General features: G+C 48.9%; 1 protein-coding gene across 6 annotated transcripts; it reads right to left on the bottom strand.

The window, feature by feature from the left end:
- Positions 1 to 12,853: 12,853 nt before the first annotated feature.
- BCL9 (BCL9 transcription coactivator) lies at positions 12,854 to 113,542 on the bottom strand. 6 transcript variants are annotated; one of them, XM_036343394.1, is made up of 10 exons: positions 113,254 to 113,542; positions 37,433 to 37,565; positions 35,395 to 35,486; positions 28,715 to 29,026; positions 27,586 to 27,902; positions 26,269 to 26,458; positions 22,928 to 23,027; positions 17,913 to 20,151; positions 16,268 to 16,528; positions 12,854 to 15,155 (listed from the first exon to the last, which is right to left on the bottom strand). In XM_036343394.1, exons 4-10 carry the CDS (start codon positions 28,765 to 28,767, stop codon positions 14,038 to 14,040), a joined length of 4,278 nt encoding a protein of 1,425 aa, XP_036199287.1. In that variant the 5' UTR covers positions 28,768 to 29,026; positions 35,395 to 35,486; positions 37,433 to 37,565; positions 113,254 to 113,542; the 3' UTR covers positions 12,854 to 14,037. The 6 variants fall into 6 exon arrangements, with proteins under 6 accessions (XP_036199287.1, XP_036199288.1, XP_036199286.1 ...); XM_036343395.1 differs by lacking the exon at positions 113,254 to 113,542 and adding an exon at positions 41,222 to 41,397; XM_036343393.1 differs by lacking the exon at positions 113,254 to 113,542 and adding an exon at positions 37,726 to 39,465.
- Between the last annotated feature and the right edge of the window lie 7,023 nt (positions 113,543 to 120,565).

Here is a 120,565-nt window from a genome sequence, read left to right as displayed (position 1 = left end):
TCTCTGTCTCCAGGCTTCTATCCTCTTGTTATGGGCTGAATCATGTCCCCTCAAAATTCTTACATTGAAGTCCTAACGGCCAGTATCTCAGATGTGACTGGAGAAAGGGCTTTGAGAGAGGTAATTAAGGTAATAAGAGGTCATGTGGGTGGACCCTAACCCAATATGATTGGTGACCTTATAAGAAGAGGAGGTTAGGCACGGAGGGAAGACCAGGTGAAGACACAGGAGAAGTGGCCGTCTGCAAGCCCAGAAAGGCTCAGAAGAAACCCAACCCTGCTGACACCAGGACCCTGGCCCCCTGGCCCCCAGAACTATACGGACATGCATTTCTGTTGTGTGAGCCTCCTGGTCTGTAGTGTTTTGCTACGGCAGCCCTAGCAAACCCATGCACTTGTCCTCTTTCCCACCGTGGTTTCACCAGTGCTTGACATTACACATGGGCGGCTTATTTATCTCTAACTAGACTGAGCTCCACGAAGACCGACTTCACCTTTCACCGATGTGTCCCCACATCAAGAGTAGTTCCTGGCCCTGGCCTGTGGCCTCAGTTGGCTGAGCATCGTCCCATGCACCTAAAGGTCACTGGTTCAACTCCCGGTCAGGGCACATGCCCAGGTTGTGGGTTCAATGGAAGGCAACCAATCAATGTATCTCATGTCAATGTTTCTTTCTCCCTCTCCCTCTAAAATCAATAAAAACATTAAAAAAAGTCTTGTTCTTTAAGGAGTATCTAAAATGGCTAAGTTCGCCATCTAACTTAAAAAGGAAAAATAAAATAGTTTGTGGTGCATGCAAGTGCTCAAGCATTTGTTGAATGAATGGACGTACGTCCTCAGCACTACTCTCCCAGGTTAGGTAGTGACTTCCTAACGGGTTACACCCTTCCTTGCCTTCTGTCACCTCTGAGACCTGCTTCCTGCTTATTTCTCCAGCCTCACACCCTCACTCATCCCCTTTGGCCAGACTGAACGGTTTTAAGAAAAATCTGGCCTCTCACATGCCTTTGTCCCCAGACCCCTAACGCCCTCCCTTGGCCCTCTAAGTCCTGCTCATCTTGATGCCTCCCTGTTTCTGTTTGTCTCTCAGGGGGGAGGGGACCTATCCGTCTTGTCTGCTACTGTGTTTTAGAGCCAATACGGCTTGGCACACAGTGAACTCAACAAACATGTATGGGATGGAGTCTGAACTTTTCTACGAGGTGGCTCTGTGCACTCGCTCCCACTCACCAGCAGGGGGCAGAGTGGGGTAAACACCTGGCTCTGTGGGGTTCACATTCGGACACTAGACTTTCTCTGACCTGGGCAGTGGTTCTGAGCCTGTTTCCCCTCATGTAATGGAGGTCCTTCTGCCTGCTGGTTGGGGTTGTGAGGATTGAGTCAGCCTTAGGGCTTTCGGGTGTTCTTTTGCCCTTTTGCTGTTTTTGCCCACAGATGTGTAGCTGGGACCGGTCTCCCAGCTGGTGTGGAACCCGGGGAGGCCGGCCTCCGGGGCAGCAGCGCCCTCTCTGCGTGCCCTTGCTGAGGGGGTGGCCCTGTGTGGGGGACCCCGGCTCTGCCGCCCACCGGCTGTGTGACTGTGGGCGCGTCACGCACCCTCTCTGAGCTTCTGTTTTCCCAGCCATAAAATCGGAGGCTGGTTTTTGCCTGCCTGACCTTCTGTCCTGAGGATGGACGTGGGAAGCACTTCAGAGACTCCTAATGTACCCTGGCCTTGACGCTCCCTCTCCATGCTCTCCATGAGTGCTGCTACGATCACGTTCATTTCCAGAGGGCGACACCCTTGGTGGCAAAGTAAAGACCTCCCAGGGGAGTCCAGTGGTGTCCCTGGCATCGCTGGCTTGCTGGGTAGGTGACATCATCAGGACTCACCTGGCAGACCTTCCCAAGGACCTGCTCACGGAGCTCTGTGCTCACGCCCTGCCCTTCAGCAGTTCCGTGTAGCAGGTCCCACTGTGACGGGCCCACCTGGAGAGGGAGGGGGGTCCCACCCCGTCCTCAGGCACCAGGCCTGGCGTGCGCCCTGTGTGTATCTGTGGTAAGGAACTCAGGTCTTTGCAAGTCGCACATGGCACCCCTTCTCCTCAGCTGGGATGCTCTGGGGCACCGCTCATCACCACTCATCAGAGAAACTGCTCTGCTTACTCTATGCCCGGGAAGTGTCATTCTTCAGCTTCGGGCCAGCACTGCAGTCCACTGTGTCCCTTTGGCTGGCTGGGAGTTCTCTGAGGAGAGGGCTGTGTGCTCTGTCCAGACCCTGGTGGCCACAGGGACTGGCCGGGCAGTCCCAACCCTCCCGTCCACCCTGCCAGCCTCTGGGAACCTGCTTACGGGTGGGTGGAGGGAGCTGAAAACACCCGTGAAAAGCTGGTCTTCCCAGGTCCCCTTTCTCCCTGCCTGGCTTTTGAAATGCACAGTTCCCTGACAGCGGGGCGGGGAGCATAGCATGGCCCACAATCTTAATTTTTGAAGTAAAGATCCAAACTAATGTCTGAGAACTTGAGAGAGAACTGGTCTTAGTCAATCAGGTCAAGTCCTGCCCCTGTGTGACTTCGGGAAAGTGTGTTAACTCCTGCTCACAGCCTGTTACCCTCTTGTAAAACGGGGTAACACAGTGCCTCCCTCCCAGAATCGCCGGGTCGCTGGGCGAGGTAGGTGCAGCACTGCGGGATACGCAAAGCCCTGCGCACACAGGCGTTGCTCACACACTGTCAGGAAGGCCTCCGTGGCTCCTGTGGTCCGAGGCAGCTGGGCGTGGTCCCCGTCCTGGAGGGCGGCCGTCGGGGGTGAGGTCCTGGTATTGTTTCAGGGGGGCTTAACCCACGTGTGGGAAGAGCCAGGGGTTTGAATCCCAGCATGACCACTGTCCTGGGCCCTGCCCCCTTGGCAGCTCACCCACCGTGGCAGGTCTGTCCATCTGTGCACTGAGCGGGGGGCGGGGGGGGGGTGCACTCTGCAGGTCTGAGGGCCCGGAATGTGGAAGCTGCTCAGATAGACTGAATCGCCATCTTCATGTCTGTGGGGCTCAGACTCGGACTCAGGGGCTCACTGTCTGCCCAGGAGTTCGAGTTGCTCCTTTTGGTGCAGATTTAATTTCATTCATTTACTGGCTTTACGGAGGGGTGGGGAGAGAGAAGCATCGATTTGTTGTCCCACTCATCCACGCATCCATTGGCTGATTGCTGTATGTGCTCACCGGGGATCGAACCCACAACCTCGGCGGCGTATCGGGGCGATGCTCTAACCAACTGAGCCGCCCAGCCAGGGTGCAGGTTGTTAGAGAAGGTGAGTGTGCGCTTGGGAATCAAAGGCACGGCGGGGAAGCCAGTGAAGGCGTGTGCGGGGGCAGCAGCCGGGTGGTGGCTGTTTATGTAGGTTGGAAAGCAGGACATTTTTCTCGGAGGCCGGGATCCAGAGAGATGAACGTCTCAGAGGCAAAGGCAGGGTCTGAGGAAATGGCCGCACTGGATCGCTGCAAAGGAGCGTATTCATCAGAGAGTTAATTTGGAAGGAACTGGAGTGTGAAATAGCAGCAAACCCGCTCAGTGCTTCGTGCCAAGGCTCGCTCGGAGCCGCCTCCTGAAATCGGCCGGGGCTTGCAGGCCACAGACCGCTGAGCGGGGCACTGACGAGGGGTAATTAAGGGGACGGGTGCGTAACACTTGGGTAAGTAGGACTTGATGGGGTCAAACCAGCAGGGCTTCTGGGAGGTGAGGGGCAGTCCCTGGTGCTGTTAGCAACGAACGCCAGAGTGAGACCGCTTCCCTGGCCTCGAGGAGAGGAGGAGGGAGGGGCGGGGGAGGTGGGAGAGTGGTTACTCTAGACCGAGTGTCCCTAGATTGGGGTGGGCAACTCCTGGCACCCGTGCCAAACATGGCACGCCAGTAACTTTTGCTGGCACACGAAACCCTCTCTTATAATCTTCCATTTACAATTTTTTTCTTAATATCAACTTTTTTATTTTTCAGATAAATTCAGTGTAGGTGCATCTTAGATAAGTAAATAATTTTCCATAACAAGTTATCTTAAAGACCATAGACATCATGGATTGATGAGAGAGGGGAAGAGCAATTTCTATGCCTCTGCCTTAACTCTCCCTGCCTTCCTAGATCCGACCAGTGTTTTGGTTTCATCCACATACGCTTGTGAATCTTTGTTCTCAGTGATGAATTTTGTTAAGTCTCCTAATAGGGGTAGCCTGACGGATGAAAGTAGTAGCTCGTGCATATCTCTGAAGGTCACGAAATATAAACCTGATGTAAAATCTCTGTCATCAGCGATGCAGCAGCAAAAGTCCCACTGATAATATCAAACGGAGTCATAAAGTTTTCTGTCGGACTATCAGTGTACATGTGTACATTAAAAAATAAATGTCTTTTTCATCATCATATACTGTGTTTTTGTCACTCGAATGAATTTTATTATTTCTTCAAGGTTCTTCACATACGTACACCTTAAGAGATATCAAGTAGGCGTAACATGTTATCAAAAAATTAGGGTTGGCACCAGAAGAATTTTGAGTCAGAGATTTTGCTGGTTTTGGCACGCACTCACAAAAAGGTTGCCCACCCCTGCCCTAGATGCTCTTTCCTCGGTGGCGCGGCCCTAGGGGGCGGTGACCTGCAGCACTGGGGGAACCCTCAGGAGCTCAGGGTCCGAGAGGCTGTGACTCGGCCAAGACTGTCGCGAGATGGAATGGAATGGGTTCTGCGTCCTGCGTGTGCCCCTGAGGGTGGCCACGGGAGGGCACTGTGTTGGCGTGGGGGGCGTCCTTCGATGGCGTGGGGCTCAGGAGACACCATTCCTGGGCAAGACGGTGATGCGCAGGCTGGTACGCCATCGGCGAGGTTATTCACAGCTGTGAACTCTTGCAGCCGGAGGCCCTGAGCTAGGCCCGCCCGCCTCTGCAGCTCGGCCCTCTCGCTGCCCCTTGCTCTGCTCTCAGACCGCAGGTGTGGCTCCTGCCTGTCCCTCCCGCAGCTTAAAGGCGACCCTGCCTCGGGAGAGCACCTCTCTGTGCCTGTGTGCCTGTCTGATTTATGTTTCTCTGGTTCAGACACGGCCTCTGACGTCAGGTTTCCTAGGCCGAGGCTGCAGCCCCCAGGACCGGTGTGACTTTGACTCCTCTGTGCCTCCGCACACTTAACCTGTAAGGTGGGAAAGTGACAGCCTTTACCTCGGATTTGTGTAAAGAATGCAGCCCTGGCCAGTGTGCTCAGTGTTGGAACACCGGCCTACGCACCGAAGGGCCTCGGCTTGGATTCCTGGTCAAGGGCACGTACCTGGTTCATGGGTTCCTTCCCCACCCCCAGTCGGTCAGGGTGTGTGTGGGAGGCAGCCAGTTAATGTGTCTCTCTCACACTGATGTTTCTCGTTCCCTCCACCTCCCTCCCTCCCTTCCACTCTCTCTGAAAAGCAATGGAAAAATATCCTCAGATGAGGATTAACCAAAAAAAAAAAAAAAAAGAATAAACATGTAAAGTACTTAGGACAATGCCTGGCACAAAGAGAATGCTCAATAAATGTTAGCTGTTATTACTATGATTATTATTTTATTGTCCTCCATCTCCCCCGCTGTAATCGGCAGGAACCTGTCTGTCTTGTTCACTGCTGTATGCTTCTCCAGTGCATAGTAGGGCCTCATCACGTTTACTGAGTGAATTTGTTGGGTTAATAAAGTAATTCAGTGCTCATTCGTTCTTCGGGGCGGGGTTTCATGTTACGGGTAGTTTTCTGGGCCTCCTTTTCAATGGTTTGCCTAAAAATACAGCTGAGTAGACATACAGGGTACAGGCTGTCATACTAAAGGCATAAACTGGGAGGGACACCTGTTGATGACTGAGTGGGTGAGTGAATAAACGATAGGTGTGTAGCTAGTCCGTGCTGATATCTTTTAAAAAAAATCTTGAGTCAAATATGAGATGAAACTTCCTGGGGATACATAGAGCTCTTGACCTCAAAGTCCATTGTCACAGCAGGACAGGGGTTGAAGTGAGCGGTTGTTCAGTATGAAGTGTTCCTCAGAATTCAGAGTGTGCTATGGCCGCGGGTGCCCGGGGTGGGGCGCTGGCTGCAGAGCTGTGCTGGGAGCTGAGGGCTGGAGGGTGGGCAACTGGAGAAGGGCCATCAGGGCGGCGAAGGGTTGAGGGCATGTTGCACATTTGAGTGCCTGGGCCCCGTAGACCACACTCGGACCAGCATGTCAACTGCAGGCACACACTCCTTAGAGCGACTTAGGGAACACCTCTGAAATGGTGAGCTGGCCAGGGACGAGCCGGCTACCGCGGGTCTCCTGCCACGGGGGCTTTGAGTCTACGCTGGCATGTGGAGTGTTGTCAGGGCTGCACACCAGGTGCTGGGTTAAAGGATAAAGGCGGAGTTGAGACGGATTCTGGAACTAGACATAAAGGGTTTGTGGATGGTTTCATGGAAGAGGAAGGAATTAGGAATGACTTCTAGGTGGATAGACACATATCAGTTAACATGATGGGGACGTGGGGCATGAGACTAGACTTGGGGGGATTCAGAAGTTACGTTTAGGGCTTGTTTAGTTTGCGGTGCCTGCAGGGCACGCAGAAGGCACAGTCGAGGTGCTGGTTGACTAGCTGAGCCTGCAACTCCCAGGAATAGGCTGAGGGAGATAGTAACTTACCATCATATGGATGGTACTTAGTGATCAGTGACTGGGTGAATTAGAAGTCAGCAGAAGGCCTAGGACCAAGCCCAGGGCTGCTGAATGCTAAGGGGAAGGGGAGAGATTGACAACGCAGGAAGCGGTCAGAGGTCTGATCACAAGACCACTTCATTCTGCATGGCCCTGGTCTGTCTTTACTGGCTAACTTATAATTATTTCTGTATGGACTGTGGTAATGCTGAGTGAGAATAGAATAGACTTCCATTCTACAGTCATGGCTAGTGCCTGTCTCTTCGAGTAGATGCAGGGTCCCTGTGGGCAGCCATAAACTTTCCTTCTACCCCATTGTGCCCGTTCAGTGTGGGATTTAAGGTGGAGGCTCAATGCTTAGGAAGCGGTAAGGCTTTCTTACAAAGGCCCTTGCTGAAACCATGTCCCATCACAGTGCTGAGACCTCTCCTGGGCCCAGTGATGCCTGGCTCGTGCTTTATTTGGAATGTGATCCTTGTATTTCTTTTTTTAAAAAAAATATTTTTTTATTGATTTCAGAGAGGAAGGGAGAGGGAGATAGAAACATCAATGATGAGAGACAATCATTGATTGGGTGCCTCCTGCACGCCCCACACTGGGGATCAAGCCTGCAACCTGACCAGGAATCAAACCAGGATCTCCTAGTTCATAGGCTGAACCTCAACCATTGAGCCACACTGGCTGGGCTGATCCCTGTATTTCTTTATTGGTACTATTAATCCTGTAAATAATCATGATTTTGCAGGCACTAAATGCAGGCACTAAGTGCAAGAGGAATGAAGAAAATCCTGGGGATTTTCCAGCTTCAAGGTCAAGGAAAGAACACTCCCCTTCATGGCAGTGTGCTGACATCTCAGAGCGGGCACTTAATTATTTGCGTAGCTTAGTACATTAAAGGCACATATACATGGGTATAAACAAATCTGTGTGTAACAGTGTTTAATAGCTCAACTCGACTGACAGCTAGACCAGAGAATTTCACCAAAGCCTGGGAGACATTTTGCAGTTTGAATAACAAAATAAATCACAGTGATCCATGGTCCCTGCAACTGACTGGATCCTGGTGATGCCTCAGTCTCCAGCCAGGTGTGGGCCCAGCGACTGCATTCCTCATGGGGAGCGCGGGCCGCGGCACAGGGTGGGGGGTCCCTGAGGCAGCTCCCCGAGGAGCTGTGGGTTTCTATGTTGGAAATGCGTGTGTGTGTGGTGTGGTGTGTGCGTGTGTTGTGTTTGTGCGTGTGTGGGGGGGGGGGGGAGGGAGGTAGAAGCTCCTGGAAGCTTGGTGAAGATGAGAAATAATCCCAGGCTCCCAGGAGCCTTTAACAGAAAGTCTGTGGCAAAAGCAAACAAAGAACGATTTAAACATCTTGAACACTTAAATCCCCCCTCAACACTAATGAATCAGATACCAAATACCACTGCGATTTATAAGCTCTTTCTGCCCTCGACCCTGGCCCCAGGCACTAGGGAAAGGGGGAGGCCGTCCGCACCCTGTGCCCCCTCTCCCGCCTTCCCAGGGCTGGGTTTTAGAACCCTGTCTTTGGCAGCCCGTGGTCCCTCAGCGCTGCTGGGGGCCCCGAGGGGGTATTTGGCAGGAAGACGGAGCCGCCGTGCGGTTGGTGAAACACTGGCTTTCTCCACGCTCTGAAGGTGCGAGGAAGTGGTTTCTGACCTTTTCTCTCCTCCGCCTGTGATCACACACCGCCTTCCCTCCCCCAGCAGCCGGGGCGCCAGCACCACCGAGCACCGAGCGGAACGGTGACAGCTGACCTGCCTGTGCCCCCCCCCCCCCCCAGCTCTCCCCCCTCCCCCCGTGGTAAGCAGAGCCGCCTGCCACAGGAATCAGGTGAGGGGCCTGTTGAAGAGCGAGAGGCCATACTTAGTCACATAATTCTCATCACACCTTCTTGACCGCGCTTGCTATTTAACATCCTCCAGTGCGAAGTGTTTGGCCACAAACTGGTTTTTATGCTTTATAACCCGTATGCTTTACCTGTGTCAGTACAGTGTCCCCAACTCAATTATTGGGAAGCAGATGTGCACTGCTGCAGGTCTCCAGCAGGGGGCGCGCCGGGAGAGCCACATCCCCGCCTCCCCAGAGGGCTTCACCAGCTCTCGCTCTTGGCTCTCCTGGGACAGTAGCAACTGGACGGCACCCATGCGTGACCACAGCACTGGTCTGTGCAGCAGGGGGTGGGGCTGCCCATTTTCCTAAATGCAGGAGTCTGTGACTTTGAAAAATATTACTGGTCTGGCTTAGAGAAAAGTGGCAGCAGGGCTCAAGTTACGTAAACAGCATGGGCTATACAATTTGATGTTGTTGAAAACAAGAGATGCGTCTAAGGATTTTGTAGACGCACGTTGTGGGCAGGTGGTCTTCCTGTGTTCTCATCCCAGCGCCAGCCCCAGCCCCAGCCCCAGCCCCAGCCCCAGCCCATCCCCATCCCCATCCCCAGCCCCAGCCCCAGCCCATCCCCAGCCCCAGCCCCAGCCCCAGCCCCAGCCCATCTTCCACACCCCGCACAGCAAGGTTTCTAAAGAGTCACCCTGATCACCTGATTCCCTTTCGTAAACCTTTGAAGGTCACAGTCCTTACTGGGCCCCACCGATCCCGGGACCTGCCCCCTCACCCTAGCTCACTTCTTACCCCCCTCCCTTTAAAAGCCCACCCAGGCCTTTGCTTCCCCACCACCCCCTCCACCAGAAAACGTTCCCTCCTTCAAGAGTAAGTTCAAACATCGCCTCCACCTTGAGGCCTTCCTGGCCTTCCTCTCGGGCCTGCGCACTCTGTCTGCGCTTTCCCTGAGGACTGATCAGACTGCACAGTCACCCCCGAATCCCCCACCCTCACCCACAGCCTCCGCCAGCGGACACAGGCAGCTCGCTCAGTGGTTGTGAATAAATGCGTCCTTGTGTGAAGCACAGCTTTCCTCACTCTCAGCTCGCAAAGTGCTCAGGGCAGGAGAAGGAAATGACTGAAGTGCAGACAGGTTAATGGGGCTCAGCAGTCACGCCGCCTCCGGTGGCCCCGGCGCCGGGAAGGGGCAGGAACAGAGACCAGGACCCTGCGCCCTGTACCTGATTTCGCTCGTTCACAGCCGCAGCACCAGCTTCATAATTTATGGGGTTCAGCGCAAACGGGAAGGCGGGCTCCCTATTCAAAGGTTAATAAGGATTTCAAAAGATGACAGCAGAGCATGAACCCAAACCAGGGCCCGGCACAGGCTCACACAGCCAGCCCTGAGGGCGCCTGGGAGAAACTGCGCGTCACTTTTTAGAGTGGGTTTAACTCAGGGGTGGGCAAAAGTAGGCCTACAGCTGAAATACAATAATTAATAAATAAGTAATAAGTCAAGAATGAACTCTTGTGTACTCACAACTGTAAGCCTACTTTTGCCCATCCCTACATGTCAAATTGTTTTAAAATTTATTTTCTCATGCCCACCCATACAATTGTTGGGTTGTTCTCATTTATAAGTGCAGATTCTTTTAAAAAGTGAATTATTTTACTTCACGCTGTTTTAGGGAAAATACCACATATCCATTAGTCCTTAAGAAATAAATGAGGAAATACATTCTAATCACACCTTCCTGCCACACCCGCTTGTGGTGAGAGGGTGCTGGCTGGGCCTTCACAGGGTTATGTCAGCAGGACACATCTTTATCACCCTTTCACTGGCTTTTAAACCCTAGCATCGCCGGTTCTCCATGCAATAGCATCATTTCTCATGTGATTTTATTTGATAGCAATCTTCGTAAGTTAGAGATTGTTATATGAACCCCAAATGAACCGAAGTTTATCAGACACCATTGTGATGAAACGTGGGGATATGTTGATAAAGTAAATGAAGGTTTATATAAGGTTGTGTGTGTGTTTTTTCTCCCCAAAACTCAATTATTGGGAAGCAGATGTGCACTGCTGCAGGCTCTCCAGCAGGGGGCGCGCCGGGAGTGCCACATCCCCGCCTCCCCAGAGGGCTTCACCAGCTCTAGCTCTTGGCTCTCCTGGGACAGTAGCAACTGGACGGCACCCATGCGTGACCACAGCACTGGTCTGTGCAGCAGGGGGTGGGGCTGCCCAAGAAGCTGGACCCGTGGACAAACACCAGGTCCAGCTTCCTTAGTCAGGGTTCCATCTCATGCCCCCAAACTTAGCTGTTTCTGCTCTTTTCTATACACTTCAAAGCCAGAGAACCTAGGACCAGAGCTAAGTTCATGAAACAAATTCCTCAATTTGATCTCCTGATTTCTCCCCAGCCCGACATATTCACCACCAGCAGCATTTGAACAGACCTGATTGTCAGAACTCCTAACTCCGGGAGCTCAGTTTTCTCATCTGCAAATGAGAGTCACCCCCTGCTTCCCAGGGCCCCTCAAAAATGAGCAAGAGGACGCACTGGGGAGACTGGCAGAGGAGGTGCTCGGGTGGTCACCTGTTTTGTTGTCTGGGGCCTTGTGTTCCCGAGAAGACAGGGCTGCAGAAGGTGAAAGAGAAAACAGCTGCCAAGCCACTTGGTGGAGAGTCACAGGTAGGAGACGGGACACAGCAGGTGCCTGCACCTGCCGCTGCTCACTGGGATTCTCACCTAAGAACACGCACACAGACGCCCATGCACTCACTAAAAACACCCTCCGCAAAGAAATACACCAGAACAAATCCAACCAACACACCCAGCTGGTGCCTTAGACACGTCCCCGCAGGCTGCAGGCTGCAGGCTGCCGTGTGGAAGCACGCGCGGCGGGAAGTGAACGGTGCAGATGGGGCAGGTGGCAGAGGGCACCCTGGGCAGGTGGTGAGGCGGGAGACAGAGAGGACCAGAGACATGTGGGCTGTGCACACCCGGGACTTCCAGGTATCGTAAGAGTATTTTCCTAACAAGATCCAGGGACATTTCAAAACGTATTTAAATGGCTATACCTTTGGCCTTAATTACTTCACACCATTGAATTCGCTCTAAAGCAATTCCTAATAAAGACCATTAATAGCTTCTAGAAGGAGCCCAGCAGGGGTGGCTCAGTGGTTGAGCGTTGACCTATGAACCAGGAGGTCACGGTTTGATTTCCAGTCAGGGTACATGCCCAGGTTGTGGGCTCAATCCCCAGTAGAGGGGATAGCATGCAGGAGGTGGCCGATCAATGATTCTCACTCATCATTGTTTTTTTTAAAATGTATTTTTACTAAAGGCCTGGTGCATGAAATCGTGCACTCGGGGAGGTCCTTCAGCCTGGCCTGTGCCCTCTCGCAGTGCTAAGCCAGCTGTTGGACATCCTTAGCACTGCTGCCGAGGCGGGAGAGGCCCTGCCACCACCGCTGCTCTTGCCAGCTGTGAGCCCGGCTTCTGGCTGAGCAGTGCTCCCCCTGTGGGAGTACAGTGACCACCAGGGGGCAGCTCCTGCATTGAGTGTCTGCCCCCTGGTGGTCAGTGCACATCATAGCAACTGGTCGTTCCACCATTTGGTCAATTTGCATATTAGCCTTTTATTATATAGGATTGATTTCAGAGAGGAAAGGAAGGAGAGAGAAACATCACTGATGAGAATCACCGGTTGGCCACCTCCTGCACATTCTCCACCAGGGATCAAGTCCACAACCCAGGCATGTGCCCCTGACCAGAATCAAACCTGGGACCCTTCAGTCTACAGGCCGACACTCTATCCACGGAGCCAAACCAGTCAGGGCTCATCATTGTTTCTCTCTCTTCCCCTCTGAAATCAGTAATATATTTTTTAAAAATAGCCTCTAGAGCAGCGGTTCTCAACCTGTGGGTTGCGACCCCTTTGGGGGTCAAACGACCCTTTCACAGGGGTCGCCTAAGACCATCGGAAAACACATATATAATTACATACTGTAGTTGTGATTAATCACTATGCTTTATGTTCAATTTGTAACAATGAAATTGGGGGTCACCACATGAACTGTGTTAAAGGGCCGCGGCATCAGGAAGGCTGAGAACCGCTGAGGTAACATTCAGCAGGGGGACCAGGGCCGCTCTTCTGCCTTCAGCCAGGGTTTCATGATGGAGCTGGGAACAGAACAAGATAATCTACAAGATACTCAGTAGCAAGGACTCTGCTTCCGCTGTGAAGGCCCTTTATGTATCTCCCTAACCGCACCGTCGGTCACCTCCAATCCACAGGCGCTATGCTTCTGATCATGTGGCAACAGGAATCCAAACAAACAAAAAGGCAGTTCACTTTTGTAAGAAACAATATATTTATTTTCTGACACCACAGCTCTGGTGAGTGGTTTTGTACCAAATTTAATGGAGGTTACACAGAACGTTTTACGCATGGGAGCGGGGAGGGGAGGAACCACAAAATTAAAAACAAAATCCTGGGTAGCTTTTAGCATCTGTTCCACTCCCACATTAATAAAATTCACTTGGGAATTCCTAATAAAAGAACAAAAAGCAAGGTATACTGGGGAAGAAAAGACGAAGGGAAAGAAGACCCTGGAGATTCCAAAGACGGGCTTCCCCCCGAAGCCAGGAGGCCGCCGGCATGAAGGAGTCTGTCGGGTTACTTCCCCAAAATAACACCGTGTATTGCAGCTGCCAAAGGGGACAGAGAAGAGGGAAGCAGGGGCCGCCCCTGGGGACACGAGGGAAGGAAATGCTAACCAAGGAGGTGGGAAGGAGGGGAGGGAAAACGAGAGAACGGACGGTGGGTTTGCAGACGGGGAGACAGTGCTGAAGACTCTTGAACTGAAAAACAAAATGTCCTAAATGTCATGATTTTTAAAAAGAAAATATTTCCCCCTCCCCCCACCCCTCGCTGAACTTAGTTCCTTTTTTTGTGCTTTTCATTAATACTCTGCTCTGAGGTCGTAGTTTGGTTTTTCTGTACACTGGAGTTGAAAATAGTCCAAAGGTCTGAAGATGGATTCTCCACCTAAAGTAAACAGCCCAGCATCCTGTTCTCCTCGCGTCCCAAAGACTTCCGTCTCTGCTAAAATCCCTTTTACAATATAGTACAGTACACGCAGAAATAAAGCCCAAAGCGGAAACAAAACCAGAAAAGAATCCTGGGAGAAGCCAGTCCAAAGGACGTAAACATACAGAGAACGGTGCAACACGTGACCGATGGCAATTCTAAAGCACGGCTACAGATTCCCAAAAGGAGGCGCCATCATGGGATACCCAAGTCCACAAAAATAATCTTTAAAAAATAAATCTTAAAAAACACACACCTGTTGATTAAATGAATCATTTGTTTTCTGGTAAATCCATACATTCTCGAGTTCCCCCCTCCCCCAAAGCAGCCCTCGGGTCTCTGTTCTCCTATTGCATGACTGACAGTCTCCTGGGGCCCCTAAGCAGCCCTCAGGACTGAAATCTCATCCGGACGAGGATCGGCACATCCAATTGTAGCAGCTTAAAACATCATGTTTCCTGGGTTGCCAGGTCCTTGACCGAATCCGCCCATGCCCACGTCGGCGGCCATGCCCCGGGGCCGCATCTGTGGGGGGACCATGATGTTCTGTTGGGGTCCCATCATGCCCTGCATGGACATCATCATGCCCGGAGAGCCCACGGGCCCAGGGTGGGGATAGAGCCCGGCCGGTCCCCGATCCTTGCCAGGGATCATGCCCACGGCTGCAGCTGGATTGCTCATCAGGGCGGGCTGGCCGGGCATTGCCGATTGTGCTGGTGACATCATCCGATGGTGCGGTCCCATCATGCCTTGCTGGAGAAAGGCTGGTGGTCTCATTGGGTTGTGGCCTGGCATGGATGGAGCTGTGCCAAGAGGGATGTCTGGAGTTCCCACGGGGCCTGGACCTCCCATGCCAGGTAATGCCAGTCCCATCCTGGGGGCTTGCTCGCCCATCATCCCCTGCATGTGCGAAAAGCCAGGCCCAGGCCCCTGGGGCTGTTTGCGGCCGGGGACTTCCCCGCGAGGGAAGTACTGCAGTGTCTGGCTGGGCTTCTCCGAGGGAATGATGCGAGACAGATCGAATTCGGGGATGCCGGTGGCTCCAGGTCGGATGACCTCCTGCAGGTCTGGGTCTGTAAACACCGAAGGCATGCTGTTCCCCAGGACAGCGAAAGAGTCAGGCCCCCCCGGGCCTCCAGGCTTACAAAGTGCTGCGTCTGCTGAACTCGGGGGCAGGTTGCTGGGGCGGCCCAGGGGGCCTTCTCCGGGGAAACCCATGCCTCCTGGGAAGCTGCCCTGCCCCCCACTGGGACCGTTGTGGGGGAAAGGAACCTGCTGGGGGGGAGACTGTACTGGAGGGAAGCCCTGGGGAAAGCCCATCCGTCCTTGAGGTGCCATCGGAGGCTCCTGGGACCCGTGCCCCATGAGAGGATTGTGGGACATCAAGCCCGGCCCCAGGGGGACCCCGTGAGGAGGTATGCTGGGCCCCATGGCATTCGGAGACGGCATCTGATTGGAGTGAGAAAGCGGCTGGGTCATTCCCATTGGGCTGAGGGTTGGCATCGGGACCACGGGGTTTGGACCTGAAATTCGAGGATTCTGTGTATTAATGCCCAGTCCTAGAAAAATAAAGATAGAAAAGGTATCAACTTAACTGAAAGCAACTCAGTACTATAATCAAATTAACAAAAAAATTATTGTGCACCAAATGTGCATGGTAACTTAGGAAAACACACAACGCACAGCCCCTGCCCTCAGTCAGATGATAGCACATCTGGGGGCACACAGCCAGCTCTCCAAGACAATATATTATTGTCCGACACGGTAGGACACAGGTGTATGTAGAAGACAGCTAGGAACAAAGTCTCCTGTGTGAAAAGTTACAAATTAGTATGCAAATGAGTAGATAGTCGTCACTGGAGACGTTTAATATAGAAGCAAACAATGTGTCTAAATGACGTAAGCACAGTGCTTTTTGAGAAGGAAGATTAAGTAGCCCTGAAAGTCCAAGAATCAGAAATAACAAGGACAGCTTCATCGACTGCCACTGGGATTATCACGTTACACTGCCTTACGGGGGCGCATTTCACACTCGGGTCACACGAAATGTTAGCGAAACGGTCACTTCCAGTGAAGAAGGGGCACTGCAGTAGCTGGTCTCTATGGAATCTCCACTGAGTGTGTGAGGACGATGCTTGTCCGGTCCGCACAGCACGTCCCGCCCTGATTAATCAGGATGGCCGGGATAAAGCGCGTTCCCAGCAATCAGAATGGCTGAAAAGTCAGTGTCTCTGCCGCCCACCCCACCCCCCAGATGACATCCCTTAGTGTTCGTGAGACGGGGCTAGAGAGGCGTGGGAGAGTGCGGACGAGGGGAGGCGTTTCCTCTCTAGCCTCAAGTGTTTCTCTAGGAAACGGGCTTCCACCGTCTCAAATCCTATGGCTGCTTGTGGTTTGAGGCTGCCCTTTCAGGAAACGCTGGGGAACTAAAGACATTCTAACCAGCGTGTTAAGAAGAAACTGCTTTCAGTGCGGCCTCGGGAGGGCCACACCCGCCCCAAACCCGGGTAACAGAAGCCCCAGAGCTTCTCTAAGGAAACCTGCTCTCTCAGAAGCACACGCTGAATCCTCTTAGAACGTCCACCTATCGAGGTCTGTAGTTATCAAGAAAACATGCGAGAAGTTTCTCCTCTCTGGCACCAGCTCTACATCCCGTCTCCCTGGCTCTTACCTGGCATGTTATTCATGGATGGCAAGTTGGGAGAACGAGCGGGAGGGGAGTCGTCGTCCGAGCTGGCCACGGTCTTGATGGCGTCGTGGTATAACGGGGTAGAGCTGGGCATTGCAAACTTGGACATTCGAGACATCATGATGGACAGCGGGTTCTGGGACAGGGTCGGCTCTGGAGGCATGGTGTACGGTGTGCTGGAAGGGAGGCTGCCCGGCAGGTTCACAGGGGCAGGCTGGCTGGCTGTGGGCGGCGGGGGGCCACCTAGGAGAAGACAGCAAAGGAAACAGAAGTGGGCAGGGAGTCAGATTCCTCCTGACGGCTCGTGGGCCTCTATGAACGAGCAAGGCCAGGGAGGAGGCCGAGGAACAGGGCAGTGTTATTAGACCCAGGACACAAATCATCCATCTTCCCGTCAAGCGCTGTGTGTGGACAGAGGGAGACGGCAGCATGAGGCGGAGGTGACAGGTCCGCAGAGGGGAAGACAAACACAGCAAGAATGCGTTAAAAATATTAGTGCAGGCTGGGAAAGACGGTTCACAGACCATGATTTCGCTAAAATAATGTGAAATAAGTGCATTGTTCCCCTGCCCATTGCAATTTAGGATTTGAGTCGGGGATTAGTATAGTGTGAGGCCAGACCAGCGCTCTGACCCCAGGTACTATCCCATCACCCTACACACGTTCTTGTTTTTATGTGTGTTTTTTTAATTGATTTCAGAGAGAGGGAGAGTGTAAGAGAGAGAGACAGAAATAGAAATATCAATGATGACAGAGACTCATCTATTGACTACCTCCTGCACGTCCTCTACTGGGGACTGAGCCTGCAAGCCGGGCGTGTGCCCAGACTGGGAACTGAACTGTGACCTCCATGGGTCGATGCTCAACCACTGAGCCACACAGGCTGGGCCTGTGATTATTTCCACAACCAGTCTGAGCTAAGAAGGTCTGAGGGGCTGCCCACTATACAGCTTTGGTGAACGGCTATCCCACAGAGAGACACACTTCGGCTTATAGGATAAATCTTGTCTCATTTTGATTCTAATCTTTCTCAAGTGGAGACAGCTCGGACCTGGTATTTACACCCAGTGCTTATCTTCCTCGGCCACCTCTGGCCTCGTTCACAAACCACCACCATCATGAGAGCCTCTCCTGGGAGGAAAATACCAATAAACTGCAGCTGATCGTGAGAACAGCAGTCTCCCGGGGGGCGGGGGGCTCGTATGTGCGAGAACCCTGAGGTCTCCGCAACCTCTCCTCGGCCTGGGATTAGACGCAGACTCTCTCGATGCGAGGGCAGCCCCCTGAAGTGGGGAGGTCTGTTGTTTAAAGCCGCATTTACCCAATGCTGACATTTTACTTTGCAAATGTAAATTATTCTGTGAAAGGACCGATTTCCCATTTCCCTTCTCCTTTTACCCATCTGACAGGTGCCTTCGGCACTAACAGCCTGTGTCCTCTTTCGGGATCTGACACGCCTGCAGGACCCCAGGGAAGTACTGGTCACGCACTTTGCCAACAAAGATGTCCGCTGGCAAAGGCCGCCTCCTCTGGCTGCATGGTAGGCGAGGACAGCAGTTTTCCTACAGTAAAGACTGGCGTTCGCCGTCTCCAGCTACAAGGTGGCCGCAAGGACGCGAGCACTGACCTGACTCCACGCTTCCCAGCAAGGCCGGGGAGGCCATGGTGAGGGGCGCTTTATGGTTGGGAGGGATCCCGGGGCTCTGGAGGGGAGGTTTCGGAGAGGAGGTCCATCCGGGCGACGGGGCAGGAAGTGACGGAGACTTGAGGTGAACAGGCGAAGCAGCAGCAGACCCCAAGACAGGGGGGGACTTAATGGAAGCAGCAGCAGCTGGGCCCGCCAGCATGCCTGCCAGCTGCGAGGGAGTCTGGGGGGACTTGAGATTCCCGGAGGGCGAGCCCAGCATCGGGGACTGGACCTGGCGCATCGTGGGAGACTTCAGGGGGTTAATGCCCGGGGAGTGCACCTGGCCGCCTGCCACGGAGATATCCAAGGGCTTCCGCCCCAGGCCACGCTGGACGGGAGCAGCGGTGCTGAGGCTCGGGGGGTTGCTGGGAGGGTTGAGAGGTAGTGGTGGCATGTGACTGAGCCGGCTGTTAGTCCTTTGGTCGGGCCCGATGGATTCTCTGAGATTCCGCAAGCCACTGCTGCTGCCTGGACCCTGAGACATGGGGAGGAACGGCCTGGGGCCCATGCCATACTCTTGCTGAGGGTGCTCCCCGAACGGCAGGGGCACCATCTTCTGCTGAGCGGGCAGCAAGTCCGCGCCCCCGGGGCGCAGTTTCATCATCTCCTCAGGGCCCGCCCCAGCCTCTCTCAGCTTCTGAGGTATCATCTGAGAGTTGGATGCCATGTTGACGTTCAGACTGACATCTCCCTTCATCCCACCGGGAACCATCCCAAACTCCAGTTCCCGCCCAGGGCCCATCTGCGGGGGCATTCCTTTCGGAAAGTCCCCCCTGGAAGGACTCAGAGGGCCCTCCACCGGGATCCGAGGGAAAATGGGGTTGTTCCCCGATTCCATGTGTCGCTGGGAGCCGGGGATCATCCTGTTCATGTCCAGGCTGGGCCTGATGCCGTCCATGCTCATCCCCGGAGGGAGGCTCAGCTGCTTCTCTGCCAGCTGCTGCTGAAACATCTCCTCAGACAAGCCCTGGGGGGTCGGGAAGCGCTCCCCTCGGCCGGGGCCGCTGAAGATGCCCTGGCCAGGCGGGAAGTTCCGACCGTCTGGGATTTTTGGCACATCATCCGGCCAACTGACTCCAGAAAGACCTGGTCTCGATGCTGGGTTGGGGACACTGGGCGCCTCCATTTCAGAGTTGATCATCCCTGCGAAGCCCGGGAGGCGCATCTGGCTCCCTGGCATATTGGGGTGGGGAGCCATGCCCCTCGGGGGCAGAGAATGCGGCATGCTGATCCCATCAGCAAACGGCTCTGCACCCCCAGGCCCCCAGCCTTCACCGGGGGCCATCTGGTACGGAGGGGGCGGCCCCCGGACCACCCCCCGAGGCCCGTGCGGATGGACCATCATGTCCTGGAGGGAGCACTGCTGCACCACCACCTGCTCCTGCTTCCTCCTCTTCTCCTCATAGAACTCCTGCTGCAGCTTCAGCCAGGCTATCTGCTCAGGGGTCATGTGATCCAGGTGGTCGGGGCCCATGGGCCCAGGCTGAGCGTTCATGGAAGGTGGAACCATTTCATCTGGAGAGAAGGGCACATCTCTATGTCCTTGGGGGCCAAATGGAGCTCCCACATCTGTCCGGGGCCCAGGTCCCTTACCTAGGCTTTGGGACTGAGCCATCATGGCCTGTATCGGCCCTTCCGGTTTTTTCTGAGGCCCATCTAATACCCCAGGATTCTGCTGGGGCCCCCCACTCTGTCCTGTGAATTCCTTCTCATCGGGGAAAAGCATGCGCTGGATGTCTCTGAGCGTCTGTAAGGAGCGCTCCCGGTGCTCCAGCTGCTCCTGAGACAGGCCATCGGGGTTCTCTCCCAGGGCGGGGGGCTCTGCACTGGGCAGTGGAGGCGGCGGCGGGGCTTTGGGATCTGTGGAGGAGCTACTGCTCCCCTGTGAGACGGGGGTCACCGCTCGGTTGTTGGGCGTCAAGTTGGGCCCAGTGCCATCTGGGGGCAGTGGAGTGGAGCTGGCAGGACTGCCCACCGAAGGAAGCAGTTTGTTTTCTGCCCCGGGGCTGTCCCGGTCCAGGGGACGCAGGGGCGCGGCAGGCTTGGGTGCTGGTGCCGAAATGGGTGGAGTTGGCTGTAGCCGGGCATTCTGGGAAGAATTCTGGTCTTGGTTGGCCGGAGCTGGGGGCTGTTGTGGGAGAGGTTTCAGATCATTCCGAAGGGCAGATATCTGTGTGTTCTGCACATAAATGAGATTTAAAACATCACAGGTAAATTCAACAAAAGGGCAATTAAAAGAGCAAGATATGTTCTAAAGGGCTCAGTCACACACATCTACATTGACACTTGCTATGGAAATGGCCCATGTACGACCCCACTTCGGACGTGGAGGCATTCTGATTTTTTTCTTCCCCTTTACTGTCAACTAGCCTCCTCTTCCCCTCACTGAAGATTAGGTTCCAATAACTGTCTCAGCCTGCCAGGGAGAGCCACTGCCAAGTGAATACATTTGAGTATCTATTTCGAGGAACAGGTTTGATATCACATGTCTACTATGTGTTTCTGATTCAGGGCAAGATCAGTTCCTTGGTATGTGGGAGGCTGTACGTAACACCTTCTTATTTTCCCCGAAAGTACAACCGTGTATGCAGACGTCTCACTGTCAATCAAAAGGCCTGATGTTTTCAGCTGAGAAAGTGCTGTCCCATCTCCGCCCCAGCCAGAGGCTGCAGGCAGGCCGCCTCCTTCCAGCGTCTCCTCTCCTCGCCCTGAGTTTCCACACAGCCTGGCATCTCTGGTTTCTGCTTCCAGGCTGTGATCACTGACTCCATATTTGATAAGAATTTGTACATTAACTACAGTAAGATCACCTGGAGGCAGGAAGCGCCTGTGGAGAAATCTGAGGCTACCTGGCGCATGGTGTCTCTCGATCTGTTCTTTCCAATAGGAGACTGTCCTTGTCTCAGACTGGACGATCCCCTTATCATTATTTATTAAGGACCAACGCTACACGAGTCCCAGGTGAAAGAAAGCACACTCGCTCACAGCGGGTGACATGGATGCTGTCAGTGTGGGGAAGAAGGACATGTATGTTCTGGGTCTAAACCTTGGCAGCGCTGAAGGAACTAAAGACCAGAAGGGCCCAGCCACAAACCCCACCTCGGGGCTCTTTCCCAGCCTCCAGGGCACCCCACGGTCCCTTTTTGATTCATTTGCTCCTACCTGTTCACTGAATCCAGTTTGTATTTCCAAACCCCTAAGGCCCTTACCTGGCTCCCCACTTCCTCTCTGGAATGTTTACCTGTGTGCAAATTTGTACATAAATCATTATGTGTGTCTCTGCATAGGGACAGTCTGTGTTGAATAAACACAAAGACACACCTGAGAGCGGTCACATTCAGTGACTATGTACACAGAGGTGTCACCTGCAGGTGTCCATGCACATCCGTCTGCAGAACTGGTGTGGGGCAGGGCACGAGCCTGCAGGACCCTGAGCCTGTAGGACCCTGTGCGGTCAAAGTGTCTTCCATACCCTGACTCCGAGTAGGGTGTGGAGGTCACCTTCACTTCCTTCTAGTGCCGTTTTAGGTTTGGTTTTGTCGACCAGGTTTTGTCTGTTTGTGGGGGGTGGGCACTGATTTCATATCAGGTGACCATGACGGAAGAATTAACGTCAGTACCATTCTTTTTATTTTAGACTTAGAGCAAAGGTGATTTAATTATCCCCAATTCCCTGCCTAACTCCTTTTCTATTGCATTTTAGCCTCAGAGAGGGTGGAGGTGAAAACTGTATGAGATCTGTCATTAAGTCAATAAAATGTTGCTTTGAGTTGCATTGTGCCCTGTGCATTCTAGGACAATTAAAATTTAAATATATACATATTTAAGCATAAATTTAAAAATACATATACAGATAGACACCCCCCCCACACACACACACACACAAACACATTTTAAATGTCAGATCTCTCCGCCCTCTGCCCTGAAGGAGTGGAGACGGTGAGGAACAAGAAATGCCTTTCCCAAGTCCAGGAAAGCCCAGGCTCTGCGATGTCAACAGAGAGGGACTTTGCTGATATGCCATCTACTTTATCTTAAATTGTCCCTCAGTCCTGTTGCCCTTTAGCTTGTCCCATGGTCGACATTGATCCCAGTACTCGGTGTGACGCTTCCCACAAGCAGAGACTGCTTTGAACTTCCTAGTCTCCCCACAGCATCGGTGCGCAGTGGCGATGCCAGACACAAGGAGTATCTTTTGGTTCCGTTTGGAGGACTGCCTGAATCAAAACCACCATTGCATGCTTTTCCAGCGTAGTTGTCTATTAGGTGCTTATGTTCCAGACAGGAAGCAGGCTAACAATTTATTATAATTTTGGAAATATCAAGCAATTAAAAGCATTCAATGGTTCTCTTTTCTTAAAATATGTTTTTATTGATTTCAGAGAGGAAGGGAGGAAAGAGAAACATCGATGATGAGAGAGATTCACTGATTGGCTGCCTCCTGCATGGCCCACACTGGGCATTGAGCCCACAACCCGGGCCTGTGCCCTGACGAGGAATCAAGTCCGGGACCCTTCAGCCCACAGGCCAGCGCTCCAGCCACTGAGCCGGCTAGGGCTCAATGGTCCTCTTTGAAATAAATAAGAATCATTTGAAAGTCACAGAGACTCTCTGATTCGTCTATGACTTCATGATTTACTGGCATGTACTCCAATATTGTAGTTTTAGTTGTTGCTTTTTTCTGCCCTTCAACTAGCTTAAGAGTGTTTATTTTTTTAAAACCCTATACACAGGGTCTGAATTCACAGTCCCAGAGATAGTTCCATGAAGGAAACCCTAACATACCTACATAACTCCTGTTTTATTTTTCCCCTTTTCCCTCCTGGTAACTCACCAATGGGGTTAGATGCCCGAACGCAGCTTAGGACCCTCGCCCTATTGAAGACAGTCACCAGCTCCCACCTCTGGTCCCTGCAGAACCTTTAACCCATCGTTCCAACTCCCAAACCACATACCAGAGGGGCTGTGCTTCGGTCTGCCTTGCTGTTGGAGATGTTCTGGATGTGGAAAGAGACGATTGTTTCCACCTGGCCCTTCAGCACCGCTTCGGCGGCTCTGCGGAGACAGAGAGCACACACGGGGGCTGGTTTCTATTTCGCTGACCGAGCCCAAAGCACCTCCACCCAGAACGAACTTGTCAACGGGAGGAAGGGGAGTATGGAGAACCACTCGAAATGCTGAGTGATTCGAGCTCAACAGAAACAGGTCTTCAATGTCTATCATTTACTGCCAAACTTCTAAAATTAAAAGACAGCCATTAGCAAATCCCAAAAGAGGCATTAGAGACAAACCACAGGATTTTCGCCTTCAAACCAATACACGGTGGTGGGTGTTTTATAGAGAATCCTAGTTCAAAACTCCAGCCTGAGACTGTGAGCATGGAACCGCACACCTAACCATCAACAAAGGCTGTCACGATTCACTTTGTATCTCATAGAAAAATCTCAGGTGAAAAAACAGCAGAAAACTGTATAGGATCTATTCACATTAAAAAGAAAATATATATATATATATATATATATATATATATATATATATATATATATATATATACACTAGAGGCCTGGTGCACAAAAATTTGTGCACTCGGGGGGAAGGGGGGGGTCCCTCAGCCTGGCCTGTTTTCTCTCACAGTCTGGGACCCCTCGGGAGATAACAACCTGCTGGCTTAGGCCTGCTCCCGGGTGGCAGAGGGCAGGCCCAATCCCTAGGTGCAGCCCCTGGTGGGGCTCAGAGCAGGGCCGATTGGGGAGTTGGGGTGCCACCCCCTGTCATGCACAGAGCAGGGCGGATTGTGAGGTTGTAATGCCACCCTCAGTCACCCTCAGGGTAGGGCCGATTAGGGGGTTGGGGCACCGCCCCGTCACACTCAAGGCAGGGTCGACGGGGAGGTTGCGGCGCCACCTCGTCACGCACAGAGCAGGGCCAATCCGGGGGTTGGGGCACTGCCCCCTGTCACGCACAGAGCAGGGCCCATCAGGGGGGTTGGGGCTCCTTACCCTGTCACGCACAGAGCAGGGCCCATCAGGGGGGTTGGGGCTCCTTACCCTGTCATGCACAGAGCAGGGCCCATCAGGGGGTTGGGGAGCTCCCCCGTCACTCACAGAGTAGGGCCGATAGGGGAGTTGGGGCACTGCCCCCTGTCACACACAGAGCAGGGAGGATCAGGGGGTTGGGGCGCCGCCCTCTATCACCCACAGAGCAGGGCCGATCAGGGGATTGGGGCGCCGCCACTGTCACACACAGAGCAGGGCCTGTTGGGGGGGGGGGAGTTGGGGCGCCGCCCTCTATCACCCACAGAGCAGGGCTGATCAGGGGTTTGGGGCGCTGCCACTCTCACACTCAGGGCAGGACCAATGGGGAGGTTGTGGCTCTACCCTGTCACACACAGAGCAGGGCCCGTGGGGGGGGGGGGGGAGGGGAGGCGCCGCACCCTGTCACACACAGAGCAGGGCCGATCAGGGGGTTGGGGCGCCGCACCCTGTCACACAAAGAGCCGCAGGGCAATCAGGGGGTTGGGGAGCTCCCCCGTATCAAGCACAGAGCAGGGCTGATCAGGAGGTTGGGGCGCCTTCCCCTGTCACAAACAGAGCAGGGCGGATAGGGAGGTTGTGGCCCCACCCCCTGTCACACACAGAGCCGCAGGGCGATCAGGGGGTTTGGGCACTGCCCCATGTCACGCTGATCCCGGTGCTGGGAGGCCTTGCGGCTCCGCTGATCCCGGTGCTGGGAGGCATATTACCCTTTTACTATATAGGATAGAGGCCTGGTGCATGGGTGGGGCTGGCTGGTTTGCCCTGAAGGGTGTCCTGGATCAGGGTGGGGGTCCCCACTGGGGTGCCTGGCCAGCCTGGGTGAGGGGATGATGGCTGTTTGCAGCTGGTCACACACCCTCAGGGTGGGGGTCCCCACTGGGGTGCCTGGCCAGTCTGGGTGAGGGGCTGAGGGCTGAAGCTCCCAACTGCTCCTTTTTCTCTTTTTCTTTTTTTATTCTGGGCCAGCTTTAGCTCTGGCTCCAGCTCTGAGGCCTCTGCAGCTGAAAGCAGGTATTTGGTTTGTTTGGGTTCTATAATCGAAGCAATGTATAACTCCAGCTCTGAGATCCCTGCTGGCTGAAAGCAGGTTTCTGGGGTTTTGTTTAGCTTCTATATTTGTTACAATGTTTCAAACTGCAGGCTCAGAGGCCGGCAAGGCAGGCGGGGAACGTTGGTTTCCTCGGTCACTGAAGCAAGCAAGCCTCATGTTAATTTCAAGCTGCCTGGCTGCCGGCCGCCATCTTGGCTGGCAGTTAATTTGCATATCGCCCTGATTAGCCAATGGGAAGGGTAGCAGCCGTATGCTAATTACCATGTTTCTCTTTTTTAGATAGGATATACACATACACATACATACACACACACATATATATAGATTTCAGAGAGGAAGGGAGAGAGAGAAATAGAAACATCAATGATGAGAGAGACTCATTGATTAGCTCCTTCCTGCATGCCCCACTCTGAGGCATGCTCCCTGACCGGGAATCGGCCTCCTGGTTCACAGGTCAATGCTCAACTACTGAGCCCACTAGCCAGGCCACATTTTTATAAATAACTAAAAATCCATTGATCCCCCATCCACCAGAAACACGTGACCAAAATGTTTAGAACAGTTAGTTATCTTGGTGAATTTGAGAGATTTTTTTTCCTTTTAAAATCCCTTATATTTTCTAATTATCCTAAAATAGACACGTAATATTTATGTCATTTAAAAAAGAATACTAAGTTGTAGAAAAGTATTTGATGCAATCAATCCTTTTTGCTTAAAAGGTCTATAATGTGTGTTTGCATAAGCACAACATATTTTTGCAAGGAAAGCCAAGGAAGTATCATGGCTGCCTCTGGGGAGTGGGGGTGGGGAGGTTTTATATATAAATACTGGTTTTATAATATACACTTTTATATATATTATTGATTTCAGAAAGGAAGGGAGAGGGAGAGATAGAAACATCAATGATGAGAGAGAATCACTGATCAGCTGCCTCCTGCACCCCCCACCCCCCACTGGGGATGGAGCCCACAACCCTGGCATATGCCCCGACCGGGAATCAAACCATCACCTCCTGGTTCACAGGTTGATGCTCAACCACTGAGCTACGCCAACTGGCAAGGTTTTATATTTTAATTTTACCTCTTTCTATGCTGTTAACTGTAATGATAATAATACAAATGAGGGAGGAGAGCAATTTTCAATGGGAATAAAAACTTAGGTGTCCAGACACAGAAGCCAAGCCAACAGCAAGCCACAGCCATCAACTTACTTATTGGCCATCTCAGTAGAAAACACATACACCACTTTGGCTGGAGTCTTCTGAGCAGCTGCGGGCTCTGGGGCAGTAGTCTGGCCATGGGAGGGGGGAGAAGACCGGGGGGCCGTAGCATTTGACGGGGTCATCGAGTGTGGTGTGTGCTGTGAGTCCTGGGCCTTTATGTGGTCAGCAGAATTACATTCTAAAAGAATGAAAACCTCATGTCACAGAACGAAGACACCTCTCTTCTGCCAGCATGTACAGCATCACACCACAAACCCACCTTGAAAATCTCAAGGAGGAAGTGCCTTGCTAAGAGGAATCCTCTTCTACTCGTTTGAACTGAAATATGCTTTTCCTCCGTGACGAATTATAAAGCACTGCTCCCACCTCCTCTCCCCACATTCTCCAGATATTAGCATAATGTCCCCTCTTCCTGGAAACCTTTCTAGAACCACGTGGCCTGGACTGGACACCCCCAAGCCCTAACTTCTCTTACTTCAGCAGTTCGAATTGTACACATTTTATCATAGTTGTTTAAGGGTCTGCTGTCCGGGTGCGCCCAGATCCTTGAGGACAGAACTGCATCTGACTTCCCGGCCACGGCAGCCCACACCCAGCACAGCACTCCCACAGGCCGGAGGGGGGAACGAGGGTGGCTCCCCAGGCTCTCCTCCTAATCTGGGCTGGGGAATCACACTCCCACTTCCTGAGTACTGACCATGTGCGGGCCTGCAGTTAAGATTTCTGGTTTTATACCAGGAGGAAAAGGCCTAAACCCACAGCCGCTGTCCCCTTCTTCCTGGCTCACTCCATTTCCATGGCCACCAAGTCTCTGCCACATTGGCATCGGCTGTGACAAACCTGGACTAGTGCCAGGGATCCCCTTGTGCCCACAACTCTGGCAAAGCAGCAACCGCACAGCACAAAACCCAAGTTATGGAGGATTAATCTGACGGAGGAGAGGCCAGAAAAATTGCTCCAGTGTGGGCTGCTCCCACCGACAAACCGGAGTGGCTGGCTTCCATACTGAAGTTCAAACAGCACAGAGACCAGCATCCATCAGAGCATGGTTAGGGCCATGGAGCAGGCAACCATAACCCCAGCACCTGCATCCTTGAGAGCAAGAATTCCTCAGCAAGGTGGTTCCACACTATTCTTTAGCATCAGAAAAGGAGAAGAAACAGTTCCACTTTAAAGGCAAGCTCCTGATTGCCTTTCCACCTGCTCTCCCCACTTGGCTATGGGCTCCCGACATTTGCCAATGCCAGAGGCCTTCCCTCCGAAATACCTACTTCCCTCTGAGTCTCAGAGATCTTATAGACATACCTTTCAGGTCAGGGTCATCGTTTGGAGTCCCAGGATCTCTCTGATCAAAGGAGTCGGCGGAAATACTTCGCTCCCTTTTCCCCTTGCCCTTGGCACCATTTCCAGCCCCATTCTTCAGCCCCATGCTCCCACCTGGGCCAGGGAGCGCTTTAGGGGTATGGCCCGCACTCTTGGAGTCACAGGGGGATGGCTGGGAGTGGCTGGCTGAGCCCCCCTGTTTACCCTGGTTGGAGAATTTGGAATCCAGCTGGGGGTTTCCAGATGGGGACATCACTGTGGGGGGACGGACCATCACCTCCTGCTTTGACTTAGGGCTACTGAAAGAGACAAACAACAGGGCCATCAGACACTGGGAGCAGCTGGTCGGCACCCTCAGGGAGAGGCAGTCCCTAGCATGGGCCAGGGAGCCTGGAGGCCTGTCACCACCCGTTCACCTCAGCCACTTGCTGGTTCCCTCCACCCGCTCCCAGCTCGGCGAGGCGGCTCACACCAGGCCTGCCAGGTCTCGGGAACCCTAGAGCCACATGGGGACCCATCTCTAGGGCTTCTGTCAATAAAGGACAACGGTTTCTATGTACACAGAAGTGACTCTTACACGGAGACTAGCGCAGAGTAAACAAACAGGTCTCGGAGATCACACGGCCACCCCACCCCCAGCTGACGGCCTGGGACAGCTGTAACGGAGCCCAGCTTCTCTGCTGAGAACACAAGGTCCCGAGAGCAAGGCGACCCCATGACTGGCAGGTTACAAACCCCCCACCCCGCCAGGGACCAGTCCCCACCCCCAAGCAGCATCACACTGGAGAGGCTACACTAGCCACTGCCCCCCGGGGACCAGGAAAATTCTAGTAAAACATCAACTTCAGTACATGGGCCGGAGGAAAGAGCTTCCCAGTCGAGGGGCTGCTGTCTTAGTTCTGGACTATGGCGCTGGGTGGTGCTGGAGGCCCTTTCGTTTGTGCTCTGGTGAGGAGGCCAGGTAAAGAGGACCGGAAGGGGAGGATGGACAAAAGGGTAACAAAGAAAAACTGACAGAAATGCTGCATTTACTCTTCTATGACTATTTCCTTATCTAGGGCCTCTTCCTTTCCCCATTTGGTCGCACGGGCCCGTGGGGCAGCCGCCTCACCTCTGTGCGTTTCCTGATGGGGAGCTCCTCACTTTGGGGTTACTGGAATGCATTGATTGAAATCCTGAGCTTGCAGTCACAGGCAGGACGGGCTCCCCGAGTTCCTCTCGGGCGGCAGCAGGAACGGCTGCGCAGGGCAGTGGCAGAGGCCCACTGCGAGCAGGGGGCGCCCCTCAGCGCTGGCCGCCTCGGTGCCTTTTTCCTCTTTGTTTTCCTCCGCTGTGGAAGTGGGTCCTTTCCCCTCGCAGCTCCAGCATCCTCTGGGTGTGTGCCTCCTGCCGCCAAAGGAAAATCTCGCATCTCCAGGGCACACTGCGGGAAAGGACACCCAGAAAGATTGGGAGCAAAACCAGAGACATCAAACACCCTTAGAACAGGATCAAGGTTAACACAGCCGCCGACTCAGCCATGCAGCAGCTAGACCAGGCCTCGGCTTCTGTCAGGTCACAGGAAAGGGTGATGTTCACAGTCTGGCCTACAGGCCCTGGTGCTAAGACGGAGAGTGACTAAGACGTTCTGCCAAGCACCGAGCCTCCCACCCAGGCATCACGTCCCGGGCAGATTCGAGAAAAACACTTTTACCTTGAGCCATGTATTTTCCCTTACATTTCTCTACTTCCAAATATAAAACCCGCAGAAACCTGAGGTTTTCTTTTCTAAAAACAATGCCTTGAACACCACTGGGTACTCCTAATCCACAGCAACTCTCTGGTGTTCCACCTCTGACGACACACAATGGCACCGAAATGCAACCAGCCGGCACCGAAATGCAACCAGCCCGCCCCGACTTCAAACCATGAAGCAAATGAATCTCCGCTCATATTCTCAGGGCCGAGGCTGGGCGCTGGTTCAGGAGGCACTGCTGAAACCAACGCTTGAGCCAGTACCAAACCCAATAGTTCTCCCCGGGTTCCCATGATCTTCCTCGTCAGTTATGTCAACTGGGCGCCTGTCCTCACTGCTCAGGGCAGGGGCTGCAGGCGTGGGGAAGCCTGGGAAGGATCCAGAATGTGACGCTAAAAGAACCTCTTTGAAGGCTAAGGTTTGTTTTAGCCAATTTGCAAGGCTAATTTGAAGCATAAAGGTCAAGAAAATATGCCCAAACCTAGCCAGAGAGCAAATGAGAAAGCCCTTCAGGTAGGAAAACGAGGTGTCTGTGCAACCACTGTTGCTTCGCCTCCCTCCCCGCTTTCTGGTATTTCACTGATGGGGAGGCGACAGAAGGAGGACATTATTAGACACAGGATTCGTGGCTCAGGAACCCAAGAGAGTTAGCAGCAGCTCAGGTGTTACAGCTACGTACATGTGGGGACTCGGGGACGGGACTGACCCTGGGAGGGTTTGTGATACTCCAGGGTTTGGCACTGAGAATGATCGCTGTCAAGTGGGAAATGTCTACTTCTTCGTTCAGAATGTGCAAGAGTCCCAGCTATTTTACCTGCGACACCGAGAGGAATTTATGGAAGTTCTGAGGCCCACGATTACATTCTTTGCTTTTTACGTGAAGTCAGGAAAAAGAACTAGAATAAAATGCTATTGAATAGTTCTGTGTCAACCTTAGGGGAAAGCAGCTCCAAAACACGTTGGTCTTGATTGTAGGTGAAGTTGTATTTTTATCCCACGCCACCTTCAGCTTTTTCGTATTTCCAGTTTAGACTATAAAATTGATTGTGGTTGTCAAGTTTGACATACACAGTCGTAAACCATTCTGTAACTTCTCAGTAAACATCAGGATCCACTGGTAAAATAGAAGCAGCGAATGCATCTTGCACGGAGAGAGCCATCAGGAAACACTTACTCAGGAAAAGAAAAGCTGTTACCACCGATACAGTCCCTTCCTGCAACTTCTCCTGCTGCCTTCTGTCTGCATCACGCATCCCAGTCCTCCACCACATGTCGTACTGAACAGTCTTATGTGTATATTGCATCCCCCTTAAACACTATGTTCTTTGAAGACAAGCACCTTGCTTTGAAGTTCTTCCGTTTTATATACTTCTCTGTACTAAGAAGGTGGCTAAACCCTCGGTGACTTATTCAGTTTCCTCCATGACAGAAGCACCTGGCATGTGTGTTGTAGTCTTCCCCCAAAGACCTCAAAACATATTCCAGATACCAAGTCACCTCAATACGTCAGGCACTTCTGATGAGCTGTTAGCAAAGGTAATTTCTAATGATACTGTGAACATAAAACACTGCCATTTTCAAAGTACTTCTCCATACACTTTCTCATTCTCACAATTTAGTCCAACCTGGTCAACAGGCATTTTACAGATGAATGGACAGAGCACACGGCTGGGAATGGCTCCTCGGTCTCCAGCAGGTGCTTGCTGACTGGGCTCTTTGCTCTCAGTCACCTCCTTGCCATCACTTTATGGCTGGACGGACAGCACAGAGGCTGGAACAAGCATCTGGGGTCACCCAGTGCCCGGAAATCCCAGGTGTTTCAACCCCTAATCCAGGAGGGTGGGCAGGAATAAGTCACCCAGCTTCAGTCTTCCTGACACCTCAACCACTGAGCAGAATCCGCCAACCATCTTGTCATACGGCTCCAAAGAATAAAATTAGGCTCTTCAGCTCCTACGTTTGCACGTTGTACTCAACTGTTTACTTCTAAGGACTGGAAAGATCTACAGAGTGGCTAATTATAGCCAGCGAGAGATTATTTTCCCCAAATACATCTCCTACCTCCTTAGATTTATATATACAATGTTTCCCTCTTTTCTTCTATATAATACTTAAAGCATTTACTATGTGTCAGTCACTCTTCTAAGCACTGCCACTCACTCACAACCACCCCAGAGGCGGGAACCACTGCTCTCCCTACTGAGAGATGAGGACACTGAGGCTCGAAATGTTAAGTGAGTTGCCCAGGTAAGTTGGGTCACAGCCTAGTAAGAGGCAGAGCTGGCGTTCAGCCAAACACTACGGAATGCCTGTCACAGCAGGGACCTGGGGGACGAGGCGAGCTGGTCCACAGAAAGTGCTGAGCGGATGGCGGCATAAACACCGGAGTTTGCTGCCTCGCACAACCACTTCAAAAATACAACTAAAAGACGGAACGGACATCATCCAGAACCACAGGAAGGCTGGCTGAGTGGAAATTCTACAACGAGAAGGAAAGAGAAAAGCATACCGAGACTCAGAGGAGGCGCAGTGCGGAAGTAAAATACTAAGGTGCGGAGGCGCGCACGGAGCGGGCTGAGGGCGCGGTTGTCGTTTTAAATCGGGAGGGAGTCTCAGGCTCTGAGCTCCAGTTCCGGGCGAGTCTCTGGGGACCCAGACTCATACGGGAGAACCAGGACTGTCTGGCGGCGGTCGGAACTCGAGGGCAGCTTTCTCTCAGAGGGGTTTGCAGCGATTGCTGGGACACTGAGGAAGCGGGGCCTCTGAGAGCAGCCATAACTGCTAGCCCTGCCCTGTTGATCCCGTGGGACCCGCCCCGCCCAAACCCTGCAGGGAGGCTTTTGCTGGGTAGCCTCAGGCAGAGGCTAGATTAGCACCTCCCTAGCTATCCAGGAGCCAGTGTTCCCAGTGGTCAGAGTGGGACCATCCAGTTTGCAGCTCCTCGGATCCATAAAGGACACACTCAGGGGGCAGACGCAGTGAGCACCAAAGCCCCACTGAAGCAAGTCTTGCCCGGGAGGGGTGTCTCCAGCACAGAAGTTCTCCCACTGCAGACACAGCTGATTCTCACAGCCAATTGGCCTGGAGGTCAATCCCTCCCAGTGATACCTACAACAATCAAGGCTTAACTACAACAAGACTGTGCACAAAGACCACAAGGGGGTGCACCAAGAGTGTCCTCCTCAGGTAATTGGGGAGGCTGAACCACTGGGCCCTAGAGGACACTTAGCACAGAAAACCACTTTATCAACACAGGGAAGCATAAAAAAGGCAGAGACAAAGAAACAGGACACAAATGACAGAAATGGAGGAAAGCAAACTACTGGATATAGAGTTCAAAACCACACTTTTAAGGTTTTTCAAGAACTTTCTAGAAGCCACTGATAAATTTAGTAAGACCCTCAAAAAGCCTGGTGAGACTGCCAATAAATGTAGTGAGATCCTCAAGAAATCTAGTCAGACCCTCGAGGTTATGATAAAGGACCAACTGGAAATTAAGCATACACTGACTGAAATGGAGGATATTATACAGACTCCCAACAGCAGACTAGAGGATCGCAAGAAGCAAGTCAACGATTTGAAATACGAAGAAGCAAAAAACACCCAACCAGAAAAGCAAAATGAAAAAAGAATCCAAAAATATGAAGATAGTGTAAGGAGCCTCTGGGACAGCTTCAAGCGTACCAACATCCGAATTATAGGGGTGCCAGAAGAAGAGAGAGAGCAAGATATTGAAAACCTATTTGAAGAAATAATGACAGAAAACTTCCCCTACCTGGTGAAAGAAATAGACTTACAAGTCCAGGAAGCGCAGAGAACCCCAAACAAAAGGAATCCAAAGAGGACCACACCAAGACACATCATAATTAAAATGCCAAGAGCAAAAGACAAAGAGAGACTCTTAAAAGCAGCAAGAGAAAGAAACTCAGTTACCTACAAGGGAGTACCCATACGACTGTCAGCTGATTTCTCAACAGAAACTATGCAGGCGAGGAGGGAGTGGCAAGAAATATTCAAAGTGATGAATGCCAAGAACCTACAACCAAGATTACTTTACCCAGCAAAGCTATCATTCAGAATTGAAGGTCAGATAAAGAGCTTCACAGATAAGGAAAAGCTAAAGGAGTTCATCACCACCAAACCAGGATTATATGAAATGCTGAAAGGTATCCTTTAAGAAGAGGAAGAGGAAGAAAAAGGTAAAGATACAAATTATGAACAACAAATATGCATCTATCAACAAGTGAATCTAAGAATCAAGTGAATAAATAATCTGATGAACAGAATGAACTGTTGATTATAATAGAATCAGAGGCATAGAAAGGGAATGGACTGACTATTCTTGGGGGGGAAAGGGGTGTGGGGGATGCGGGAAGAGACTGGACAAAAATCGTGCACCTATGGATGAGGGCAGTGGGTGGGGAGTGAGGGCGGAGGGTGGGGTGGGAACTGGGAGGAGGGGAGTTATGGGGGGAAAAAGAGGAACAAATGTAATAATCTGAACAATAAAGATTAAAAAAAAAAAAAAGAAAGAAAGTGCTGAACGGCACAACACAGCGTCCGGTTAGCTACTCCTATGGCGACCACCACGCTCCAGCAAGCTCACGCGCCTCACATCACTCCATACCTTCTCCCTCCCTCCCCCTTCTCGTGCAGGGTCTTTCTTGCCCAGGACTTATAGGGAGAAGAGAGGTCTCCAGGCAGGAAGTCCTGACCACCTTATCTCCAACCTGTTTACATCACCACCCATTCCCTCTTTCTTCTCTATTCCTGAACCAGAAAGGGGTCCCCTCTTCCCCAAACGCCATCCCCCACAGGTGCGCCCCCCTCCCCCCCTTCCGCTGACTGAGCCTCTCTCTCTCTCCTTTGGCCATGCCCTCCGTCTCCCACATCTCCTGAATATCTCCCAGCAGCGCTCAGACAGTTGTAGCCTCTTTCCGATTAGGAGTAACAATAAGGAAAACCAAAACCCAGCCCTGGCATCCCATTCTCCTTCAGAGCCAAGCTGCTCCAGAGAGCTGACAGGACACGGCCTTCATGTACTTCCTCACCTGCCCGTCACCCTTTAACCATTTTAAACCCACGTCTCCCCACAGATCGCAGAAACCACTATTTTTGTTAAGGTCACCACGGGCCACTTCTCTAACCTCGTCTTATTCCATCTTGGAGCTTGCCAGCTGATCACTTCCTTCCTGAAACTCTCTTCCCAGCACCGTCCACGCACACCTGCTCCCCCACGGCCTCCGGAAGGCAGGGGCCACTGCGATGCCCATTTCACAGATGTGCAGACTCTCTTGGTTTCCACAACACCACACTTCCTTAGGTTTCCTACCACTCCAGCCCTCCAATCGCTGACCCCTCTCCCCGATCTCTATAATTTAGAGTTCCTCGGACTCTACCCTGGCTCCTCTTCTCATTCTGTAAGTTCTCTCCATGCCAACCACCCCAATTTTACTTCTCCATCGGCAGGCTTACAGACACAGCTGCCAACCTGACAGCACCTCAATGTCTCACACTTAACAAGATCAAAGAATTCCTCTTCTCTATATTCCCTGTCTCCCAAAAACACTTCCCTTCAGTCTTCCACATTTTAGTAGACGGCACCTTCATCTCCAGCTCATGCCCATAACTGGGGAGTCATTCTTGACACCTTTCTCCTTTACTCCAACCCAAACCTAAGCTTGAGTACTTTTGCCGAATGACTGTGTCCCAGCCTCAGTGTGTCTTCTTCGGAGAGGAGGGACACCTGACTGCCACGAATCTCCACAACACCCTCCCTTTCACACTTTTCATCGCATCCTGTTTCACATTCACAACACTTTCCATGTTTGTAACAATGTGCTCGCCTGTGTAACATTCACCTCTCTCACCAGGCTCCATGCAGGCAGGGGCCAAGACTGCTATGTTCATCCCTATATTCCTAGCATTTACCATAGTGTCTGGCACATGGTATTTGCCGGAAAATATCGGGAGCCCGCCCAACCTCCCCATTCCCCGCCCCGCAATCGTCTAAGCCAGGCGCGCTTTCTAGAGGGATCGTCCATCAGGCTACTCACCCAAACCCCCAGGGTCACGACACGGCAGTGCTCATCCTGGAGGTGAGAAGTCAGAGGAGCCCAGGAAGCCCTGGCTCAAAGGTGACCCTCACCTGGACAAGGAGAAAGTAAAGAAGAAAAACTCCTAAGTGGATTTTTAAAATCAACAATATGATTTGTTACTGAACATCTTAAGAAAAGGACAGGTTGCCCATTTATCCTAGAACATGAGTTGAAGGGAAGTTGTCCTCTCCCGTGTGAAGAATGAGTGTGACGGGCATCCTGTCAATCAGTAGCTGGTTCCAGGCTGTGACTCTCCCTCTTTCCCAGAGACTGGAGAAATACTAAGAACAAGTAAAACTGACTGTCCTTTTCAAATTTCTGGGAGCTTAGCAGGAAAAAAGCCCATTTTGCTTCTGCACATTCCTTATTAGTACAGAGAACCGAGAGCTGACTGTCAGGTGAGGGAGACAGAAGTCCACACACGCTCTTGATTCACCAAGTGAAGACCATTCTCTGCTCCTCCTTCCTCCCAGCTTAATCCACTGGGAGGCCCTGAGCAAGGAAATCTCCTTTCATAGGCTTTGGGGGGAGGGGGCTGAATGCGGACCATGACTCCCTCTGACTGAGTGCCTACTGTGCGCAGTGTCGGACCACATGACTCCCTCGGACTGAGTCCTACTGTGAGCAGTGTCATGCTGAATTGAGCTGGTAAATCCACAGAGGCTCTCGTCAAGAGGAACATGTCCAGCAAGAGTCCTTACAAATCAGAAGGGCAGCACTGCGCCCCCTTAGCCCACAATGTATAGTTTCCAAACTGCAAGGAAGAACCAAGTCCCAGAGTGTCCTAAGGCCAGATCACTTAGGAAACTTTCAAAGAAGACCCTACAGCAGCGGTTCTCAACCTGTGGGTCGCAACCCCTTTGGGGGTCGAATGACCCTTTCACAGGGGTCGCCTAGGACCATCGGAAAACACATATATAATTACATATTGTTTTTGTGACTAATCACTATGCTTTAATGATGTTCAATTTGTAACAATGAAATTGGGGGTCACCACAACATGAGGAACTGTATTAAAGGGTCGCGGCATTAGGAAGGTTGAGAACCACTGCCCTACAGGTTGCCACAAGTCATAAGGAAATTCACAAATTAACCGATCCCAGGCCAGAATCACCGCTCCGATTCCAATTTCAACTCTTCCAATGATCCTTTCCCACTGCCCTGCTCTAAAAAGTCAAGTGTATTACAACTCTGTCCTGTTTAGCAAACTTTTCTAGGCTATGATCATTGCTCCATAAAAGGCATAGAATCAAACTCAGAATGTGGGACTAACAGGCCTCAGGATTCCATTCCTCGCGCCTTAACTTCTGGCACGCCAACTGCTAAAAGGCTTCCTCTCAGAAAAAGTACACAATCGGAAGAACCAAGCTTTCCAACGTGTGGCAAAAACAAACTAGACTAAGGGCACGTCCTGAAAACCTTGGTGCAAACAAAATACTAATACTTGTTCTCATACTCACAGGGGAAAAACGGACATCTGTCATCCTTGAAGCTAACAAACTTTAAGCAAGCAAATAAAAAAGCGAAAGCATTCTGACAAAATTTAAGCACTCAAAATTAAATTTCAGCCCTGGCTGGTGTTGCTAAATGGTTAGAGCCCCTGGAAAGGAGGTTCCTCCTCTCAGCACCCAGCACCCAGCAGAAACTCAACCAATGCTGGTGGAGCCCAACTGAGCCCAGGGCTTGGCAGTGCTACCAGGCCTCAAAGTCACTCAGACCAACGGCAACAGGACAAACACCTGCTCTAACTCCTCACCCCCCGCCGTGCCCATGAGGTGCGCTCCTGCAGAAGTCCCTGCTCACAGAGAAGTATAAGGTCACTGCACCGGCAGTTCTGACTGACGTTTAACCCCATGACCTCTGCCTTGAGGACTGCTACAACAATAAACAAACAAACGCACTTTTAACTTACAAGAGACCCTGCAGAAAAAGACACAACAATACAACCCACTGAGATTAAACCACAGGAGTGATGGGCTCATCACAGGCTCTTTACCTTTCAAGATGGCCAATCCGCTTTCTCTTCTACATCAGGGCGCAGGAGCTTCCCAAGAACGGGCTCTGCTTCCCACGCAGATGGGAAGTTCTAGGTCAACGTGGAGTGACGCCGGTTAGTCCCACGTTCAGTCCTACAGGGATGAGAAGAATGGAAAAGTTCATCCCCCAATTCACACCAGTTTCAAAGAGAACCCCCCGTTCCCCAAGCCGCTGAAGCCAAAACAGTATCTGGAAGAAAATGATCAGGTCTAGGTCAACAATGGGAAGGCAGGCAAAACCACTAAAACTCACAAGGTAAGCTGGAGCGCTGCGGCCCAAGTCCATCGCGACGAAGACTTGGGTAGTTTATAAACAGCAGAATCCAGCAGACGCAAAAGCCTCTTTCTAATCATCGTTTTTCACTTTCTCCACAACCAAGAACAGTCACCACTGGCTGCAAAACGCCCTTTTATTTTAGATCTCCTCTGTGCCCTTGCTCTTAGCATGGCGGAGATGCTGAGAAAATATTGCAAAGCTTAGAATGCAAGCGGCCATAAGATCATTTGACTTTTGAAAATCAGTTGGTCTAGAGCAGGAATTCTTAATCTAGGATCTACTGCCTCCCCAGGGGTCTGTGGAGAGGCCAGGGAGGGAGGGCAACTGTGAACTTGCTGGGGAACTTCCATCTTCACAGTCACTAACCTCGGAGTAAAAGTTAGCACTGCCCTCAGTTGTGGACATAGGTGACAACTGGCGGCAGTATCAGCTGTCCTGTGACTGCGACACCAAGAGAAACCACAGACACTTTCACATCACATACAGTCCCTGCAGATATGGCCACAGAGTATTTACACTCATCACTATTTCAAAATTATAGTATTGTTAGACCTGTAGCTACTTTTTGCTATTTAATGCATCATAAAGAAGCATGTAAATGACTATCACAATTGTTTAACATTTTACTGTTTCCGTGTCATTTGTAATTCTGTTTATGCATTAAAAAAAACCATGATTCTCAGAAGGGGTCCTCACGATTCATTAGATGGCCAAGAGATACATGGGTCACAGATGTTAAGAACCCCTGATCTAGAGCAAATAAAGTTTCTATAAGCCCTGACATCATAGTCACCGAGGCAGACAGACAAGTCAGTCATTCCACCAGCATCAGTTCATATTTGAAGAAAATTAAGGCACCAGGAAGCTAAGTAACATGTCTGAGATCACACAAATTTAGGGCTGGTATCAGCCTAAGGTTAGCTATCGCTCACCGAGTGTTTATTCCACTATCCCCCGGGACCTCTGCTTAACTTTCTACAATTGTCATCGCTATTTCTGTCTTGCCACTGAAAGGGGAAAACTAATAAAAAACAAGGCCCAGACAAACAGAACAAGATCGACGGATAAGCTACTCCTTTCAGTTCCTTAAACAAGTGTGCTAATCACTGCTACCTAAGCTGAATTCGGTCTGTTCCTGAGACAGAGTTTGAGAAGCGAGAAGAAGGTTGAGCTGTATAATACAGAATCTCTCACTCTCAGAAGTGCTCAAAGCACCCTGCAGAGAGCACCAACTTGCTAAGCACTGCAATGCCTTATGAGTGGTCTGGGCAGGGGTCTCACCACAACATCAATGGGAAAACCGGAGAGTAAATGAGATTTGTTCCAAGTCACACAGAAGCCAATGGGAGAGCCAGCCTCCTGATTGCTACAACCACTGTCCCAAGTCACTGCGACCAAGTATGCGGCTGATGATGATGCTTGTGAGACCTCTGTACTCTCCCCCCTACCCCCAAGCCAGAGAGAATCTGCTTTTGATTCGGAGGCGCAGGCAATTCCTGAAGGCCGGAGGGGAAAGAGCCCACAGAAGAAATTCCAGTGCACAGAAGTACCTTTTCACGTGTGCTAGTCATCTCAGAATCCAGGTCAGGAACCCTTAGCTCAAAATCCAAATTACATACAAATTGCCAGTGATGGCGAACCTGACACGCGTGTCAGAGGTGGCACGCGAACTCATTTTTTTTGGTTGATTTTTCTTTGTTAAATGGCATTAAATATATAAAATAAATATCAAAAATATTAGTCTTTGTTTTACTATGGTTGCAAATATCAAAACATTTCTATATGTGACACGGCACCAGAGTTAAGTTAGGGTTTTTCAAAATGCTGACACGCCGAGCTCAAAAGGTTCGCCATCACTGCCTTATATGAAGAGAGCAGTATGGAGGCTGTTCCTTCATCTCAGAGTCAATCACCTTCTTCTCCCCCTACCATATCGTATGGAACTATTACCATCTTACATTCAGAACTGTTACCACAAAGTAACATTCCAATGGCTCAACACCATTAGATCCCAGGTCCTAACGCTATGGATGCAATGCCAACTGCTTCGGCTTTGCGTTACATTTCCCTTCTGATCCACACCGCCAGCTAACATGGAATTCTCATTCCTCAAAGCATCCTTATGCCACCTCGGTGCTCGCTCATTTTACTAAGCCACTCTGTCTTTAACGGCGTGGGTCTTTTTCACTAGTTAGGAAGGAGGTCTTTCTTAAATGTACACGTAGGGCCGTAACATTATTTACGCTAACGTTAATGTCTTGCCAAAACTTCGCCAATTAATAGCATCCAGTCAAAAAAAAAATCAACAGGACAATCAAAGGTTCTTAACCCGCCCATGAATCTTACCCACCAATCTCTCGCCCCACCCACCCCATCTCTCAATTATTTCACTACTTAGCCTTCCCACCTGCTAAATCTGGTTCATCACAATGCAGGCGTCCACCTCTCTGGCCCAAGAATGGACACTTAGTTCTTGAATATGTCAAATGTTAAATACTCGACCACCTGCCATTGATCAGATGTAACTCTTTACACAGCCGCTCAATCACTCTCCCACGACAGTCACTGGCAGGGGTCTACCCACCTTGGCCTGAACCAACGCCTAATCCCACCTAAGAGTCTCCCCACCAAGAGACAGCTGTCCACTGCTCTACCTCGTCCAATGACTTCCCAGTCCCCACCTGGGCTACCGTGGAGCCCCGAAGCCACCCCTCCCCAGCACAGACCAGGCCTCCTCCTCCAGGCCCCCAGCAGCACCGCAGGCCCGGGCTCTCCCCTCTGCACATCACAACCGGCCGTGGTTTTCCCAAGGGAATCTCCATTTCACCGGCTCCCCACCACCCAGTGACATCTCAATCGTCTCTGCAACTTTCAAAGGTCAGTGACTGGGGCTCCGCTTCGGAAGCCACTGGTGTGTCCACGACCCCCACAGCGACTCCCGGGCCCGCCGTCACCTCACCTGCTGGCCCCCCCGGTCCTGGGTCTCCCCGGCTTTCACTTTCCCCGCCTTCAACAAGTCACCCGCCTGCAAAGTCCCCGGCCCGCGCGGTGCACCCTCGGGGCTTACAGACCCAGCCCGGCTCGGCCCGAATTCCCGGGTGAGTTCTCCGTCTCCCCCTCCCGCCCCTTCGTCCCGGGACCCCAGGACCGTCCCATCCCACTCAGCTTCCCCCAGCACCGCTCGGGACAAACCTCAAACCCAAGATGCCTCCGTCTCCCCCCGCCGCGCGGCGAGCTCAGGGCAGGGACGCCCCCAGCTCCCCACCCAGATTTCTCCAGACTCAACTCACTCAACTGCAGCCTCGCCCCCCGCCCCCTCCCTCCCTCCCCTCCCCCGCCCGCGGCTTTCCGCGGCCGCGGCTGCCCCTGCCCCCAAACCGGCTCAAAACACGCGGACGCGGACCGGCTCCCCGACCCCCCCACCCCCCGGGCTCGGTCCTTCCCACCCCCCTCCCCCCGAGGTGCCGCTTACCCCGGAGCGGGCGTGGGGGAGGGGAGCGGCGCGGGCAGGGCGGGGGCTGCGGCCCGGGCGGCTCTCAGCCCCGGGGGGCCGGGGCCGGGGCCAGCGGCGGCGCAGCGTCTCCCCCCGGCGGCGGCGGCGCCGTCCCACTCCCACAGACACACATAGGCTCCATTGTCCGCCGGCGCCTCCCCCTTTCCGGCTCCCCTCCCGGGCCCGCCCCTTCCCTCCCCTCGGCCCTCCCCCGGCCGCTCCGCGCCACGAAGCGCGCCGCCCGCCCCACCGCGGACGCGAGCGGAGCCGGGCCCCTCCCCCCGGCCGCGACGTCCCGCCGGCGAGGGAAGGGGCCGCCCCTCCCCGCCCCTCCCCGCCCCAGCCCGGCCAAGCCGCCGGGAAGGGCCCGCCCCCATCTAAGGGAATGTCACTCGTCCCCTCCCGGCGCGCGCGATGGTACCAACCCGACCGCTCCTCTGCCCCTCCCCCGCCTTCCCGGAGAGGCCCCGCCCCTCTCCCCGCCCACCACGTGGCCCCGCCCCCTCCTCCAATATTTTACTCTGGGACCGCCCATCGCGGGCACCTCCTCCTGCTTTGCATGGCCACGCCCCCGGATTCCCTCTCCAGTAAGTCAACAGCCAGCGGTGATGCCTACTCCCCGCCTTAAAGCGGCAGAGCCCTTTCTTAACTAAAAGAACCTCCCCCAGGGCCGGCGGGGTGGGAGTGCGGCCAGGGAGGGGGCCCCTTCTTCCCCGCACCTTCCTCCCTCGCACACACTCACCCGGAACCCCCGCCCGCCGCCCGCAGCACCGAGAGCAAACCTAGGGGACTGGGAAGGCGGGAGGGGGAAGGGCAGCGTGGAATTTGGCCATCTTTGACAGAAACGAATTGGAAGAAGCAGAAAGGGGTCTCTGCTGCGTGCTGTCCTCTGAAGGCTGCCCCCTCGCACCTCCAGGAGGCAATGTCACCCTTCCCCGTCCCTCCTCGTCACCCCTCAATCTGGGCACTGCCTTTGCTGTGCTGGCTTTCTCCCCTCCTGGGGAGCAGGCCCCTTCAAGGGGGTGCACTCCCCCCCCCCCCCGCCCTTCAAGCAGGTTCCCGCCCGGGTCCTGCAGGTGGCTCCTGCGGGGTCTCCCAACCCCGCCCAGCCCAGCCTCGCTCACGCGTAGCTAGCGAGTGCCCATAGGGGACCTTCAGCCCAAACCCTCCAATCGCGGCACCACCGCCTTTTAATGGCAGCATCGCTCCCCAGATGTGTCGGAAGGCCTCTGTTTTGGGGAGCTCAGAGCCCGGGCATCCCCGCACTGCCCCCTGTGAAGCGAGAAGGTAACCCATGTGATTGCACTTTTTCTCAGCAGAAAAAATGACAGCATCATGGTGCATAAAGCGCAGTCTGGCTACTGTTTTATCTCTGTGACCCACGGTTATTACAGACCCACCTGCCCCCCAGCCCCCCCCCCCCCCCCCGACACTGCCGATGCCCCTCTGTATTGGGAGAGTCTCATGGACGGTGTTTCTGCTACTCTGTGCACTGGCTTTTGGAATCAGCTGAGTGAAGGCTGTCTGTCTTACAATGTACTTGCCTGTTCTCCCCGAAGATGGATGGAGACAACGTGGCCAAGGGAAGGAGATAAATTTCCTTCTGGTTTTGCTTCTGTCACCATGGTTTTAACCAGGCTACTTATTTCTGTGTCAATTTCCCTGCGTATAAAATAGGAAGTCTTCCTCGGAGCAATCTTTTAACCAATGGTACTGGCTGTAAAGGCTGATACAGGAGAGCCCTACATGATAAAAAGCTTTGGAGACCATTTTTAAAACTCTTAACTGGTCAAATAAGTATCTATGAAATGTCTCCCCAGCTTAGATTTTCTGAAAAACTTTTTTCATAGCAAGATCTTCTCTGTCTTCCATTATGACTGAGGACATAAATGCAGACAAAAACACAGTAGTAGGTGTAAACAATATAAGCCTAAGATCAGCTGAAGGATTCCAAATGGGAAGTAATTAAAATAATAATGCTTTTTTTTTGGGGGGGTGTCAATTTTTGGCAGTAAAACTTTTAGTGTAACATAGGTAAGAAACCTCTGTAAAAGAAGGTGGAAGGAAAAAGTCAGGATATGAAAAGACAACTAAAGCCACGAAACATTAGAATTGCTAATGTAGGTGGAGAGAAGGGATTCATAGACCTGCCTGTAAGAAAATAACACTGCTAAAATAAGCTCTGGCCTGGGTGTTTCAGACCAGATCACCTTTCTCTAAAAATTCAAAAATGAGCTCATTATAACAATAATACTCATTCAAAACATCCTAACCATTTTATTAGGCATTACCCCCTCACTCCACTATATATGTGTCAAAGTTCAAAATTATGTTCTGAGCCAGAAGAAAAATGTAAATGAATATTAAATGTGAAGCACTATGGTAAAAAGGCAATAATATCAAGCATGCTAAAGTCATGGAATCTAATGATTAAGATCTCCATAGTAATGATAATTTAGCTACATTGTTCCTGAAATTGAAGTGTGTTCTAAAATATGAATTATTTTATCAAATATTTATCGATTTTGCTAAAATGTTTGTCCTTTGAATTTTCCAATTTCCTTACATTTACATTTGAGAAAGAATTCTATTTTGCTGTATAAGGATCAAGCATACTGTATGTACATACAAAAATACTAATAGAAAATGAGGAAATCATTTTTTAAAGAATTCTGTAAATAAAAAGCTTCCAAATATTTCTGCTACTCTAGAAATTCTAAGATAAATCATTTTTAATCCAAATGATAAAACTGTTTTTTCAAAAATGAAGGCTTTTGCCAGGCCAGAGTGGCTCAGTTGAGCATCCTCCCATGCACCAAAAGGTTGCTATAGGATTCCTGGTCAGGGCACAAACCTGGTCATGGGTTTGATCCCCAGGCAAGGAGCATACATGTTGATGTTTCTCTTTCTGTCTCTCTCCATCCCTCTCTCTAAGCATGTCCTCAGGTGAGGATTTAAAAAAAAATGAAGTTACAGAAAGAGAGATTAAAAAACCAATCCCATTTACCATTGCACCAAAAAAATTAAGATACCTAGGAATAAACTTAACTAAAGAGGTAAAAGACCTGTACTCAGAAAACTACAGGACGTTGAAAAAAGAGACAGAGGAAGACATAAACAGATGGAAGGACATACCATGTTCATGGATTGGAAGAATCAACATCATTAAAATGCCCATACTACCCAAAGCAATCTACAGATTCAATGCAATCCTCATTAAAATACCAACGGCATATTTCACAGACTTAGAATGAACCCTCCAAAAATTCATCTGGAATAATAAAAGGACCCCGAATAGCTGCAGCGATCCTGAGAAAGAACAGCAAAGTAGGAGGGATCTCAATACCAGATATCAAGCTGTATTACAAAGCCACTGTTCTCAAAACTGCCTGGTACTGGCACAAGAACAGACATATGACCAATGGAATAGAATAGAGAACCCAGAAATCGACCCAAACCACTATGCTCAATTAATATTCGACAAAGGAGGCAAGAGCATACAATGGAGTCAAGACAGTCTCTTCAATAAATGGTGTCAGGAAAATTGGAGAGATACATGCAAAAAAAATGAAACTAGACCACCAACTTATACCGTACACAAAAATAAACTCAAAATGGTTGATGGACTTAAATGTAATATGGGAAACCATACAAATCTTAGAGGAATCCACAGCAGCAAAATCTCAGACATATGCTAAAGCAATATCTTCACCGACACAGCTCCGAGGGCAATGGAAACTAAAGAGAAAAGAAACAAATGGGACTACATCAAAATAAAAAGCTTCTGTACAGCAAAAGAAACCATCAACAAAACAATAAGAAAGCCCACTGCATGGGAGAACATATTTGCCAATGTTATTTCTGATAAGGGTTTAATCTCCAACATTTATAGGGAACTCATACAACTTAACCAAAGGAAGATAAACAACCCAATCAAAAAATGGGCAACGGACCTAAATAGATACTTTTCGACAGAGGACACAAGGAAGGCCAAGAGACATGAAAACATGCTCAAAGTCACTAATCATCTAAGAGATGCAAATCAAAACGACAATGCGGTATCATCTCACACCTGTCAGAATAACCATCATCAACAAATCAACAAACGACAAGTGCTGGAGAGGATGCGGAGAAAAAGGAACCCCTGTGCACTGCTGGTGGGAATGCAGACTGGTGCAGCCACTATGGAAGACAGTATGGAGTTTCCTCAAAAAAATAAAAATGGAACTCCCATTTGACCCAGTGACCCCACTTCTAGGAATATGTCCCAAGAAACTGAAAACACCAATCAGAAAGGATGTTCATAGCAGCACAGCTTACAATAGCTAAGATTTGGAAACAACCTAAGTGCCCATCAGCAGATGAGTGGATTAAAAACTGTGGTACATCTACACAATGGAATACTACGCTGCTGTAAAAAGGAAGGAACTCCTACCATTTGCAACAGCATGGATGGAGCTGGAGAGCATTATGCTAAGCGAAATAAGCCAGTCAGAGAAAGATAAATGCCACATGATCTCACTCATTTGTGGAATATAATGAACAACATAAACGGATGAACAAAAATAGATCCAGAGACAGAGAAGCATCAATCAGATGCTCAAACCTCAGAGGGAAGGTAGGGGAGGGTGGGGGTAATGGGGAGAGATCAACCAAAGGACTTGTATGCATGCATATAAGCCTAACCAATGGACACAGACACCGGGGGAGGGGGGTGAGGGCATGAGCGGGGGGGGGGGGGGGGGTGCACTGGGGGGATAAGGACACATTTGTAATACCTTAATCAATAAAAAAAAAATGAAGGCTTTTAACAATAAAGAGACCTGAGTGTTTGTGTGTGTGTGTTTTTTAATGTTTTTATTGATTTCGGAGAGAGAAAAGGAGAGGGAGAGATAGAAACATCAATGATGAGAGAGAATAATTGATCGGCTGCCTCCTGCATGCCCCCTACTGGGGATCGAGCCTGCAACCCAGCTTGTGTCCAGACTGGGAATCGAACTGTGACCTCCTGGTTCATGGGTTGATGCTCAACCACTGAGCCACTCTGGCCTGGCAGTTTTATATTTTTGCTTTCTGAAATTTGCCTCTCAAAGTGATGATAAGCACGCATCAAACATGGATGCTATAAGAATAGCTTCTTAGTTCTTCAGCTAATCACAGCATCTGCTATTTGTTTGCCTCCAGTCTTTCTCTCAAAGTCCACTTTCAAAATGCTTTTGTTCCCTTAGCTCCTGATACACACATAATGTACCTAAGTTTTAGGGTTAGAAGGAATCCCCTTCAGTTTACAGATAAGAATTCTAAAACTGCCCTAACCGGTTTGGCTCAGTGGATAGAGCAGGGGTGGGCAAACTTTTTGACTCGAGGGCCACAATGGGTTCTTAAACTGGACCGGAGGGCCGGAACAAAAGCATGGATGTTTGTGTGAACTAATATAAATTCAAAGTAAACATCATTACATAAAAGGGTACGGTCTTTTTTTTTTTTAGTTTTATTCATTTCAAACGGGCCAGATCTGGCCCACGGGCCGTAGTTTGCCCACGGCTGGGATAGAGTGTCGGCCTGCCGACTGAAAGGTCCCAGGTTCGATTCCAGTCAAGGGCATGTACCTTGTTGTGGGCACATCCCTAGTAGGAGGTATGCAGGAGGCAGCTGATTGATGATTCTCTCCCATCAATGTTTCTAACTATCTATCCCTCTCTCTTCCTCTCTGTAAAAAATCAATAAAATATATTTTTTTAAAAAAAGAATTCCAAGACAGAAATTTAATGATTAGAATTTAAGTCCAACACTCTGCAGCACAGTTCTAACTTCCAAGGATTGCTTATTCCTAACAATATTTTTGTTGTAAGAGAGCATGAAGTTCTACCTTAGGAATGATGAAATTAAAACTCAGAAAGGTTGAGCCCACTGAGCCAGCTGGTGCGAGGGTTATAAGAGGCCCTAACAAATTCTTGCCTTGCTCAAACCCCCCAGTTTGGCCCCAGTTTCCAGCGGCTTATACTGTTTCTTACCAACTCATTTATCTCATTGTCCAAACCAAACCTGCTGAATTTCCACCCCAAAGGAATATATGAAGAGAGGTATTTATGACTGAAAATGAAGGGTCGAAATGGAAAAGTCCCTGGACTCGCATAGTGCTACTGCCCGGTGCTGTGATAAAGCAGGAAGTGCTTTCTTTTTTAGGTTGCCCATACAGGAGAAACAAGACTCCCTAGCCTCGCTCTCACCAATCCATTTAAGTGAATGGGGAGTCCCAGAGCCTTATTCCTGCTGGGAAGATGTAGGGCGAAGTGTCTCTTCTGGAAGGAGGAAGTCAATATTCCCGCCTCCCTTCTTCCGGCAGCTCCACCGGGACCATTGGCACTGTGACGTGGGCTTGGGTCTTGCTCCGTGTCTCCACAAATCTGCTTCCCACAGCTTGGGAATTGGTGACACCATAGCTCAAAGTTCTGCTAGATCCCTTACGAAGGTACCGCCAATCTCTCCCCTTTATTTTCACACTCAAACCTACACGGTCGTGCTTCCTATTCTCATTGTCTGTTTTCTAAAAGTCAAAGTTATGCGACATTAAGTCTGCAATTTTCTGAGCCCTACATGACTGAGATATAAATGGCGATCCCACCCCCAGTTTTCCAATTTAACCACAGTCCATCACAACTTAAGGAGAAACTACCCGGGTGTTCCATGTGCTCTCATCATTTCTCCCCCAATCTCTTGATCTTCATGCCAATTCTTCACATCTGTCCTTAGAGTTCGATGTCCTTTTCCCTCTTAATTTCCACTAATTCACTATTTAATTTCTTATTCTTCACCTTTTCCCCAACAATAATTCTGTGTACTTCTGCTACTTCGTTTTGCTTTCTTCTCCTAGACGTTTTTCTAAGAGTTTTGCCCTTCAGATAGATATACTTATTTTACTTTTCCTGGCTTCTGCCTTCGCTGCTGACTCTTCTTCCCACAATCAACCTCTCCCCAGCTTCGCTGAGATCGCTACCCAACCACGGCAGCTTCGATCTCACCTCCGTGTCCTGCTTGCATCCAGTTTGCTCTTACTGGCCACACTGCCTTTTTGGAATCCTAGACCACCCATCATTCCAGCAATGGGAGTTCCTAATGCTGAGATGTAGCCCACAGTCCTTTGTTTTCACTCCTGGGTTCCCAGACATGACTAGGGGGGGAAAAACATGGAACCAAGAAAATGGACCCCAAGCAAAATTCAGGTGATGAAACTTCAGTTGAACTTTAGTACTTTTTACTTGGCAGTCCTTCTGTGTATTCGCATTGCCTCTGACATCATTTCCCACAGCATTTACTCCAAATTTTGTCCACCACATCCACACGGGAAGACCAACCTTATCATCTCATGCCACCTCCGAAGCGTTTTGCTCAGCTATTTCGCTTCCATTTACTTACCTTTTGCTTCAGTATCTTCAGTAAAATCTTTCTTACGCCCATGTTCTTTTCCCCCCTTTCCTTTTATTCCCAATCTATCCAGAGGGTAACCTACATTCTCTGCCACTGCAATTCATTTTCCTACTCTGTAGTAACCCAGCCATTCTCTCTCCAACATGCCCAAACCTGATCGCCAAACCCATCCAATGAATATCCTTTTCTTTCTCAACCTCTTATAGTTTGAATTCCAAGATAGAATGATATTCTGATTTTGTCTTCTTCCTCCCACCAATTTTATTGATATATAATTGATATATGACATTGTATACATTTAAGGTAAATAATATAATTTGATATATGTATACATTGTGAAATGATTATCCCAGTTTAATTAACATTCAATTACCTCACACAGATATTTGTGTGTGTATGTTTGTGATGGGAACTTTTAAAATCTACTCTCTTAGCAACTTTTAAATATATAATACACTATTGTTGACTACAGTCACCACACTGAATATTATATCCCCGGAGCTATGCATCTTATAAGGGAAGTTTGTACTTTTTGGACACCTTCACCCATTTTCCCCACCCTGTACCCCCTGCTTCTGATAACCACCAATCTGTTTTCTGTTTCTGTAAGTTTTTTTTTTAATATTTTTACACGTAAGTAAGATCCCATAGAATTTGTCTTTCTATGTCTGACTAATTTCACTTAGCATAATGCCCTCAAGTTTCATTCATGTTATTGCAAGTGATAGGATTTCCTTCTTTTTTGTATGGCTGAATAATATTCTACCATGGATGCCCACATTTTCTTTACCCATTCATCTGTTGATGGACACTTAGGTTACCTGTCTTGGCTATTATAAATGACTAGTGGCCCGGTGCACGGATTCGTGCACATTGAAAGGAAATTAGGGTCAAGTTTCTAAGCTTTCTAAATCTCCGTTTTCCAGCTAATGGAAAGAAAATAGGATTCCACCAAGTCTCCTGTCTACCTACTCCAAGACTTCTGTGAGGCTCAAATGAGATAAGGCACAGGAAAATGCGTCACAGACATTTGGTTAAAGTGTAAAATGTTTGCACCAGGCTATAAAGCAAGACATGTTCCTGGGCTGAAGAAACTGCAAGGAGGCTAGCTGCTAGGGAGAGGAAGCTGGGCGTTGCTACGTGACATCATTACCCGGCACCCACAGCCAGCATTTCTGGGCTGGGCTGGGCTATGGGCCACATTTTGTGCCATGGGGTCTCGGCAGCGTTGGCTATGATTTGGTGGGGTGTCGCTCTGGCGTGGTGGGGGCCTGTGTCCCACTTGGGGGAAGTGGGTCCATGGGCCATTTCTCTGTAAATGGCCAGGCGTGTCACGGCAGCTCCTGTGTTGACCGTTCTGCCCCCTGGTGGTCAGTTCGCATCATAGCGACTGGTCAGACGGTCAACACTTAGCATATTAGCCTTTTATATAGAGAGACTAGAGGCCTGAATTCGTGCACAGGTAGGGTCCCTAGGCCTGGCTGGTGATCAGGGCCGATCTGTGGGGCTACTGGTGGGGTGATCAGGATGGGGGGCCCCCACTCGCACCCGCCTTGGCCTGGTGCTGCCTGCTCACCTGCTCCACCATCCCACCAAGGTCCTGCTCTCATCAGGGCCCATCGGGGCCAGCAGCGCCTCCACTACCACCCGCCATGTTCTGTGCCGCCCCCTGGTGGTCAGCACACGTCTAACTCCCAGTCAGTCGAACTCCAGCCCATGGGGACAATTTGCATATTAGCCTTTTATTATATAGGATGCTGCTATGAACTAAAAATTACTAAAGTTCAGTTGAAGTTCCATCACCTGAATTTTGGCTATTATAAGTAATGTTGCAATGAACATGGGGGTGACTTCATTTTAAAAAAATATATATTTTATTGATTATTTTACAGAGAGGAAGGGAGGGGGATAAAGAGTTAGAAACATTGATCAGCTGCCTCCTGCACACCTACCACTGAGGATGTGCCCACAACCAAGGTACATGCCCTTGACTGGAATCGAACCTGGGACCTTTCAGTCTGCAGGCCGGCACTCTATCCACTGAGCCAAACTGGATAGGGCAGGAGTGACTTCATTTCCTTCAGATCAATACTTAGAAGTCTACCTTCTTTATTGACTTAAATTCTTCCTTTTGTCTTGTAATTTTTATTTCCTTAAAGTCCTTGGTTCTTTTTTCTCTCTCTCTCTCCAATTCTCCCTAGGATCTCTCTCTCATTAACCTTAGTCATCACCTGTCTGCAGATGACCAACACATCCACAGGTCTAGCTCAGGCCTCTCCTCAGCTTAAATTCTGAATTTCTATCTACTCAGCTTGCCACCTAGGAGTCAACTTCACATGTCACAAAACAGAATCAGTGACTTTCAAAATGAAGTCATTGGCCTTCACATAGGCTCCAAACTTTGGAGTAACCCTGACTCCAACTCTCCATCTGTCTATGTATCTTCTCACTAGTGTCCATGAATTCATCCTAAAATCAATTTCTTATTTCCTGCTCCCAAGTTGAGACTCTTGTAATAGCCTCCAAACAGACACTCCTGTCTGCAGTCTCTCCCCTCAACAGTCAATTTCCATGCTCTTTCCAGAGAGATCTTCCTTAAAGACCTGTTTGCATATCTATAGTTCATGCAGTGCCAATTCCTCTATAATTATTTAAGCCCCACTGGTTCTTCTGGGCCCAAATAGGGTCCCTCTACCCTAAGATCTCAACAATGTTTTATGACAGGAACAATATAGAGTCACCTGAACCTGGGGTTGAACATTGGACTGTATTTTACTAAATAAGCGACTTGAAACAACAGAAAAAAAAGTTATTTTTTTCATATTCATTTTAGTAGTGGATGCTTACATCTACTAATTTTAGAACATATGCAAACTTTTAATATCATCTACCTTTTATTATAGTTCCCAGTCTTCTCCTATATCTTTTTTTAAAAATATATTTTATTGATTTTTTACAGAGAGGAAGGGAGAGGGATAGAGAGTTAGAAACATCGATGAGAGAGAAACATTGGTCAGCTGCCTCCTGCACACACCCTACTGGAGATGTGCCCGCAACCAAGGTACATGCCCTTGACCAGAATTGAACCTGGGACTCTTGAGTCCGCAGGCCGACGCTCTCTCTATCCACTGAGCCAAACCTGTTAGGGCTTCTCCTATATCTTTAGAGCAGGACTTTACACCTCTTTGTATTCTGCAGTAATTTAGTCATTGCCATATTTATTGAGCAACTACTATGTGCAGAGCATTTGGGGAGTATAACAGATGAATCAGATATTCAATTTGCCCTCAAAATGTGATCAGACTCATATGGACAATTCCATTCATTCATTCATTCAAAAAAAGAATTCAGCCCTGGTCGGGTGGCTCAATTGGTTGGAGAGTCCTCCCATACACCAAAACGTTTCAGGTTCTATTCCCCATCAGGCACAAACCTAGGTTGCAGGTTCAATCCCCAGTCAGGGCATGTATAGGAAGCAACTGATCGATGTTTTCCTCTCACATCGTTGTCTCTCTCTCTGTCTCTCTGTCTCTCTGTCTCTGTCTCTCTGTCTCTGTCTCTCCTCAGTTGAGGATTAAAAAAAAAAAAAGAGTTCAGTAAGGGCCCTATTTGTGCCAGGTATTGTGCAAAGTCCCAAAGATTCCACTGAGCAGAAGACATGTTCCCTGCTGTTGGATGTGGGATCTATCTACTTAGGAATGCTGACAGATAAACATTTCTAATCAGTTATAAGATGTGCTACGATATGGATAAACACCAGAAGACTGGACACACAGAGGAGAGTTGGGAAATGCAGGAAGACCTGAGTGCAATCTTAAAGAATCCGCAGGAGTCGGCCAGGCAAAGGACTGGCAAGGTACAAAAGGCACCTACGTGACAATGTATATAAACAACCACACACGAGGTAGAAAGGAGTAAATAAGTAGCAGAAGTAAAATGGCAACCAGAGGAGATCTGTTATGCGGCGGTTGGGTGAGGTAAGCAGAAACTGCTTCGTGGAAGTGGTGGTAGTAGAGGCAACCTGAAGGGGTCAGAGGTCAGGTTCATCCAGAAGACAGGTAGTGGGGCCAGACACCTCTCTGTCTTCTCAGTAGCTTATGCAATGTCCTACACACAGTGGGACCACACCTCATTTGCTGTGACGATAATGGTAATGATGATGATGATGATGGTTTTTCTCATGAACTTGGCTTTTCTATTTTCCCAGAATGCTTACAAGGGAAGACTTGGGATTTAACAGGCTTTTCTGGGTGGAGGGGCTGTCAATCACACTGTCTGGCTTTGAGTCCCAGCTCTGCCATTAGAGGGCTGTGCGACCTTGGGAAAATGACTCAACCCCTCTAGGGTTCAGTCCTTTCTTCCGCAAAGTGGAGAAATGATAATATTTTCCTCACAGGGTAGTGTGAAGAATAAATGAGTGACTGCAGGAATAGTGCTGGGCACACAGTAAGTGCCCAATAAATGTTGGTTATTATTATTACATGTGGTGTCTCTGAGTTATCGACCAGTGCAATTGGGCTTAGGGGAGATTTTAGGGGCACTCAAAAGATCATCTCCTCAATACTTCACTTATTTTCACACCAAATCTCACTCACTGGTATCCCTTCAGCTCTCCTAACGCGCTCCTTTAAGTTCTGCTATTACAAATTCATACCCTTGGATTTAAGAGGTAAATTCCCCGAGCCCTTGGGAAGGGTAACACAATAAAGGGCTAGCCCTGTTTCATTTTAATAATTTATCTGGCCAGACTTCTATCCTCCCTACGCTGCTAACTGCACTGAGGGACTCTTGTGGGGAAGAAAGAAAAGGCTAACTCTGAAGCTTGGAGAGCCTTCCCAGAAACTCAAGCTCGAAGGAAATACTCAGAAACCTTTCTAGGGGTAGTAGCGCCCCTGGGAAGGAAGGAAGGGGTGAGTTTGAAGAGAGATGCCAAGAAGTGACGAGGAAAAGGAAAAAAGGTCATTTGTGTCAGTAAAGACAAGCTTTTACTAAGTTAGCACACAGTGTTGACCTTGATCTGGGGACTCTGTCCACTGCCCCTTTTTCCACTCATGCTGTGTTTCAGAATAAATAATTGTGCTCAGGACTCATCTTGGTTTATATTAATAAAGGAAACTAATAGGTGATCAAGAAAACCCTGGTTTTAAATGTTCATAATGACATTTACTTTCTTAGTTATTATTTATCAATAAAAAATTAATAAGCACCTAATATGTGTCTAGAGCTGAATGAAGTAGAGTGAGAATTTCATTAGAAGCTGAAGGAACAGCCCTGGCCAGTGTGCTAAGGTTGGCTGGCCATCACCCCGTGCACCAAGAGGTTGCTGGTTTGACTCCGGGTCGGGGCACAAGCCCATGTTGCAGGCTCCACCCACAGGAGAGGGTGTGCAGGAGGCAGCCGATTGGTGATGACTGAGGTTTCTCTCCCCCTTCCTCTCTCTCTAAAATCAATAAGAACATAGTTTTTTTGTTGTTGTGTTTGTTTTTTTAAAAAAGAGAAGCAGCTGAAGAAAATTTTCTTGTCAGAAATCTTACAGTCCAGTTGAGAGGAGAAACAAGTTTAACAACAATTAACTCCTAAACTGTATTACAGACATGATAGCATGACACAAACTAAATTTCCTGGAAAAGAACAAAAGCAATTAGCTTTTTTGGAGTAGCAAGCGATAATATGAAGGATCAGAAGTTGAACTGGGCCTTGAAGAATAGAATTAGGATTAGGGCAGTTTCAGGAGAAGATGTCCCAGGAGGAAGGGGCAAGGTGCCCAGCCAGAGAATCCTATATAATAGGAGGCTAATATGCAAATTGACCAAACCGTGGAATGACGGGTCGCTATGATGTGCACTGACCACCAGGGGGCAGATGCTCAACACAGGAGCTGCCCCCTGGTGGTCAGTGTGCTTCCACAGGAGGAGTGCTGCTCAGCCAGAAGCTGGGCTCACGGCTGGTGAGTGCAGCAGCAGTGGCGGGTTAGTGCTAAGGCTGTCCGACTGATGGCACATCCCCCAAGGGCTCCCAGACTGTGAGAGGGTGCAGACTGGGCTGTCGGACACCCCCCCGCCCCCGTGCACGAATTTTGTGCACTGGGCCTCTAGTGAAAGGATAATAGCATATGTGTGGACAGAAAATAATAGTAAAGGTGATTACAAACAATCGTAATGACTGCTGCTCTTTACTGAGTCTTTATTATGTGCATGTGCCAGGCACTATTCTAAGTTCTACATTAATATTGTCTCATTTAATACACATAATAACTCACGAGGTATAAACTGTTATTGCTATTTTACAGTTGAGGGGCCATATGTTTCTAGTGGTAAGTAATCGTGCTGAAGTCATGCAGCTCATAGGAGTTTAGATGAAAATCCGGTCAGCCTGAGGGGAAGGCTCTCACTGCCCACAGGACTGCCTCTCAACAGTGTGGGGTGGCACGCAGTGGGGAGCACCATTGGTTCAAGAAGGTGGGTATTTGTTATGCAGAATAGAAACACACAGGAAGGAGTTTAAACAACAACAACAAAAAAGCCACAGTTTACTAAACACTACTTATGAAGCAGGCACCTTCCTTACAGCATCACCTGAATGTGACTTATAATTACACCCATTTTGCAGATGAAGAAACCAAACACAGAGGCTACATGCCTTGCTAAGCTTCGCAGCCGTTAATAGCACAGTCCAGGTGGAATGTGACGCAGGGGCAACGACTGTGTTCTTGCTGCTCTCCTGCCCTGTCCCTCTCCTTGACGAGGGAAACACTAAAAATAACCACACTGCGATCTGCATGGTAGTCTTCAAAGCATTTTCATATTCTCAGTCACGTCTGATCCTTATGAAAACCATGTGACACGTCCGGAAGACACCTCCATCATCATGAAGAGCCACAGTCGTCCTGATAATCATTGAAAGAACAAGATGAGCCAGCACTGATTGTGTCTTTCCCCCACCCCCCATGCCTGGCACTGTGCTAAGGACTGTGCATGGATTTTACGGCCGGCGTGTAGCACCTCTGTAACATAGGCTCTATTGTCATCCTTACCTCGCACATGAGGAAACTGGCTCAGAGAGGCTGGGCTTGGATAGATTAAGGAACTAATTCAAAGTCATGTGACCATGAGTGTGACTCCTGGACCAGAGCACCCACCCCTGATCTCACACCCATGCATGTCCTTTCCATGTTATTATTCTGACCATTAATCGGCAGCGTAAGGAAGGGAGATTTGAAGAGAGAACTACACGCGGAAGGGAGAGCAGCTGGGAGGCAGCAGACATGAGTGTGAGATAAAGGAGACCCGGTGGGGCGGGTGGGGGGTCAAAGAGGCGGCCCGCCCAGGTGCTGGGGGCAGAAGGCTACACGCTCACGGGCAGCATGTAAACAGAAGAGGAAGGAAGAATAGCCGAGGTTTGATTTCCAGCCATAAAACTGGTGAAAGGGGGACACTGTGGTCAGAAAGGGGCTGGTTTTCCCACACACCAGCCAGGAAGGAAGGTCATAAAAAAGGCCAACGATGTACAGGACAGATAGGGGGTGTGGTCAGTGGGGTGGTAATAGCTACGCTTGGTGCCCGTTGGGGCTAGAACAGCTGTGGGCAAACTACGGCCCGCGGGCCGGGTCCGGCCCGTTTGAAATAAATAAAACTTAAAAAAAAAAAAAAAAAAGAACGTACCCTTTTATGTAATGATGTTTACTTTGAATTTATATTAGTTCACACAAACACTCCATCCATGCTTTTGTTCCGGCCCTCCGGTCCAGTTTAAGAACCCACTGTGGACCTCGAGTCAAAAAGTTTGCCCACCCCTGGGCTAGAACGATCAGGGGGATCACTTCGGAAATTATATAATTTCCCAACCCTTATACTGTACACTTGAAACAAATATAAAATTTTTTAAATGGCCAGGCAATAGCAAGTATTGTGAGAATGGGAAGAAACGAACTTTCATACTGGTGGAAATGTTGCTGGTGGAAATGTAAAATGGTGCAGCCACCTTCAAAAACAGTTCAGTCGTTTCCTAAAAAGTTGAACATAAGTTGACTCTACGACCCAGCAATTTCACTCCTAAGAGAAATAAAAACATATGTCCACACGGACTTACAGGTGGACAGTCATAGCAGCATTACTCCTAATAGCCAAAAAGTAGACACAACCCAATGTCCACCAGCTGACGAATGGATAAGTAAATGTGGGCCACCCGTCCAATGGGATATATTCAGCAATAAGAAGGGATGAAGCACTGTTACACGCTATCACATGGATGCACCTCAGAATTGCTATGCTAAGTGAAAAAAAAAAGTGCCAGCTACAAAAAAGCTATATATTGTATAATTTCATTTCCAGGAAAGTCCAGAAAAAGGAGATCTAAAGAGACAGAAAGTAGATTAGTGGAGGTGGGAACAGGAATAGCCTGCAGATGAGTATTGGGGTCTTCTGGGGGTAGCAAATGTTCTAAAGCTGGATGTTGATGATGTTTGCACAACACTGTAAATTTACCAAAAAAAGTCACTGACTCGTACACTGAAAATGGGTGAATTTGTGTTATATACATTACATCTTAATAAAGCTGTTGTTTAGAAAGGTGAAGCTGGTTTGCCACCTTAAGTTTCAGCATGACAATCTGGCACTGGAGATGGGGGCCGGGTGCCAGGGCAGGCTGGAGGGCAGAGGTGACAGCGGAAGCAGCAGAAGTGAATGAGCTCACCAAGGGAAAGGCACGCAAGAGAAAGGAGAGGTCAAGGTCACGCCTCTGGTGCCCCTGCATGGAGGGGCAGCAGGGTGGTGAGCCTGGGCTCAGCGCTGTGAGGTTCGCCCTGGTAACAGCAAGCCCGGCCAATATTTACTTGTGTGTTCACCAAGCGCACTCCCGCTGAGAGCAGAGGTGTGTGCCCCGCAGTGGGTAACAGTGGGGGAAACCTACCTGGGGGGCAGTTGCCTCTAAGGGACTAAAATACACAGGATAACGGGAACGGACTGACTCTGTTCCCTGTATTTTGTGGCGAAAGTGAGAACTGAGCAAACACTTTCACCCAAATAAGAAGTAACACCCACATCAGTGGCCTGCGGGGTTTCCAGGCAGCGGTACTTCCCCTCGGCCCCAACCGCCAGGGATGGGCATCCTGCTGGACCTCGCCTGGCATCAGGCCCTTTGACCCCAGCGTTGATTCTGAACCCAGAGGAGCCAGCAGACTCTCAGGTACCCGCTGCAGCTCCTCCACCCCCGCCCCCGCCCAGGCTGAGAACCTGGGGGAGGCCCCCAGCCTGGGGACTAGAGCTCCCTTCCCTCCCCCAAGGCCTGGCGACCCTTGTTGTTTCTCCTTTTTTCACATTTCTGGTGAAACGCGGCACATTTAGGCTACTGCCCACGGTTGTGAAAATAAAGGGTAAAAAGAAAGAAAATAAAGGGTAAAAGAAAGAATCCAGGAGCCCGAGACAGAGGCTGCGGAGGACAGAAAAGGGAGCAGGAGGGGGAAGCACAGGGCTTGCAGACCACCAGCCACCCACATGGCGTGGGGGAGGGGTCTCTCCAGCCCAAGTCCGTGATGGACTCTAAGGCCAGAATGCGGATGAAATAAATACACAGCTTAATTCCACCCAATTCTAACCGAGGTTTATCGTTTCCTTCACTTACGAACGAAGGCAGTAGCTGACAGCAGTCCATGACTTTTCAATAGACTCCCAGATATTTTCCTGCCACCTCACGGCTTGTGGCAGATGCCCCAAATATCGCTTATACTCATCACCACGGCAAAATTCTAGTAGTTCATAGGTCTGCCAGTGGACCTTTTAGCTAATGCTCTAACGAAAGAAGTACACGCATTGCTGGATCACAAACCCGGTGCTTTTAATATTTCGATCCTATTTCATGGCAACTGTTTTTGTAACACTGTTTATTTTCTTTCATGGATTTAAAATTATTATTCTGTTCTTGGGCTTCACCAGGCTGCCCGAGGGGGTCCTGTCACACAAAGTGAAGGGCTGGCTGGTGAAAAAGAACTTTCTCCGGTTCCCATCCAGCGCGGCCCAGACGGGCTCCCTACAACCCTGCACCCCACCACTGGAGTGCACGTTTGGAGCACGTTTCCTTGGGGTTTTTAAGAATCTCGTTAAAATGCAAATGCCCACCAAACAGAAGAACGTCTCCGAGTGTTATTAGTAACCCCTTAAATGGGGTTGTTTAGCAGCTCGCTGAGCACAACACCCTACAATTGAATTAAACAAACATTGATTGAGCTCCCGCCACGGGTGAGGGACTGGGCTGGGGGAGAGCGAGCCAAATCCTCCCAGATCTCTCCTCTCCAGGCTGCTTGCGATCTAGTAGGAGGAATAAGAAAAGAAAGAAAAGAAAGAAAAGGGCAGAAAAGACGGGACGAGAAACGTGCGGGAGAAGTGCGGGAGCAAAGGCCGTGCAGTCCAGGGCTGGCTCTGGACTCCGTGCCGGGCCCTGAGAACACGGCCTGAGCCAAGTTCACGGCCGCGGGCTACGTTAACCCGGCAAACCGCGAAGGAGGCTACAGCCCTTAGGCCCCATTAGGCACGAAGGGCCGGGAAGCCTGCGGAGCAGACTCGGTGCCCGCGGGGGAGGGGAAGCGTCTGGAAAGGCCGGGCGGTGATGCATGTGGCGCGGAGGAAGTGACATACGAGCTGAGCCTCGTAGGGTAAGTTTTTGAAGGAGAGGGGGTGGGGGAGGGGAGGGCCCGCATTCCTGGCAGAGGTGTGTGTCGGGCCGCTGGGAGCCTGCATTTCAGTGGAGCTTAGGGATGGGAGGAGCCAGGCAGGAGATAAGACCAGAGCCGCGCAGCCCGGCTGCGGCTGCGCTGTGAGCAGACCTTGCTTTCAAGGCTCGGGAGTTGGGCCCCTAGCCCTACGGCACAATCCCGAAAGGCTGCCTGGAGGAGGAGACATTTGGGCTGGGATGAAAGCATGAGAGACATTTCAACAGGTGGCGATGGGCGGGGAGGGGAGGGTTTTGAGGCTCTAGGAACAGCGCTGCCAGGCACTGGAGCTGAAAGCCCGAAGCTCCGTGAGAACCTCGCTGGAGGGGGCACCTGGGGGCTCGGGACCCAGCAGGTACCTCTGGGGCCAGGCACCTGTGTAGCAAGTTCCCCCAGGTGAGCTGATGCACCATGAGGCTGGGCCTGGCTTAGAAGGAGAGAAGGCGGAAAAGGAAGGGGGGCCCTGAGCGCCGGGTAAGAGAGAATTTGCACTTAACTCGAAAGGCAGGGGGCGCTCCTGAGAATGGCCCAGGGAGAGGCATTGCCCAAAGCCCCGAGTAAGGAAGACTTCACGCAAAGGGAGGGGACCCAGGTAAGGACGGGACAGCGGGCCAGGCAGGGAGTCGGGATTAGGTAGTGTCGGGGGAAGGGGAGGGAGGGGACACAATGTAAGGGCTGTGGAGGAAGGATCTCCATGGCTCACTGGGCGATGGGAGGGGTGGCGGGGCGAGGGACACCGATTCCAGGGAGCTGAGCAGGTGGTGAGGAAACGGCCTTTAGGAGACAAGCTGGGGAGGACGGTGACGCGTTGGGATGTCAAGTGCCTGCGTGGAGTCAGGGGCCAAGAGGAGCGATCATTTGTATTTTGAGGGGCCTGGCTGTGGTCAGGGGGACACAGGATGAGGCCAGATGGCACGCCGGGATTGGGGGCAGGAACAGAGGAGGGGCTAGCCCTGCACACCGTTATTTTTGTGTGTGTGTTTTTAAAAAAATATATTTTACAGAGAAGAAGGGAGAGGGACAGAGAGTTAGAAACATCCATCAGCTGCCTCCTGCACACCCCCTACTGGGGATGTGCCCACAACCAAGGTCCGGAATTGAACCCGGGACCCTTCACTCTGCAGGCCCACGCTCTGTCCACTGAGCCAAACCGGTCAGGGCCTGCTCAACAAGGTGGTGGAGCTCGGAATCCCAAACCCAGCAAGTCCCCTCTCTTCTCGGGACCTCCCGTTTCCTCCTCGGGAAAGCGGACGATATACAACTTGTCACCCGCTTACTGCTGGGAGTGCTGCGCACAGCACCCCCGGTACATACAGACATGAGCTGCAGGCGCTCAGCGAGAACAAAGTGTGCGAGGAAAGCGAAACAGTAATAAATCCAGCCACCTCCTTCGCCTCGCTGGCAAACAAAGTGTCGGTTTCAAAAAGCAGACCTGGTTAACCGGAGACTAACTTTGAGGCGGTCTCTATAGAGTCTCCAACTCTGGGTTTTCAAGAATTCCCTCATTAGAGCATCTCAGAGTGACCCTAACATCTCCATCAACCCGGAGCCAGGACCAGGCAGTGGTCAGTCCACACGAAAATGACTTACTCATCTCCCCTCCATTCTTAGTATCCATGTGCGACAGGCAGTCCCCAATGTCCCCCTAAAGTGTGCTCTTTTCACAGCCCCGAGTTTCCGCTCTTGGCAGAATGGTGCCATATAAAATATTCAGGTCCTCAGTGGGATGTGTGCCACCTACACGGGAAAGAAGGCTGTCAGACAGAGAAACGAAGACGGAAAACAGCACTCCTGAAACGACAAAGATTGAAATCCGCGCTAAAGAAACACAGCTCTAATTATATGCTGCCTGCATAGCAAATCTCTTAACAAATCCCAGCCCCGTCTCCGCTTCCCCGAAGAGCAGGCCTGATAGGTAGGAACTCCCCGCCTCTGTGGCAAAATCCAATTTTCACACCTGGTAAATGAAATAACTCCGCAGCGAGCGCAGGTCAGGTTGGGGTGAGCAGATAACAGAAGGTTAGGGGCTGTGCATCATGTAACAGCTCTTCTGGGAGCCTCTCGCAGAGATTTGCTCTTTTGATGCCAGTGGATACTATTACGGCCAGAACGCCTCCCACCTCCGAGGTGACAAATGCTACAGCCTCTGTCGCCTGAAGTGGTTATGAATGAGCACCAGAGTTCACTGCTCACATGTATGCGAGGCCTGACCGTGGCCCTGGCCCTTTTTCTCTTGTTTGGTACTTTTAGGAGGGAGATAAGCTTACACTGCATTCCTGACAAATTGGCCATGAGAAGGGGCATGCTACGGAAACTTACAATCGTAAAGGAGTAATACACTGCAGGAACAAAAACATAGGAATTCCAAAACCCATCTCCTGTACAGACCCAATCAGGAACAACCAAGTGGACACCCACCGGGACGCAACAGTGAAACACACACACACACAGTGTGCACACAAGTGCCGTTAAAGGCACTAGAATGTGGGCCAGGAACACATCTCAGGATACGTAAGAATTTAGTAAAGGTGATGTCACAGGTAAATAGGGCACAAAAAGATCACTCAAGAAATACTATTGGAATAATTGTTCTACTATTTGGAAAAAATGTAAGATCCTCGTCTCACATCATATAATTAAAAAAATTCCAGAGAGATTACAGAGATAAATATAAAAATGAATCAGTTAAAAAAAAAAAACTCTAGAAGAAAATATAAATGAATATTTACCTGACCTTGTGGACAGAAAAAATATTCTTGGAATAAAATCAAAGGCTGACTTGCAGGCCTGGTAGCTCAGTTGGTTAGAGCCTTGTCCCCGCCAAGGTTGTGGGTTTGATCCCCAGTCAGGGCACATACAGGAAGCAACTAATGAGTGCAGAGACAGTGGAATAACAGATCGATGTTTCTCATCTCTCTTAAAATCAATCAATAAATTTTTTAAAATCAAAGGATAAAAATAAATAATTCAAGATATGTGATTACATAAAAATGTGAAATTCTGTAAAACAAATTATAAAACTAAAAGGCCAACAATCTAATGGAAATAAAAATTTCCAACAAATAGGATCTCAGCAAATATGACTGAAAGTTCATATCCTTAGTCTATAAAGAGCTCAGGCCAAGCAATAGGAAAGACATAAATACCTGAGCTGAAATTTAACAGTTAACACTTCCTTACACAGGGCTTTGAGTAATAGGGGAGAAAAATCACTTGAACTTATGAAAACATTCATTCTAACTAGTAATCAAGGTAATAATAAGTAAACTACATTTTTTATGAAGCCCTAACGCATGGTAAACACTTGGTGAATATTTGTGGACTTGTTCCAATTAACAAAGAGTAAGAAAATCCCAGTGTTCAGTGTGTGGTCACATGAACACGCCCATGCCCCTTGTAGGATTACGTACAAAGCAGGGGTCAGCAAACTGCTTCTGTGAAGGTCAGGCAGCAAATATTTGGGGTTTCGAGCCACAGGGTCCCTGTTGCAGCTCCTCAGCTCTGCCCCCGCAGGGCGAGAGCAGCCACAGACAATGTGTAAGTGAATATGACTGTGTCAAAAATGCATTATTTATGGACACTGCCATGTGAATCCCATATCATTGTAATGTCATAAAATATTCTTCTTGATTTTTTTCCCAACCATGTACACGTGTAAAAACCATTCTTGGCTCCTGGACTGTACAAAAACAGGCCACGGAACAGAACTGGCCACGGGTCATAGTTTGCCCTGCCTCAGAGCTACATTTCTGGAACTCAATTTGGCATGATACTGTACATCAAGGGGCTTTGAAAAAGTTAGATGCAGCTGTCGGTATTAAAATATCAGGGACAAATATTTTTTTAAATTAAAAATTTAAAGTCTATACTCTTTTCCTTAATTGCCCTAGTAATCCCCTTTCTAGGAATCATTTATCAAAGGCAGTGTGGAAACTGACACGGAAATGTATACAAGAAGCATCTAGCCATCGAGCAGAACGTGAATGGTTAAATGCACCCTGGTGCAGCAAGCAGTGAAATGGTATGCAGTCATAAATCTTTCGCAAAATATATTTTAGTACGTGCAAACAATGCTCATGATATAAAGTTATGTGAAAAAAGCAGGATACAAATGCGTACATCCTAATTTTGCAACACATAAATGTACCCATAATTTATACGGATACAAACGCACATGTATGTGTGTAGGGAAAAGACGGAAGGAACAGTGTCCTGGGTGCTGGGTTCACGCGTGATTCAATTTTTCTTTATTCTTTTGTTTTAATTCTCGACATGAGTAGTTATTACTTCTTGTAATTAGGAAAACACACGCATATGATATTTAAATTAAAATAAACAGGAAAAAAAAAAATCCAGAATCTGAAGTTTCACACACAATAGTCAGAGTAGAAAACAAAGAAAAATCTTTCAAAGGCAACCTGGATGTACAATCTCGACAAAATCCACAATGGAAAACAGACCGGAGCAACTGCAAGTCGCCAGGGTCTAAGACTCGTGCAAAATCACCAGAGGAGGGGAAAAAAAAGTTCTGATCAAAAGCAGCTGAGACCTGGAATCTAAGGCTGACCCGCACCGAAAACATCCAGCAAAAGACGCCCGAGGTGAAAGGGCTGCCCGTCCGGTGCGCGTGTGGCTGGGGACTCCGGGGGGCATCTTTCGACTCCCCTCCCAACACTCCCATCTTCCACAAACAATAAACCGGAGACAGCCCTTCTCTGGAGCAGCTGAAGCCCAGAGCCCTCAAGGCTTGCCTCCTTAGTTCTCATTATTGAAGAGGTAGGGCTTCTCTCTTTCAGGTAATAATATAGTCATTTACACCTGATACACCTTTTGCTGGAGAAAGAGGTAAGTTAGACAGGGCAGTTGAAGGAAATGGAAGGTTCCCTCAAGCCAACTTCAGCTCTTTCACAGTTTGGTCTAGAACCTGATGTAGCTCGGCCGACTGGGCTCAGTGGCTGAGCATTGACCTAGGAACCAGAAGGTCACGGTTCGATTCGTGGGTTGCAGGCTCCATCCCCAGTGCGGGATGTGCAGGAGGCAGCCAATCAATGATTCTCTCTCATCATTGATGTTTCTCTCTCTCTCTCTCCCTCTCCCTTCCTCTCTGAGATCAATAAAAAATAAGAAAAAAATTAAAAGAATAGAACTTGACGTAGACACAGTGTATGCCTATTCTGGGGGCCGTTTGTAGGCCACTGGAGATGCTACACTTTATTTTTGCTTCACTCAATTCCAATACGAGGCCTCTAAGGAATACTTTTGTCCACGTCACCTAAGCCACTGCCATAAAGTCAAGCATTCCAGATAAGATCTAGAGGGGCCACCTACTATGCCCAGGGTCATTAGGCAGTCATGGGGCAGAGCAAGGTTTAAATCTTCCAAGTTTGTGGCTCAGCAGCTGAAATCCCTCTAAAATCAGACTTCAAGGCGAGGCAGGGAACAGCACAAGTGTTACCAGCAAACACACCTGAGTTCAAGCTTCAAGATCAGGGAATGAGTTGATTTTTCTCAGCCTCAGTTCTCTCACCTATCAAAATGGAAATCACAGAATTGATCTCTCGGAACTTTGGGAAGTTCAGAGATAATATAAGGAAAATACCCCAGGCATAGTAAGCCCACAGTAAGTGGCTGCTCGTAGGAGAGCACAGCTACGAACAATTTCCTTTGCTCAGCCAGAACTTAGACGTTCGCTTTCAGGAAAACAAAGAGAATGACAGTCCAGTGGGGAAGCTGCTTGGGTGACCTGTGAGGAGGGGGTCCTTCCCTTCATCTCCCAGAGAGCTTCATCCTTCGGGAAGCATGCTTGGGAGAACAGACGTGCAAATGGGGATACCTATGTATGCTTTAAAAATCAAGTCTAGCCCTGGCCAGTTTGGCTCAGTGGATAGAGCATCGGCCTGCGGACTGAAGGGTCCCGGGTTCGATTCCGGTCAAGGGCATGTACCTGGGTTGCGAGCACATCCCCAGTGGGGGGTGTGCAGGAGGCAGCTGATTGGTGTTTCTAACTCTCTATCCCTCTCCCTTCCTCTCTGTAAAAAATCAATAAAATATATATTTTTTAAAAAATCAAGTCTAAACTCTCTGGGGCCACAAAGCCCTGTGCACGGTGCTTTTCTAGAAGGAGAGCAATCAACGTATTCCCGTCGGGAGACGACCTCACGGAGCCCTGAGATGAGCCGGAGGAGACTCCTCTGCCCACAAGAGGAAGGTGGTCACTCCTCCACTTCCTCTGTGGTGTGACCTAAACCACAGCGCCTCCCTGCCCGCTGCAAGCCTTTTCTTCACATGCATTCAGAAACCTGTTCGCTTTCTTCCACCTAATACGTCACTCCCTTCCCTGGCAGATGGAAACACATTGCGTGCCTCTCTCCCTCCCAGGAAAGCGGCCCCAGCGCCCAGGAGTGGCTCTGAGCTGCTCACTAGCCGTCTATTCTACCCACCCCTGTCTGCACACAGGCCTGCTCCCAGAGGCGCCTGGGGGGCTCCGGGGTTCCCCCAGGGCCCAGCCTGTGGCGGGGCGGGGGGGGGGGGCAGGGGGGAGATGAATCCATGCACTGTGCACCACTTGGGCAAAAGAGGAAAAGCTTTCTGTCCTAAGTGAACGAGACTGTTAGGGTTTCTAGTGGGAGACAAATGGAGGAAATCTAACGTCTTGTTTTGCTTTTGCTTTTTTTTAAGAGAGGAGAACGAAGAATGAATGCAAGGAGAAATAAGTGCAATGCTCAAGCCGAAGGAAGGAAGACCAGAAAACCCTCCCGGGCGGTAGCTCAGGAAGGAGGGCAGACGGTTGTCTCCTAACTGCCGCTGTGCTTCCTGAGTTCATATTGGCCAGACCTGGCGTTCCTGGGAGCCCCTGGGGAACCGGGCCCCCCTCAGCGTCACGTGCGTCCCGCTCAGCGCGGGGAAGGACCTCAACCACATCACACACCGCGCTGGTTACTTGTAAGGAAAGGATGTGACTGAGGAGAGCCGCACAAGCCACACACACGTTTACTTAAAAAGGCAGAGCCGGCAGGCGCGCCTCCCTTCCTGGGGGTGCGGTGTGCTGGCCTCGGTTGCTGATGGCAAGTCCAGTGTGGGTCTCAGCCCTTCAGGTGTTCCTGGGCTCTGACGTCTGCGGGCAGGCTCGGGGTAGCTTTCCCACCGGAAAGGACAGAACAGCAATCGTCTTCTCAGAAAGAATTTATTACGCACCATCTATGTCAAGCAGAGCATCTACTCCATGTTGTAGAAAAAGGAAATTCGCTGCCTTGGAGAAGTTTATCATCTTGGTAGGGAACCAATATGCCCCAAGTCAGAATCCCAAAGCTAGAATCATTTAATCCACCACCACCCTTCCCTTCCCTCTATCTTTTACTTTTAAAACATATATTTTATTGATTTCAGAGAGAAAGGGAGAGGGAGAGAGAGATAGAAACATCAATGATGAGAGGGAATCATTGATTGGCTGCCTCCTGCACACCCCCCACTGGGGATCGAGCCCGCAAACCGGGCATGTGCCCTTGACCGGAATGGAACCTGGGACCCTTCAGTCTGCAGGCCGACGCTCAACCGGCTAGGGCTTTATCATTTAGATTAAACAACAACAGTGAAACCCAGGGCAGTGGAATGACTGTCCTTGGTCAGCTAGTAAATTCGCAGAGAGAGAGACTCAAGTCTCCTAACTCCAAACCTGGGTGCCTTTCCCGTATGCTTTACTTACACTTCAAAAGGAATGCCTAGAACAAATAACCACACAAGTTAATATGATACAAACCAGGTGGGCAGCATTATTGTGGAATGCAAATTAAAGGAACGCAATGTCTGAGCTAAGTCAGTCCAGACAGGTTTCCCTGGGGGAGGGTCTGAAGGATGTCGGGGGAGAGATTGTCAGAAATCCTACCAGTGTTTTCTGAATGCCTCGTGTGTACAGAGTATGTATTGGCATAGAGAGGGGGAAGCCCAATAAGACGAATGGTCCCTGCCCTAAAAGACAGCAGTATGAACGGAATTTCTTAACGGCGAGAGGAGAATAACAGAGGTAAGCCACACAGTTATTAGCCAGCAGGGGGAGAAAGGCAGGTTCTTGGAAATGCTGTCATGGCAAAGAAAAGCTGGCCGGGAGCCATGAGGAGATAGACCTTGAGAGGGAGAACTCAAATTGTGTTAAGGTTTCACAGAGGGGGAACATTTTCTAAATTTAAGCTGGGTAGAAGGAAAACAATCAATTAACTTACGTTTCAAAAATAGTTGGAGTTTGTCCTTATGGACACAATGTTTTGATTCATCATATAGATTGTGGCCGGGTTCATTCAAGAGCTTGATATCCTGAAGACATTAAACACAAGACACACACACACACACACACACACACACACACAAAGACAACTGGTGGGAAATCTTTGGAAGCACTGCTCCAAAGCTCGTACTGGTGAAATGCCAAAGACAAGAGGGGCCTTAGAGATCAACTGGTCCAACATCTCATTACAGATGGAAAGGTCAAGGTCCGGAGATACAAAGCTAAGCTGACCTGTCCACTGAGGGGGAAAAGGGCTGAAGCCCAAACTAAAGGCATGTTGTTCCAGCTCTGGAGCTTCTATGTCCTAAGCCAAAAGCTGGGACACAAAACACAAGTGCATTTACAGATGTAATGGAACAGAATATCCTACATAATAAAAGCTTACTATGCCAATTGTCCGGTTGTCAGGTCGGCTGTTCAACCAATCAAAATGTAATATGCTAATGATATGCTATGGCTGCTCAACCACTCGCTATAATGTTCACGGACCACCAGGGAGCAGATGCTCCTACTGGTAGGTTAGCTTGCTGCTGGGGTCCGGCCAATCGGGACTGAACCAGATGGGCTGGACACGCCTTTGAGACCTCCCCTGACCCCCCCTCCCCCGAAGTCCCTCCCCGGCCTGATCATGCACCGGTGGGGTCCCTTGGCCTGGCCTGTGCCATCTCACAATCTGGGACCCCTCAGGGGATGTTGTAGAGCCAGTTTTGGCTCAATACTGCAGGCCAGGCTGAGGGACCCCACTGGTGCACGAATTGGTGCACCGGGCCTCTAGTTTAAAATAAAGACAAAAGGTTACTGTGGCTCTAGACCAGGGGTGGGCAAACTTTTTGACTCGAGGGCCACAGTGGGTTCTTAAACTGGACCGGAGGGCCGGAACAAAAGCATGGATGGAGTGTTTGTGTGAACTAATATAAATTCAAAGTAAACATCATTACATAAAAGGGTACGGTCTTTTTTTTTCTTAGTTTTATTCATTTCAAACGGGCAGAATCTGGCCCCCGGGCCGTAGTTTGCCCACGGCTGTTCTAGACAATGCTTCCAGAACATTTCCCTGCGTTTGTCCTTTGTTTGCCAAAGGCATATTTCAGGAGAGAATAGGGTAATGAGAGCTTCCACAGTCATAAAAGAAGCATCAGAGCCTATTTCCATCCAAGGTGAGCCCTTGGTTAAAAAAAAAAAAGCCACAGGGACTCTAGGCAAGTCTTTGATAAACAAAATGAGATGATAAATAACTCAAGACTATCAGTTCCCAGGGCACCAGGTTCTCTACAGAGCCTACCATGTGCAGGGCTCAGTGCATTCTAAATATAAACAGCAGTAAGCTCAGGATGACCTTGGCTAGTGCACTCCTTGGCGATCGCAAGATACTCATGCTGCAACGGTTTTAACCCGGTTTGTTTGCTGCTTGTGTAAATGCAAATCCACTTATTTTAATATCATGGTTAGCTCATTTCTGGTTATTCCAAAGCAAAAAAAAAAAAAAAAAAAAAAAAAAAAAAAAAAAAAAAAAAAAAAAAAAAAAAAAAATCCCAAATGTTAGTATAACAACAGCAGGAAGCTTTGTGGATTTTCTTGCACTAAAATAGTCACCCAAGATATGCATCACGCCCTGTCCACACAAATAATGTAACGATGAAATCCTTTCTATAAATAGGCTTTTCTTTCTTGATGGTACTGGGTTTGCATGAATTCATCTTCACTTTCTTGCCTCACCCTCTGGTGACAGAGACCAGCAGTGAGCTTCGCGGTTCACAGCGACGGGAGCCCGTCACCTCCGCCTCATTCTGCTGGTGCTAAATAAAGAGCCGGAGAGACACGTCAGCCCAAGAGTTAGAACAGAGAAACCCGGGAAGACTCAGGCCTCACACCTGATCATGTCATTGTTTTCGTAAATCAAGCAGCATGTCTCATTCATTAGTACCATATTTCAAATTTTCAATCTATCATCACAAGGTTGAGTAATAGTTTTGTAGAAAAGTAGACTTACAGAACTTTGCACATTTGATTTCTACCTATTGAATTTCTCATTCTCACTTCCTATCTTTGCCTAGACTAGGAAGTGAGCTAATTCACTTTTATGACTCAGTGTGTACTATGGTGTTGTATCAAGAAATAATACCTTTTAGCCTGGCTGGCGTGGCTCAGTGGTTGAGCACCGACCTATGAACCAGGAGGTCATGGTTCTATTACCAGTCAGGGCACGTGCCCGGGTTGCAGGCTTGATCCCCAGTGTGGGGTGTGCAGGAGGCAGCCTATCAATGATTCTCTCTCATTATTGATGTTTCTATCTCTCCCGCTCCCTTCCTCTCTGAAAGCAATAAAAACATATTTTTTAAAAGAAATAATACCTTTTAAAATGTATATATTTGCATGTGTATAGAACATCTTTAGAAAGCTAGATGAAAATTGGTTTATCTCAGAAGTGACTGAGGGATGGGGTAAGGTGGAAGGGGACCCTTTCATGTATATCTGTTTGTGAATTTTATACTTTAAGTTTAAAATTTGTCTTAATGAGTGAAAAAATATCCTTATTGAGTTTTTTAGTCCCTAAATATGTTACAGCAGTGACCACCATTAAATAGCAGTTGATTTCCAACATTTCATAGGCATTGGATCCATTCTGATCTAGCCTGCCTCTTATTCCTCCACAATGTGTTATGTGCAGCATTGTCTTTTAAATATCCAGCAATGTTAATTTGGAAAAGAATTCCCGAGAATTTATGTCACTGTCTAAAATCATACCTCAGAAATGCAGATTCTGAGAGTGCTAGTTACATTGTAAAAGTTTGCAGAATCCAATCTATCTATAATAATAAAAGCATAATATGCTAATTAGACCGGAAGTCCTTCGGGACGACCTTCTGGACGAAGCCTGGGCTGCGAGGGAAACCCGGGTCCAGGGGGCTAGAGGGAAGCCGGTGCCGGCAGTCAGGGGAAGGAAGGCCTACTCTTGCACGAATTTTGTGCATCAGGCCTCTAGTCCTAAATTATAACATAAGGCTACAGCATTAAATAGATAAATATGATGAATAAGGGGCCTATTAAAAATTACAATACAGCATTTTGAAGTGAGAGTAAAGAAAATCGATTCCCCTGTCCCTTCCCCAGATCCTTGGACTTGTACTACCTACGGAAAGGAAGCAGCACTGGAGAACGCGAAGACCACAGAGCCTCACAAAGCTGACTTTCGGTCTCAAGCCGGGTGACTTCTGACAATTCATGAAGCTCCTATTTGTTAAACACCTGCCACACTCTGGCACGTTGCTGGGCACTGGGCACTGGGCACAGAGCAGTGAAGGAGGCACAGATGAGTTCCTCATTTGGTGGGGAAGATGGACAACAGAATTATAATTAAGTGCGTGAGGGCAAAGGACAAGCAGCGGTACCGGGAGCTCACCTGGCCGAGGGGTCGGAGGTGGCTCTCTGGAGGTGATGTTTGCGGGGAGAGCGGAAGGGGTGATCTAGGGTTAGCCTGCGGGAGCCCCTCCCGCATCTCCAGGTTCTTGCCTGTAAAGCAGGGATTATAACAGCGATCTCCGAGGTTTTCTCCGAAGCTTTGGTGCGTTTTTATATTGAAAGCATTTAGCACAGCATCTGGCACATAGTAAGTGCTCAATAAATGACAGCTATTATTATTTGTTCTTTTTCTACAGCCTCCTCTGGGTTATATGTGAGGCAGCCCTCAAAAGTATATCACTTACAAATGACCCTTCAGCCAAATACTTATGCGTTAAAGTTTTCATTATCCTGCACGTGCCACAGGGGGCGGAAGGGATGCGGACCTGGCACTCATCCTCAGCAGGGATGCCCCTCGCTCAGGGCCGCACGGTCTCCGTGACCATGGACGCAGGTCCCCAAATGTTTGTGTCACGGGGTCCACATGTTCCATGAGTCGGATCTGAAGTCCCGGCCCCCCGCAAAGGCTGATGGGTCTCCCTGTTTAATCAGACATAAAACAAATCACGTGGCGCAGCAGAGGCGCACAAACACGCTTTAATTACAATATTGTAACACCAATTAGAGATCTATCTAATCGAGGACTCGGCACTTCCTGCTTGGATATTACTCCCATGTTGGGATAATTACTGCTAATTAAGCTTGGAACTAATTAGGCTAAATGATCTCATTTATACCAACAAAGATGACTTCCAGGAGTTCGCGAGAAAAACTAGGGTGGTTTTATCGCTCCTGAACTCTTTGGCAATTCACGCCAGAAATAAAACACCAGCCCCTGCCAGCAAGGTGCGCAGACAGTTTGTTCTTCTGCGATTCCGGGCCCAGATGGCGTCGGCTCTTCATTTATCCACAGATTATAAAAACTGCCCGCTCCAATCCTACTGTGTCCCTCCGCCAATGACACTCAGCCTCACGGAACCGGCAGCCGCTGGGAGCAGCAGCAGTGGTGAGGGGTGGCCCACTCAGCCGTGCGCCGAGACCCCTTCCCTTGCACTGAACAGTAACCTCCCTCAGTGTCCTCACCACAGTCTTCGCGGCATGGAGTGAGGGGTGGGTTTGGGGTCAGACAGCCCTGGTTTGGGGTAAGTTATTATTCTACCGAAGCCTCCGTTCCCCACCGCTAGCTCAGGAGTGAGAATGCCATGCGTGTTTCTGGGAGGACCGATGAGTGAACACGTATGGAAGGCAGGGTAGTACCTGGTACCTAGTAGCCCCCAGTAAGGAACAGATCCCCACTTCTTTTTTAAAAAAATATATTTTATTGATTTTTTACAGAGAGGAAGGGAGAGAGATAGAGAGTTAGAAACATGGATCAGCTGCCTCCTGCACACTCCCTACTGGAGATGTGCCCTTGACCGGAATAGAACCTGGGACCTTTCAGTCCGCAGGCCGTTGCTCTATCCACTGAGCCAAACCGGTTATGGCCAGATTCCCCACTTCTGACCTGCTCTTCCATCACCCGGCCCGCCCCCCCTCTCTGGATAGCGCAGCGGTTGGAGGAAAAGCCCAGGACAGGGCGTTAGGAACCCCAGTCACGTCCAGGTTTATCTCTGGCTACTGTGTGACGCCAGCAGGTCACTTTCCCTCCCATGTTGACTCTTTCACATGAATTTTCTGACTTCACGGCAATACTCCCCATTTTAGAGATGAGGAAACTGAGACCTAAATCAATGAATAATTTTTAAAAAACAACAGAAAAGCCCTAACTGGTTTGGCTCAGTGGCTAGAGCGTCGGCCTGCGGACTGAAGGGTCCCAGGTTCGATTCCGGTCAAGGGCATGTACCTTGATTGCGGGCACATCCCCAGTAGGAGGGGTGCTGGAGGCAGCTGATCAATGTTTCTCTCTTGTCGATGTTTCTAACTCTCTATCTCTCTCCCTTCCTCTCTGTAAAAAAAAATCAATAAAATATATTAAAAAGAAAACACAAAACAACCCCCCCCCTCACTGTTATTAAGTGATGAGGTCAGGAATTGAACCCATGTCTTACTCAGGGCCTCCCCTCTGTTGTCATTGGTATAATCACTATTACCCTCGATTACTTTCCCTGGTTCCCCCCCCCCCCCGTTCCCCCCTTCCAGCTTCCCATTTGTAACCAGATCTCAAGGTCCCTCCTGGCTCTGGGAACCTTGGCTCTATTTTGGGGCGTGAGCCTCTCAGCCTTCTGAGCCAGCAGCACTCATCAGCGGGGAGTCTTTATTGAGTCGAGTACATGCTCCATTCTAAGAACAGGTGCTCCCCGCACCCCACACAAGCACCCCGAGGAACGTACATTAGCCTCCCTGCCTTAGCATTCCTATATTCGGACAGATACTTGCCTCTATCAGAATTATGTATTTTAACGTTTTCCACAACTCCCATCTTGTGGAAAATCTTCCCTTCAACTCCCTCCTCTGGATTCTAGCCCTTGGTTGTTGTTGTTTCTGTGTAAAAATTTCTAGGACTCTCTGATTTTCTTTAATTCTCCAAGTCTGAAAAGATACCCCACAAATACGTGGACACACACACACACACACACAACTATTCTTTGCTGGATTATCCCATCGTGGGAAACAACAACCAATAATCCACGCCCACGCTTCTGCTCTGACACACACAGAGAATGTAGACATTTTCTCGAGAAATGTTAGGGGATCAGATTGCATTGCTGGCTGTCACCTATGGTCAACTCAGGTCGAGTTTCCTCAGCCACCTGAGCTGCAGCCTATCCCAGAAGTGGTTTCCACTGGTTCCTGGAAGAGAAAACTTTGGTCGCCCAGCTCTCAGGGGGCTTTGCAGCAAAAGCCTGGCCTAAACCCGGCCTCTAGGCTGTACTCCCCTAGAATGTAAACTCGGGGAGGACAATTGTTGTTGTTGTTTTTTTTTTTCCCTTTTTACTGATTTTTTTTTCTTTTTTTTTTCTTTTTTTAATATATTTTTTATTGATTAAGATATTACTTATGTGTCCTTGTCCCCACGTTACCCTCTACCCCCCCCCCCCCCCCGCTCATGCCCTCACCCCCCCCCCGTTGTCCATGTCCATTGATTAGGCCTATATGCTTGCATATAAGTCCTTTGGTTGATCTTTCCCCCTTACCCCCACCCTCCCCTACCTTCCCTCCAAGTCCCGACAGTCCAATCAATGCCTCTCCGTCTCTGGATCAGTCCTTGTTCATCAGCTTATGTTGTTCATTATATTCCACAAATGAGTGAGATCATGTGGTATTTATCCGCTCTCCAGTTCCATCCATGCTGTGGCAAATGGTAAGAGTTCCTTTTTCTTCTTCCTCTTCTTAAAGAATACCTTTCAGCATTTCATATAATGCTGGTTTGGTGGTGATGAACTCCTTTAGCTTTTTCTTATCCGTGAAGCTCTTTATCTGACCTTCTATTCTGAATGATAGCTTTGCTGGATAAAGTAATCTTGGTTGCAGGTTCTTGCTATTCATCACTTTGAATATTTCTTGCCACTCTCTTCTGGCCTGCATGGTTTCTGTTGAGAAATCAGCTGACAGTCGTATGGGTACTCCCTTGTAGGTAACTGACTGTCTTTCTCTTGCTGCTTTTAAGATTCTCTCTTTATCTTTTGCTCTTGGCATTTTAATTATGATGTGTCTTGGTGTGGTCCTCTTTGGATTCCTTTTGTTTGGGGTTCTCTGCGCTTCCTGGACTTGTAAGTCCATTTCTTTCACCAGGTAGGGGAAGTTTTCTGTCATTATTTCTTCAAAAAGGTTTTCAATATCTTGCCCTCTCTCTCCTTCTGGTACCCCTATAATTCTGATGTTGGTACGCTTGAAGTTGTCCCAGAGGTTCCTTACACTATCTTCATATTTTTGGAATCTCTTTTCTTTTTTCTTTTTCGGTTGGGTATTTTTTGTTTCTTTGTATTTCAAATCTTTGACTTGATTCTTGGGATCCTCTTGTCTGCTGCTGGATCTCTGTAAATTATTCTTTATTTCAGTCAGTGTATGCTTAATTTCTAGTTGGTCCTTTTTCATGTCCTCCATGGTCTCACTATACTTATTGAGGGATTCATTAAATTTATCGGCGGTTTCCATAAAATTCTTGAAAAACCTTATAAACGTGGCCTTGAACTCTATATCCAATCGTTTGCTTTCCTCCATTTCTGCCATTTGTGACCTGTTTCTTTGTCTCCGCATTTTGGCAACTTCCCTGTGTTGATAGAGTGGCCCTGCGCGCCAGGTGTCCTGTAGGGCCCAGTAGCTCAGCCTCCCCAGTTACCTGGGGTGGACACTCTTGGTGCACTCTTGGTGCCTTGGTTGTTGTAGAATCACTGGGAGGAATTGACCTCCAGGCCAATTGGCTGTGAGAATCAGCTGTGTCTAAAGTGGGAGAACTTCTGTGCTGAAGACACCCTTCTGGGGGAAGACTTGCTTCAGTGGGGCTTTGGTGCTCACTGAGTCTGCTCCCTGAGTGTGTCCCTTATGGATCTGAGGAGTTGCAGTCTGGATGGTCCCCCTCTGAGCACTGGGTACAGTGGCTCCTGGATCTAAGGAGGTGCTAATTCAGCCTCTGCCTGAGGCCACACAGCAGGAGCCACGAAGAGGCTCACCTGTGAAGCAATGCAAGCCGCTGCGGGGCCTTGGGCCTTCTCTTGGAAGTTCCGGGTCTGCCTGGCTCGGCTGCAGTTAGGTACATTCACATGCAAAAGCCTCTGCCGCAGCCTGGGTGGGGCGGGGTCTCAGGGAATCCAAGGGCGGATCAAGGAGCTATGGCTGATTCTCCGCCTGGAGTCGCGGGTCTCAGTGACCCGCTAATTGCTGCAAGCACCTCTGAGGGAAAGCCGCCTTCAAGTTCGCCCGCTGCCGGACAGACCAGCTTCTCCCCGTATGAGTCCTGGGTCCCCAGAGACTTCCCGGAACCGGAGTTCAGAGCAGTCGGGAGCTTGTGATTCAAAAAGACAGCCGCGTCCTCAGGTGCCACCCCCTTTCCTCGAGCGTGCGAGCCGCCGTACCTCTGCACTTCACCTCCGCAGCTCCTCTGGCTCTCAGCGTGCTTTTCTTTCCTTCTAGTTGTAGAATTTACACTCAGCCAGCCTTTCTGTTGTTCTGGATGATGTTTGCTCAGTCCTTTGCGGTAATTTTCAATTGTTGTGTGAGGCGACAATTTCCCGGTGTTTACCTATGCCGCCATCTTAGTTTTTCGAGGACAATTGTTTTTTATGGCATTTCACCTCCAGTACCCAGGTCAGGGTCAGGCATATCCTATATAATAAAAGGCTAATATGCAAATAGACTGAATGGCAGAATGATTGGTCATTATGATGCGCACTGACCACCAAGGGGCAGACTCTCAATGCAGGAGCTGCCCTCTGGTGATCAGTGTGCTCCCACAGGGAGAGCACCGCTCAGCCCAAAGCTGGGCTGTCGGACATCCCCAAGGGCTCCCGAACTGCGAGAGGGCGTAGGCCGGGCTGAGGGACTCCCCCTGAGTGCCTGAATTTCATGCACCGGGCCTCTAGTAGTAGATGTTCAATAAATGTATGTGGAGCAAATGTGCACCATTTTGGGGCAAAACCTAGGAAGCTTATACACCTCTTCAGAATCGTGGAGGTCTGGGAGGTGCATCTTCCCTGGCCTTTGCCAAGTGCTTCCTGCAGCATCACATGGCGGGGGGTGGGGGGAGGGGGACATGGGGTTGGGGACAACCCTCGGCAGTTGGGGCTATTCCCTGACTCCTCTGTCTGGAGGGCTGCCCACAGCCACACCCCGTGGTGAGGCCGTTCCAAGGTCTGATCGCCATCACACCAAGATTTCTCTGGAGGAAAATGGGAGTGGGGTGCAGGGAAGAGTGCTTTTCCCTGTTGAGGAAGAGCCCAGGGCCCTCACTGTCCCCTGGGGAGGGGATGGTGAACCCTGACCTCATGCCCAGATCACTAATCTCCTGCCAGCCGGGGCGTGGCTTTGATGGAACAGGATCCCTGCCCCTAACTCCATGGAAACGGAAGAACCCTGGACCCCCCTTGCTGTGTCTGAAATACATTGCCCAGGGCGGGGTCAAGCCGGCCCCTCACCTGCAGGGGGGTGAGCATCAGGGATGGCTGGCCAGAAAGCACAAGGAGAAGGAAGGAACAATGAACTTGGAATCAGGAAACTCAGGTCTCAGACCAGGCGCCTCACCTTCTTCCTGTGTAAAATGGGGTTAATGAGAGTGATCCTCCCCACCTCGGAGTTGTAAGGACACAGAGAGATCGTGCATGCCACAGCCGGGTGCACCCTGCAAATGTCACCTGACGCTGAGCTTGACCCCTTGCCCACTAACTAACTGTCTCTAACTGTGGCGGGACATACCTAGGCATGTTTGTGGCCTGTGTCCTCAGGGTCACCTGGGCAGGGGTCCCATGGCATACAGCCTGCTGGAAGGAAGATGCACAGGCAGGTTGCCTGAGACCAAGTTCAAGTCTGCTTTTGCCAGAGATTGGTTCCAGCCCCTGCTCTGGCAGGTTGGCTCAAGGGCATTAGCCCTCGGCCGCCGATAACCCACGTGGCATTCCTGGCCTCCATCCCCGACTGCTGTAGGGTTTTATGGGTGAAGACCTGTGGGAGCTAAGGATTCCTTCCTCATTTCTACTGGTCACAGGGATTGGTCCCTCACCACGGCTAAGAGCACGGGCAGCCCTGGGAAGTGAGGGAGCCCTGGGTGGACCTATCAGAGGAGCATTTTCAAGGGATCCTGAGAGCAGGAACCTGCCTCTTTAGAACAAACCATACAACATAATTTAACGCATTTAATTACCGATTAATTAGTGACTCATTTAAGAGGATGAAAAATTAGTAAATATATTAATGAACAAATGAATGTTTTGACAAAATGAAGAAACCTTTTATAAGAAGAAGCCTCGTGCCAGTCCCCTGATTCTCATGCCATCTCTTGTGTGAACGCAGAGTTTCAATTGGTCACCTTGGGCGCTGCTAGGGCATGCGAGACAGATGGGAGCGCGTCTGTGACGAGGGTGGGGAGAAGATACTCGGAACCCCCAAATCACCGCCTGGCAGGTCTCAGGGAGGATCTGGGTAAGTCAACCACGGCCTTCATTTGACAGATGAGAAAACTGTGGCCCAGAAAGGTACACGGTGTGCCTACACCCCCACAGCTATGCTCCTCCAGCTATTTGCCTGAGGAAACGTACTGCTTTCCTCATCGGAGGCAAAATAAAATTTAAAATGTTTTGCAATTGTTGCTTTAGGGGGAAAAAAAGTCAACGGAGTCAGAGAAATGGCCTGGGGGATATGGTCAGCAATCCAAGACTGACACTGACAAAGGACAGAGTTACCAAGAAGCTGTCAGGGGGCCCATGTCCTGTCTATTCCTCTCCCTCACTTGCCCAAGTGGGGCTGGTTTCTTCAGGACTGTGTCTATCCTTTCAGCCCCTCTAAGGAATATGCCTGACCCTGAAGCTGCTATCTCAGGGATCAGTTAAAAGAATATGCCCAGCCCAGCCGGTGTGGCTCAATGGCTGAGTGCCCACCTATGAACCAGGAGGTCACGGTTCGATTCCCGGTCAGGGCACATTCCTGGATTTCAGGCTCCGTCCCCAGTTGGGGGTGTGCAGTAGGCAGCCAATCAATGACTCTCTCTCATCATTGATGTTTCTCTCTGTCTCTCTCTCTCTCCCTTCTTCTCTGAAATCAACTAAAAAAATATTTTTTTTAAAAAAAGAGTATGATCACACATATTGGGGACTGAAGGCCTAGAATCTCCCTAGTAAGACCTTCACCTAAAGGCCCAACTTTAAGGTGGGTCAGCCTACAACGTCCTTCAGGCTAATCTCCGCTGGTGGTAGGAAAGGGGTTCTTCTTAAAGCGCGGGTTCCGGCTCATGTTCTCCTCTGTATTCACGCTTTTGCTCATTCATTGAATCACCGGTTCCACTGGCACGTACTGGGTTTCTATTCAGAGCCACACATTAGCAACTTTCAGAAGACAGTGTCCCTGCAAGGGAGTCACTACCCTCCCACGACTGGATTCCCTCTCACTCTTCTTGTGAGAGAAATGTTTTCCTCTCCTGGAGGGTGGAAGGGAAATGCATAACTGGGTGCTTTTTTAAAAAAAATATATATTTTATTGATTTTTTACAGAGAGGAAGGGAGAGAGATAGAGAGTTAGAAACATCGACAAGAGAGAAACATCGATCAGCCGCCTCCTGCACATCCCCCACTGGGGATGTGCCCGCAACCCAGGTACATGCCCTTGACCGGAATCGAACCTGGGACCCCTCAGTCTACAGGCCGACGCTCTACCCACTGAGCCAAACCGGTTTCGGCAACTGGGTGCTTTAATGCAGCTGATTTTCTTCAGGCAAAGGTCACACGTCATCCAACCAGAGCTAAAGACAAGCAGGTACATTGCCGGCAGATCGGAGAACAGAAAGGACAGAACCACACAGAGAGGAAGGGTTCCATAAGCTTCTGGACCGTAAAGCAAATGTCAGCTATGAAAAGGTCTTGTTTGTTCATTCACTCAACAAATAGTGCTGGGCATCTGCCAGGTACCAGACACTATACTAGGGGCAGAGCCATGGATTAAATAAGGGAGCAGCCTCATCTTCAAGGGTCTCAACTCGATGAGAAAACATGGACACGCACAACACTGTGATGAAATGAAATAAATCCTAAAATATGTACACAGTGCTAGACGGAGAACGAACACGCTGAATTTTGAGACATTTTAAAGGTGGACTCAATAGATCCTCGTGACTATTTGGATGTAGAAATTAAGGGAGAAAGAGAATTCTATGAGTGCAAGTTTCTAACTTCGGGGACTGAATGAAAGTTGGGTCTTACTTAACCAGGAAAGGGAAGGCAGGAGGAGATCCAGCCTTTTGTGAATGCATTTTGTTTTGTTCAAGGTGCCCACAAAGCTGTCCATGAGCCGTAGAAAATGTGTCTGGAATCCAGGAGATAAACCCATCAATAATATTGTCAGGGAGAGTGGCTGTGGAGTAGGAAAATCGATAGGATGAGGAAAAGGAGCGGAAAGTAGAGAGTGTAAACACATGAGGATTTGGGAACCTGACCCCTTAACACAGCGGTTCTCAACCTGTGGGTCGCGACCCCTTTGGCGGTCGAACGACCCTTTCCCAGGGGTCACCTAAGACCATCCTGCATATCAGATATTTACATGACGATTCATCACAGTAGCAACATGACAGTTATGAAGTAGCAACGAAAATAATTTTATGGTTGGGTCACAACATGAGGAGCTGTATTTAAAGGGCCAGAAGGTTGAGAACCACTGCCTTAAGAAAATGACAATGCAATGGCCGCTCTGCCCCACTTGGTAGGAGCTGCTTCCACCCAGTTCACAGATGGCTTCACACTGTCAGGTGCGCACGCACTCTCCGGCCTGCACCTGACTCTTCATGCGTTTGTGCAGTTGACCCCTGGGTGCCTCTTGCAGCTCTCTCTCCGCCAGGGCTTCTGTGAGGACACCTTCCTCCTTCTCACCCTTGTCCCTTTCTCCGCTTTCTTCTACCTTCTCACTAAGCATCGAGCGTCCCCAGACTTCCATCCCAAGACTCTCTTTTCATTCAGCGTGCTCCCCCCGGGTGAGATTTCCTCGTTTCCCTCGCCACGTACAAACAGATGCTCTGAAGCCAACGTCTCCAGCCCAGGCGGCCCCTGGCACACAATAGCTGGCAAACGGAAAGCGGACCCTCAATGTTTGTCCTGAACCAGACTGCGCTCTCCTTTTGCAGCCATGAGCTCCAGCCGCATTGCCATTAGGATGCCCCAGTGTTCGGATTCAACACAAACAGAACAAATCTGTGGCCGATCCTCCCTTTATTTCCCCTATTTTTTTCTTTCAGAAAATGGCATCTTTAAAATCCAGGTGCCAAAGCCAGAAACCAGAGTCACCTAGACTCTTTCCACTCCATCACTCCCACAACATCTTACAGATCCGACCTCCAAAACATTGTCACTATCTCCTTCCTCCTCCCTCTCGCTGCCAGTGCCCTCACCCCCTCTCTTGTCTTTGACCCCCGTCTTGCCCTATTCCAAAGGACTGTCAGAATCCTCCGGGATAAAGTTCAAGTTCCTTGTCATGGGACGGTGCCTTCCTTTTCTGGCCCCTTCTACTCTCTCCAAAAAGAATCCTTTTCAAGAAAATAATTATTTCCTTAGAAGGCTTGTTCTCAAATGGCTCCCTGACCTTGCACATTCAATTCCTTCTTACTGGGTGCCTTCCTCCACTTGCCTCTCTTCCCCACTTGTTCACCCAAAAGACTCCTCTAGACGTGTAAAGCCAAGTTTTCTCCTTCCCATGATTCCCTCAGGGGCCCGGTGGTCATGTTCCCTCCTCTAAGCTTCTTTTAATCACTTTTGCTGCTTTATATTGGACTGTTTATTCATCACTACCCTAAACAGTATGCTCCCCGAAGGAAAGACATTTATCTAGGGCAGTGATGGCGAAGCTTTTGAGCTCGGCGTGTCAGCATTTTGAAAAACCCTAACTTAACTCTGGTGCCATGTCACATATAGAAATTTTTTGACATTTGCAACCATAGTAAAACAAAGACTTATATTTTTGGTATTTATTTTATATATTTAAATGCCATTTAACAAAGAAAAACCAATTAAAAAAATGAGTTCGCATGTCACCTCTGACACGCGTGTCATAGGTTTGCCATCACTGAAGGGATTCCTAGCACCTGGCCTAGTGGTAGGGACTCAGGGAATAACTGAATAAATAAATGAATGAATGATTCAGAATGGTGGGAGAAACAGGACAGGCATATTAAAAACACACACACAAATAAAAGCCATGGGACCCTGGCCAGGTGGCTCAGTTGGTTGGAGAGTTGTTCTGTACACCATAAGGTTGCGGGTTCAATTCCTGGTCAGAGCATAAACCTAGGTTGTGGGTTTAATCACTGGTTGGGACACATACGGGAGTTAACCAATCAATATTGTCTCTCTTTCTTCCTTCCTCTCAATCAATAAAAACATATCTTTGGATGAGGCTTAAAAAAATAGCCACAGGGAAAATGTAGGCACATATACAATCCTATATAATAAAACCCTAATATGCAAATCAACTGAATGGCAGAAAGACCGGTCGCTATGACGTGCACTGACCACCAGGGTGTAGATGCTCAATGCAGGAGCTGCCCCTGGTGGTTAGTGCACTCCCACAGGGGGAGTGCTGCTCAGCCAGAAGCCGGGCTCACAGCTGGAGGGAGCAGCAGCGGTGGGAGCCTCTCCGCCCACTGTGGGGAGAGGCCTGTGGGGAGTGAGCCTAAGCCGACAGGTGGACATCCCCTGAGGGGTCCTGGACTGTGAGAGGGCACAGGCTGGGCTGAGGGACTCCCCCCTCATGCACCGGGCCTCTAGTGATACATATAAAGAAATGCGCCTTCTCTTGGAGTGGCCTCTGCTAGGGCCTTAGACAGAAGGTGGACTTTCTTCAAAGATGTCCTCAAGTGTAATTACTTCATTTCCTCTGTCTTTCAGGAAGTTCTGTGGGAAAGAGATTGCTGGGGGTCCTCTTGAATTTGCCTTCCGATTTCTTCTGATCCCTTTCTATACTTGAAAAGAGTACACAGTTTCCCCCGGGGTAGGTGTATTGAAATCACAAACTATTGATTTTTGTTCAGATTGGTTGCATGTGAAATAACGAAGAAACTGGCTTATTTTGCTCCCCCCCTCCCCCCCAACAATCTTTCTGGTTCAGCATTGCCCAAGTATGAATTTTAATGAGAGGAGGGACTTAAGCATTCAGGTAGAAGTTGGACCAAATTGTGATTCCGTACAACTCTGAAATGTTGTGATTCGATGAAGCCCAGCATGCGTGGTGGTTCTGGTCAACAAGGCATTTGTTAGAAAGAATTTGCTCCACTTGTCGGTCAAGTCCCTCAAGGCTGTGGAACACATTTCTTTTGAAACAATCTGACCACAGTTTTTCCTTAAAACACTTTAGTCCTATGACAGAACCCTATTGGGAGAAGTAACATGACTAGAACTTTCTTGGGATGAGTGCCTAGCTCATCTACAAACAAAAGTAGATGAGCACATCTCATGCTTGAATGCAAGGGCCTCCACACAAAAGGAGACGTCATGCTTTGTCAAGGAGCGTGTATAGGGTTTACTTGTGTTTGTGTGTGCAAGCGAGTTGCAGAGTGGGTACCTGCATTTGAAAGTGTGATCATTAGAGCTGAAAAGGAACATGAAATTTGAAATAGATAGCCAGCAGTTGAGAGGAAAGGCAGCCAGGCCTGCTGGGTCACTAGCAATGACACCCTCAAAGTAGGCAAGGGGACCTCCGAATTGGAAGGAGGGAGAGATTGGCTCCTGAGACTGGTGGGATATGGGTAGGAGCCCTAGGACAAGAATGGATTTGGGCTTCATTATGCAGGGACACTGCTTGCTTTTACTGCTTATGGTCTCACATATTTTCTTTCAACAGAGTTAGGCATTATTTCCTACCGAGGGGCAGCTACATGCTAAGCTTGATGCTTTAAAATATATTGATTTTTGAGCCTATCTGTTTTCTATTTTTAATGAAGTATTTTCTCCTGGCTTTTACTTGGCTCAAAATAAACAAATGGGTTCCATTTTGGTTTTCCCTCCTAAATTCCCCTTAGGCAAATACCAAGTATGTGTGAAATGTCAACTCAATTAGAGTATTTTGGAAATAAGTTATCTGCGATTGTGAAAAGCAGGCCAGAATAGAATTCTCTTTACAAACGTATTGATGATATTGCTACTGTAATAACACCGTGTTAAGGAGATCTTTTCAAAACTCTTCTGAAAAACTTGGCTTGATGTCCCAGCTTCTGTGCAGTCCCTGAATTCACTCTTCCAAGAAGTCACTGTCAAAGCCAGTGGATGTGTGAAATCAGTGTTGGTCGAATGGGAGGGTGGAGAAAGAATAGCTTTCTTTAGAAAACAAGACAGAAAAACACACACAATATCACTTCATCAAGTCAAACAGAACTGCTGGCAGATAGTGCTAGTATCGAGCAGGCTCCCTCCCCTCCTTAGAAAAGGTCTTGTCCCCTCCTAGACTTCCTCCCCACCCGCTCTATTTCCCACAGGGTCCAGCTCCACCTCTCTCTCTCTCTCTCTCTCTCTCTCTCTCTCTCTCTCTCTCTCTCTCTCTCTCCCTCTTTTAGCTTCCATACGAGACTAGTTAATAAAAGATTCCTGATGAAATAACCTCATGTATCTGGAGTCATTCGCTGATCAGCTTCCACCTAGCGTCCTCCTTCCACCTCCGATGTGGGACATCTTAAACATAAACACAGGTCTAGGCTCCTCCACAAAAGACAAAGGCCGGTGAAGCTTAGCTCGAGGGCCCCTCACGTTCACGGCCCCCTTCCAAGGCCCTGAACCTAAGTCATTTCAATTCTTTTCCTCAGGAAGTTCCCCCAAATTGAATAATCATTGGGATCCACAGAGCCTGGGCCCACCTCTGCCTGTACCCGTTTTGTTCTAAAGTCTCCCCTTTCCCAGTTCGCCCCCAGCAGGCATTCCGCCTGAAGAATGGACCCCACGCTCGCTCAGTCCACACGCACTGGAGGGACGGAGCGGCCACACGGAGTAGGCTTTCTGGAACACTTCCTCCTTTAGCTGCATCCTGTCGTCTCCAGAAAAGCTTTTATACCACCCAGGTCCTTCGTCTTGACGATAAATTGTAAAATATGCCTCCTTATAGCTTTATGCCTTTTAATAAACTGGGCCCTTGATTGGAGGTTCTCAATGAGGATTAATTAAAGGGATAAGAATTTTTAAAAATATGCCCGGCAGGTGTGGCTCAGTGGTTGAGCGTTGACCTATGAACTAGGAGGTCATGGTTCGATTCCCGGTTAAGGCACACGCCTGGGTTGTGGGCTCGATACCCAGTTTGGGGCGTGCAGGAGGCAGCTGATCAATGATTCTCTCTCATCATTGATGTTTCTGTCTCTCTCTCTCCCTCTTCTTTCTTCTCTGAAATCTATCTATCTATCTATCTATCTAGAATGAAAAAAAAATAGTAGTTGGGGTCTAGCAACTTGGGAATTTTAAGTGTTATCTCGGCTGTCTAGGAAAGGGCTGGAAGCCGGTAGAGGACAGGGTGGGATTGGGTGGAGCTGGAAGGGAATTAGATGTCCACTGGACACCTACTGCGTACCAAGAGCTGATTAATATTTCATACACATACTAGGGGCACAGTGCATGAATTCATGCACCATGAAAGGAACTGTGGGCCACGAGGCTGCGGTGGGCACAGGGGTGGGTCTCGGCCCATCCTCTGCACCCCCATCTGACCCCTCCTTGCCATGGACCCTGGGCCCTGTCTGCCAGCAGCCCCGTCCTGCTGCCACCGCTCCCATGTGCTGACGGCACTGGCCCCACTAGCACCTGCTCATGGTGTAGAGCAATTGGGGCAGTCACCAGCAGCGGGTGTGAGAGGCGGCTGTTGGCCCCAATCGCCCCTCAGGAGCAGGGGGAGGTGGAGAAGCCCTCAGGGGTGATCGGGGCCAGCAGCCACTGTTCGTATCTGCTGCCGGTGCTGAGTGATCAGGATCGGTCCAGGTGCCAGCAGCTTATGTGAGCAGGGCTGGCACTGGCAGCAGGTGAGAGCTCTGGGCGGGACCGTGGTATGTGGGAGCAAAGAATTTTCAGTAACCACCAGAGGCTCGCCCCAATGACAGCAACCGGCGCTCTGCCTTGGTCTAGCGCCCCTGCTCACCTGCTCCACCATCCCGCTGTGGCCAACACCTGCCATGTTCCGTGCTCTGCTGCTTGCTGCCGACACCTGCCATGTTCCGCGTACATGCCCTGGTGGTCAGTGCATGTCATAGTGACCAGTTGTTCAGTTGTTCAGTCGTTCTGTCTGTTTACATATTAGGGTTTTATATATATAGACTGTATGTACCTTGCAGAATAACAATCTCCATTCTAAATCCCCTGGCAGTTTGCTTAAAAATCCAATATTTCACGATGGAAATAAGTGTAAAGAGGAAGTGAGGCTAACCTCATGGAATTTGAACTGGTCTGGGAAATTTATTCGAATTCTGAATCACAGAGTTTGCTGGTTCTCAAGTCTTCTAGGGCCCTTGCAACTGCACAGGAGCAGCTGTGCAAGGTGTGCCCTCCAGCTTCCTGCATGTCTTCACTGTGAGTGCAGCGAGGCTCCGCAGCCGCACTGGCCAGGCAGGAGGACACCAGGTTGGGGGGCGGGGGGGGGGGAATGGACAAAAGCAAGCAACTCATAAATCCTGTCTCAGGCATATTTTCGTTCTTTGTTTCAAATTGTATTGAATTTATTGGGGTGACATTCGTTCATAAAATTATATAGGTTTCAGATATACATTCTATAATACATAGTACTGTGTGTCTGCCACCCAAAATCAAGTCTTCAGTCCCCGTTCATTCTTCTTTTGCCCTCTTCTACCTTTCTCCACCCCCTTTCCCTCTGGCAGTTGCCATACTGCTGTCTGTGTCTGTGAGTTTGGCTTTTTGTTTTTGCTTAATCCCTTCACACTTTTCATCCAGCTCCCCAGGCCCCCTTCCCCTCTGACAGATGTCATTTTGTTTTCTGTATCTATGAGTCTCTTTCTATTTTGTTTGCTTGTTTATTTTGTTCATTCGATTCCATGTATAATCATATGGTACTTGTCTTTCTCTGACGGGTTTATTTCACTTAGCGTAATGCCCTCCAGGTCCCTCCGTGCTGTCACAAAAGGTAAGATACCCTTTTTTTTTTACATTGGCATAGAATTCCATGGTACAAAAGTACCACAGCTTTCTTATCCACTTATCTACTAATGGGCACTTGGGCTGCTTCCAAATCCTGGCTATTGTCAACAACACTGCAATGTACATAGGGGTGCACATATTCTTTCGAATCAGTGTTTTGGGTTTCTTTGGATATATTCCCAGAAGTGGAATTGCTGGGTCATAAGGCAGTTCCATTTTTAATTTTCCATGGAAAATCCATACTGTTTTCCACAGTGGCTGCACCAATCTGCATTCCCAGCAACACTTGTTGTTTGTTGATTTATTGATGACAGCCATTCTGATAGGTGTGAAGTGATATCTCATTGCGGTTTTAATGTGCATTTCTCTGATGATTAGTGATGATGATCATCTTTTCATATATCTATTGGCCATCTGTATGTCCTCTTTGGAGACGTGTCTAATCAGGTTCTTTGCCCACCTTTTATTGGATTGTTGTTGTTTTGTATAATTAAAAAAAATTTTTTGTTGTTGATTTCAGAGAGGAAGGGAGAGATAGAAACATCAATGATGAGAGTCATTGATCAGCTGCCTCCTGCACACCCCCTACTGGAGATCGAGCCAGCAACACCGGGCATGTGCCTTGACTGGGAACCTTGATCTCCTGGGTCATAGGTCTAAGCTCAACCGCTGAGCCACACCAGTTGGGAGGATTGTTTGCTTTTTTGACTTTGAGTTATATTAGGCATATTTTCTTCTGAGATGGATGATGTCAGTAGCTCTACAAGAGGAAGATAAGCCACTCTGTTACTCATGTGTTCACGGTTACGCGGTGAAAAGACCCGTGGAAGGCCACTGGAGACTTGCATGGGCTTAGATACATGGTCTCATTTCTCTGGGCTTAAATTTTCTCAGGTATAAAATTAGGAGGTTGAAATAGACGATGGCTAACATTCCTTCATTTCTTGGTATTCTATCATAGAGTCATTGGCAACTGCATTGTCTCAATTTCCTCATCTAAGGAACAACTAGCTTGGTCTAATGGTGGCCAAAGGGCTATGAGAAACCATGGAACCCCAGCAAACTGATAGCAGTGCTGTCCACTGGAACTTCCCGACAAGATGGAAATGTTCCTTATCTGCACTGTCCATTCTGTACATGTCCCTAGTGCAGGGGTGGGCAACCCCTGGCATGCGTGCCAAACATGGCATGCCAATAACTTTTGCTGGCACACGAAACCCTCTCTTATAATCTTCCATTTACAATTTTTTTTTCTTAATATCGACTTTCTTATTTTTCATATAAATTCAGTGTAGGTGCATCTTAGATAAATAAATAATTTTCCATAACAAGTTATCTTAAAGACCATAGACATGGATTGACGAGAGAGGGGAAGAGCAATTTCTATGCCTCTGCCTGAACTCTCCCTGCCTTCCTAGATCCGACCAGTGTTTTGGTTTCATCCACATATGCTTGTGAATCTTTGTTCTCAGTGATGAATTTTGTTAAGTCTCATAATAGGAGTAGCCTGACGGATGGAAGTAGTAGCTCGTGCATATCTCTGAGGGTCACGAAATATAAACCTGACGTAAAATCTCTGTCATCAGTGATGCAGCAGCAAAAGTCCCACTGATAATATCAAACGGCGTCATAAAGTTTTCTGTCGGACTCTCAGTGTACATGTAGACATTAAAAAATAAATGTCTTTTTCATCATCATATACTGTGTTTTTGTCGCTCGAATGAATTTTATTATTTCTTCAAGGTTCTTCACATACGTACACCTTAAGAGATATCAAGTAGGCATAACATGTTCTCAAAGTTAGGGTTGGCACGCAGAAGAATTTTGAGTCAGAGATTTTGCTGGTTTTGGCACGCACTCACAAAAAGGTTGCCCACCCCTGGCCTAGTGAGTGCTTGAAATGAGGCTAGTGTGACTGAAGAACTACGTTTTTCATTTTGTTTAATTATAATTAATTTAAATGTAAACAGCCACATGTGGATATAGGCTACCATATTGGGTAGGGCAGGTATCAATTTCATTTAAGCCAGAACTTTAAGTATAAAGATGAAAGAAAAAGGGAATGGTTTGAGAACTGTTTCAATAGAAGAATTAAGGGAGGCATGTTTTTAATTTTGTTAATTATAAATAAAGCACTATTATTCTTTTAGACTTTTGAAAAAGGATGAACTCTCATTTGTAATGATGGCAATGATAATAATACCTTACAATTATATATGGCCTTTTTCTCTCCAAAGTTCTTTCATGGCTACAATTTGATCCTCACAACAACGCTGTCATTTAGAAGACACGTAATAGTATCTCATTTTACAGATGAGGAAATTGATACCCAAATGTTTGCCCAAGGTTTCAGACTTAATACGGTAATGAAGTAGTAATTCAAATTAATCACCTCAGACTTCATTTCTCCAGTCCTCTTCACACACAGCACAACCTCCCATCCTTCTTCCTATCTAACTTCATCATGGAAGTGGTAACACATTACATAAAACTCCTAAATATGATAATAGGGAAGGTGAGGAAAAGTAAGGTATCGAATAATCCACCAACTAGATAAACCCTGAAAGAATCAAAAGTTAGTCACATCTCTTATGAAAAAAAGACAGGAGTAAGCCCTGACTGGTGTGGCTCAGTTGGTCGGGCGTTGTCTTATGCTGAAAGGTTGCTGGTTCAAATCCTGTTCAGGGCACATGCCCGGGTTTCAGGCTCCATACAGGTAGGGTGCGTGCTGGAGGCAGCTGTTTAATGTTTTCTCTCACAGCAGTTTCTCTCCCTCTCCCTCTCCCTTATCTCTTTCTAAAAATCAATTTTAAAAAGAAGAAAGGAAGGAAGGAAGGAAGGGAGGGAGGGAGGGAGGGAGGGAGGGAGGGAGGGAGGGAGGAAGGAAGGAAGGAAGGAAGGAAGGAAGGAAGGAAGGAAGGAAGGAAGGAAGGAAGAAAGGAAGGAAGAAAGAAAGGAAGAAATTAGAAAGACAGAAAGAAAGAAAGAAAGAAAGAAAGAAAGAAAGAAAGAAAGAAAAGAAGAAAGGAAGAAGTCAGTTCCATATGAGCCAGGGGTGTCACAGCTGGTACTTGCTGGACGAATTCTTTGAGACAGCATTCTCAGCAGCGTTTTATTGCTGAGAAAGTTACTAGTCTGAGATTACACACCTATCAAGTGGCACAACCAGATTCTGTTGTACAGCTCCTGGCTGTTTTCAAGAGTCACGTTCATGTTCAGAGGAAGAGAAAGATTCTCCCCCACTTCCCACCCTCCCATAGCCACCGCCACTGGCATACCTCATCTCGGGGGATGCTACAACGTGGTTAAGCGTGCAGTCCCGAGAGCCACTCAGACTGAATTTGAGGTTCAGATCTAACCTTGTTCAAGGGGTTTAGTGTTTCTGAATCTCAGTTTCCTTGACTGTTTTACAAGATTTTGAGGTGGATTAAATGAGATAATGTGTGAAAACTCTTACTACAGGGCCTGGCACAAGTGCTCAGGGAACAGGAGTCATTAATTTTTTCACACACTATGAAGGCGCTGCAGACTCTGTGGGCAATTCTAAAATAGGAATTTGAAAACTGCTTCAGACAAAATAACATTTTTGCTAAAACCTACCAAGTGGACAACCTCTGAAGGACAAAGGACACTCGGACATGTAGCGGAGGTTGGAGACGACAGGGGTAGGACCGTGATGGAGGCAGGTGATGCCTTTGCTCAGAGAGTCCCAGGAGCTGAAGCGCTGGTCCTGCCTTTCATCTCCCATGAGGCAGATGCCAAACCCTCTCCTGAGCTCCAAGCCCACATATCAAGTCCTCATTGCCTCTCCCTACGTGGATGTAATCCTATATAATAAAAGCCTAATATGCTAAATGTCCGACCGTTCATTTGACTTTTCAACTAGTCTCTATGACGCGCACTGACTACCAGGGGGCAGACGCTCTGACTGGTAGGTTAGCTTGCTGCTGGGGTCCAGCCGAGGGACTGGGCAAGATGGGCTGGACATGCCCTGGAGCCCTCCCACAGTCCCTCCCCGGCCGGCCAACCTCCCGTGGTACATCCCCAGCAGGCCGGCCCTGATCAGTCGGGTCTGGGCGAGACAGGCCAGACACAACCTGGACGAATCTGTGCACCAGGCTGGTTTCAGCCCGATCCCCACAGGCCAGGCCGAGGGACCCCACCGGTGCACGAATCCGTGCACCTGGCCTCTAGTACTTATATAAAGAGCCAGCATTCCCCAAAGAGAACCCATTCACTCATCCATTCAGTCACTCAACAACTATTTACAATGCACCTGCTATGTGCCAGGCGTGGTTCTCATCATCAGGACACAAGGATGAACAACATACCCCTAAAGCTTACTTCTGGTCGAGGGAAACAGACCATAGTAAACAAATGCCTAAGAATTTCAGACGATGGCAAGTACTATAAAGAGAGAAAAGCAGGGTGACTGATGGAGCGGTTGTGGGCTGAGGGTATGGCAACTGATCCGTTAGGGAAGGCCTCTCGGAGGAGATGACGCTTAAGCTGAGACCTGACTGACAAGAAACGGCCAGTCTGTGAGGGCAGAGTGTCCTGGGCAGAGGCACAGCAGATGCAAAGGTCCGGAGGGAGAAATGAAGTTGGAACGTTAGAGGGACTGAAGGAAGGCCACGTGGCTAAAGCCGCAGCGCTGGAGAGGGCTAAGAGATGAGCTTAGAGCAGACCAGGGCCCGATCCCGCAGAGCGTGTGTCGGCCATGGGGAGGAGTTCATCCTAAATGCAGCGAACGGCATTTCGATGTTACTAAGCAGGGGAGCATGAAATCTGCTTTGCCTGTAGAAAGATGATTCCTGCCCAGGCCGGTTTGGCTCAGTGGATAGAGTGTCGGCCTGCAGACTAAAGGGTCCCGGGTTCGATTCTGGTCAAGGGCATGTACCTTGGTTGTGGGCACATCCCCAGTGGTGGGTGTGCAGGAGGCAGCTGATCGATGTTTCTCTCTCATCGATGTTTCTAACTCTCTATCCCTCCCCCTTCTTCTCTGTATAGAATCAATGAAATATATTAAAAAAAAAAAAAAAAGAAAGAAAGAAAGATGATTCCTAACCCTGGCATCCCCTTGCCCAAACATGTAAGTGTAAGCACACGAGTGCACACACCAGTTTCTCTTCCGAGCACCGTCTCTTTGCCAGTTCTGTCAGGTTGAGTCTCTCCCACCCCCATGTAATCTGTTGCCAAATCCTACCGAATCCGCCTCAATCTAGTGTTTCTGAAGCTCCTCTCCTCCTTGCATTCCCACTCCATCACCCTAATCCAAGTCCTTAGCACGCCTCACTGGAAGTCCTTCCACGGCTCTCTCACTAGTCTGACCCTCCCACTCCACATGCCACGGCCGGAGAAACCCTCCAGAAGTAAAGTTCTGCCATGTCAGTCTTTTGCTCAAGAACTTCCCGTGGCTCTTCACTCTGCAGCAAGGAAGTTGTCATTCTCTATCCAGGGTTTTAGACCTTCTGCGTATCCTGAACTGCTGTTCTCTCCATACTTGCCTACACTCATCCGGCGCTTTGGCCAAATGGTCTCCTTGCTCTTCTCAGAACATGCCTTGCTTTTTCTTTCTTTTTTTTTTTTTTATTAATATATTTTTATTGATTTCAGAGAAGGGAGAGAGCGAGAAACATCAATGATGAGAGAGAATCATTGACCAGCTGCCTCCTGCACGCTCCACACTGGAATGGAGCCTGCAATTCAGGCATGTGCCCTGACTGGGAATCGAACCGTGACCTCCTGGTTCACAGGTCGACCCTCAACCACTGAGCCACGTCAGCCAGGCATGCCTTGCTTCCTGGCCTGAACGGATGCTCTGATTATATCTGTTGAGATCCTATCCTGTTCAGTCTCCGGAGAGGAATGCTACCACCTCCGCGAGGCTTTCTCCGCTTTCTGAGTAGCTGGGACCCTCCTATGGGATTCTCTCTGAACCTCTCAGAAGCGTTTCTTACGCTGTTCTTTGTATTCCGGCTATCTTTAGGTCCTTGCGGAGGATGGCTGAATCTCATTCATTTTTTATGCTTGTTAGTCCCTAGCAGAGAACACGGCGTGCAGAAGGTGTTTCATAAATATTTGTTGAATGAATAAGTGAACACATCGATAATTACACCTAAAATTTGTCTTTAGGTGGCATTGCTCAGTCAGATGATTGGTGAAAATTATGAATAATCACAAGAGGGACAGAAGGGTCTAGCCCTTTCATCTTCACGTGGCATTTAACGGCTTCTGGGAAACACACACAGGCCTGGAAATAGGTTCCCATCGATGGGCACGGAATGGATGTGAGAGAACGCCCCTTGGGAGCCGCTGAAAAGCATGTACTGCGCTCAGTGCCTTAGGACACAGATTCCGCGGCCCTGGTTCCCACTCCCCACAGTCCTTCAATCCCCGAGGCAGGCTTATGGGAAATAATGTAGACCCATTTCCCTTAGCAATTAATTCTGAGTTGAGCAGCTGCATTTTGGAATAAAAGAAAAAAGTCCCAGCTGATTCCCTAATTCTTCACTGCTCCGTATTAGCAACCAGGTAACTGTATTCATGTGCTTCCGTCCAGGGTGCGGGCGAGTGCGTTTATCCCACGTGGCTTTGCTTGGGAAGGAAGGTGCCGAATGAACTCCCTCGGGGAGCGAAGGCTTCTATTTGTGCAGAAAATGGGCACAGCGTTTGCTTGGGGAGCAGGGCAACCTCGCCTCACTCACTGCCTTTTGCTTCGTGCACTGACCTTGACTCTCCTTATGAAAGAAGGTAACTCGATGCCCCGCTGTTAGTTAAGGCATCCACATTGTTAGCAACTGTTCAGTAGCAAACCAGCCGCTGTTGACCATGTCTGAGAACCACGAAGTGCCCATGAAGTGATGGCGCCGTGTTGGTATGTCTTAGTTAAACCGCCTCCTCCTGGGAGAGTCGAGGATCCCCCAAAGTCTCAGGGAGACACGTGGCCTGGACACTCCTCAGCATGCGCTTACCTCGCCCCGGACCCTGGACGGCGGCCCCACGAGTCCCACCTGCCAGCAGGCCTCCTGCCGACCACAGGCTGCCTACAGCTGTGGTGTGAGTAGCAGGTATGGTTCCCCATCATCGTTTGTTTTCTTTTTTCACTTTACAATAGGAATTTATTCTGCAATATGAAGTCCTCAGAGCATGACCTGAGGAAGGGAGTGAAAGCTAAGCTCTCTAATTCTGGTTTCTATGCGCATGGGGGGGGGTGGAGGGGGGGGGAGAGGGAAGAGAGAGAGAGAAAGAGAGAGAGAGAGAGAGAGAGAGAGAGAGGGAGAGAGAGAGAGAGACACTTTATTACCAAGAGTTCAGGTAACTAGCTTTCACCAGCCTCTAAGACTCTGTTTTCTGTGAACTAAGGAAGGCCTGGCCTTCCGGACCAACTATTGTATGACTGCCCAGGGTCCAAGAAAGAATCATTTTTTGTCTTTTTAAAAAAATGTTTTTATTGATTTTTTTTTTTTTTTAAGAGAGGGGAAGGGAGAGGGAGAGAGAGAAGCATTGATGTGAGGGAGAAACATTGATTGGTTGCCTCCCACATCCACCCCACTGACCAGGGATTGAACCTGAGCCTGGGCATGTGCTCTGATGGGAACTGAACTGGGACCTTTCGGTGCACAGGACAACGCCCAACCAACTGAGCCACACCGGCCAGGGCAAGAATGTTCTTTTTCTTTTCTTTTTAAAAAATATATTTTTATTGATTTCAGAGAGGAAGGGAGAAGGAGAGAGAGAGAAACGTCAATGATGAGAATCATTGATCGGCTGCCTCCTGCATGCCCCACACTGGGGATGGAGCTCACAAACTGGGCATGTGCCCTGACCAGGAATCGAACCGTGACCTCCTGGTTCATAGGTTGACACTCAACCACTGAGCCATGCCAGCCAGGCAAGAATCTTCTTTTTCAAATAATTTTTGTCTGTTTCTAAGAGAGGTGATGGGAAGGGAGGGCTGTGAGTGCTATGCTTAGCAATGAGTGTGGCAGCTGCTCTCCTGCCCGAGGTTCTCCGGGGGAAGCAGGAAGAGAGTACATGTTTATTAAGAGACATGGCTTCTTGAGGTCAGAGTGCTGTCATGTAGCTCAGGAAAATGAGGAAAAAAACACCATCTCTGGAAATCACAATGGCACAGCCACTGTAGAGAAGGAACATGAACACTGGGGTACAAACCCCAGTTCTGCTTCTAACAGGTAGTCCTGGGCAAGCCACTTCACTTGCCTGGGCTCAGTGTGCCTACCTGTAAAACGGGACAACACTATCCGACATGTGGACGTTTTGCCCAAGTTAAAGGGGATGGCATGTAAAGCCCTGGTGTTCTCACGAACAACGTGGGGACATGGGGCAAGACAGAAGAACTGGGGGATGGGTAAGCGAACAACTAAAAGATTCCCCATGACCTCCCAAAGGGCTCTGTCTTTGGCCCTGTCCTGCTTAATTTGTTTGCTTTAGTTTAAGCTATTTTTTAAATCTCATCCTGTGGATGTTACAAAATTGGAAGAGGTGACCATCAAATGGGGAGAAAAAAAGCCTAAAGCAGAAAATCAAAATGTTGATTCTAACAAAATGAATTTTAAACTCCAGGTTGCCTACATAGCAGCAAGTGTTAAAAAAATAAAATCAAAAAGAAGGGAGAGAGGAGAGTGGAGTGGAGAAGGAGCAGGGAAGAAGGAGTTCCCGCTTCTGAGACGAGGTGCTGGGAAAATCCGACGTACTCGTAAGTTGTACCAAGAGAAGTATGGCGCCTACGGCAAGAGCGGGGATAGATGTCTGTCATCTACGGAGCAAAACACCAGTTCCGGATGCCTCTCTTTCCAAGGGACACAGACAAAGCGAAGCGCATTCAGGAGAGTGGCCAGAGAGAGATTTCTCCCATGACCTACAAGGAACTCGGGATTTCTGCTTGGAGGATGTGGAGGAGAGAAGTCAGAGGGACCCTACGAGTTGTTTACAAATATGGGAAGGGCCGCGTGGTGTTAAGGCAGTGAGACCAACTCTACGCCCTCACACACGGAGCTGGGAGCTGCCCGGGCCTGGTGCTGCTCCGGCCGGCGACTCCGTGACTCCTCTGGGGAGTTGTCAAGATGCTGGACTGGAGGACCTCGGGGCTCCCTCCGCCCTCAGTCGCCCAGACCTGCCACTGACCTCGGAGTCACTGCCGGTGCCTCCCGCCCCGCCCCGCCCCACGGAAAGGTCCTGCCGGATAAGTCCAAAGGTAAATGCTTTCAGCAGCATACAGTGTTTTTATGACTTACTTTTGTAAATCTCTGAGTCCCGGGCAAGCACTGATTTCAGTCAGCAGCATGGTATGATGGAAAGGGCGGTGGATTTGGAGGCAGACTAATTTGGGTCGAACTCCAGCTCTGACACTTCCCTATTTCACTTGAAGCAAATGACTTGATTTCTCTGCACCTCACTGTATGCACCTGGCAATGGTAATACTTCATTTAAGGGTTGTTGGACGGCTTCAATCAGATGCCATAGCTCATAGATTCCAAGATGTATATTTGCCACATTGTAACAGCTCTGAAATCCAGGTGAATTTCGACAGCGATGCTGTGCCATAGTTTAGCTGGAAGTGGGTGCTTTTCCTTTCATAGTGGCGCATAAAGCAATGTAGGTCTTACAAAAATCAATGGCAACTTATATTCAGAGGAATACACTAACATATACTAAACACTTAGCACAATAAGCGCACACAATGAATGCTCAAGACAATGTTAATTTCATTCTTCCTTTTCTAGACAATGGCTTCATAACCCCTTGAGGACAGGGAGATCCTCAAGAATTATTAATTAGATTCTCAACATGAAAAATTAATGAGGTTTACACCAGATCCTATGGAGGATTCATTGTATTCTACACACACACACACACACACACACACACACACACACACACCACACACATACTACATGTATGTGTATACTATAGATAGATAGATAGAAAATCCCTTCTCATCCCTTTCCTGTGGCCATGTACGATTTCTGTAACTGCCCACCTCTGCACGCTCAGTATATTTAGTCCAAACATTTATTGAGCAGCAGGGCCAATGGTTTTAGCTGCATCTTAGGAAAGGATATCCCTGCCGCCACCAACACTACTCCCACCTCCCAAACAATCACCCATCACGGAATATCTTTGTCAAGTTTAATATCCTTTAGATAAGACTTCTGTCCTCTTCTGGTGCTCAATTCACGATGCTTTACTTTGTCACAAGGAGCATATAATCAGCGCAGCGCTGCAGGACGTGGTCAGTGCGGGAAATCTTCCCTTAACCTGGCTGGCCCGGAACGTGCTCATCACGGAGGCTGTCTGCAGTCGGACTCTGGTGGTAAGTGTGGACTCCTTTCTCGTGCAAGATCACATCTAACCCTTTATAAAGCTGTATCAAGCCTGTAATCTCGCTGCTATTTTGTGTTAGTGAGTTACCCAGGTTAATGACACAAAACGCCCTTCTTTATGGCGGCCTGACATTTAACCATTGCATGGTTACAGGTATATGTATATACAGTATATCTTATCTTACAGCAATATCAGGAATTCCTTTGCTAGCTCTTTCTCTCTTTCCCTAATCCAGCTCTCCTGGCCCGGGGAGGGTCGCTAAGAGCCCGGGCCGGAAGATGTGCAGGGGCAAGCCTGGTTGTGTTTTGCTGGAACCAGCAGTTAGCTCGCTGGGCAGTGTATATTGGGGGCCCATTATGTACCTATCACTGTGTTGAGTCCTAGGACTAACTAGAAAGAGAAAAGCTAGACCTTTGAGGCATTTATCTTCTGGGCCAGACACGGGACAGAGTGATTCGGAGCAGGGCTTCTCCTGAGTGACTGACACTTACTGACGAACCTGTGGTCTCCATCCCTCCGTGAGCCCCTCAGTGAAGACACAGCCCACGCACCTGTGACCACAGCGGGCAGCAGCTCTGCCAGGAGCCCGCCCTCTGCTGCTCCCACCGGGGTCTGCGCAGAAGTCAGTGTGTTTGTCCCCAAACCTACTCATGCTAGCTCTCCCTAGCATCATCATTACACAATTTAATTAAACAACTTACAATTCTGAAATATGAGTGCTAGTGAGACAGCGGCATCTACAAGATCTACGTTGCATGTTTGGAAAGGGCACATTCACGGTGAGTTGGTAAAAGATGTGCTGTCCACCGGGGCACGGGCGAGCCACTGCTCACCCAAAGTCACTGTGAAAAGCCACTCAGGGGTGTGGCTTCTACAGTCAATAGGACAGAGTGCTAATGGAGGCCCTACACTCACAGGACAAGGCCTTGGCTCCATATCAACAACTTGAGGGGTGTTTTAAGTTGAAATAAAGGATTAAGGAAGGATTCTATCATGTTGTATGATTCCTGCTTTAACTGCCTTGTTCAGCTAAATCACCAACTATTAATTGAATGGGGCATAAGAGTTTCTACTGTTGCCAACATAAGAATGTGTTCAGAGCCACAATACAGGTGCTACGGCCAACAAAACGACTTCTTCCAGGGCAAGAGAGGGCTTAGGACAGGCACCCTGGCGAACTGTATGCCAGAGAGACTAGGAGTTCCTGGGGAAATGAGGGAAGGCCAGTCACTCCCGGGGGAGGGATCAGAATGGTCACATAAGTCAGTTTTCTGGACTTCAGAAATCAAGATAGCATAGGCATAACTCTTTACTTGGCCATTACTGCGTGCTCTTAAGTAAACTGTCCGTATCTCAGTGTCTGAGCCTGTAAGATGAGGATACTTTGTGTGCGCCTCAAAGGCTGGGGTAAAAATGACAAGAGATGACCTTTCAACAATCACGCATCAATAAAAGCATGTGCCCAGTTATCTTAAGGCTTCCGGGAGCGAGGGGATGGGCACGCTGCAGATGATTCTGGGGATACAGCACATGTGGCACCTCTTCTAAGCATCTCCTGCCTCTTCAGCAGGAGAAGATCCAGGAGAAGGGAAGGCCTGGTGGAAGCCCTCGGGCTGGGCGCCATGTCTACTCTTGAGCCAGTGGGAAGCAGGCTCGGAACAGCCAGCTCTCCGTATCACACATCACAGCTCACCAACTACTTCCAATGGAGCTCAGTTAGGTCTCCCAACAAACCCGCAAAATAAGTCTTACTACAACCTCCATTGTACCGATGAGGGAACTGGGTCCCGTAGAAGAGAAGCGTAGCATTCAAGGTTGTACACGTGATCATTAGAGAACAACACAGGATAATGCCAGATGAGGTCTAGAATTCTGGCCACCTTATGCCAAATTCTGTGTACTTTCCAGTGCCCCAGGGGCCATTTAGTTCACAAACCAAGCTGTGGTGTCTTGCATTTGTTCATCCGTTAAAAGTTTTCATAGAACAAGATGCTTCAACTGATAGCTACAATGAGGGCTGGAGGATATCAGAGATTTCAATTATCCTGCTTATCTTCTCCCTCCACTACCAAGGATAATCAGGAGCCAGCACTAGCAGTTTTCTGAAACTTTCATTAATTTTAAATAAATTCATACAATATAATTCCCTTTATCCAAATTAAAACTTCCTTGTCTTTTCAGTTCCAGGCAAATCCTCACATGCGTTGGAGCCCGTCTGCTGATTCCCTCTAGGTCTTCTGTGTTCTACTTTGTCTTATTTGAAATGAAAGGACCCAGCACCGAATTCTGATTTTAAGGTGAAGTCATAACACCAATGCATATCATTAAAATGTTTAATTGTAATTACAGAAATAGTCAATGCCAACTTATGCGCACTGTATTATTTTCTGCATTATTCTTTATCCCGTTCTCAGAGTTAATGCAGCCCATTATCCCTCATTCATTCTCTGCTGCTGCACAGAGCAGATGTCCCCATTGAGCAATCCACAATGGATTCAAGATCTTTTTCCTGAGCACTTACAAGTGGAGTAATTCAGAGCCCGTCAGTGAGCATGAGCTGTTTTGACGGTTCCTTCCAGTGTGCATCAGCCTCCACTTGTCTACATAAAATTTCAAGGAATCATATTAGAGATGGAAAAGGACAGTTCATTTATCAAGCCTGCCCACTCGGCCTGTAAAAGCATGCACAGGAAGAAATTCCACCAGTTCATGCTATTTTAATGATGCTTATTAATAACTAGAGGCCCAGTGCATGAATTCATGCACAGGCGGGGTCCCTAGGCCTGGCCCGTGATCAGGGCCGACCACGTCCTGGCCAATCGGGGCCTGCTGGCTGGGGGGAGAGATGGGGCACTGGAGGTTGGCCACTGGCCCCGAAAAGGGAGCTGGCCCTCAGCCCCCCTGGGTCCGCCACCACCCACTCCTGGTTCTCCATCCCAGCCCAGGGCCAAAGGCCCCAGCAAGGTTGGGAGAGGAGGTTACCAGGCCAGGTGCGGAAGGAACGGATGCCAAAGGCCAACGCTGCCGGCCGGCCCGGAAGGCAGAGGTTGGCTGTGGGAGTGCACTGACCACCGGGGACAGCTCCTGCGTTTTGTGTCTGCCCCCTGGTGGTCAGTCTGTGTCATAGTGACTGGTTGACCAGTCATTCTGGTCATTCAGTCCTAAGGGTCTCTTAGGCTTTTATATATATAGAAACTTACAATTGCTGTTTATTTTATGTGGTTCCATCCTAAAGTCAGTTAAGATGTGTGTGTGTGTGTGTTTTGTAAAGCAATGTTTCTTTTCCAATAGGGAACGGGGGCTCAGACAGCAATGCCACCAGACCCAACACCAGTAGGATGAAAGCACAGCATTCGATTCAGGTCAATAAATGTCTCCGAGCACCAGCCACTTGGAAGGCAGGAACCCTGCTGGGGGGACATTGTTAAACCTGGAAAACTCGACTGAGACGGGTGAGGAGAGCCTGCCCTGCCCTCCTGTTATCACCTCGCAAGGTATTCGTGATCATGAACACATATAGCGATTGGATTATTCCAGAAAAGTACAAGATGGCATGCGACAAGGAAACATTTGTTTTCTTTGAAATAAAAGGGCCTGGTGCCAAATTCTGATTTTTAAAGTGAAGTTATAACATCAATGTGTGTCATTAAAGTATTTTCTTGTAATTACAGAAATAGCCAATGCCAAACGATGGCGCTGGATCTAGGAACTCAGAGACTTTGTGAGGAAAGGGACATTGGAGCCAGGCCTTGAAAGATGAGCATAAAGTCCAATGACAGAGATTGGGAAAAGGGGACTTGAGCAAAGAACCAAATCATGCAAAACCAGGTCTTAGCCAGGTCTCCATCTTCCACGGAGCTGAGCACGTACATTCTCAGTGCAAGCGGATGAAGTCCACGCGCAGATGTCTTTAAACAGGGAAACCCTAGCTACCAGAAATAACAATCAGAATACACAGACTACCAGTCATGAACATGCTTATGGAGACGGGACAGAATGTTTTAAATTAGGACGGTCTCAAAACGATTCAGACATCCTGGTATTGGTAATGTCCCAGCTACACAGTACAATTTCCACCCAAAGCGTAGCTGGATAAATGACCCACCGCCCAGCATCTTAGCACTGCTGAATACCACACAGTGCAGCTCAGAACTGATCCTTTGTACCATTCGGCCACCTGAGGGGTTCGAAGGCCCTTGTTGAATTGCCAGACAACCACAGATTCATCCCTGACTACACTGTACAGAACAGAGGGTTCTATTTTCTTATTCCTGAAATAGAAATATGTATAAGTGCAGACCAGGAAAATGCCAATATATGCTTATGATTCTATCCTCCCTCACCGCCTAACCCCATTAATCTCTCCCCACCCCCACCTTCCCTCTGAGATTTGACAGTCTGTTCCATGCTTCCATGTCTCTGGATCTATTTTGCTCGTCAGTTTGTTTTGTTCATTAGATTCCACATATGAGTGAGATCATGTGATACTTGTCTTTCTCTGACTGGCTTATTTCACTTAGCATAATGCTCTCCAGATCCCTCCATGCTGTCTCAAAGGGTAAGAGACCCTTCTTTTTTACAGCTGCATAGTATTCCCTGGTGTAAATGTACCACAGCTTTAATTTCAGAGAAGAAGTGAGAGGAGGAGAGAGAGAGAAACGTCAATGATGAGAGAGAATCACTGATTGGCTGTCTCCTGCATGCCCCCTACTGGGAATAGAGCCTGCAACCTGGGCATGTGCCCTGATCAGGAATCAAACTGTGACCTCCTAGTTCATAGGTTGATGCTCAACCACTGTGCCACGCTGACTGGGCTGTACCACAGCTTTTTTATCCACTCACTTACTGAAGGGCACCTGGGCTGTTTCCAGAGCTTATTCATTGCAGTGCAATTTATATTCTTATAATTAATAAGAGTAGGTATTTCTCCATTTTAGCCAAAGAATCTAATCTTTGAAAACACCATTATCTGCCAATAAATTACCACAGTAGTTAGCTACTTTATGCCAATAAATTACCACAGTAGTTAGCGACTTCATACCACCTTTCATAAAACCATTGGTGAAGAAAAAGGTGACTATGGAAGGCTTCTAGTCCTTCCATATTCATCCCCTCAAAGACCGTTGCAAATGCCGTTTCCTGCATGAAGCCTTCCCCGTCCCTTCCGCCAGCATTCCTTTTACCACCAACTTATTCTCTTTCTGGACTTTACCGCTGTTTCTTGACCCACCGCTTTATGCTTTATAATTAGTTGTGTGAGCACCTATCTCCCCCCATCAGAATAAACGCCTCTTCCAGATAAGAAATCAGCCTTACTCATCCTGCATTCCCACAATGCCAAGCTCACTTTTCATGGCCGGACACACAATAGACATTCGACGAATGTTTGTCAAATCATTTCATCAGGTCTGAGAGACCTTAGTTTGATGTACTTTAATTTTTTTTAAAATTTTCCTTTGTACTTGCCCTGGTCTGTGTGATCAGTACCCAGACTCAGGTGCACCACAAGCCTTCGTTCGAGCAGCACCGTCTCTGGTGGGACCTGCAAAAGTCCTGCTGTGAACAGACCGGAGTCTTGACTCGGTCACATTGGCCTTCCTCAGACACGGCTCTGGAACACTCTGGAGTCAGAACTGACCTAAGTTCCGATGGACTGGTTCGCAAGCTCTGTGGCCACTTACGCATTGTATGACTTTGGGCAAGTTAAACTCTCCAGGCCTCAGTTGCCTCAGCTGTGAGATGAGGCCGCTCAGAGCACCTGTCTTGGGCTAAATAATACAACGCATGAAAGGGTTTATCTCAGCGCTTTGCACATAGCAAATACGAATTAAATATTGCTATTGTATCCTGCTCATAAAATAGAAATAATAATGTAAGTCCTTCAGGGTTGTTATAAGGAATAAATGATGTAACAAGCAAAATGTTCCCCAGCACATCGTTTAAAGTCTCCTTCACTCCTATGTGCCAGGATAATGGCTACAATCGACTGAGCACCTATTACATCCAGGTAACAGGTAGCAGTCGCTTCAATATGGCATGCCATCTAATTTAATTCTCATAATAGCGATTGAAATAATCATTATTATCCCTATTTTATAAATGAGTAAATTGAGTTTCAGACAGAATAAATACCCAGACCAAGGTCACACCAATAGTTGGTGACAGATTATTCCAGAAACTAAAGGTAAGAGGGATTGAGGAAAGAGGAAAGCAGAGGAAGAGGGGATAGGCAGAAACTCCTCGAGAAGCTCAGCATTCCCATTTATCCTCGCCCCCATCCTTAATTCCAGGATTGTGTTTCCTTTTTAGTCTCTGCGATCCATGTCACTACAGCCTCACTGACACTATTCACCGACTCTTGCTTTTTAAAAATGTCTGAAATGATATCACTCATCTAAGAACTAACTCTAATACACTTCGCTCTCCCAATTTCTTTCCTGGCTATAACTTTGCTATGTGTTCCCATGGTCTTATCTCAGCGATACTAATCCTCATCCATGAAACATTTTAATTTTTAATCTGTTATCCTTACTTTCTTAGACTTCCATAATAGACTTCCATCAGCTATGTCAAACGCATTTGTTGCCAGCTACATAGAAGGGAAGATGGTCCTTCCATAGTTCCTACTGAAGGTAATCCAGTTTTATACCAAGTTTTATACCCTACCCCCCTCCTTTTGCCACAGCGAAGATGATGAGAGGTGTGCTTCTGACCCTTGGGCAATGCCAACCACAGGCTGGTTAGGGACCTAAAAGATAGGGCAATGAAAAGATGAGTTGGATTGATTAGGTTCTTTCTTGGGAATCTGAATTAGGGAATTCTGAGAGAATGAAGCAATTACCAGGATGAAGTACGAACGACAGAATGTAAGGAAAGAAGCCATGGTGGAGAGGGTACCGTTCTGGATATGGGGGTCTTAGCAAGTAGAAAAGCAGCACTTGGGTAGCAGCCACAGCTGTGCGGCTGAGAGAGCTTGTTCCGAGTAAAGCTAGACGACCACGCAGCAGGAAGCACACACACCGGGAGAGAATGAGGTTGTCCCTAGAGCTGCCTCTGTATCGGAAACATTTCCAACCTGATTTCAGGCTCCCTCGGTGGCGTTCTCACAATCAGTGCTGCTTTTCTAGAGGAAACTATAGTGGGTCAGTTCTTTGCGACCAGAGGGCCCTTTTCTAGAAGGTTCAACATGTAAAACCTTTGGTAGAAGAGGAAGTTAAGTTGCATTGCCCGTCTTTGCTCAGATGAGTCAGAGCTGCAGATTCCCGGACGCAGTAGTTTATCTGACTCTGCCGACTGCCCAGCCGTCCTCAAAGGTGTCTCCATTCCCCCGGTTCCCGGGAGAGAAGAAACTTCTCTTCAGCTGCTACCTAAATGTCAAGACGAGCTTCACCAACTCATGTATCATCTGTGATTCTTTTTTTTTTTTTTTTTAAATATATATTTTATTGATTTTTTACAGAGAGGAAGGGAGAGAGATAGAGAGTTAGAAACATCAATGAGAGAGAAACATCGATCAGCTGCCTCCTGCACACCCCCTACTGGGGATGTGCCCGCAACCAAGGTACATGCCCTTGACTGGAATCGAACCTGGGACCTTTCAGTCCGCAGGCCGACGCTCTATCCACTGAGCCAAACCAGTTGGGGCATCTGTGATTCTTTGACATAAAAAATAAACTCTTAGGTAGGGAACCACGAGGTCTAAGAATGGAAAACACGACTAAAAACTTTAGGGTAGAAAAGGTGGACATAAGAAAAGCGAGGCTTCAGGGATATACAAAATACTTAGTGATGAACGTGTACTTTATCCTTTGCTACGGGGGAGAAGAGTGAATCCCCTACTGTAAAAAAAAAAAAAAAAAAAAAAAAAAAAAAAAAAAAAAAAAAAGCCTTTTTTTCTGATGTGGCACATAAGGTTGTATAATTAAAGATGAACTGTTATTCTTTTTGTATTCTGTTCCATTTATAAATAAGCCATATTTCCGTGTGAACTGTTTACGCATTCAGCAACACTTGTTGATCTGTTTCGCCTTGTGACAGGCATTAGGGGTACAAAAACGAGAGACAGTCCCCACCATTAAGGGGGAACAGCCCAGAGGAGCAGAGGCGCTCAGGACAGGATAGAAGGCCACCCCAGTGCAGGCCCTGTGGGGGGCAGTGGAGCAGACACAGGGGCGTTGAGTCTGAAAAGCACCCCAGAAAAGATGCCCAGGAACAGTCTTGAAGGAGCACTGGGGGTTGGCTGGGAAAAGCCGAGGCAGAAAGATGTTCCCGGGAGAGGTGGCAGCCTCGGCACTGGCTCAGGAGCGAAAATCCTGCCTTCTTTAGACATTTGTTGCCTTAACTACCCCAGGATGTCACAGATTCTATTCAGTAATTCACCAATCCAGGCCTCCTTACAAGTATGCCTTTGACCCACATTCAAAAAGTTCCTTGTCTATAGACGCTTAGCAATTTCCCCCCTCAAATATATACCAACTACACAAGCACCAAGGGTAATAGAAAATCCAGTATATCTAGTATTAGACCCCCAAAAAGCTACCTAAGGTTCACAAGTTTCTGTTCTGGCTTTGCTTCTGTCAGCTGCCATTACTGTGAATTTTGAGTTTATATTTTTGTTCTTCAAGAAAAAGAGTGGCTGGCCGGGGTTGCTCAGTGGTTGGGCATCAACCTACAAGCCAGGAGGTCATGGTTTGATTCCTGGTCAGGGCACATGCCCGGGTTGTGGGCTTGATCCCCGGCACGGGGCATGCAGGAGGCAGCCGATCAATGGTTCTCTCCCATCATCGATGTTTCTATCTCTCTCCCTCTCCTTCCTCTCTGAAATCAATAAAAATATTCTTTTTTTTAAAGAAAAAGAGTGATTATATTTTTTTATGGAAATTACTAAAGCTCTCCAAAGTTCTAGATTAGAGACATTTTGAATCTTTAAGTGAAGAGCATAAAAATACTCTTGAGCCCTGGCGGGACTCAGTTGGTTGGGTGTCATCCTGTGTGCCGAAAGGCTGCTGGTTCTATTCTAGGTCAGCGCGCATGTCGGGGTTGCAGGCTCCATCCCCGTGGGGGGGCATGCAGGAGGCAGCCATCTGTGTTCCACTCTCACATCGATGTTTCGCTCTCTCTCCCTCTCCCTTCCCCTCTCTCTAAAAACCAATAAAAAAATCTTTTAAAAAGTACTTTTGATAATTACTTAGGTCACTAAAAATTAGATTGGAATAATAATAATATATAGAATATGCTTTTCTTTCCCTTTATAGTTTAGCATATCAATAACCAAACATGTCACATATTTCTACAGAGTATATTCTTACATTCTAAAAAGTTTGCTGGTATACCACTTCCCAAACCTATTTCCCATCTTTACAGTTAATAACACATTTCTCTTATGTATGTACTTCTTAGGATTGTTATGAAGTAAGCAAGATATCCAACGTTAGGAATTTTAAGCAACCAAGAATAAAGGAACAAAATAAGTCAAAAAATGTTATACATGGCCTTCAAATTCTCTTCTCCAATTAAAAAATAATTATATCTTATATACATATTATTTTTTCAGATAGAAATAAGACCAATTCAAAGAGTCACTGATTTACTAATTGTCAAAGCAGCCTTGAGCTGGCCTCCCTTGCCATAATAGATTCTTAAACATGGTTAAAGAACTTATTCTGAGGATCTAAATATTGTATTAAGAGCTACCACATGAAATTTTAAAAATACATAGCTTTTTAAAGGTTTGGCCAATCACAGAAAATATGATTAATGAAAGCATCCTTTATTTTCTACCCTTTCTGTCCCACTCATGGCCACAATTCCAAAGCAGCTTATTACTTACATCCTAAAGGTATATGCAATGGATCTATCATCATATCAGCAAGTCTTCACCAATATTCTTCAGGAGTGGCATATCATAAAGACTGTCAAAAGCCCTGGCATCCCCAAAAGCATAGTGTTAAACGCACAGCATATATCATCAACACTACAGTTGCTTAAACTGGTCCCTTGCAGCCACAAAAGAATACTAGTATGTAAGCGTGATACACAAAGAACAGCAAGGTTTCCATGAAAAATCAGTGAGATGGTGAAGCTAAGAGCTGTACCCAGTGCCATCCACTCTAAGTTCATATTATTACACAGGAAGACATGCATTCACAACAGCCTATTCTTTTGAAAATGGTTTTCAGTCTCCTTGCACGTGAGCCTGCATGCTGACTGGCAAATTTTCTAAAAATCCATAAATTAAAATCTCACTTTTTCCTATGGCACTTTTCACTTCTAAGTATTAACATAGTTTGGATGTATAGGAATGAATCCCATATATCCACAAAACTCACAATATTTGCAGTTTGGTAACCATGGTTCTTTAATTGGGCCTTGTATAAGGTGACCAGAAGGCCAGATGCATGGAAGATCCTATTCATAGAATCAGAAAATACTGAGTAATAGTCGGTGGGAAACTTAGAGAGGATTTAGTTCAATCCCTTTATTCTGAAAGAGTCCAGAAAAGTAGAATGGGAAGTCTGGGTCAGAGACTGGCAAACCCAAACCAGAAACTGGTCCAATGGGCTTTGTAAAAAAGATAATTATTAAATTAGAATTGGGGCCCAGACCATGTGGCTCAGTGGTTGAACGTCAACCTAGGAACCAGGAGGTCACATATCAATTTCCGGTCAAGGGCACATGCCCAGGTTGCTGGCTAGAGCTCTAGTGGAAGCGGGGGTGGGGGGAGATGCTGGAGGCAGCTGATCAATGATTCTCTCTCATCACTGATTCTCTCTCTCTCTCCCTCTCCCTTTCTCTTTTTCTAAAGTAAATAAATAGCATGTCAGTGGATGAGGATTAAAATTAAATAAATTTTAAAAAATAAAATCTTACTGAAATTTATAAAAATCTTACTGAATCTCTCTCTCTCTCTCCCTTCCTCTCTAGAAATCAATGAAAATATATTTTAAAAAATTAGAATTGGGGAAATGTCTCTTTTTTTTAATCAACATGCTAAATCTAAGTCTTTAAATAAAGGGGCAAAACTAAGGCAATTATTTGAATGCCATGTCAACACAATACCTTTCCCCTGACTATCATGGTGACTGTCTCACTTCTCTGCCTCTCATCGGCGGAGACTTGGCCTAACGGGAAATGTAATCAGCTAGCCATCTCGCCTCTTATTTTCTTGTGAGTCATGTAACCTCATTCAAATAGAACCTAAGAACAGTCATGTTCCTTCATTCACAGGGCTATTATAAAAGAGGACTAAGCAGATATCCCTTTAAAGTGCAATGACATGTCCAGGCTTAAAAGAAATAGAGAACATTTCCATTTTACATCTTATGCTTATGTCTCTTGGAGGGAAAAAAAAACAACAACACAAAATTCCCCTCAATGGAACTACATGCAGGCCCCGGCCAGGTGGCTCGGGGTTGGTTAGAGCATCCTCCTGATACACCAAGGTTGTGGGTTTGATCCCTGGTCAGGGCACATACCAGCATCAACCAATGAAAGCAGAAATAAACGGAGCGACAAATCAATCTCTCTCTCGCAAACCAATAAATAAAAATAAAAACGAAATGCCAATGCAGTGTTTGGAACCAAGGGAGCTGGGGATGCCTGGCACATCGGGTTGATTTTACCTTCAGCAGGACTTTCCTTTACACACAGTTCCGCACATTGCCCCTTTTTAAATGTCATCACAGTCTTCATTTGTATTCCCCCAGGGTTCAGGGTGACCTGGATCGCTGCTGTCTGGCGCCCCAGTCACGTTCCATCTTCCCCAAGCGGGTTCTTGTTTTACTCACGCTGTAACTCCCCACTCAGGTGACTCCACTCTGGATTACTTTTCCAAGGAGCCTCAGATTCCTCCCCCACAGGCAGCTCCCCATGAGGAACACTTTGGGGGGCAGGTGGTGGAAGTGATCAAAGACTTGCAAATGCAGTCAAGGCCATAGAGGGCAGCGGCCACAGGTGCCAAGTGCAGATGATGAAGTTGACGCGACAGAGTGGGCAGACTTCACTTCCTGAGCCGCTGGGTGCACAGAAATTACTTTTATTTTGCTCATCACAGTCTTTTTTAAAATCCTCACCCCAGAATATGTTTTTATTGATTTTAGAGAGAGAGCAAGGGGGAGAGGGAGAAAAAATAAAACATGGAGCTCAGCCTGTGTAGCCCAGTGGTTGAACGTTGGCCCATGAACCAGGAGGTTACTGGTTTGATTCCCGGACAGGGCACAGGCCCAGGTTGTGGGCTCGATCCCTAGTAGAGGGGGTGCGGGAGGCAACCGATCAGTGTTTCTCCCTCTCGTCTCTCGGCCTGGGATCGAACCCTCAACCTTTTTGGTGTATGGGATGATGTTTCAACCAACGGAGCCACCTGGCTAGGGCTCATCACAAGACTTAATCACACACCCTGTGTGGGATCCCAAAGTATACGCACCAAACCCATGATTTCTGTGTGGGTGGGCACGTCAGTCTTCCTTTTAAACTGCTAAATTAATCTTTTAAAAAAAAGATGGATTGATAACAATACAGCACTTCTGAGTACTAGAGAAAGACAATGTTGAAAAGGGTGATACAAGCATTAACCCAAATCTGCCTCCAAAGAAGTGACTGGCATTTCAACCCTACATTATCTCCAGACCACAACTGGGGGTTTGGGGGGGGGGGGGCAGGAGGGGAAGGTATTCCTATCTTTTATCTCAATGAACCAGTAAGATTTTATTTTTTAAAATTTATTTAATTTTAATCCTCATCCAAGGACATGCTATTTATTTACTTTAGAAAAAGAGAAAGGGAAAGGGAGAGAGAGGGAACCATCAATGCAAGAATGAAACATTGTTTGGTTGCCTCCCACATATGCCCAGACAGGGAATGGAACCCTCAACCTGGGTTTGTGCCCTGACAGGGAATCGAACCTGAGACCTTTTCGTGTACGAAGGATGCTCCAACCAACTGAGCCACACAGGCCAGGGAGAAACCACTAAGATTTTTAAAAACTCAGCCAAAAGGTCACCCATTAAAGAGGTTTTAAAATTTTTCCCCCTGATATATGTCCTTGTTAGGAGAAATGGGAAAGCCATTTCATAGAGTCTTTGGAATTCCAAGATGGCAGTGATAATGGTGGTTTCCTGCAGGTGAGCCTTTTGTTTCAACTAAGAACCATGGGCTGAGTGAGGAGACCCCACTGGCCAGGCGCCCCTCCAATGCCCATCAGGGTTTAACAGCACAGAGGTTGTCACATGAGTTACCCAGTTACCCTGTATAACAGGCCGGCTCACAGCCTGTGTGAAGTTCTCTACTGGTGAGTGTAAAGGGTTAGCAGATATTATTTATGTCTCTGTTGTACTGTGTAGAGAGACGGGGGCTCTGGGGAGAAGGAGAGGGAGCTTCGTAGTGTCTTTGGAAATGCTGGACTATGTGAGCGGAAGTTGGCTAGGGCAAGAACTCAGCCACAGAGGGAAAAGACAGTTAGCTTATGTTACAAACTTTAGGTCAATTATTTATACAGCTTCATGCCTGCATGATAATACCTGCATGCTGTTCCATGTATGGCATCAATATTATTACCGTTTGTTTAACTATGTGGTTAATATTGGTTATAACACCAAGACAGCAAGCTCCCTGAGAACAAAGGCACATGGGCCTTGCTCTTCCCTACATCCTCAGTGCCCAGCAAGGTGCCTGCTGCATAGTAAGTGCCCCTAAAATAGGAGCTGGGCCCTAGCCGGTGTGGCTCAGTGGATAGAACGTTGGCCTGTGGACCAAAGGGTCCCAGGTTTGATTCTGGTCAAGGGCACGTACCTTGGTTGCAGGCCCCTCCCCGGCCCAGGCCCAGGTTGGGAGGGTGCAGGAAGCAACCAATCGATGTGTTTCTCTCACATCGATGATTCACTCTGTTTTTCCCTCCCTCTTAAACTCTAAAAAAATCAATGAAAAAATACCCTCGGTTGATTATTAAAATTAAATACAATATGAGTTGAATAAACAAATGAATATAGGAATTAATTCACGAAAATGCATGTACACTTGCCATGTTTGTGTCATGTGCCATGCGCAGGGGTGAGTGGGCTGCTGGGATCCAGCACAGCAAACAGAACTCCAAAAGGTGTCTAGCTTGGGTGCCCGAGAGCTCGGTGTGCAAAATCAAAGGTAGGCGCTGGGGCCAGGGCCGGGGTGCTGCCATAGGACCCTCAGGGCACTCTGAACCCCAGGGTGGGCAGCTTCACTGAGCCCCCTCAGATCATCGCTGATCTTTCTTGGGCTTCAGTGTCTTCATTGAAACTCGATGAGTAACCTTTCTTTCCCCTCGCAGTTCTGAAATTCCAACATGTTTGGAAGATCCCTAGATCCTAAAATCTTGCCAGCGACAAACCAAGTAGAAAACAATTAAGTTTTAAAACATGAAGTTCAATTCTATTCCAAATGAAACATTCTATGGAGGCGGGGGCGGGAGAGTAGCTTCACGCCAGATCCAGGCCAATGAATATCGGGCTGCATCCTTTCCCACAGCCAGGAGCCAGGAGCGGGGTTCCTGGGCCTCCACGCCAAGAACATCAGTGTTCCCAACCAGGGCCGCCTCCTTGCTTCCATCTCCAGCGATCACAGGGAGTCAGTCTGATTTCAGTTGGAATGGAGGAGGCATGGCCTCCAGACTTCTGCAGAATTTTTGGACAAGTAGCAGAGTCACAGAAAACCCAGAATCAGATAAGAAAGGGAAATTCCCCCCCAGAATTCAAAGAGGGCCTTGAAGCAATCACTGTATGAGAGCAGGAGAAAGGAAAGCCACAATTCCAGAAAACAAGCAGACATTTTTTTCTTTAAAGATGACTCCCAGGCACTGATTTTAGCCCTCTACTCCGACCTCTCTAGATGTCACTTTAAAAAGCAAAAGGTTTTATCCACAAAACCACCAGTGAGTCAACAGCCTTTGCATGCTTACCCTCATACACACAGTAAGATATTTACTCTCTGATCAACAGCAATTGTAAGGACCCCTCATTTAATCTGTAAAAGCCACAGTCAAAATCTTTAAGCCCAAAGTGCAATTTACAGATGTGCCTCATGTCCGGCCTGGCCCGGAACACAAGGTCTGCAATAAACTACTGGAACGGGCGGCACATTTTCTCACCAAGCATCTCACATTGACCTTCTTTTAAAAAAAATCTGTACAAGTGAGGAGGAAGGGGAAAACCTAAGCCCTCCCACCCCATTCTCTGAACAAATCGGCCAATAAATCTACTGGGAAGGCACAAGAGAGAAGGACAGAAGCCAACAGGTGGAAAGGCTTTTTGTTTCCTTACAGATGCCCCGACACTTGATCTGGGTCCCGATCTATTGGACTCAGGGTGTCCCTAATGACGGTTTCATGATCAGGATGGTGATGATCAGGAATGACGAGAACCCTTCCACCGGTGATGCCAGGCGTTTCAGACAGAATGGTCTGTCCCCTCCCGCCACATCCCAGGGAGGCGGACAGCGTCCTGGGTCAGCTCTCCCGGCTTTACAGATGGGGAAACCGAGGCACGGAGCACCCCTCAGTGTAGAGCACCCACCCCCAGAGCCATCCCCGAGCCTGGAAAAGTTTCTGGCTTGTCTGGGGCAGAGTTCTGTTGCTCTCCCTTCCTGCCGGCTCTGCCCCAGAGTCTGGGCGCGGGATGCGGGTTGGGGACCTCCCCTTCGCAGCGAGCTCTCCCCGGCAGTGCATGGGACCTCCATGCACACGCACACGCACACGCACCCACGGCACCCGGGCACCCGGGCACACAAAGCTCCCGCATCCTCCGCCGGCAGCGGGCAGAGCCGGGCGGCCGCGCTCAGCCCGGGGACGCGCAGCTCCGGGCGCGCAGGGCCTCCCCGGGCTCGGCTGGGGCGGCTCTGAACCGGGCTCTGCCCTCCTCTCCTCTTCCCCCCCTCACGCCCTCCTCCCACCCCCTCCACCCACCCCTTCCCCCCCACCCACCCCGAGGCACAGATCGTGTTGCTGGGGTTCCCGAGAAGAGGGGCCACCCCCAGCCCGAGCGCCCGCGGGAGCTCGCGGCGCAGGACCGCGCTCGGCGCAGCGCAGGAATGAGACCCGCTCGGCGGACCCGCGGCCGCCGGGAGGGGACCGGGCGGGGATCGGCGGGGCGCTTACCTTGCTCACGAGGAGAAATCCTGGAGAATCATTTCAGGGGCCGAGGGGGAAAGTGAATGAAGACAAAAAGAGACCCTTTTCCTGCAATCCCTGGCCTCCCGGTAGCAAGACACCAGGACAACATCAAAGCAACTTAGGGGGAACACTTGAGGGGCCTATTGTCTGCTCCGCTCGAATCTGTTTGCCGCCCGCCTCCCCTCTCGCGGCCGCCACACTTGGTACGGCCCAGGCATTCATGCCAAGTAGCTTTCACACATGGAAGCTTGTCTCAAGCAATTGCTGACAAGCCACAAACAAGACATTCTCCCTCCCTCCCTCCCCGGCGCCCCCTCCTCGGCGCCCCCTCCACCTTCTCCTCCCCCTCCCCCTCCTCCCCTCCCCCCTTCTTCTGAATGCAAACCCAAACTCTCCAGTGACAGGCCGGCTGGCAGCTCGGCCGAGCTGCGCACGCACCCCTACCCCCCCCCCCCCCCCCCAGCTCAGCTAGCGGCTGCTGAGCCGGAGGAGTTGGGAGCCGGGGAAGCCGAAGCCGAGTGGGGGGCAGGGAGACAGAGCAGAGGGAGAGGGAGAGCCGAGAGCCACCTCCTGGGGCCGGGTAAGATGGCAGGAGAGAGGTGAGCTCTTCGGAGAGAAGGCAGTGGCCGCACACGTGTGTTCACACACACACACACACACACACACACACACACACACACACACACGCACACGCACACGCACTGGGAGGCAGGCTGAGCTCCATGAGGAGCAGAACATGAGTCCACAAAGGAGAAAGCCATGCCTCATCCGCGTGAGACGGGGCGAGTGGGGGATGAGGGCGCGGGGGGACCAGCCCTGCATGTCCAGGTGGGTTTCTCCATCACAGCGAGGGAAACTGTCCCCCAGGACCCAGCCCTCCTCCCGGCATGACCGAGCCTGGACCCGAGCTGCTAGTTAAAATGCATCTACGAGAGGTGTAAACGTGCGAGGAAACTTAACCGTGGGTTCCACTTGCACCCAGGATATTGTGTAAGTGTATCTTTAACATTAACCCCCCCCCCCCCCAAACCCTAGAGAGCAGCCGCGAGGAGAGTCGTAACAAGTAGTGTGAACTCGGAGAGCTGGGAAGCGTGATGGGAAGTTACTGATTGCCAGGCTGCTGGAATGTGTGCAGGGTGGGCATGGCGAGGGGAGGGGGAGGGGGAAGGGCGAGGCTCTTCGAGCTGTCTTCTAGGAATGGGGGGGCGGGGTGATGAGGTAGAATAATGAGTATGGCAAGAAGTAAGCAGGAATTTGATTGGTGTGCAGGGAGGAGGGAGGTGGGGGTGTAAAAGAGAAAGAGAAAAAAACCCCAAAACACTGCATTAAAAAGGAAGAAGAAAAATGGAAGCCCAGAGAAGGAAGCATGCGGAGTGGGTGGGATGGCAAAGGCAGGCATAAAACGTGAGCAAAAGGGAGCACAAAGGGTGTGCACATATGATGAGGCATGAAATCCGGAGGCCGACTGAGACCAAGAGGACTGACAGGCTGGTTGTGTGACGCTCATCATGTTAGCATGTTGTGGAGTCACAGACCTGCCCTGCGAGGTCGCCTCTGCCCAGGCCAGATGGCCACCCCTCCAGGAGCAGGGCCTGGATGGGGCGCAGCAGCTGACGGAGCTAAACCATGTCTGTAGTTTCGCATGAAGGTGGCTGGTAATCAATTCCTCTGAATCCTCCACTACAAAATGCAAATGATGTGAGCACCCATTACTCACTCCTGGGAAGGGTGCAGTAGGAATACGTGTGACTTTTTATATTTAATACTAACTAAATGGCTTGTCACCACCCAAAGCTCACCACATCCAAGACACATCCTTGTCCCTGCTGCCTTTTCTCCTTCCTGTGGCTTCTCCATCGTGGCAGATCCCTAGAGCTGTCTGTCACCACGATCCCCAGTCATGATGATGGTGGTGGTGAGAATCATAATAACAATTATTTTTTAAAAAATGTATGTATTTTCATTATTGATTTCAAAGAGGAAGGGAGAGGGAGAGAGAGCTAGAAACATCAATGATGAGAGAGAATCACTGATCGGCTGCCCATGCACGCCCCACAGTGGGGATCAAGCCCCCAATCCGGATATCGAACTGTGACCTCCCTCAACTCTCAACCACTGGGCAACGCCAGCTGGGCGCTATAACAATTGCTTTTGATTAAGTATTTACTTGATTCTCAGATTTTCTCAACATCCATACCATGAAGTCATTTCTATTGAGACCATCTTCGTTTATAGAGGATAAAAAATGAGGCACCGAGGCGAGAAGTTAGATAACTCGCCTGGTCTCACAGCAAGTAGAAGAGGAGCGGAAACCTGGCTCGGGCTGATGTGCGCCCACAGCGCCAGCATTCGCTCCTTGCGTTATGCCCTCTGACCTGAGTCGCCCAGCTTCTCCGTGGCGCCCCATGGCCAGTTAGCCATGGCAGCACACTGTTTCTTTCTGGGCCCAGGGCTGGGCTGGGCTCCCCTCACGGGGCCAGGGGACCTTCTGACCCCCCGTGACAGGCTGCAGACTCCCGTCCTCTTTAAGTGGGGGTGACTCACGCTGCACAGAGGCCTCCTCGGCGAGGATGCGTGAAGGGTCAACCTAACCTCCAGTGACGGCGCGGTTTAGAGTGCGAGGCATTGGAGGACAGGGACCAGGAGGCTTCCCCTCCTTAAAAAGCAAACCCCCACCCCCTCCAGGTGTTGGTGGTGATGATGATGATGACAACAGCTGACATTTATTAAACACAGACATATATTAGACAGCCCTATCAGGTATAAACTACTATTGCCCCCACTTTCTAGATCAGTGGTTCTCAACCTTGGCTGCACATTAGAATCACCTGGGAATCTTTTTAACATCCTGATTTCTGGGCCTCCTCCTCCGGAAATTCTGTTTCTTTGTTACTAATGTTGTGGCCCCACCCCATAACAAAGAAACAGAATTTCCGGAGGATAGGGCCCAGAAATCAGGATTTTAAAGATTCCCAGGTGCTTCTAATGTGCAGCCAAGGTTGAGAACCACCGTTCTAGATGAGGAAGCTGAGGCACAGAGGCTCAGCGATGTGCTAGGTCCACTCAGCTGGGAAGTGCTGGCCGCCAGAGACGCTGCTGGCCACCCGGGCTGACCTGCTGAGGGAGCGAAAGCGGTGCCAGTCAGCAGAGTGTAACTCTAAACGCTCAGTGGGAGGAAAGGGAGAGAGGCAATGCTAACACTGAGGGTCTTACTTGCATTGTTTAACCATATACTAGTATTTCCCATGAGTAGAAAATGAGGAAGGAAGCATGCACCAGGCCCCAACAGCCTCGATTTCCCAGTTCCTCCCCAGTCTCGGGGGGCCGTTGGCAGAGGACAGCGGCTGCCCCTCTAGGTCAGAACGTATTGGTGGGAACAGCAGGTCAGACTATCTCGCCTCAGCACTGATGGCTTCTACCTTCCAACCCCAAAGAGAAAAAAGGAAATCCAAGTGGATAAGGGGGCCAGGTCAATGCTTGAGGTTCCTAAGTTTATTTTACACGACTGCGGAATGCTCAGCATGGCGTGTAGAAGGCAAGGCCCCAGGTTTGGGGCAGAAGCCCGGATTCTAGTGCCAGTTCCACACTCACCAGTGTGTGAACCGGGCCCTGCTCTCTGAGCCCCGCTTCCGCAGTTATAAAATGAGCTAATGACATTAGTTCTAGTACCCGCTCTGGCACCGAAATGCTGTCATTCTAATAATCGTCCAGTTGATGAGGAAAAGGTTAAAGGCCAACGGAGAAGGTGAAATGTGTGTTTGGGTGCAGGTGTGCTGGAGAGGGCGGTAGCATAAGGAGAGAGAGCAAGAAAGATACTCGTTGGGCTGGTCTACCCATATCATGGCACATCTCTTCTAAATAATTCCACATAATAGTTATTTCTCACTTTATCTTATTCCACTGCTAGAATTCCCACCAATAACAAATTAACTTGCTTTAGGAATAATCTTTTTTATTTTTCTTTGTTCCCCCCACCCCATTGACCCCCTCCTCCCCACACTCGCCCCTCCCAAGCCTTCACCACACCATTTTGTCTGTGTCCGTGGGCTATGCATGTATGCATATAAGTTCCCCCGTTAATCTCTACCTCCCAACCCCCTACTCCCACCTTCACTCTGAAATTCATCAGTCTGTTCCATGATTCTAAGTCTCTGGATCTATTTTGTTCATTAGATTCCACATATGAGTGAGATTATGTGATGCTTATTTTTTTTCTGACTGGCTTTTTTCGATTAGCATAATGCTCTCCAGGTCCATCCATGCTGTTGCAAATGGTAAGAGTTCCTTCTTTTTTTTTTTTTTTTTTTACCACTGCATAGTATTCCACTGTGTAGATGTACCTCAATTTTTTTATCCACTCATCTGCTGATGGGCGCTTGGGCTGTTTCCAAATCTTGGCTATGGTGAATTGCACTGCTATGAACATGGGGGTGCATATATGCTTTCTGGTTGGTGTTTCTGGTTTCTTAGGATATATTCCTAGAAGTGGGATCACTGGGTCAAATGGCAGTTCTATTTTTAATTTTTTAAATGCATTTTTATTGCCTTCAGAGAGGAAGGGAGAAGGAGAGAGAGATAGAAACATCAGTGATGAGAGAGAATTGTTTATCGGCTGCCTCCTGCATGCCCCATAATGGGGATCAAGCCTACAACCCAGGCATATGCCCTGCCTGGGAATTGAACTGTGACCTCTGGTTCGTAGGTCGATGTTCAACCACTGAGCCATACCATCCAGGATCCATTTTTAATTTTGAGGAAACTCCATCCTGTTTCCCTCAGTGGCTGCACCCTTCTGCAGTAATAATCTTGTAAAAATGCAAACACCTCTACAGGGGATAGGAAAACCGGCCTCTCATACCTCAGAGTGACTTGTTTCTTAGGCTTCTTCCCTCCAAGCGCTTCGTTCATATCAAATAGCCATTTACATGAGGGCCCAGGGGAAAGACTGGGGGAAGCAGTGGATGGTTTCAGACCTTAGAAGACTCGCTGGGGTAAGGGAGGCCTGATTTGGGGTTGATTGGAGCAAGAGAAAGATAAGAGGCGCTAGGAGGCAGCATAAACCATGAGAGGGTGAGGACAAACCAGAGGCACATGGTCTGCTGCGAAGTTTGACCAGGGACAAGCCTGGACTCAGAGGCAGAAGGAGCCTGGCTGTGTCCTCTGCACGCTCTCCCCTGCTCCCTCGTCTTTATTGCAGCACGTGCTCCTGGCAGGTTCCTGCGGGGCCTCGGAGGGTGAGTTCCGTTTAAAACATGTTTGTTTGTTTTTCTTTAATGAGGGTGAAATGCTCGGCTTTCCAAACATCCAGCTTACAAGTTAAAGAGAAAAGGACCAGCCCATTTGTAATTTGATATCTACTACCCATATGTACGCAAGACTGGAAACAAATGTGGGAGTAGGGCAGAAGAGGCTTCTCTCCCGCACATTTCTGGACGGTGAATTGTCTGACATAGAGGAGAGAATCAAGCAGAAAATCAAGAAACAAGTGTCAGATTTAGCAAGATAAAGCAGCAAGTTAGAGGCAGGCAAGATTGAAGCTCACCTAATCTGAAAATAGCCCCCTCTTCTAAAATAAACACATTATATCAAAATATAGCCACCCCTCAAGATGAAAGGCAGGGTGAAGTTACTGGTTATGGAATGAAAACATCTGAGTTTTACTACCAGTGTGCTTATAAGCTAAGTAGAGGCCCAGTGCACGAACTCGTGCACGGGGGGGGGGGGGGGTCCCTCAGCCTGGCCGGCGATTGGGGCCATCTTGCCCAGTCCTGATCGGGGCCAGCTGGCCAGGGGTAGGGACTGTGGGAGGTTGGCTGTGGGGGCACACTGACCACCAGGTGGCAGCTCCTGCATTGAACATCTGCCTTGTGGTGGTCAGTGCGCGTCACAGCGACCCGTTGACTGGTCGTTCAGTTGTAACTGTTGCTTAGGCTTTTATATATGTAGACGACCTTGGCCAAGTCTTTTAACTTTTTGAGCCACCTTTTCTGATACTTCCCATGATATCATGAAGTATTGAGTTACTACGTCTATGAGCTTTATAAATAGGAAAGTGCTATACAAACTGCAGCTGGTAATATGTGGAGACGTGTCATAAGAATATGAGCACTACCCTAGCTGGTTTGGCTCAGTGGCTAGAGCATCGGCCTGTGGACTAAAGGGTCCAGGGTTTGATTCTGGTCAAGGGCACATACCTAAGTTGCAGGTTTGATCCCTGGCCATGGTTGGGGCACGTGCAGGAGGCAACCAATTGATGTGTCTCTCTCACATCGATGTTTCTCTCTCTGTGTCTCTCCCCCTCCCTTCTACTCTCTCTAAAAATCAATGGAAAAATATCCTCCAGTGAGGATTAACAACAACAAAAAGAATTAGAGCACTAACGATGTGCCAGGCATGGTCTTTATATGCATTATCTCATTTAATCCTCCAACTCACACTTTAACACCTTTCGCACCGCTCACAAGCTGTCTCGTGTTTCACGCGCCATCTGTTATGGACTTTAGGTGTCAACAAACTGTCTTGTCCACATCGAATGAAGCGACCTCATTGGTGGAAACGGTGAAGGTCAATCTACGAAAAACTGTATAATTGCACGAACCCATAAAGCATTGCAGTTACATTGTATTTTGGTCATTCGAATAGTCTTCGTCTTCAAGTTCCTGGCGCTTTTAGAAAATGTTTTACGCAGTACCATACGTTAAAAAAGTACTAGGAACTTTAATTGTTTAATTGTTTTTGTAGATAAAAATGTTATAATTATTGAAAAACAACACCTAAAGTGCATTATGGTCTGTAGTTATGATGATTTAAATAACGTGCAGTTTGCCCAAAAGCGTGCGGTCCCTGGCGTGTGTCTTAGAGATTTCTATGCGGTACGAAAGGTGTTAAGAAGTGCTACTACATGGTGTTTATGTGCTCATGGTCCCCAGAGCCAGGCAATCATGGCACTGAGTTACAGGCTCTGCCGCTCTGTGATTTTGGACAAGTTACTTAACCTTTTTGAGAGTCAGTGTCTTCATCTGTAAAATGAGGATATTAATAGCACCTTTCTCCTGGGCTTATTTTGAGGAAGAAATGAGATAATGAATGCATGTGACATAATTAGCACAGTGCCCAGCACATAAAAAGTAACCAACAAATGGTAGATGCTGTATTGGTTCTCATTTGAGACTTGGTGAGATGAAGTGCTTAGCGTAGGCCACCCAGCTCCTGGACGTAAGTGCCCCAAAGCTGGTGCTGTGGGATGCAGAGCCCCTGTTCTCATATTCTCTATCTTGCCATCGACTTTTCTGAACCA

This window comes from Myotis myotis, unplaced genomic scaffold (genome assembly GCF_014108235.1).
Source record: "Myotis myotis isolate mMyoMyo1 unplaced genomic scaffold, mMyoMyo1.p scaffold_m19_p_18, whole genome shotgun sequence".
Lineage (NCBI taxonomy): Eukaryota > Metazoa > Chordata > Mammalia > Chiroptera > Vespertilionidae > Myotis > Myotis myotis.
Note: the sequence above shows the minus strand (reverse complement) of the source record. Positions and strands in the feature narration are given on the sequence as shown.

Coding starts and splice junctions, on each gene's coding strand:
- BCL9 (XM_036343394.1), bottom strand. CDS start 28,767: ATGCATTCCAGTAACCCCAAAGTGAGGAGCTCCCCATCAGGAAACGCA. Junction 23,028..26,268: donor TCTACTGAGATGGCCAATAA/GTAAGTTGATGG, acceptor CTGTCTCCGCAG/AGCCGCCGAAGCGGTGCTGA. Junction 16,529..17,912: donor GCTGGGAAGCGTGGAGTCAG/GTCAGTGCTCGC, acceptor GTCTTCTCCTAG/GTGGCCCCCCGCCGCCCACA.